This window comes from Sciurus vulgaris, assembly GCF_902686455.1.
Source record: "Sciurus vulgaris genome assembly, chromosome: 1".
NCBI classification, from domain to species: domain Eukaryota; kingdom Metazoa; phylum Chordata; class Mammalia; order Rodentia; family Sciuridae; genus Sciurus; species Sciurus vulgaris.
In genome coordinates this window covers 111,309,866-111,442,329 of record NC_136461.1, presented here as the reverse complement: position 1 = coordinate 111,442,329, position 132,464 = coordinate 111,309,866, and the positions used below count along the sequence as shown (strand labels likewise).

General features: G+C 40.1%; 5 protein-coding genes across 5 annotated transcripts; 4 read left to right on the top strand and 1 right to left on the bottom strand.

The window, feature by feature from the left end:
* The first annotated feature begins 28,055 nt into the window (after positions 1 to 28,055).
* On the top strand, positions 28,056 to 76,752 carry OTUD7B (OTU deubiquitinase 7B). The gene is made up of 12 exons (XM_079107257.1): positions 28,056 to 28,379; positions 57,773 to 57,923; positions 61,312 to 61,500; positions 64,205 to 64,432; positions 66,102 to 66,203; positions 67,091 to 67,218; positions 70,451 to 70,563; positions 71,386 to 71,513; positions 72,020 to 72,169; positions 72,767 to 72,881; positions 73,963 to 74,047; positions 75,129 to 76,752. The coding sequence occupies exons 2-12, from the start codon at positions 57,839 to 57,841 to the stop codon at positions 76,335 to 76,337; spliced, it is 2,532 nt and encodes an 843-aa protein (XP_078963383.1). The 5' UTR covers positions 28,056 to 28,379; positions 57,773 to 57,838; the 3' UTR covers positions 76,338 to 76,752.
* A 5,815-nt stretch (positions 76,753 to 82,567) lies between these two features.
* On the top strand, positions 82,568 to 90,266 carry MTMR11 (myotubularin related protein 11). Its single transcript, XM_079107285.1, is given in 18 exon segments — positions 82,568 to 82,649; positions 83,000 to 83,075; positions 83,429 to 83,550; positions 83,780 to 83,840; positions 83,991 to 84,133; positions 84,581 to 84,659; positions 84,792 to 84,927; positions 85,152 to 85,239; positions 85,394 to 85,482; positions 85,566 to 85,690; positions 86,550 to 86,616; positions 86,828 to 86,898; positions 87,431 to 87,597; positions 87,973 to 88,146; positions 88,405 to 88,587; positions 89,018 to 89,311; positions 89,614 to 89,748; positions 89,750 to 90,266. Coding segments are annotated over 18 exon segments (2,133 nt in total). The 5' UTR covers positions 82,568 to 82,583; the 3' UTR covers positions 89,807 to 90,266.
* A 776-nt stretch (positions 90,267 to 91,042) lies between these two features.
* Positions 91,043 to 95,411, top strand: SF3B4 (splicing factor 3b subunit 4). The gene is made up of 6 exons (XM_079107504.1): positions 91,043 to 91,194; positions 91,773 to 91,901; positions 92,163 to 92,705; positions 93,161 to 93,367; positions 94,715 to 94,888; positions 95,003 to 95,411. The coding sequence occupies exons 1-6, from the start codon at positions 91,161 to 91,163 to the stop codon at positions 95,188 to 95,190; spliced, it is 1,275 nt and encodes a 424-aa protein (XP_078963630.1). The 5' UTR covers positions 91,043 to 91,160; the 3' UTR covers positions 95,191 to 95,411.
* Positions 95,412 to 99,616: 4,205 nt separating this feature from the next.
* On the top strand, positions 99,617 to 114,193 carry SV2A (synaptic vesicle glycoprotein 2A). Its single transcript, XM_079107290.1, is given in 19 exon segments — positions 99,617 to 99,755; positions 103,372 to 103,777; positions 103,780 to 103,814; positions 103,816 to 103,881; positions 103,883 to 104,108; positions 104,111 to 104,148; positions 104,151 to 104,306; positions 104,308 to 104,347; positions 105,575 to 105,755; positions 106,517 to 106,668; positions 106,801 to 106,934; positions 107,573 to 107,662; positions 107,893 to 108,003; positions 108,176 to 108,264; positions 108,890 to 109,054; positions 109,256 to 109,389; positions 110,774 to 110,980; positions 111,561 to 111,720; positions 112,347 to 114,193. Coding segments are annotated over 18 exon segments (2,223 nt in total). The 5' UTR covers positions 99,617 to 99,755; positions 103,372 to 103,722; the 3' UTR covers positions 112,531 to 114,193.
* A 1,482-nt stretch (positions 114,194 to 115,675) lies between these two features.
* On the bottom strand, positions 115,676 to 116,828 carry BOLA1 (bolA family member 1). Its single transcript, XM_079107929.1, has 2 exons — positions 116,709 to 116,828; positions 115,676 to 116,329 (listed from the first exon to the last, which is right to left on the bottom strand). The coding sequence occupies exon 2, from the start codon at positions 116,324 to 116,326 to the stop codon at positions 115,913 to 115,915; it is 414 nt and encodes a 137-aa protein (XP_078964055.1). The 5' UTR covers positions 116,327 to 116,329; positions 116,709 to 116,828; the 3' UTR covers positions 115,676 to 115,912.
* Between the last annotated feature and the right edge of the window lie 15,636 nt (positions 116,829 to 132,464).

The following is a 132,464-nucleotide window of genomic DNA, read 5'->3' as shown; positions in this document are numbered from 1 at the left end:
TTGTAACTGACAAATAGATAAATCTTTGGCAGTTCTGATGCAAAGAGAAAGAAAGATGGAGAGAGATTAAAAATATAAAAAACATGAAAGGATAAAAAGGGGAAAATCCAAAATAGGGAAAATTTTAAAAGCATAAGAAAGTATTAGATATTATTTTAAAGCAATAAATTAAAAATCTAGGTGAAATAGAAATTTCTGGGACTACAGAAACCAAGTTGAGTCAAAAAGAGGTAGAGAACTAATCAACCAATAACTATAGAAATAATTTAAAAGGTAGTAAAAATTATTTAAAAGGCAAACAAGCACAACAATAGGAATATAATTAACATTACTGAACTATACACTTAAAAATCGTTAAGGGGATTGCATGCAGCTCAGCGGTAGAACACTTGAGGTCTTTGGTTCAATTCCCACCACCCAAAACAGGGAAAATTAAGATGTAAATTTTATATGTTTTACAACAATTTAAAAAATCACAACCTAAAATATTTTTAATTAAAAGAAAGAAAAGAAGAACTCCTGATTTTGGTGGTTTTATGGGTAAGCTATAGAAAACCTCTAAGAAAAAGAAATTTATCAGTCATTTATATATTCATATAGCACAGAAAATAATGGAACACTTGCAATATATTTATTTCTTTTTTTATTGGTACAAGGAATTGAACCAGTGTTTCCTTTAAAAAATTTTTAACTTGTAAATGGACAGTATGCCCTTTTTAATTTATTTTTTATGTAGTGCTAAGGATCAAGCTCGATGCCTCATACATGCTAGGCAAGTGCTCTGCCACTGACCTACAGTCCCAGCCCCAGTGGTTGTTTGTATTTATTTATTTGTTTGTTTATTTATTTATTTAATTTTGAGACAGGGTCTTGCTAAATTGCTGATGATGGCTTTGAACATGTGGTCCTCCTGCTTCAGCCTTTGGAGCTATTGGGATTATAGGGGTATACCAAGGTGCCCACCAATGTATTTCCTTAAGGTTAACCTAATCTTTAAAGGGAAGTCAAGTTTATCATAAAAACATAAACAAAGAAACATAACTTAATCAATCTCAGTTATGAATATAAATATAAAAATGCTAAGTCTAATATTAGCAATTTAAATTTGGCAATGAATTAAAAGAAATATAGACCATAAGTGTCTATAGAATATAAACTCCATGTGGGTGGAATCATTGCCAGTTCCCTAATACATGCCAACTGGCAAGAAAAGAACCTGTATATATTAGGTACATACATATTTATTGAATTGAATAAACCTAGTTAATCAAGATTAATCCCAATAATATAAGTGACAGTAGGAAATATGTTCACTCTACTGAAAGATAAAGATAATTGTTTAAAAAACTGAAAAAAAGTTTTGATAAAACTTAACTCCCACTCTTAATAAAAGCTATTAGAAGTAGACAAAGGAGATTTCCTTAATTTAATGAAGGCTAACTATTTAAAAACTCAATTAAACATCATACTTTATTATGAACTATTAGAACCCTTTTCATGAATAAGACAAGAATGCCTATTGTAACTGCTGCTATTCAACAGTGTTCCAGAGGTGTTAGCCAATGTAAAAGAAAATAAAGAAAGGCAGGTTAAAGGGCCAGGGATGTAGCTTAGTGGTAAAATGTTTGCCTAGCATGTATAAAGCCCTGGGTTTAATCCCCAGCACCTTGCCAAAAAAAAAAAAAAAAAAATGCAGATTGAACTTGAGTCATAGTAAGAGAAAAACGATGTTCAAAACTATATATTCTACATTATACTCAGTGTCTAATTTTAAAAATTAGCAAATATTTATGATTTTGTTTTTTCATGCCTTTTTAATTTAAAGAATTAAAATGTATGATAAGGAATCATCTGTATGATAAGGTTTCATCTGCTAAGTTAGATACTTACTATCCAACTTCAAAAATTTTGTTGTTGCTGTAGTATCTATTCTCCCATCCTCTTTGTTCTTGGAGATAAATTTCTTTATTACCAAAAGGTACTTTCACTAGCTCTTATTTCTCATATATGCTCATAATAGCCATAGGTAAAGAACATATCTTACTTATTAATAATTGTGTTTTTGTCTGTAAGATGAATATAAGCAAAGGAGCAGTTTATCATTATTTTTAAACTACTGGATAACAAAGTTATCCAGGGTGACAGAGTTTATGTTGCTTGCATATAAGTCTACCAGATGAATAATTCAATTCTAAACTGAACTAAAGACATGCATGACATCCAATTATTCAATTTTGTATGTGTTGTTGATGTTGATAAATTGGGACAAGTTATTTGTTTCATTAAGTAAGAGGAATCAATGATTTTAATCATTATGGAAATCACCTGAAAGCATTTCTTTTCTTTTCTTTTTTGTACTGAGGATTGAACCCAGTGCCACTTTACCACTGAGCAACATCCTTAGCCCTTTTTATTTTTCATTTTGATATACAGTCTCACTAAGTTGCTTAGGGACTCACTGAATTGCTGAAGTTGCCTTCAAACTTGAGATCCTCCTGCCTCAGCTGCCCGTCATGAGCCATTGAACCCAGTCTGAAAGTTTATCAGGATTTCATACTGGGATTTTTTTCTATATTCAATCCTTTATAGACCATTCTATTAAAAAAGTTTTTAAAATATTCACTACAGCAGGGCCCTGTGGTTCATGCCTGTAATCCCAGTAGCTTGGAGGTTGAGGTAGGAGGATTACCAATTCAAAACCAGCCTCAGCAATTTAGTGAGGTCCTATGCAACTCAGTGAGACTCTGTCTCTAAATAAAATATAGGAAAGGGCTGGGGATGTGGCTCAGTGGTTAAGTGCTCCTTGGTTCAATCCCCAGTACCTCCCCCCCAAAATTCATAGCTTTATTTATTATCATAAAAATATCAGGAATGAAATAATGATTGATTACATAATGATGACTTCACTTCTTGTGTCACCAGATAGGGGTTTGAGGAGGTTCTTCCAACAGGGTAGTGAGACCTCAACTCAGCCTGGTAGGGTTCTTGACTTATGCTGCTGAAAAGAATTTTATGATGCATTGAAAGCAAGGCACAAGCAAAAACTGATGAAAAGACAGCAAAGGTATACACACTCCAAAGGCAGGGTGCAGATACCCCTCACCTCTCAGAGAAGATGATTTTCCTGGGAAGAAATGTGCAAGTTCCCAGGCAAGCTTTTTTTGGAAAATCAAATCTCTTTTCAATTATTTGATATTTGGGTTCAGAATAGTTCTTGGTTAAGTGACCTAGCTATAAATCACTTGTGGGCAACTTGTGTAGGTCCTTGAATCTGGTAACATTTAAATTGATTATGTTTTTGTTCTAGTTGATCTTGTATGAGCATAGACTGGAGGTTTTGTTCATCTAATTAAAGACAAGCATGGTTGGTCACATTGTTAATTCTAGGTCTCCACTTAGTAAGGGTCTCTTTCTCTTCCTGAGAGCCCGCCTATCTCATTTGGAATATTGAACAATCACAAAATAAATGATGAAGACCATGTAGTAACATGGTAAAATTTCATAACAGAACAATATATGAGCAAATAGTAGACAAAAATATGTCATGAAGAAGTAGGATGATGTCATGAAAAGATTGACTTTGAACCTGAAGCAATCAGAATCCCAATCTCAGCTTTGTTCCCTCACCAGCTATGTGACATGACTCCCTGGGCCCCAATGTTCCCAACTGTCCAATGGAAGATATAATCAACTGTTTTGTAGGTTCACTGTGAAAATGAGAAATCCTTTCCTGGCACTCTTTGGCATACGGTAGTAACATTAATTGAGCACTTATTATTATTGCACCCATAAAAGAGATGTAAATTTATTTAGGTATGAGGGATTTAAACCAGAAGCACTTTATCACTGAGCCACATCCCTAGCCCTTTTTATTTACATTTTATTTTGAAACAGCGTGTCCCTAAGTTGCTTAGGGTCTCACTAAGTTGCTGAAGCTGCCCTTGAACTTGCGATCTTTCTGCCATGTCCTCCTCGGATTACAGGCATGCATCACCATGCTTTTCTAAGAGATGTACATTTAAAGGAGAGAGTAGAAACCTGACATTTGGTAACTCCCATAATCAGGATAGGGACTGGCATATTTTCTTTTTTCTAGAGACTGGAAAGTAGGAAGCTGACAGTTTTGTGTTAGAGGATATTAGATGTTTTAAATGTCACTATATTTTGTGAGGGTACACATACAACCCACATCTGCACTCTGTGTTCCCCCTCTGTCCCTTAGACACAGACCTTAGGTCTCACGCTGTCTTTCTCTGCTGCTGTTATACCCACTCAGTGCTTAGGCTCAATCTTTACCAAGCCTTGCCCTGAACTGAAATGTTGTGTCCCCAATTTATCACTCACTAGAAAAAAAATTTAAAAACAGAGAAACAGTCAAGTGTTGATCTTTATTAAGAAAACTTCTAAAATTAATTATGTAATGAAGCTTATAGTACTCTGAAGCATATGGACTTTTTTTAAGTAAACAGAAAATTAAAAACTGCAATGTCCAAAATATGCTATTTTGGACAAGCCAAAATCTGCACAGATATTCATATTTCCTGTTTAATCTAATGGCATAACATCCTCCCCCCACATAGTAAAAACTCAAGCACTTTTATTTGAGCAGTGGAAAACAATTTCTAGATTATTCTGACAGAATCCTATTTTGTTAAAAGCCAGAGGAATGAGCTGCTTCAAATGTGTTTGCAGAAATGATTTCTTTTTTTAAAAGTAGCTCTGTCAGCTGGGAGCAGAAACAGAAAAAGAACAAACTTGCTGAATGAGGATGGGGTGGAGTAGGCCAGAAATCCTGTCATAATTCTGTAATTGGCATTCCTGATGCAGTTAAAAAAGCCTGAGTGGAAAATCTATAGGGCTGTCCTCTATATCTAACGCAAAGTGCTTATGGGAGTAATTTTTATGTTCTAATTGTAAATATAGTACTGGTTATGACCTTAATGGAAAACAACAGACACTAGAGGTTTTGTATTTATTATGACTGTATACTGCAACAAATTTTGGCTTATTTACCTAATCTATAAATTGATTCTAATACCTCTCAATTACATCCTACAGACTTTCCATCAGGGCCAAACTATGTGTATGAGAGCCTTTTGAGGAAGTAAAAGTGCTAAATGAAAGAGGCTTATTAGTAATAATAATATGCTTAGAGCCATTTAGTATTGTGGTTTTGGAATTTAACTAGGCCGAGCTTGAATTCTGGCTTTGCTGTTTATTGTCATATACTTTTACACAAGCTTCTTTAACCTGTGTGATCCTCAGTTTTGTCTATTATAATACTTATAATACTGATCTAATGGGTTATTCTGAGGATTAATCAACATAGTAAAGTCAGCATAGATGAAGCTGCTGCTTTTATTAACAACTACAGTAGTAATTACACTAATGTTAATTTTATACCTTAATGATAGAGGTTACCAGAGACTAAAGATATCCCATATCTTACTCCTGTTATTTACCACTGGCAAGTTCTTTGAGGTATAGAGACACTTGAGTAATCTTGGATGTCATTTAAGGATATAGCTAAGATTCTTCTACTTAGTTGTCTGGGCAGCAGAGAAAAGAATGAATTTGGGAGGCTCAGGGTAGGAAAATATTTTGTCCTCAATAAGCCATATTTAAGCAATGTATATTATTATATTAATAGACATCTTCTTGTCAAAAGTTAAAAAATAGTTAACACCAGTATCAGTAAATGCTCGAGGCAATAGACTGGAGGAAATATAAAGCAATACAGTTTTTTTTAAATTTATTTTTATGTGGTGCTGAGGATTGAACCCAGTGTCTCCCACATGGTCAGTGAGCACTCTACCACTGAGTCACAACCTCAGCCCAGCAATACAGTTTTTTTTTAATAAGGCAATTAATATGTTTTAAAGATCTAGGCCCTAAACAACTTAGTGAGACCTGTCTCTAAATAAAAATATAAAAAAGGGCTAGATGTGGCTCAGTAGTTAAGTGCCCCTGGGTTCAATCCCCTGTACCATAAAGGAAAATAAAATAAAATAAAATAAAAAATATTCAAACTTTGACCTAGCATTTCTACTTTTAGGAAAGTTCTCTACAGAAAAGAGATGTAGAAAAGATACAAACATATACAATGGAATATTACTCAGCTATAAAGAATAATAAAATTATGGCATTTGCAGGCAAATGGATGAAATTGGAGAATATCATGCTAAGTGAGATAAGCCAATCTCAAAAATCCAAAAGGCGAATAATCTCACTGATAAGCGGATGATGACACATAATGGGGAGTGGGAGGGGAGCAAGAATGGAGGAAGGAGGGACTGTATAGAGGGAAAAGAGGGGTGGGAGGGGAGGGGGGGAAGGAAAAAATAACAGAATGAATCAAACATTATTACCCTATGTAAATGTATGATTATGCAAATGGTATGCTGTTACTCCATGTACAATCAGAAACAACATGTATCCCATTTGTTTACAATAAAAATAAATTAAAATTAAAAAAAAGAAAGAAAGAAAAGAAAAGATACAAACATATTTAAATGGATGTTCTGGGGCTGGGGAGATAGCTCAGGCGGTAGAGTGCTTGCCTTGTAAGCACAAGGCCCTGGGTTTGATCCCCAGCACCGCCCCCCCCCCCAAAAAAAATGGATGTTCTTCCCAGCATTATCTATAAAAAGTTAGACAAGTTAAATGTCTAACAGTAGAAATTGGTTAAGAACGGTCTAGTCATGGAATGAAATAATATACAACTATTAAAAGTCATGTTTGAGGGTTAAATACTTCAAATGCCTTGAGATTTATTTGCTGTTTGGACAATAGGAAGTGGTAAGAATTGTGAATTAGAGTTCATGCTCTACCTAAATGCATTAAAATTCAAATTATAAAACATGGTTCTTGTAAAGAAAAAGCAGTCTGAATTCTGTCTACAAACTTACTCTTTGAAACATCAACTATTGAAAAATATTAAAATGTGGGAAGATATTTATCTTGTAATTTTAAGGACAAAAGTAAATAAGACCCATGTACATATATGAATATACAATAGTGAATCTCACTATTGTGTACATCTATAAGACTGGGATCCTAATTAGAACAAAATATATTCCATGCTCATATAAATATATAAAAATAGATTCTACTGTCCTGTATAAATAAAAAGAACTAAAAAAAAAAAAAAGAAGGTAAGTAAAAAAAGTACTGATAGGGATTGGAGATTTAGTTCAGTAGTAGAACATTTGTACTGGTTTTGCTCCCCAGCACTGCAAAATAGAAAGAAAAAAGTTTAGGTAAAGAATGATTCCAATATTTTTTAGAAGTATGTGTGGTTATAGATAAATCCGTTTTCTGCCTTTTGGTTGATCTCTCTTACTTATCTGGAAAGATATTTGCCAAAATAATAATAGCAAACGCTTAACATATACCTAACAACCACAGATTGTTTAAAGCACATATGTTAACTAAATTTAATCTTCTTGGCAATCATAGATACTAACACTAACCGCTATTTTACAGATGATAAAGCTGAAACAGAGAGAGGTTAAATAACTTACCCAAGGTCAGACAGCTGAAAGGTGATAGAGGTAAGAATTCAAGTTTAGGCAATAGAGTCTGGGCTCTTAAGTGCTATGCTGTATTTAAACCAAAATGCTATGATTTATCTGAGATTTCTTTTTTGTTGTTTTCTTTGTAATTTTTGATGCTTAATTTTTTCCTGTAATAAACATATTTCATAATCAGAAAAAAAGTCAAATGTTTTATTAAAATGCATATTTATTGCCTAGGCCTGGGCTGCTTTTGGCTTCTCCAATTACTGTTTTCTATTAATGAAAATTAGTTTGTCTGATTTGCTGGCTGAAGCCTTAAGCCCTGAGGAAATAAAAAATAGGACAGGTAAATTTTATGGAGGTAGAAGGGAGAGGAACAGGCCTAACAGGCACTGTGGGACAGCTGAGAGCATTGAGCCAGAAACAGCAAGAGTAGGTTAATGAGGAACCCAATGAGGAGTACAACGCAGGTGGTTGTCACTGGAGAAAAGCTTTGTTTAGGCCTGGCCTCGTGCCTCATCCAAAATGTGGTGGCACAGTGCTCTTTCAACTTATTTAAATTAAATTTTCTTTAATTTATTTCACCACAAATATTCTTTTTTTATTTATTTTTTTATTTTTATTTTTTATCAGTGATTGAACCCAGGAGTGCTTAACCACTGGCCATATCCCTGGCCCCTTTTTATATTTTTTTTGAGACAGGTTCTTGCTGAATTGCTAAGTGCCTCGCTAAATTGCTGATGCTGGCTTGGAACTCTCGATAACTCCTACCTTAGCCTCCTGAGTCGCTGGGATTATAGGTGTGTGCTACCACAACCAACTTCACAAATATTCTTTACATTCCTCCTTGCTAGACACAGTTAAGTATACTGTGAAAAATCATATAAGAAGTTAATAGTAAGGGTAATAAGGACTTCTATAACATTTCCTATGATATAAAATAATATTTCTGCTGGGCACGGTGGATCATACTTGTAATCCCAGCAGCTCAGGAGGCTGAGGCAGGAGGATCTCCAGTTCAAAGCAGCCTCTGCAAAAATGAGGTGTTAAGCAACTCAGTGAGATCCTGTCTCTAAATAAAATACAAAATAGGACTGGGGATGTGACTCAGTGGTTGAGTGCCCTTTAGTTCAATTCCCAGTACCCCCCAAATAATAATAACATCCTTATAATATAATTCTTGATATTATAAGGAGTATTATAGAACATAATGACTACCAATAAAAAGATACTATGTGCCTTTTTATAAACAGGGAGAGCTCTATTTATCCATTATTTTTTGACCCCCTTCTAGCTGTTAGGCTCTGTTCTAGTTGCTGGGATATTAGCAGATGATGACACAAACACAGTTCCTGCCTTCAGGGATTTTACATTTCAACACTGGAGATAAATGAAATAATTATTACTTAAAGTGTAAAGACGCCGAAAAGAAAAGGGAACACTCCAGCTTAGTGTATACACTGACAAAGCCAGCCAGGATATCCAAACTGCACATATTAGCACCAGAAAAGAATATTATAGGCCATTCTTATTTATGAACACAAGTCCAATGTCTTAAATATTGGCATATAAAACCAGCAGTATATTAAAAGAAAAGCATCATGACAAGTAGGATTCATCCCAGGTTTATAGGAATGACTTAATATTAAATAATAAATAAAATTCACTGATACTTTAGAAGGGGAAAAGAAATATGATCATTTCAACAGATGTATAAAAAGGATTTGATAAAATTCAATATCCATTCCTGAGTAAATAATAAAAACTCAGCAGGGCTGAGGTTGTGACTTAGTGGTAGAGAGCTTGCCTAGCACGTGTGAGGCACTGGGTTCAATTCTCAGCAGCACATTAAAATAAATAAATAAATAAAGGCATTGTGTTCATCTACAACTAAAAAAAAAAAAAAGAATAAAAAAAGAAAGAAAGTTTACAAAAAAACCTCATAGCAGAAAAGGAATAGGGAGAAAAATTTTAAACTTGATAAAAGATTCTTAAATGTAACTGGGGGCAGTGGAACATGCTTGTAATACTAGCCACTTGGAAGGCTGAGCCAGGAGGATTGCAAGTTTAGCAAGGTCCTAAGCAACTTAGCAAGACCCTGTCTCAAAATAATAAATAAAAAGAGCTAGGAATGTATCAAAAAGAAAAAAAAAAGATACTTAATGTATAAGAAGACATTAAATATATATATATATGTGTGTGTGTATATATTTATAAACTTAAATATAATATAATAATTAAGTGTATGTATTATATATAGTTAATGGTGCAACTTTAGAAGAATTTCCAGACAAGGGAATTCATCACTACTATTCAACATTTACTGAAAGTCAAATCAATGTGATGATATAAGAACTATTGCATTGTATTGAGGTGTATATACTGGGAAAAAGCTGTCCTTATTTGAAGATGACATAATGATCCACATAGAAAAGAAAATAAATGAGCAAATTATTTGGGCCATTCAGAGCAGGCTAACATACAAAAATAATGTGTTTTTCTGAGTTTTTTTTTTTTCTTTTTTTTTTTTCGTGGTGCCAGGGGATTGAACCCACAGCCTTGTGCTTGTGAGGCAAGCACTCTACCAACTGAGCTATTTCCCCAGCCCTAATAACATGTTTTTCTATAGCAGGTTTATAGGAATGATTTAATTCCTATAACCACTTTGAAATAACCACTTTGAAAATGAAATAGAAAATATTTCTTTTCACATCAGAAATAGAAGTATAACATTATAACCAAATCTAACAATCTGCATCTTATAATTTAATAATGAAGAAAAATGTCCAATAACTGCCTACACAAAATTTTAAAACTGTGTTCAATGAAGAAAAAAGAATGCATACATCAATAATAGTAATCATTAAAGGAGTGACAATTACAGATGTTGCAGACATTTGCTAGAACAGTTTCAGTGAACTGGTGGAATTGGAAGTCCAATTCAAGTGTTTTGAAGAGCAAGTGGAATTTGAGGAAGTAGAAATGTAAGATTTGGCATAAACTTGTTTTTTGTTTTTGTTTTTTTTTTTTTCCTTTTCTTTTCAAGAGTAGGAAAAATTTCTTTTGAGCTCATGGCTTCAGAGGTTCAGTCCCTGGTTGGCCGACTCTATAGCTCTGGGCGATAGTTTAGGCAGAACATCATGGTGGAATGGTGTGATGGAGGAAAGTTGCTCAGTTAGTGAAGTTCTCTTTCAGGAAGCAGAACGAGAGATGAAGTCGGTTTTTGTTTTGTGTATTTTAAAATGAAGGTGAGATGGGTTTAAGGGAGAGAGTAATTGAAAATACAGGAGATAAATGGAACATTAATGGCAAAAGTTTCCTGAGGAAAAAGAATGGGATGGGACTTTGCCCAATATGCGGATAAGTAATCTTGAATCGAAGGGATAATTCTCCTAAGCTGGAAGGGAAGGATTTTATCTATTAAACTTGTGTAAGACTTGGATGGATTCAGCTGTATATGGGTTTATAAATGTAGGACCTAGAGGTTAAAGAAATACCTTCAAATATACATGAAGGGCTCAATGTCTGTGAAGTGGAAGGTGAAGTCATCTTTTGAGAAGGAGTAAAGTGATGGTTATAAAGAGAAGATGATGGTAAAAGTTAACAACAATGACTAAAGAATTTAGAGAGTGTTTTTTTAAGTATAATTTGATATTTAAAATGATCTATTGTTATCAGTCCACAGGCATAATTTTTTTCCAGCTGTGCTTAGAATGTAGTAGAAGAGGAACCAGCTTGACTGATCTAGGATTAGAAGTTTGTAAGGACAAGAGGGAGCCAATGCAACAATTTGACGATGGGACTCAGGTTTCCCTGGAAGAAAGTGTTGCTGGAAGACATCTGGAACTTGAGATGGCTTGGATACTAAAACAAGTGTGAAGAGTATAAGGAACATCTGGAGGGATAGGAGATTATTATGGGTTGTAGAATATGAACTTTTAGATTTCAAAGATGACAATATGGTGTAATAAAACAGGCTTTGAAGAATCCATTGCAACTACCCTGCTATATGATTTAGGGAGAGTTATATAAATCTCTGATCTTTGGTTTCTTCATATGAAAAATGAGAAGCCAGGAGAATGCTGCCACCAAATTGCTTGTCCTGGAGACTATGGAGATTGAAAGAATAAACAACCTCTACTGGAAGTGGTTGCAAATAAATGTGTTCTTAGAATTTGCATTGGGTTCAATTGCTGAAACTTCTCCTGGACCTTTTTTTTTTTTCCTTTTTTCTTTTTGGTACTGAGGATTGAACCCAGGGTGCTCTACCACTGGGCTACACTCTCAGACCTTTTTGTTTTTATTTTGAGACAGGGTCTCACTAAGTTGTCTCACTTGGTAAGTGGATGAGGCCGGCCTCAAACTTGCAATCCTCCTGCCTCAGCCTCCCTTGTCCCTGGGATTATAGGTGAGTGCCACTGTCTCCTGGACTCTTTAATAAATTTATTCCTGATCTATTGATAGTACAAATCTAAAACATCCTTAAACAATGGAGTCATAACTGCAGTTATTTACAATGGTTATTTGTTGAACATATCTTCTAAGTATTGGAAATGACCTCACTTCAAACACAATTTAAATATAGATAGAATTCTTCTGTTTTTGTTTTTTGGGGTTTTTTTTTTTTTTTTTTTTTTTTTTTGGTACTGGGGATTGAACCCAAGGATGCTTTACCACTGAGCAAAGACTGGGTTGATCACTGGCTAAAAGAAGAGCCATTGAGAATATTAAGTAAAAAAACCATCACTAATCCTTTAATTTTACATAGGTCTAACATACAGCATACTCTAAAATGGTAGCTGATATTATTTTTATATATTGAGGCATCCATTCTCAACTATCTCTATTTGTCTTTGTATCTTAGGGTAAACTCCTAAAAGATTAAGAATAATTTCTTTAGTTTTTGAGAAGAACACTAAAGGTAGTACACAGATTAGTATCTTTTACCCTCTTTTAGCTTTCTTCATCACGCCATCTGTTCCTAGGCTTTATCACCTTGTGCTTAAATCCCTTATCCTCTTTATTGTTCTCTTCCTATTTAAGATATTGTACCTCATAAGCCTGTGAGATCCTTTATTCTCCAGAGTACAGAGGCAATAATCAGGGACACACTCCTGCTGGAAAAACTGTTACCTTGGCATTTTTTGCCCTGGTCCCATTCTTACAAAAAAAAAAAAAAAAAAAAAAAAAAAAAAAGTAAATGTTTCTACTTGAATAGTCTAATAGTTTATAATCTAAAATAGATCATAATCCCTTAGAAAGTTAAGCAGGGACTAGATTTAACTTGTGAAATGAAATACTTATTCCATTGATTTATGAAGGTAAGTGCTTATAAAGTGTTTTCTGTTAATATGCCAAGAAGTGGTGTGCCACTAGAAATAATTGTCTTTTATGTTCCTGACCACTATCTGATATATCAAAGTGAGGAAGGAAATATGATTGCTCTTAGATAAAGTAGTTAAATTGTCATCACTCACTCATGTGTATAGGAGGAAGGAGGAAGTATTGATGTCACTGTGTCAGGTTACTATCTCACTAAATTTTTTAAAATTCACAAATAATTGTACGTATGGTTTTTGTGGTGAGAATGTTTAATATTTATACTTTTAGCAATTTTGAAATATGTACTGCATTATTATTAACTATGGTCACCATACTGTGCATGAGTTCTCTAAAATATATTCCTCTTGTCTAACTGAAACTTTGTACCCTTTGACCAATACCTCCTCTATTCTTTCTGTTTTTATGAATTTGACTTTTTTAGATTCTGCATATGAGTAAGATCATACAGTGTTTATTTTCCTGTGCCTGACTTATTTAACTTAGCATGATGTCCTCCAGGTTTATCGATGTTGTTACAAATGACAGAATTTCTTTGTTTAAAAGACCGTATAGGGCTAAGGGTGTAGATCAGTGTGAAGCAGTCACCTAACATGTGTGAGGCCCTCCACTCTAACCCAGCACTGGAAGAGAAAGAAAGGAAGGAAGGAAGGAAAGAAGTTCGTATAGAACACCATATTTTTAAAAAATCCACTCATTCACTAATGGACACTACATCCATATCTTGGCTATTATGAATAGTGCTAAAATAAACATGGGAGCTTAGATATCTCTTTGATATACTAATTTAATTTCTTTTGAATATATATTCAGTAGTGGGATTGCTGATTATATGATAATTCTACTTTTGGTTTTTTGAGAAACCTGCATATTATTTTTCAAAGTTGATTGTATTAATTTATATTCCCTATAGTAGACTAGGTTTACTTTTTCTCCACATCCTCACCAGTGTTTGGGATCGTTCATGTTTTTGATAACAGTGGTTTTGAGTGTTCTAGGGATTAAGATTCCACACTTTAACCTTAGTGCATTTGAGGTTAGTTCTTCCTGATTCTGCTTTCAAAACATATATACTAAGCAAGAGGAATTTCTTGTCTGAAAGTATCCAAATATCCACTTCCAGCTATTACTTAACTGTAATAATTTTTTTACTCAATGGTGGCAAATAATAATATCTTGTGGATGCTAATGTTGTTTTCTCCAGTTGCTGCTGCTGAATAAAGAGGCTTCCTGAGCTCTTCAGGATCACTTGAGTGCAGGACTTTGATGCCCTCCAAAACACAAAACAAACCCCTCAAGAAAAACAAAACATGCACAACCCTAGAAATGAAATGATGTACCCCATTTGTGTACAATGAATCAAAATGCAATCTGCAAAAATTAAAATAAAATAAAATAAAATAAAAAACAAACAAACAAAACCCCATAAAACCTCAGGGATTCCTTGGTAACAAGGCACTTTGAGATTTTTTTTTTTTTTTCCCTCTTAGATTCTTAAATATACATATCATTGACTGGGCTCAGTGGTGCACACCTGTAAACCCTGCAGCTTGGGAGGGTAAGGCAGGAAAGTCACGAGTTCAAAGCCAACCTCAGCAAATTAGTAAGGCCCTAAGCAATTTATTGAGATCCTGTCTCAAAATAAAATACTGAAAAAAGGACTGGGGATGTGGCTCAGTGGCTAAGCACCCCTGGGTTCAATCCCTGGTACCAAGCCCCCCTAAAATATATATAGCATTGTACATAAGATGCATTCGGTGGGATACTAAAGAATTGAATGACACTAAGGGTAAATGGAGAATGACTTCCAACCACTAGTTAGTGGTTTTAAGAAGACTGTTTTAGAGAAATGATGATAAGATGTTATTGTATAACTTGTGGTGTCTGTGCCCACAAGTCTATTGTCTGCATTTCCAGTGAGCTTCCAGGTGATGCACTGTGGCTGGGGCTGGGTGCCACAAACTGAAGCCTGTGAAGTATGTTGTGCCCTGCCCACGTGAGTACCTGTGCACATGGCTCTTTTCCATGTTTTCCCAGCCAGTTCAGCCTCCTCAACCCTCGAGGCAAATGTCACAGTATTTGTCACAGGTGAAGACTGCGGAACTAACCCTGACTCATTACTTCTATTATGAGTTCCAAACTCAGACTGAGAAGAACAATTAAGAGAGAGAGAGAGAGAGAGAGACTAGATTTTTATTTGTTTTAGAATAAGAAAAATGTTTGTTTCTAAATGACTGAATTAGATAATGTATTTGGCAGCAAGAAAAAGTCTAAAGCAACCACTGAGTCTGTAATTTTAGTGCATTTGAAATGTCCACAGCTTTTTCTTTCTTCTGCCTTTCTTTAGGAAAGCTGCTGAATTTTTTAACCACATGCATATTTCAATAAATCTTATATATTCTCCATAAAAATTGTTGACTCATGAAGAAATTGTTTTCATCATGTGAAGCATATTCATGGAGCACCAGAAGCTGATTCTACTGTGCTGGTGTTGCTGTGTCTTCTCTCACTAAATCTGACCCAGGTTTATTGGAGTTTGCTCATCCCATGATAGGAAGCATCAGGACTCCACTTACTTCACTCCTTAGCACTGGGCTCTCATCTCACCTGCTTTTACCATAGGACTTGAATTTATTGAGTTCCTGATCTCTGACTTCATATCCTATTTTTGGCTCTGAATTTGACCCTTAGACTTGATGAGATGACAAGATTTTGCTTCTCCAGATTAATGTTTAACCCATGCCACACCTCCCCAAATGTAGTTTTATACACACCCTCTGGCTTCATTCCCTCCATTACTGAAAGCTTGGTCCTTGTCCCCAGTGCTCATCCAATAGCAAGGACATGGTTTTGAGAAAAAGGAAACAGTTTTATTGCTTTGCTAGCAAAGGAGAAGCATAGGGGACTCCTGTCCCAGAGGCTGTGATTCCGTCCATCCTGGGGAACAGCAGGGGTTTAAAGAAGTGATTCCAAGGAACACTACATTCCAAGTTTTCTGTCCTCAGTTGTAATTCACTTGTTAATTTGGAGATAGTCATTTCTGAGATCTCCTGGAACCATCCCCAATGTCTGAATTACTTTGTTCTTGTGCTGGGTGTGTGCTCAAGGGCAGATACTCTGTTTAGGATGGGGAAGAAAGGTAATCCTGTTTCCCCTGAGATTATGAAGGGGGAGAGATTAGGGAGGAGCAGGGAGAGAAGAGAAAGAAACATGTCCCTTTAAAAAATAATTCCCAGTGGCAGAGCAGCAAGGACTACGTTAAAAGCATAAAGTAGATCACTGTTACAAGTCCCACCTGCTGTGGGAGGTATTGAATTCCATTTGTAGGTCACTGCCCACCTGGGCTTACCTTCCTCCTCACTCCCTCTAGGAAAAAAAACCAGACAGCAAAAGCCTTAACAATACACTATTTGCTATAGCAAAATGGAGTGTGTTTCCTTCTAAAATATGAGTCATTTTAAAAAATAGTCGTTAGCTGATTTTTGCCTGTTTTAGTTTTAAATAAAGGAATATAAATAAGCATCTCATTTGTTATTTTATTTTAGTTTTAAGTTTTGGCACCAGGGATTGAACCCAGGGGTGCCTTACTGCTGAGCTATATCCTTAGCCCTTTCAATTTTGAGTCAGGGTCTGGCTAAATTTCTTAGTGCCTCGATAAATTGCTGAGGCTGGCCTCAGAGTTGAGATCTTCCTGGCTCAGTCTCCAGTTACTGGGATTACAGGCATGCACCATGGCACCTGGCTCCATTTGCTATTTAAAAAAACAACAACAAAAATCACACAACCAAATAACAGAAAATCTTTTCATGTTGTAATGAAAATGGGGGACGGGAGACTGAGGCCAAACTGAGGAGAAGAGGTGAGAGGGGCTGCCCCAGTAGGGATCAGATTGGGGCCAGATAAAGCCCCCTAAGGATAAGGATCCACACCATTGTTTGGGTTGTGTTTACCTTTGAGAATCTGGGCGTAGGGAAGTGGCCTACACAGGCTCTGAAAGGGGCTCAGGCCATTTGAGCTGGAAACTCCAAATTCCTGGGCACCCATAGAGTGATCTTGGAAGGAATCTTGAACTCTAAAAGTTCATGTGTCCTGGTTCTATAGATTCATTATTCAATAGGGAGGGATGTGGCCTGAGGAAGAACAGAATGGAGCCTTTTCAAATTCAGGACTTAGGGCAGTGGTAAGGACCCAAGGACCCAAGGGTAGTGCTGATTTTTCACTGGGGAATCACCCTTTGTTATTCCTACTCTACTACTAATCCCCTCTCTGTCCTTGTTTTTTGCCTCTTGTCTACTATTTTTCCCTCAGGCCACAAGGAGAGTGCCTATTGTTCTCCTCAGATACTGGTTTTACTAAATAGGACAGCAGGATGGTGTCTTCCACTATTTCTCTCTTTGATTCCAATTCCCTCTACTAATTATCTGGGCCCTCTCCTATTAGCAAAGTTTACCCACAGGAGACCTTTCGGAGAAGAAACAGCAATAAGGGCGGCAATAAATCTGGGGAAGAGACAAATTTTCTTTTTTACTAAGAAAAAGGCCTTAGATACTGGGTTTACCCAGATTCCACGCCTTGGATAGAGAGGGGAGATGACTTCAAGGAGCAAACATTTATATTAAAAAGGAGCAAAACTGCTTGCTGACCACAGCTTGAGAGAGACGGAAACTCCACGATGGACCAGGCCTCTGAGTAGACTACTTCATATGAAAGGAAAATGGAAGAATGTCAACATCATCACTACCAAAGTCCTTATTTTCTACTCATATGGTGGGCAATGGGAGCCACACAGGGCCCCAGGGGTATTCCAGGGAAAGTGAGTGAAAGGGAAAATATTTAATCTCTTATGAAATTGTAACCCATTCCTGTGAAGGTACTCAGTGCTTTGAGATTGAAATGAATTTGCCTTAAACCCATTTCTCCCTTTCACTAGGATCCTCCTAATCTCTCCAGGGATTTTGGAGGGCCTGTCTTATGTTTTCTCTGACTGATTAGCTCAATGGATGAATCATTGCACTGTCACTGACGAGCTGTAGCTGTTTTGCACCACATAGCACTAAGATGTGAAACAATCGCTTCTTTTGCACCAAAAAAACCCCACCACTCACATAGAACATTTGTGTATATATGTTAGGCTCTGCTGAAGATTTGGGGGCAATGGCAAGGTCTTACATTGCCATATTGCTTGGCTCCTTCTCTTCTTTTAAGGACTCCTGATTTTTCCAGTATCCTTCCACAGGTCTCCCCTTTTAAACTTTCTGTTTTGTTTTGTTTTTTGTTATTTTTTTTTTCAGTGCTGGGGATTATGAACCCAGGGCCTTGTGTTTGGAAGGCAAACACTCTACCAACTAAGCTATATCCCCAGCCCACCAAGGACTCTTTAATATGTCTTGCTAGTTAAAGGAATATTCCTTCCAGTTCCCATCTGAGACTTAGAAGAATGAAGAGAGACTTGCAACAGCCACCATTCTGTTCTTCCAGTTCTGTTAGGGGAAGAAGTCAGTGTGAAGAATAATTTCTTTGCTAAATGGATTATGTCATCTCCCTCAAGGGTCAGTGGCAGCAGTTGGTTTTTATTTAATAATATTTTCTCAGTTATACAATGATTCCAAAACAACCTATGAGCTCTCTGAATTCTTTTTTTGAAAATATTTTTAGTTGTACATGCACATGATATCTTTATTTTTTTATGTGGTGTTGAGAATTGAACCCAGTGCCTCATACGTGCTAGGCAAGCACTCTACCACTGAGCCACGATCCCAGCCCTCTTTGAATTCTTATAGTCCCTCAGGGATGGGTAATACCAACAACAATAATAATAATAATATTATTTTTTTGTTAATGGCAGTAGATACATTCTTCTTTAAGGAAAATTGAAGACTTTTAAACAGGGGAATGATGTGACTAGATCTTAATTTTCCGCAAGACATCAAGAGTAGGTGGGAGGAGAGAGATGAGAGTCAACAGATCAATTATAGAGTAATTTTTACAATGGTTTAGGTCAGAGGTAATGAGCAAGGACTGCAGCAGTGAGACTTAAGAAAGGAATTGATGCGATTCAATGTAGAGGTATTGACAATGAATTCAGGACATTAAAACAAACAAATAAAACTAATTTAAAGTTTAAGTAGGAACACTATGTATAGTTTTTCCTCATTGTAGTTGTGTGTATGTCTAATATTGGGGCATCCCATAGGAATGGACCGGAGCAACATCAATTAACTCCCTTGGTTGTGCTTCACTTAAGAGTAACCACTATATTTTCTTGCTGAGTGATAGAAGCTGTTTGTGTCATAAAGGCCTGCAAATACTATTCATATAGAGAAAGAGGGAAGGAGGAAACTAAAGATGAAATGGAATGTCACAAAGAAAGCAGGAAATCAAAGATAATAATTCTATGGGCGGCAAGAGTAGTTGTCCTTTTAGTTTATTTCAAGAATAATACCTGTAATCTAAGGTCACATTGTCCCTGTATAATCTATACCACCTTCCATACCTTCTCCCTGACACCCCCCTGCCCCCACCCCCATAAGATGAAAGACATGTTAAGCTGAGAAGGAGTTGGACTTCCAACATTTTCTCATGCAAGTTACTGGCAATGATTGCATCTTCGTCTGTCTTTGTACATAGTGGGTGTAAGGAAAGAAGCTAGGGGAAGAAATAGAGGAGGCTTAACAGTAACACAGGTTTATTCAGGACAAACCTGCAAAGAGGGGCCCAGTGGAGACTGAGACCCATCTTCTGCTTACCATCTGGTAGGGGAAATGAGGGAGGGGAGAATTAGACTGTTGCTCCAGGGTTGTTAGGGAAGGGTCCTTATGGTGTCACCTTCACAAGGAACTAGGTGTTTTCAGGATTTCAGTCCTGATGACAATTTCCTTTTTTTTTTTTTTTTTTGGCGGTGCTGGGGATTGAACGCAGGGCCTTGTCCTTTCTTATGTTGGAGTGTTTGGGGTTTCTTTTCATGATGATGGAGTATTGTCTGAGGTTTAGCTCAGTCTGAGTTAGAGTGATCTTGAGGTGACTTTTGTTCTAAGAAGGAGGATATGTTTCAAAATGGCATCGCCTTTGTCAAGTTCTAATAGTGGTTACTTAAAAATATCAGCAGAATTCACATATTGTATCAATTCCCATTTTTGTTGAGCCCTTGGTGCTCATGTAGAGGGTCTACATAAGGAGGCAAGCAGTTTGGGGCTTGATTCAGCATCATTTGCTGGCAGGTAATAGTGGAGCTTCCACTTGCATGTGACCTGTGGTCCAGGGAAGAAGAGACAGGGCACTACTTGGGGGGCAGCGGACCCATTTAAGTGTTACACAGCCAGCACCTCCTGATTGGTACTTGGGGCCTCCTTCTTCTACCAATTCTCATTATTCAGATCCTCATTTTCCTTCCTTTCTCTTCCATGGTCAGTATTTTCTTTTAAAAATTCTCTTCTTACACTTTTCCCTGGGTACTCCTAGAGTACTTTACCTGTCCATGGATACTTCCTTAGTTCTTGACCTTCTTATTCCACTAATATTTTCTGACTTCAGGATTTTATCTCTTCTTAAATGAGGAAGGTTACTTAAAAATAGTGACACTTTTCAAGTCCAGGTATATTTTTCCAGTTGAAGACACTGACTTCCATTTGCTTCTCTATGAGCTGTAGCTGTGATCTGCAGGCTGGTCCACAGGCCACAAGCTACATGGAATAGCAATAATGTTTCAGGTCATTAATCTGGAAAGCAATAGTCAGGGAGTACATCACTGAGAGATTCTAGTAGATGCCACATAGATATAGTCACTCAACCTTTAAGCTCTCTCAAGCAGGAAAAGAAGCATATATTTATAATTTAGGAAAACATTCTTAGTGTGCAGATTCTATAGAAGTCAAGGTGGGCCATTAGTCATATATAAAGGGGGTGGGTGTAGTTAACAAGAAGGCTTTAGTAAATGCCCTGAAGCAATAATCAGATCTTGATGCAGTCTCACATCTTCTATCCCCTCCACCTCCCAATGCTCTGCAGTTTGTAGTAGCTTCAGTTTGGCTTGCCTCCCAATGCTGACCTAGTCAGGGGGCTGAAGGACTTAGTCATTTCATTCCTGGGCCTCTCCTCATTGCCGTAACCAATGTGTTGGCAGACTTAATTGTTTCCTCCAAGCTTGTGGGTGTGACACCTGGGAGGTGGAGATGAAGCTGACCCACCTGGCTGGCATTCCAATTAGGTAAAATAGTACTTGCTCCTCTCACAGCCTAAGGAACTGGCTTCTCTTCTTTACCTACCTGTTGACCTCTGATGACCTTAAAAGCCCATTCTGACATCCTCAGGAGATGTGACAGGACCAGAACAGGAACATACTCAATCTTGCTAAGAGACCTTTAGTTAATGTTCTAACATCTCTCCCAGGGACTGGCACTTGCAATCATTGGGAGCTGATAAGTCCTATTTATAATAAAGTACCTCCAGCAATCTTGAGGGCTCACATGCCCTACAGGCAGGGATTTTCTTCTTAGGAGTTCCCCTAATGCCTAATCCTAGGAAGCCTTTAGGAAGTACAGGAAGGTAATTGAGTGTCACTGAACTCTTCTCTTTTAGTACTTTTATTATTTCTCTTTTTTTAAATTAATTGATTAGTTGACTTATGAACAAATACCTGTGAAAATTAACAATTTAAGGCAATTGTCAAATTCCAGCTGATGGGTAAAGATATTTATAGTTTAAGAATTTATAGGAAATCTTTTAAAAAGAAGTGATATAGGTTGGGCCTTGAACTCTATCTAGGGAGAAAACTTGGAGATGGGGAGAAAGTTGGATAGTAACACAGGTGTGCTGAAATGAGCTCAAGTTGTATTTCACTGTATCTCCAATTCCTTTCAACAATTCAAAGCTCCTTCTTACCCCTACTGCAGAACTGGTTGTAAATAGTTACCAGCATACCACTTGTGGTAAAGGAAGAAGAAAACAAATGTAGATGGAAATTAATAAGTTATTATATTCTAGAGTCAGGATCAGCTTGAATCAGCAAGTATAGGATCTTACAAGCAGGCTAAGGAATTTTGACTTTTTCCTATAGTTACAGAAGATTATTGATGACATTTTATTAGTTGAGATGTTTTTTGGCTATAAGTAATAGAAAATTCATTCAAAATTACTTAAAAATGTATTATTGCTTGTGGTAAGAATTTCAAGTATGACCACTCCAAGGTTGGTTAATTCAACCATTCACCAAAGATCTAATTCTTTGAATCTTTTTGCTCTGCCATCCTGTGTATTAGCTAGTTTTATGACCAGTACAATAATTCCAAGTAAACATTCATTAGTGGAAGAGAAGAATATATTTTTCTGTCCCTTTGTAAGAATAAAGAAATCTTTCCCAGAAGCCTCCATCTGATCTCGAATCTCATACTGGTCAGAACGCTATCAACTGCCTAAACTGAGCACTGGCAAGGAGAATGGAACCTTGCCATACAACAGTGTTTCACCCATCTCTCTCTCATTCAGCCCTCCCTGCCCCAGACCAATCTTCCACCACTGGACCAATCTTCCCTGAAACTCAGCCTCACAGAGAATGGCTACTTGAACATAATCAAGGTTCTATAAATCAAAGAGGAAAAGGGGGGGATGGACTTTGGCCAAGTAACCAATATGTCTGTGAGAGCTTTGAAAAAGAGAGAAAAGATCAATGAAATATTTTAGGAAGCATGATCTAGCAATAATGAGCAGCAGAGGGCCTGGGAATAGAAAGGCCCAAATATACATATATATAGATTTTTAAAAAAAATTTATATATATTTTTAATATATATTTTTTATTTTGAGACAGACTTTCACGAAAATTGCTTAGGACCTCACTAAATTGCTGAGACTGGCTTTGAACTTGCCATCCTCCTGCCTTAGCCTCCCAAGCTGCTGAATTAAAAGGTGTGAGCCACCATGCCCAGCTCCAGTTATACTTTTGTAAGAATCTGGATGTGAGATAATAAGCTACCAATGCAATGGTTCTTAACTACCAACTAGCTATAAATTAATTAATCCATTCAATAGCTATTTAACAAATGACCACATAAGTCAAGATACCATGCTAGTTACTGTACATGAAATTGTGAACTTACCATTTGCAGCTTTGGAATCTAATGGGTTAAGCAAATAAGTGGATGATCCAAAAATTAATATAAACTTATAAGCTGGTTAAGGACTACTGAATCTTTTTTTTTCTATTTTTTGAATTGAGGTAAAATTTACATGCACCATTCTTTTTTTATTCTGTTTAGTTATGACAGTAGAATGTATTTTGGCAGATTATACATACATAGAGTTTAACTTATTCTATTTAGGATCCCACTCTTGTAGTTGCACATGGTGTGGAGTTGCTCTGATAGTGTATACAAATACAACAATATAAGAGAGTGCCTTTCTCCCCACATCCTTGCTAACATTTATTGTTACTTGTATTTTTTATAATTGCCATTCTGACTGGAGTGAGATGGAGGAATCTCAGTGTAATTTTAATTTGCATTTCCCTATCTGCGAGAAATGTTGAACAGTTTTTCATGTATTTTTTTTACCTTTTGTATTTCTTCTTCTGTGAAGTGTTTGTTCAGTTCCTTTGCCCATTATTGATCGGGTTATTTATTTTTTTCTGGTGGTAAGTATTTTGAGTTCTCTGTATATCCTGAAAATTAATGCCTTATTTGAGGTACTGGTGGTGAAAAATTTCCCCCAATTTTAGGCTCTCTGTACATGTTCTTGATTGTTTTCTTTGCTGAGAAGAAGCTTTTCAGTTCACAGCATCCCATTTATTACCCAGTTACCATCCCATTTATTGATTCTTGGTTTTACTTCCTGCACTTTAGGAGTCTTGTTGAGGAATTTGGCTCCTAAACGGACATGTTGGAGAGTTGGGTCTACTTTTCCTTCTAGTAAGTGCCGGTTCTCTGGTCTAATGCCTAGGTCCTTGATCCACTTAAAGTTGGTTTGACATATACCATTCTTTTTTTTTTTTTTTTTTTAATTTTGTTTTAGTTGTAGGTGGACCCAATACCTTTATTTTATTTTTATGTGGTGCTGAGGATTGAACCCAGGGCCTCACACATGCCAGGCAAGCACGCTACCACTGAGCCACAACCCCAGCCCAACATATACCATTCTTAAGTGTGTAATCTGACATACATGTTCAACAGCCGCCCTTAGCAAGATATATAGAACATTTCTACCAACCCAGAAAGTTCCCTCATATCCCTTTCTATTCAATCATTCAAACTTCACCCTCCCATGGGTAAAAATGGCTGCTTTCTATCATCAAAATTATTTTTGCCTGTTTTTGAATTTCATATGAGTTTTTTCCCCTCAGAACAAATGCTTTTTAAAATTTTTGTTAGTGCTGGGGTTAAACCTGGGCCTCATGCATGCTAGGCAAATGCTCTACAACTGAGCTATAACCCCAGCCCTCAACAAATGATTTCGAGATATATCCAAATTGTTGTGTTTAAAGATTGTTTATTTTTTAAAAATGTATTTCACAGTATGATCAATATAGGTTTCCATTCCTTTGAGATATTTCTAGTTTGGGACTATTACAAATGAAGAGGTAATGAATATTCATGTACAAATTTTCATGGATTTATATTTTCATTTCCAGTGAGTAAATACCTATGAGTAAAATTACTGGGTCAAAGGGCAGGAAGGCGTTTACCTTTAAAAAAGTCTTGGATTGAAAATATATATATATATATATATATATACACACACACACACACACACACACACACACACACACACTCATTGCATGATCTTCAATCCAAAGAATTCTGAGTTAGTCTGAGGTTTCTAGGTATGTATAGTACATAGTTTTAAAAACTCCTCAGAACCACTGGTCTAAATTATAGTGGTGGTGGTGGAAAGGAAGTTATTTTGGTTTGGGTTTTTTTTTTTCCCCCACCACAAAAGCATATAAATGCACATAATTTTTCTCTCTTTTTCTGCTCCCTGGACAGCAGCAACATAGCTTTCTCTGAACATTTCCCCCTACTCTATCCATTAGTCCCAGTATTAACATAATTCTCTTTTTAGTTCCTCTAGTGAAATGCAAGGCTGTGGTTTTCTGCTGTTGCTTAAAGTGAAGTAAAAGCTCAGGGAGCTTCTTGAAACAGCCCTTAGTAATCCCAGTGGCTCAGGAGGCTGAGGCAGGAGGATCATGAGTTCAAAGCCAGCCTTAGCAACAGCGAGGCACTAAGCAACTCAGTGAGACTCTGTCTCTAAAGGAAATACAAAACAGGACTGGGGATATGGCTCAGTGGCCTAGTACCCCTGAGTAGTTCAATCCCCAGTTACTGCCCCCTCCAAAAAAAAAAAAAAGAATTGCTAAGATGAGTAAACAAAGACAGGTCATTATGGTGAAAAGAACTCTGAACCTAATAACAGTTGAGAGTACACAATGTGTACACTGGTAGGATTTTCTCTGCTGCTTTTTTTTTTTTTTTTTCTATACTATTATACTTCCATCTGGCAGCAAAATAATCATCTGTGTTCGGGCTGCTGTGACATTTATATCAGACAGCTGCTTCTAAACATCTATACAGTGACAGCCTAAATGGCTGGACACCACTAGAGAAGAGGCTTCTAGTTTTTAGGGAGAGAAAGACACATAGGAATGGGAAGGGAGTCACTTAATGGATTAGGGGCTGGCTGAGCTGGGAACAGAACCCAGGTGGCCTGGCTCCCAGCCCAGCTGACCACACTGCTACCCACACAGCCTGGGCGGACCAAAGACAAGCAGCCCATTGACCAGTTGCACAAACAACAATGAGTGATGGATGGTCAGAGCAAGAAACAGGCACAAAGCAACTGCAACCCCATCACTTCCTGGTCCCTAAATTTCCAGGCAGGACTATAATGTGTGGTCACTTAAATGACTTTGACCAGCAACTTGGCCCAATTTTCGAATCTGGAAACTTTTCATAGTTGCTGCCAAAAGAAAAAGTCTGCTTATGCTGAGGGTAGAGAGTGCTTTTTGAACTCCATACCTGGTTTATTTGTTTATTTATTTTTGGTACCAGGGATTGAACCCAGGTGCTTTATCGCTGAGCTACATTCCCAGCCTTTATTATTGTTATTTTTTTAAATATATTTTTAGTTGTTGATGAACCTTTATTTAATTTATTTATTTATATGTGGTGCTGAGAATTGAACCAGTGTCTCATACATTCCAGGCAAGCACTCTACCACTGAGCCACAACCTCAGTCCTATTACCATTATTTTTTAAAATTTTGAGACAGGGACTTGTTAAGTGCATAGAGCCTTGCTAAGTTGCTGAGGCTGGCCTCAAATTTGCCATCCTCCTGCCTCAGTCTCCTGGGTTGGTGTGTGCCACTGTGCACAGCTAATATCTGGTCTCAATGAATCTGTGATAGTGGTGGTAAGCCTTGAGAAATGGCTTTCAGAATTTTGAGACTTCTCATCTGCCCTCCTACCTGAGATTAACTGATTAGGGGTGGCTACAATCAATGGAGTTCAGTTAGAATCAGCATTGGTGACTAAATCTTATCTTACTCTCCTCCTTATGTTTGCCATTGAACAGTGGCCAAAATTTGTGGTCCCTATTTGAATACTTAAAGCCCAGGTCCAATGTCTCTGTTTGTTACTCAGTACTGTAGGACCTGTACATGTGCCATGCCCAAGCCTTCTGACCTGTTTGACCTAGGTATGTATGCATGCCTCTAGGCCCATTCCTAAATCTTCAACCAATCCTCCCTCCCTCCCTCCCTCCCTCCCTTCCTTCCTTCCTTCCTTCTTTTCTTCCTTCCTTCTTTTCTTCCTTCCTTCTTCCTCCCTCCCTCCCTTCCTTCCTTCCTTCTTCCTTCCTTCCTCCCTCCCTTCCTTCCTTTCCAAGGGATTGAATCCAGGGACCCTTTACTACTGTCCTACAACCCCAGAACTTTTTTTACTTTTTATTTTGACACAGTCTCTTGCTAAATTGCTTAGGGCCTCATTAGTAGCAATTTAGATTGCTGAGGCTAGCCTTGAACTTTGGATCCTCCCACCTCAGACTCCTGAGCAGCTAGGATTATAGGTGTATGCCACCATGTCCAGCAATCTACACTCCAGGGTATCCTGAAGAGTCATAACTGTCTAGGAAGTTTCCTGTTTCAGATGTCAGAAACTGAACTGCAGGAAGTAGTGAGAGGAAGGAAAAGTTGACTATAATATTTGTTTTACCTAGAACTAATGAGCACAGTTTAGACGATAAACACTATCTTGAATACGCAGATCAGGTGCCATAATGGTAGGAATCTGAATTAAAATTTAGGATTTCTTTGGTTGTATTGTAACAGGGGCTGATCCTTTTTGTCAGAGATACTTATTAAATGGCTCTTATTTGAAACAGTCCACATTCTCCTATTTATTCATTCATTTAACAAATGTGGAAGTTCTACCATGTGGCATAGATGGCATAGATGTTCTCATATTCATAGCTCACTTTAACTCACATAGCACATACGTGAGTTCTGCCTTATGTAAAAGTTTTATGTGTTTACTAAATTGTAAGATCTTTGATGTCTGGAATTACGTTTTGATTTTGACATCTACAATATCACTGAGCACGTTGCATTGCACATAGTAGGAATTCAATAAATATTTGAGCTGTAATGTTGTAACAGCCATTACAAGCACAAGTGCTATATAACTTTATTGATTGTGCTAACAGTCTAAGGCAGATGTGTCAACAGGGTATCATTGTTATGCAAGTAAATATTAAGTGTTTATAGAGAAGGGTATGTTCACTTCAAGAGTACAGGAACAAGGGAAATGCATAGCTGGGTGGAGACTGTTTTGAAAGCGCTGTTAATTTTCCCTGTCAGTTCAGCATGATTGCTAGAGTAACTAAAATTTCATTTTTTTTTTTTTTTCTAAAGTATTTCCATCTCTCTCACCTTTCTAGAACTACCCCGCCCCTTTCGGTTCCTTTCCAAAGGGCTGGTGCCAGTTCATTCTACCCCAAATTCTCAAAAGTCTACCCTGTACCCCTCCAGCTCCTATTCAAGAACTCTTCAGTCCAGGGGCTTTAGGAACGCAGGATAGGAAAGCACAGGGTCACTCGCAGGGCAAACGCCAAACTAGCCGCAACCCAGGGAGCGGTGCTGAAGGCGGGGCTGCTACTGGGCGGGGCGGGGCGGGGCGGGAGGAGGCCCGGGGGCGGCTTGGGTGTCACCACCAACCCGCTCCGGCCGGAAACTGGCGCTTGTTTCCGGCCGGACGGCCGAAAGCCACCGATCCTGAACCAGCGGCCGGAGTCGGAGTGGCGGCCGGGTGTGGAGCAGGCAAAAAGCCCCTGGGAAAGGCCAGTCCCGATCAGTCCCGTCTGGCTTCGGCTCCAGATCCTGTGCGGAGCAACAGCCGCGGTCGCAGTGTCCGTCACCGCCTCCGCCTCCATCGTCGTCGGGGGAGGGGCCGGTCGGACCCCGGGGTCACTGCCGAGGAATGAGGAGAGGCGACCGGGCCCCGCGCTCCGCCCCGGCCTAGGGCCTTGCCCCGGGAGTCGCGAGGGTAACGGAGCCCCCAGCCTTGACACCCTCTCCCGTCTGCTCCCGCCCCTTTCGCCCCTTCAGTGTCCCAAACTCTGCCCTCTGATCTCCACTGTCCCGCTTCTCCTTTCTGATATTTCACCTGAAGCCATCTCCCCTCAGCACCCTCTCCTCGTCCTGACTGCCCCTCGCTTCGTCCCCACCTTTCCCCCTTTACACCTCTCTTTACCTGCGTCCCGCGCTCCTAGTCCCCCTCCCCCGTTCCTGGCCTCCCTTCCTAAGCTGTGCTGGGCAGTTTGGACGATCCCCTCTTGTCAATTAGACTTTCGGGGAGGGATGGTGGAGTTTTAGGGTGGTTAAAATGCAGACTACTACCCTCATAATAGGATAAAGTTCATTTTAAAACCTCCAGATAAAAGCAAAATGAAAACAAACTTGTTCTCTTTATCGATAGCCAAGCTGAGGTGCGACCAGTAATGGAGGAAGGGAGCGAAAAAAGATACGTGTGTGAGATTCTAGGGCAGGCTTATGAACTTTAGAAAAAAGAAAAGTTGCCATGAGCCGATGGAAACTTTAGAAGCTGATGATGAGTAAGCCGGGGGCTGCGTGATCTCACTCTTCTCATAATTACTAGGTTAACGGTGTGGCTCCGGTCGGGATGGAATGGGATTTGTTTACTGGGCCGGCGTATTTTTAGCCTGTCGGCTCACAAGAACCAGCTCTCAGAGTTTCTCCCACCTCGAGGCAGCGTGTCTGTCTAACCTAGGTGGCTTCTCTGGGCGAAATACGGACGTATTGAAAGTTCAAGAAGCTGACTGGTGAAATTTTAAGAAGTTCTTCCAAAACTTTGCTGGGAGTTTTCTTTTTATGAATGCAAAGCCAAGAATTAGCAGGACTTTGACTTATTTTTCCCATCTTTTTATAAGTACTATATCAGATGCTTTTTTTAGAAAATCAGAGGCTGATAATTTTTCAGTCTTTGGCTTCTACTGTATGTTTCAGATGTCTTCTAGGAGACTGGATCCCTTTTGTCCTTCTGAACCTATTTCAAAGGTGGGAAAGATTGGCGTAGAGAGAAGAGGTAGTGGTAAAACTAGTCCGAAAGAGTAGCTAATTCCGAAATATTCTGAAGACATTGTTATGGTATACAACTTTAAAAACATTTAGAAAAATTTCCTTCCTAATAAGTTAAGATTACATTCCTGATGCGGTGGAGAAGTTTGCAGGAAATTAGGCTGGGTGGCCAGAGAGAATCAGACAGACTTGTAGTTAAACATTTGCTGTGCATAATTTACAAATGAATACATTATAGGCAAACAGTGAAGAATTAATTATATTCTTTGTCCTTGTTTTTTAAGCAGGTTCTTTTAAAGTTTAGTAACCAACCTGCTGTGTTGGTCTATTGATATTTTGAAGACTGAACAGAAATGTAAAATAAATTAAATTGCTGTTACTCATGTACCCACTGAATAGCAGTCTGTTCTAATTTCCAGTAGCAAACTGGCATGCCTCTGAGCACCTCCTAGAATAAGTGGCCAGTTACTATGTACTTAGACATTGCAAGTGAATACAAATATTAGCTCATGCTAAGAATAATTGAGAAGTTAAATATGCTGAAAACATATATTTCAAAACCAAAGATTTAAAAATCTTTCCCCCCATTTTGAATTATCAGCACCTTTCTGCCAATAATTTCCATTAGCATGAATAATTTAAAATTGAACAGATATCTTTTTGGACATTTGCACATTCAAGCAAAAAGGAAAAACAAGTTTCCAAACTATTACTGATTTTTGTTGTTGCCAGATTTGACTTATCCTTTTCATTTAATACCAAAGCTTCCTCAATAAATAAATAAACTTTGCAAAGAAGGGGCGATACGATGACTTGTATAAGGCAGGATGACCAGTAAAGAGTGCTAATTATTAGAATTTGGTGTTTTGTCACCAACACCTTGAAATTTTTCTGAAACATTAATTGCTTAGTATCTACCCTTGTCACCTTGTCTGCTTAGTGAAAAAAAGATTTCATTTGGAGACTAAAATCTCATTTTTAAAAATCATTATACTCTCCCAGAGTCTTGCTTTATTCTCTGTTGAGTTGGTTGGTGCCAATAGTAGTTATAATATGTGTAGATTCTGTTGATATCTGTATCTGGCAACTTCCTTTAGTTGAACTGCATACATTTATTTCATGGGGTGGAGATTGAAGGGGTTGAATAAATTTAGGAATAAGTGTAGAGCAGTCCAGTGCTATTGCCAATTCTCTGAAGGCTTTGCTTGAAAATTTGAGATTCATTGTATGTCACCAAGTGTGTTATGATGGAATACTTCAGTATTAAAAATAAGTTTCCACATTATTATGGGGATACTATGTACCACTTGTTAAAATTTTGGAGCTCCTGAATATCTCAAGCATGCTAAGGAAGCTGGCAGAGGCCAATTACAGTGTATATGTACAGGGGAGTACCCTTCCCCTTACACACTTAACCCATTGAAGGGAAAGATCCTATAATAATGCTCAGAAATGTGACCTCAGTAGCATTCTTTTTATGGAACTTAGGAGCTGTGGAATATCACACTGAAATTTTCTCAGTAGCTCCTGATAAATTCAGATAATTAAAAATTTATATAATTGAGACCAGACACCTACCTGTAATCCCAGCAATATGGGAGACTGAGGCAGGAGGATTACAATTTCAAGGCCAGCCCCAGCAACTTAGTGAGACCCTGTCTTAAAATTAAAATAATACAAAGGACTGGGGATGTAGCTCAGTGGTAAAGCACTTCTGGGTTCCACACCCACATGCCCCCACCCCCCTGCCAAAAATTATATAATTGAAAGGAAGATGCAGGGCCCTTTAATCACAAATTCTTGAATTCTGTGGATTTTTTTTCTTTTAAATTAAGCTATTATAAGCTTTAACATTTAGGAAACAACATATCAACAAAACCAAGTTTAACATGCTACAAGTGGAGTATGTAAGGGCTGACAAAAATGAAGTAACAATTAAATAAACCAGGGAGATTACTGAATCAGTAAATTTTGAAATGGACTTGGGAGGCTATGGATTAGTCATGAAGAGGTAAGGACTATGGAATCAAATGAACCTTGGTTCAAATCTTGGTTCAATTTTTTACAATATGACCTTGGACATGTTACTGCTCTATCCATATCTGTAAAATAACTATGAACATTCAAGTAAATGAAACAGTTTTTGGGTGTTAGGAATAAAAGAAAGGATCTTCCAAACTGAAAGTATAGAATGTGCGGTGTGCAGTGATGGTATGAATGACTAAATTGTGTGTGGGGGGACATGAAAATGAGAATATGGGTTGGTCAAGTCATGGGTAGAATAGGCAAGAGGGTGGAAGGACTCAGAGGCCAGACTGTTGGATGCTGATAGTAGGGTCAATAGAGTCATTGTAGGTCCTTGAACAAAGGATGAATTTAATGAGAAGTATTGAGCCCATTGGTCCAGGAACTCGGGGACAAGGAGTCAGGCAGGCACAAGTACATCGTGACTCTTCTGCCTCTCTTCTGTACCATTCTGGCCTGAAGGGATGTAGCTTGGAGATATAAGATTCCTTGTAGAAATTTTTGTATTTACACAACTTACTCTGCTGAGTTCTGCTTGTGCCTATCTCACAGTGTACAGACTTGTGGGGAAATCTTAAAAGACTATGGCTAGGTTCTCAAGAGCTTAGGGTGAGGAAGACATTGTGTTTCAAAGTACATTAACTCTATTGCTAACAGAGGGAACACTAGTATAGGAATTCAGAACTTAATGAAGAAATTTCTTGCTTTTGAAAATGCATTTTATTTTAACCCAGATTTATTTTAGAATTTTAGGGCTCATAATGAAGTTGAAATGAGATTTACTTTTTCTAAAACAGTTTTACACTGATGGCAGAAGCGGCTAATCTTGAATTAAAGATTTGACCTTAGAAATCTACATGATGAATAATCAATTTGTGGATAATTAAGACTAGACTATTCAGAGTATGTTAGTGTAAACAATTTCTTTTCAAAATCTGAGTGGGTCCTGTGTGGCCTCTCAGGCTATCTGCATTATGCCTAAGAATGATTGGTCGATGATGTTCCAACCTGAATGAGCCTTCTCTCTCAGTATCTGGAGGAATCTCACTACATTATGCTGCATTGTTGAAGATTAAGATGGCTTTCTCAAAGATTTTGGGATCTGTAGAGGCTCTTCTAGATAGTAGCTTCACTGAAAATCTGTCAGATTTTTCCTTCTGAGAAAAACGTTTTTTGAAAATATGGCCAATTAAAAAAAAAAAAAGAACAGGAAGTATATACTTTTAAGAAGTAAAAAAAGAAAAAAAAAATCTGTTCTTTCAGTTGACTTGTTTTCCTTTATCCCTGCCACCCCACCTCCCTTGTAGTTCATTACAAAACTATGTGTTTGTGATGTCACAAGTACAGGTTAGTACCTCCTGAGTCAGGATATTATAGCAATTCTGAGTTGGAATAATACAGAAATGTTGTTTTGTATAGCTCGATTGGTATTATTTTTCACCTGCATATTTTAAAGATTATGTCTTATCCCTTTATTTCCTCTCAGAACTAATTTTGGGTGGGGGAATTACTAAATGATTATTTCTAGTGACCTACTATGAGTTCAGTTCTATACTAAGTATGTGGAGGATTAGAAAAAAATGACAACTTTGTACCCTTGAAGAGCTTTCAGTCTAGTTGGAAGTAAGGGGAATAGAAAGAAATGAATACTATTGATCTTTTATTAATATGCTTGACATCATTTTATTATATTTTGTTTTTAAAAAATACTTTTTAGTTTTAGGTGGACACGTATTTATTTTTATGTGGTGCTGAGGATCGAACCCAGTGCCTTGCATATGTGAGGCAAGCACTCTACCATTGAGCCCCAGCCCCTCGACATTTTAAATGTGAAAATATATTATCAATTGCATGGGGCAGACCTAGGTATTTTGGTAGAAGAGTGCTCAGGTAGTTATCAGTGATGTCACAGAGGAACTTATTTCAGATCTTAAAAAAAAAATCAAAGGGATGAAGAAAATAACAAAGATCATTTTGTTTTGAAGCTGAAAAGAACCAAGCAAAATTCTGGAAACAGGACCATATCTAAGATGTTGTTGGGGAAGTGATAAGACTGACTGACAGCAGTGAAATGAGTGGATTGGTTGGTTTGGAGCTATATTATGTGGGGTCTTAAAAATCAGGCTTTTAAGTTTATATTTTAAGTGATAGGAAATAAGGAATCTGAGAATTTTTTTATTAGGATAGCAACATGATGACAGTAAGACACTTTGGCTTAGAAGGAAGGGAGTGATACCAGGATGTGTGAAGTGCTAAGGCCTGAGTTAAGATCTGTGGAGGCTGGAATAAGAAGAGTGGAAAAAAGACTGAAAGAAAATTGAAATTAGTGAAGACTTGGATATTGAAGACATAAGAAAATGACAAGTCAGGTATGACTATGACAAAATAAGCTTGGGTGTCTGAGACATTGATAAAGAAGTTAGGAAGATTTCCTTAGTTTTTAGAGAATATGATTAGTTCAGTTTGGGACATACTGGATTTAAGGTGTCATGAAATGTCCAAGTGAAAGTTGTTTTGTTTGTGAGCCTACAGCTGGGATACTGGTGGGGTTAACAAATCTGGAAATGTAGTTTTGCAGTTCATCAGCATAGATGTGGTGGTAGTTGTAGCTGAGAGAATTATTAAGTTCTCTGAGAACTGGAGTTTAGGGAAAGAGAAAGGGCAAAGATAGTAGTACTGATAAACCTCAACACTAATATTCCCCACTCTCCAGGCTGTCAGAATTGGTTCTTCCTTTTCCTTTCCTTTTTCCTATTCCTCTACTCCATCCAATAGCTGCTGGATATCTCCTATCTTAAAATATTGTCCTAGACACTGAAGAGATGGAAATGGGTCAATGTCTCTACCTGCAAGGAATATGAAGGTCCAGTGGGATGAGATATGTAAATATATGGAGGGAATGAAGTGTGATAGATGTTGCTGTAGAAATATAAAGTGGTGGAATGTAGGACCCCAAAGGTCATTTCTGTCTTAGGCATGCAGAGATTGGAAATAGCCTCCTGGAGGAGATGACATTTGCAACTGAATGTGTGTCCATGTGTTGCTGGGGATTGAACTTGGGGCATTTTAGGCATGCCCAATACTTGATGAGCCATTTAAGAATTTTTTTATTTTTGAGTGACAAGTTTCATATCCAAGAAAGATTATTTATGTCACTGGTGTGTAGAGTGGAGTGGAGCAGGACAAAGTAGAAGACCTTTACATTTTGTTGAGGGTGATCATGTTTATAGAATCCTGGAATCAAAGACTGTAGGGACTATTAGGCTTTCTTAGTCTTCCACATTCATTTTGAAATGGAATACCTGAGGTTTACTCAGGATCATAGAATAGTTTAGTGATGGCTTGGTCTAGAATTCAGTCTTTAGTGACTGGTATGTGGAAGGTAATTAATAAATGTTCTCTTCCATTTCCCATTCCAGTGCTTGTTTCATTCTGCCACTTTCCATTGTGTTAGAAGACAGAGGGACTGTCCATTCTACTGCCCTTTTTTACTAGTCCAAAGTGAACCCTGGTCTCTTCCTGGGTTCTTGAATGAGGAAGACCTATCCTGAGAGTACCTCTGGGAAGACAGCCTTTGGCCTTTGGCAGTTGGTTCCTGGAGTGGGATGAACAGGGATTCTTCAGCTATAATAATTCAGATGTAGAAGAATGTCAGGGTATCTGTTTTGTGGAGTATCTAGTTCTCCTCTGAGTTCCCCCTTTCTAAGTTGTTTCCTTCCTTCCTTCCTTCCTTCCTTCCTTCCTTCCATCCTTCCTTCCTTCCTTCCTCCCTCCCTCCCTCCCTCCCCCACCCCCCACCTTTCTTTCTTTTGTACTGAGGATTCAACCCCAGGGGTGCTTCACCACTGAGTTACATCCCCAGCCCTTTTCATTTTATTTTGAAACAGGGTCTCTTCAAGTTGCCCAGGCTGGCCTCAAACTTGCGAGCGTACTGCCTCAGTTTCCCCATTAACTGGCATTATAAACCTGCACCACTGTGTCCAACTCAAGTTTTCTTTTAAACTTAGTTTTGAGTTGTGTCAATGGAACTTTTAAAAAAGATAAATAGGTAATGATAAATTAGATAATGATAGAGTACATTTTATCCCCCCAAACAAGATTTGTCATTACACTCAGATTCTTTCTTCTCTGCATTTTAAATTTTAATGGATTTTCATGGAGGGAAATTGGTTTTAAAGTGAAAACTTCGATTTGGGTTTTGGTCATTTTTGGGGGGAGAAGAACAGAATAGAGTATATTTTAGAATGTCTTAGATTCTCCCAGAGGAAATTGGGACTCAAGGGACGGATACCTTCCATTGATGGCCTTCCTCAAAATTTGACTGAGCTGTGCTTTCCTTATTCTTTTTTCTAAGTTTTGTCAACATCTTCCCTAGAGAAGGGCCTTGGTTTGGAAGCTGTCCACTTAGTAGAGCTGCCAATTCTTAATTCTTTCTCAAGTGGGCAAGGGTACATTTTGTTTTTGTTTGTGAGTGTTTGGGGCAAGGGAGGGGAGAGAGGAGGCACAGAAAAGCTCCTCACAGTAAGTTTTTGTCTGAATTCCTATGTAGCTGGAAGTTTCCTTGATTTTGTTTTGGGGGAGATGACTTGGTTACGCTGGCATTTAAGTTATGTGGAAGGTGGTTCTCACTCCCCTCAGCTATCTGATTTGGGAAGGCAATAAAAACTTCCTTCTTGTCCAATATCATCAGCATCCTCTCCACACTGTTTTAAGTGCCTTCCTCTTATGCACACTCTCTGAGGGATATGAGAGCTTCTCCAGACTAAAACTAAACTAGTCAAGTTTCCCTAAAGTTTAAAGAGAATATGTGCTCCTTACTTTTGTTTTTGTGTTAATGACTCCTTTGTTCTTCCAGTTATCTGATCCTTTCTTGATTTAAAAATTTTATATAATGTGATATTTCAGACATTTAGAAAATTTTAGGGAAAAAACCCACAGATAAATTTGAGCTTACATTCCAAATTGATGGGCATTAACATTTTATAATATTTGTTTTAGATCTATAAAATATAAAATGTTATAGATTAGCTAAAGTTCCACCCTACTTTCCCCTTTCTTAGCAAGTGATTACTGACCTGAATTTATGTGTATCATTTCATGTTTTATATATTTTTTCACATATATTCATAAACACCATGTAGTTTTGTTTTTAATCTTACATAAATAGAATACTATCCTTTTGTGACTTTTTCTCTAAACATTTTTTCTCAGATGTCTATACTGTAGATTTATTCACTTCATCTTTAAACCTCTATTGCCTTGTTAAAAAAAATTCCTACCTTCCTTATAGTCTCAGTGTAACTCTTTCTTCCATGAAAACTTTTCTGATTTGTTTTTTTTCTCTAACTGGATGTCATCTTTCCCACTGCTGAATCCTATCATTTTATTGGTACTTGTCATGTGGTATTTGTATATTCTTGTATTTTGGCTTGTTTGTGCTGTTGGCATGCCTCTTCTACCACTCTGTAATCTCCTTGAAAACAGATAAGTATACTTTTTTATCTTTGTATCCCTTGTAGGGCTTGCCACAGTAACTTACATATAAGTTAACTTAGTCATAGTGACTAAATGGGTAGATTAATGAATAAGAAATTAAAGACCATCCTTTGTGTTGGTGAATGGTTAATTTTTAATATTGGGGTGACCCTATGAAAAAGAAACTTGTAAAGAAACATTCAGCACTGAAAATTATATAAAAATGCACATAAAATGGGGAGAACAGTCAATACTAACTCCCTTGACTAGAAGGTGAGAGCAAACATTCCTTGGAAAATGAAATGGGAATTGATAGGTGATATCCCAATGGGGAAACTCCTGGGAATTGATCCTGGTGGTTTTTGAGGCAGTGTTCCTCTGGCCAGACTCATTTCACTAGCTATCAGATTCTGCTTTTGTCATCAAGGTCTTGACATCTTCACTGAAGATGGGCATTTAAAAAAAGCAGCCTATCTGTTTACTTACGAAACAGTGCTGAGGACCAGGAAGTCTTTGGCCTCTAAAGAAGAAAAGCCTGATACCCAACATTCATACCTATATATGTACATACACTTTTAACCACACTTTCCTTTTTTATTGATGAGGCTAAGTTGTTTCGAAAGGTTCAAATGCAGGTTTTAAAATTTTTAAAAAAATACTTCTAATTCTTCAGTGTTATAGTCCCAGTATAACATTATTTTGGCCTTATAGTAACTTTCTCCATCCTCATGTAGGAAATTCCATTTTGTAGGTAAAATCAGTGAAATATTGATAATTTTGTATGTTTAAAATGATATGTCATCTTCATTTCTTTTTTGGGGTTCTTGAAGGATGATGTTATGGATTTTTTTGAAGTAGATAATCCTAAACCCATTTATACTTCTAAAATACATTTCTGAATTTTGATTTGCAACTAGCTTTCTTTTGCAGTTAACCTTTAGCTTAAATTTTTGATAGAATGTTTTTATTTCTGAGTACACATTTGGTGTATTTGAGAAGGTTATGAGAATTGTAAGCCAGAGGAGGCTCTGAAAATAAGCCTGAGATGGAAACTTTTTTTTGTGAATACCTACATGTAATTAATTGAGTTGAGTTTAATAAGCTTACATTTCCTATAGGCCAATAACTTTTTCTCCTCCTTTCCTGCCATCCCCAGGTCTCCTTCTTAGCCTTCATAAGAAAGATCTGGTGACAGGGGAAATCATGGAAGATAAAATTGACTGTGCCCCTTTGTTTTCATTGAGGACCTAACAGGGAAGGCAGAAGTTAAGAGTCCTGCCAGACCATTATAATGTGTTTCCCAAAACTGTTCTTAGGGAGGGGAAGCAAGATGTTGAAGTCTGGGAAAAGAACAGAAACAGTAGATAGTAGGAATTAGTTGATATTATAGAATAGAATTGAGGAACAGGAGCAGATGAAAAGAGATCAGCATAAAACATTTAAAGAGGTTCTGTTTCTCCTCATCCTTCAAAACATGGCTTAGGATTCTTTATAAGCCTTATACCTTAACTATATCAAACTTATATCTAGACTACCTATTACAGACACTTATCTGGGAAATATATAGGCTATAGTTTTGGAAATACTGGTTTTGGATTCTAAAATAGTTATTTGAAAAGTCAGGGTTATTTAAACAATTTGGTTAACTAGTGCCATTTGCATCATTAATAGCTGTTGTCAAAGGAAAAGGAGATTTCTCTGAGGATTTAGGGTTAATACATCTGGAGGGCTGGGACTGTAGCTTGGTGGTAGAGCACTTGCCTAGCATGCATGAGGTCCTTGATTTGATCCCCAGCACCACAGGGGGAAAAGAAAAAGAATACCAACAAAAACCTGATATTTTACATGAAGATAGGCCACTGTGAGTACTTGAGACAAGATAATTGCAAAATAACATGCTGCTAACAAAAATATGTTTTAGATAGCAAGTTCTCATCTCTTTTTAAAACTTGCTTGCCCTTATGTGTTCCTTTGTGAGCATTTGCTTTTGTCTTTGAACTGAGGGCTCGCCTGTGTTAAAACATTCATTTCCTAAAAATTTTCACTACTCGTAAGGGACAAGATTATTTGACATGAGGAATACTTGATCTCTGTTACTGACCAGGGTTAGAGACTTCCTATACTTCTCAGAACTCTGAAAATAGAATTTGAGGGTGAGACTTAGAGTTGCTACATCCTAGCTTTTTTGGTTGCCTAAAATAAATTCCGGTTTTTTTGACACAAGGTAAACTGTCATTTTAACAACATTAAATTTGTTCTTTCTCACATCATCTTTGTATATTTTTTTGTAATATACTAGTTCATCATGAAAATTAAGGTTATACAAATGTCCCTTGATGTTTGCTGCCTGGTTGAGACTGTAAATTCCTTTCTACTGTACATCTGTTATGTACTAGAATCTGGGCAAGATGTACTAAGGAGGTGCCAAAGAGGTGTTAACCCAGTAAATAAATTAAACAAGTAGTAGGAGAATTGGTCCCTTGGGAATCAACATTCTGGGTTAAAATAGAGACATATACATAAATGCATATATAGAAAAAAAATAGAAACAAATACAGGTTATATAGTGTGGTGTGTGTGTGAGTGTGTGTGTGTGTGTGTGTGTACATGTGTATCATCATCATCATCATGTACCATTTTAGAACCAAAGGGTAATTTGCATATTGTCATCATTTTCTGGGTGAGGAAAATGAGGGCCAGAAAATTTAAATGACTTGTCCAAGATAATAGTTAACTATCAACAATAAACATTTTATGAGATATTTGCTCTCTAAAAAGTTAGGCCTCAGGTATAAAGTTAAAAGTCATCAAGAACTTAAGAATTAGTTATGAATACTGAATATTTGCATAGTAGGTAAATAATAATACAAAAAGTCATGGGTACTAAATACCAATACATTTATGTAGAATTATATACAAGTTTTAGAGAGTTTAGGTAAACATTTTCCCTAATTAAGATAGGGAGAGTGATTTGAAAAGAAATAGATTTTGATAATTGATTATTGTGGGAAAGGGATAGATAGGAACAATATGCATATTTTTAAATGAATTACAGCTGTAGGGGAATTGAGATTACTTGGTTTCTGATACATCTCTCTAAAGGGGTACTTTGGTGGGAATCTTTCTTTGTACAGCATGAAATCTAGTCCAGCTTTTTTAGTTAGTACTGAATGCAGAGAGTTTAAGTGACTAGTTTATGTTGGATGCTTAGTAAGTGGTAGAACTTAGTGTAGAACCCATTCTTTTTACTGTCATCCAGTGTTCTTTTTACTATTTCTTATTGCTTAAGAGGACATGGGTCAAGTGGTTCAAAACAGTGCAGGTGCCTGGGAAATGAAATGGGAAGTTGAAGACCACATTATGATGAGGTTTAACCACAAGCTGTTTCAGTTCTTTATAGGTTTTCCTCATATTTAGACTCTGAATGTGTATACTTATGTTTATAATGCTCTTGCCTGAGTTCCTTAGAGCTGTCTTCTGAGATTTAGTTCTTTGTATTCAAGGGAAAAGATTCCTTCCAGTTTTGGATTTCAATACATATTCTCTTTGACTCCCAATTTTGAAATAGTTTTCTCCCTTTCAAGTGAGTAAGACCATTGAGTTAACAATCTGTGGGTGAAGTCTTTTTGGATCATTAGCTTTTTTGGAGTAAAGGGAGGAAAGACAGTGTTGGACTCAGATCTTTCAGGCTTATTTATCTGTCAATAGTTAAGGGCAGTCTACTTAAAATAGATCTTATTACCTGAAAAGGAGAGTAAGTACTTTGAACCAATTGTGAACCTATTTTTGTTAATACAATATTTTTAGAAGGTTGGATACCCTTCTAAAAATCCTTTGTAACATGTAGTTAGTTTAAATATGTAGTTACTACTCCTTCTCATCCCTTTCTTTTTGGCCAGGCCTTTATGTGGTAACAGATACCTGAAGATTCAAAATAGCATTTTCTGAATCAACTAACATTCATTATGCTCCTAATCGAAGGTCCTGCCACTGTTTTAAATTTCATCTGCCAAGACTAAATATTGCTGGATTTTCATATTAGGTCCCTAGTAGTAAACATATTTTAATGCTTGGCTTCTATAACCCTTATCCCATCTTATTCTTTGCTGTGACTGTTTCTGTTACTTCTGACCTGGAGTAAAGGGAAGAAAACTTTACTATTTAATTGCAGGAGCCAACCTGAGTTATACTATGTGCTTTATGTAGAACCTCATTTAAATACTTATCACAATTCCATAAGATATTGTTGTACCCACTGCAGATCAGTTCATCTAAAATATTTATTTCTCTGGTTCACTACTATTTATTACTTATGTTTAAGGTGCCAAAGATATCATAGTAAATGTCAGATGAGGTTTCTGCCAAGGCATAGAGAAGTTAAGTAACAGCCAAGGTTACAAGCAAAAAAGTGATAGAGCTAGGATTTACATACAGCTCTGATGGATTCCAAAGGGAAGGTCTGCAACCATTGTTCCATTATGCTACCATTTATGTATATTGCATATTCTCTGTAAACATAAATAAGTCATAAAAATATGTGGAACACACAGTTAATTCTTAATTTAAAAAGTTCTTGATGAGAACTGGGGCTGTAGCTCAGTGGTAGAGTGCTTGCCTAGCATGTGTGAGGCACTGGGTTTGATCCTTAGCACCACATGAAATAAATAAATAAAATAAAGTTATTCTTCCCATCTACAACAACAACAACAAAAATAAAATTAAAAAAAAAGTTCTTGATGGAATGCAAGAAAACTGAATTTGGTATGGACAAGCATACCAATTACCCAGTTTGTTCTTTCTCACATCATCTTTTCCTCCCATTTCTTTTTCCCCATTCCCTCTACCCCTTCATACCTGGGTATAAACTGGGCAGTGTAACCTGCTTGGCATTTGGATGAGTTTGTGTATTGAGGACTGTTTGTTTCCTTGACTTCCTGTAAGTTCCTTGCCCACTCACAAGTTCTTTCTTGTAGCACAATGGTGAGTAACGTGTTGTTAACATTGTAATGTAGTTATGCTAGCTGGAATTTTTTTTTTTTTTCTTTTTCTTTTCCTAAGTTCTTTTTGTGAGTATATAAATGGGGACACTTGGGTAAAACTTGGTTTCTACAGTTCATTCAAACAGCAAAACTTTGTTTTCGGAATTCTAGAAAAGAAGGTTTTGTGAGTGTGTGTGTGTGTGTGTGTGTGTGTGTGTGTGTGTGTGTTTCTGGAGATTAAATCTAGAGTTCTCTACTACTGAGCTACATTTCTAGCCCTTTTTACGTTTTATTTTGAGATGGTGCCTTATTAAGTTGCTGAGTCTGGCCTTGAATTTGTGATCATCCTGCCTCAGCTTATCCAGTTGCTGGCATTCCAGGCATGTGCTACCACTCCTGGCTAGAAAAGAGCCCCCCACCCCCCCCTTTTTTTTTCCATGCTGGGGATTGAACTCAGGGGCATTGGCCACTGAACCAACGTCCCCAGCCCTGTTTTGTATTTTATTTAGAGACGGCCTGCTTTTGCTGAGGCTGACATTGAACTTGAGATCCTCCTCCTCAGCTCGTCCCCCACCACCAGCCATTGGGATTATAGGCATGCACCACTGCGCCTGGCTAGAAAAAGAGTTTTGAGGTTCGGAGGAATGTAAAAATTCAGTCTTCTGCTAGCTGAAACCAGTTTTGTTAGCATTCTAACTTTATTCTTTAGCTTGTGTTATCAAAGAGAATGCTCACTTACATTAGATTGTGATGATTACCACCATATGCCATACCTGGGATGGGTGGCATTTTATTCTGGAGTTAGTAGTTAAAAACAGGCGGAAGAATCCGGGCACAGTGGTGTACACCTATAATCCCAGCGACTTGGGAGGCTGAGGCAGGAGGATCATGGCTTCAAAGCCAGCCTCAGCAAAAGTGAGGCGCTAAGCAACTCAGTGAGACCCTGTTTCTAAATAAAATGCAAAATCTGGCTGGGGATGTGGCTCAGTAGGTCAAGAGCTCATGAGGTCATCCCCTGGTACAAAAAAAAAAAAAAAAAAAAAAAAAACAGAACCGGGCAGAAGGATTTCTTTTGAGCATTACCTGGAAGAAAGCCTTAACAAATACTTAAGGCAGTAAGAGGGAGGAGGTGAGTTCCATTAGGAATTGAATTCCAATTGAGTTCTGAAGATTAATTAGGTGGGATCAAAGTTGCAAGTATTAAAACTATTTGGTACTGGGAATCTAGGAATATCTGGGCATAGCTCATGAGATTAATGAGATAATTTATGTACATGTTTCTAACCTATAAGTAATTTGTGATACTTGATAGGTGCATAGTAAATGTTGGTTAAATCTTTAAAAGGTAACTGAGTGTTCAGTGTTGTCAGTTTGTCTTCCTAGGGTACGTTCCTCATAATTAAATCTTCCTTTTTTTTTTTTTTTTTTTTTTTTTTTGAGAAGGGGGTCTCACTATGATACCCATACTGGTGTGTCCAAGTCCTGGGCTAAAACTACCCTCCTTTCTCAGCCTCCCAAGTAGCTGGGACTGCAGGCATGGTCTACCCCACCCAGCTAAGTATTTCTTCTTTGGAAGGCCATTTATTAAGCATTTAACTGTGTCTGAAGCATTTGGTAAAGGGATTGGGTAACAAAGATTTTTAATATTAGATTCTTACAGAGATTATGATATTAATGTTTATGAATTGAATCAATTAGACCTATCATTTAAGTGTGATTTAAGGGGACATTTGTGGCTTTGATAGAGTCAGTCATATGATCTTTTGACAGAAGTAACTTCTTGACCCTTTGGTAGAATTGAAAAATCTTGCTTTTCAGTTCCAGTTAAGCTGGGTTTGATTTTTGATGTTTGAGATAGTTGCTTATGATATTTCCTTTTATCCCTTCTCCATTTTTTCAGTGAATAAGCTAATTTATTTGAAAGTTTTTTATGAATTGCAAAGCAAACAGTTGTTGCTGTCACTACTACCACCACTGAAAATAATATTGAGATACAAGTCATTCTTAGAAGGGTTGGTTTCTTGGATTAGTTTCAAGGAGAAAGACTTGGAGGGCAATGAAATATTTGCCAGATGACTAATGTACTAAATGATACTACTGTATTTTTTGTGGAAGGGAAAAGGAAAAGCAAAGACCTGTCATTCTAAAAACTTGTCCTGTCAAGTTTGCTATGTCATTGTGAAGGGTTACCTATCCTACTTTGACCTAGTCTGTGTGGTACGAAAAAGTTTCAACAGGATTTGTCATGTTTGACTTTTGAGGCTTATAGTACATTCTACTGGAAGCATCTGTCAACATAGGAAATAACTCCTCCCAATTTTGGGGTAAGATCAACCACATTCCAATAGGGATGTTTTATAATAGATAGTAAAAAATGTGTTAGTCCAAACCAGTGTCTGCATGGCCTCCCCTTTGGTAAGATTAAGGAAACAGTGCCTTTGACTAAAATATTGGCCTGGGTGTTGTCATCAGAAGATTTTTACAAGCTAGGTGTGGTGATGCTTGCCTGTAATCTCAGCAATATGGGAAGTTGAAGCAGGAGGATTACAAGTTCCAGGCCAGTCACAGCAATTTAGGGAAATCCTGTTTTAAAATAAAGAAGAAAAAAGTGGGGGGCAGAGACTGGAGTTGTGGCTCAGTGTTAGAGCCACAACCTGGTATGTATGAGGCCCTGGGTTTGATTCTCAGCACGGTATGTAAATAAATAAATAAATAAAAGATCCATGACAACTAAAATTATATATTTTTTTAATGGGGGCAGCTGGGGGTGTAGTTCAGTGGTAGAGCACCCTTGGTTTAAATCCCTTGTTCCAAAGGGTGGGGGGAGATTATAGTCAAGCTGGGTATGGTGGTACATGCCTAATATTCCTAGTTACTTGGGAGACGACTGTGTCCGGAGGATCACAAATTCAAAGCCAGCATGGGCAATTTAGCAAGATTCTGCCTCAAATTAAAACTAAAAAGGGCTGGGGGATATAGCTCAGTGGTACAGCATTCCTGGGTTCAATCCCTAGCATTGCCAAACAAACAAACAAAAATTTCATGGGCTGAGGTTGTGTCTCAGTGGTAGAGTGCTTGCTTGCCTTGCATGTGAGAGGCACTGGGTTCAAATCTCAGTACTGCATATACATAAATGAATAAAATAAAGGTTTTTCAACAGCTGAGATAAAAAAAAAAACCTTCACTTTTTTTTTTTTTTTTTTAAATATCAGAGGTGCCTAATCACTGAGCCACATCCACAGCCCATTTATTTAGAAACAGGGTCTCTAAGTTGCTTAGAACCTCACTAAGTGGCTAATGCTGATTTTCAACTCACCATCCTCCTGCCTCAGCCTCCCCAACTGCTGGGATTACAGGCATGCAGTACCGTGCCTGGCCTTACTGTCATCTTCTGATGATTGGCATTTTTGGTAAGGAATATGTGATTTTAATAATCAAAAAAGTAAAGATGTTAAATTTGGAAAGATTTCTTACCTTGTTCATTTTTTTCAGTCTCTGTTTCCTGGTACTCAGTATATCTTTGTTGAAGAAAGGAAGTTAGCTGATACCTATCTTGGAGTTTTCTCTGTAACCAGCCCACTAGATGAACTTATAGAAAGCAGGGATGATGACTTACTACTCCCTCTTACGGAGCAACCTGCCTCATATTAAGAGTGGGTCCTTAATAAGTGCTTATTGAACAATTATGTTAGGTGGCTAAGTTTTCACCTGGGATGGCAGTGACCTTGGTCCCACTATGCTAATGGTGGCCCTCCTGAAAGGAAGAGGAATGTTGCTTTTTCACAAATAAACTTGAATAAATGTGAACATAGGAAAAATTATTGTTTTTATACTTTTGGGTAAGAAGTTATATGTTAAAAAAAAAAGAAAAGTTATATATTAAAATTTGGTGCTTTATTTCTCTTGGTTTTATTTTATGTTTAAATTTTAGCTATAGCTATGATTTTTGAATAATGTATGAGAAGTATATTATATCTTTGCCACTATCAATACAAAAAAAAAGAAAAATTATCCATACGTGAGACATAATTGTCTTACCCCCTTGCTGTGAAACTTCAGACTTTAGGGATATAATGTTATAAAATGCTTCTAAATCCAGTTTATATCCATAGTGGTGATGAGCAAAAAAAAAAGATGATGATTTTATTTTGGCATCCCTTCATGATTTTCTTTATAGATGGTTTCTTTTCCTGAATATGTTTTGCTCAAATGATTAAATTTCCTAAGTACACATCATTTTCTTTGGTACATATTTGCAGAGGTAAGAGATAGAGCTGGGTGGCAGGGAGAAAGGCAGTTTTCATGGATAAATCTACAAAATGGATTATGTGTGGAAAATTGAGAGCTGGTAATAGAAGTGCAGTCAAATAAATGGAATAGGAGTCACCAACTTTATTTCCTATACCTAGTTTTACCCCTAGTTGGCTCTGTGACTTTGGACAACTTGGTGTCGCTTGCCTGACTGTAAGTTCTTGTCATCTAGAGTAACATGAGGGCATGAAATGAAATACTCTTTGATGTTCTAGTTCTGAAAATGTGATTCTAAAGTGCCACACAGGGAAAACAGACTGAGTTTCTATACATTCCCACCAAGTTTGTTCCACATAATTTTTGAATGTGAAATATTAATTATGTAAATCATAGAAGTGTATATTGTACATACCTGGGTAGATTGGAATTGTCAGATGGTATGAATGCTCATAACTAATTTTATTTGTAGAAATATAAGAGACTTGGTTGTTTCTGAAAGAAAAAAAATACTACTAGTGCTTTGGATACCCTGGGGTAGAGTTTGTTCTTTTGAATTCCAAGCTGAAAAAAATGTGTGAATCGTGTGGTTGGTGGGGATGGGTAGGGAGGATGGTAATGACTAGGGAACAGTGTGGATCAGCATGGATAGTGTTTTTAAAAGCAAAATAATGGAAAAAAGTTAAAAAAATAAAAAAAGCAAAATATTAGTTCTTTAGCCTGTAGACTTCTCATTTATACCAAATTTAGAACTGATAATGAACCCTATCAGAATACCTGGGTCCAACTTCCTTGCTCTCTGAGTATCTTTTAGGCTTTATGTATTCTTCTGTGTATATGTTTTCTATCAGAAAAGACAGGATTAAAGACCTCAAAGATAATTTAATTTTTAAAATTTTTTATGAGGCTATCGTCAGAGTATTTTAAAAACAAAAATAACAACAAAAGAGAAGGTAGTGATCAGACAACTGCAAATATTTTACATTTGTTCATATAGACCTTGATTATAGATGGGTGGGGCAGATCTGAAACCACTAAATATTTGAAGCAGGTAAATAATTCACAAGCCTGTTTTAGGTATAGATAGTTCTCAGTTATCCACACACATGGACTAGCATGAATAATTTAGGACCCTAAATATTTGTTCTGCTATGTACTAAGCAATGTGTTAGGCCCATTTACAATTTTTTTTAAGTATACAAGAAAGGAGCCAACATCAAGTAACTTAATTCTGTCTTGAGCTCCCACCCATCCTTAAATACATTTCTCCCACCAGACCAGATACAAGTAACTTAATTCTGTCTTGAGCTCCCACCCATCCTTAAATACATTTCTCCCACCAGACCAGATAACCTTAATGGTAAGAAGACTATGGCTTTTCTTTTTCATTTGCTTCCTCAGGCCCTAGGGCAGTGCCTGATAGATTGTAGACGTATTTGGCAAATTTTGATAGTTAAGTTTGAGAGTTAAAATATGAGAGTCCAAAAGGCCAATTAATTTATAAGGCAGCATATAACAGCAAGTACCAGGGGGATGTTTTACATATTGGATGTACAGAAGTTCAAATAAGGCTTAGGTAGGCCAGTAATGATGGAACTGTGGAACTAAAAGATGGGAAATTTTAATAATAAATAATGATAATAATAATAACATCTTTCTTTGAATTGAATCGTTCTATAAAAGGTAAATTTCTTTTTTCTAATTGAGGCTTTTAAAAAACTTGTCAGTAGTCATACGGTAAGGGAAATGAATTTTCCAAAAGAAATTTACAAAGTGAATTAATTTTCTATGGATAACTAAGAACAAATTGTATTAGTAATTTGAAGTTGTTTTTTTTTTTTTTTTCTTATTTCTCTCCTTGCATGGAAATTCTATAATTGACAGAGAAATAACCAATGGTTAGGAATCAAGCAAGGCAGAAAAGGTTGCCAGTTACTGAATCTTTGAGGATTAATTCCAGAGAAATATTGTGTTTTGCTCTTAGTCTGTCTAGTCTCTGTTGATTTGTAGTTTCAGTTTTTTCTTTGGGTGTCAAAAATTCAGTAATTAGAATCTTTAAGATCTCAAGTAGAACTTTTGTTTTTGCAGACTATTCTTTCAAAGGTTGAATTTATTGAGAACCCAGACATGGACTATAATTAGCCCAAACTGAAAGGAAAAAGAAGACATTCAGTGTTTGTGAAAAATAGTCAAGCTGGTCTGGATCTAGAAAAATAAACATTTACATGATTTCTGTTTCTTTTCAAGCTACTATTGTTCCAATATTATAACAAACTTTCTCTATAACTCTTTTTGCCCTCATTTTTCCAAAGGTCACTGCCATTGTAGTAACCCTTCCAAATTATTAAATTTCCCAAATAACTGTAATACAAGCAAGATTTTATTAGTATCACTGAATTGACAAATGCCAGTCGACAAGTACTCTGAACTATTCCAGGAGCCCCTTTAAGAAAGATGTTTTATGGAAGATTTGCATTGAAAGACATGAATGAGAATGCTAGATTGGGCATTATGTGTACGTTAAGACTACTATGAAAATTGTTGTAGACCAGGTGTGATGTCATATTCCTGTAATCCCAGAGACTTGGGAGGCTGAGGCAGGAGGATTTCAAGTTCAAGACCAGCCTCAGCAATTAAGTGAGACCCTGGGCAATTTAGTGAGACTCCGTCTCAAATAAAAAAAGGGAAGGAAAAAAAAAAAAAAAAAGGGCTGGGGATACGGCTCAGTGGTTAAACGCCCCTGGTTTCAATCCCTGGTACCGAAAAAAAAGACAGAAAGGAAGAAAGAAAGAAAGAAAGAAAGAAAGAAATGGCTTGGTAGAGAAACTTTGGGACCCTGAGTTTGATCCCCAGCACCACACACACACACAAAGAAGGATAGATATAGGAAGCTGTATTGGGCAAGATATAGGAAGCTGTATTGGGCACCAGTAGAATGAAGCAGAGTATGTCAGAGGGATAAGTTTAAAAAAAAAAAAAAAAAAAAAGCAGCTGACATATTTGAGGACTTATTATCCTCAAAGATTTTATATATTTTTAATTTTTATGTTTGTTAGTACATTCTAATTATAAATAATAGCAAGATTATGCCATGTTCATACATGCACAGGCTTTTTATATCTTACATTATATAATCCTAACGAGATCTGGTATTCAGATATTTCTCCCACTTTATAAATGAAAAGAACTGAGGCACAAAATGGTTATATTGACCTTTGTTATATAGTCCTTACGTAGGAGATCAGGGCTTTGCACATGCTAGGCAAGCACTCTACCACTTCGCCATATCCCCAACCCTAGGTCAGGGATTTGAAATGAGATTTGTCTAAATCCAGGGTCAATTCTCAAAACGGAGTTGAGAGAAATTGAAGAAGTGAGAATGGATTTGTGTGTGGATCAACTGCCCATGTTTTTTCAGTCCTTCTCCCCAGACTAAGTGTGGTATGGCCCCTGGAGTCAGGCTGGCTTGTAAATCTTGATTCTACAACATTTTATCTTGCGTAAATTCCCTAACCTTCTTGAGCTTTATTTGGCATTTTCATGTATGATGTGGGGATAATGATACAAATCTCTTAAGAGTTGTTTGGAAGTCTAAATGAAAAAAGTGTCTGAAACTTTAACATCTACTCTTTCCCTTCTTCCCTTACCTAGGACCATCTTATTACCTCTGGTTTGTAATATTTAGTGTTATCTAGGCCCTTTTAGAGGGAAATGGTCATATCTTCTTTCTAAGAAGATTATATTTTATTTTGTTGTAAATACCAATTTTAACCAAAAGCCAAGACAATCATTCATCCCTCCCTCCCACCTAATCAAGAATTGTGTGAAATTTCCAAGTGCCTCTGTCTCTCCTCTCTCCCTGCCTGGATTCCTTGGGGCTGACATCATATACATGGAGGAGTCTCTGACCTTTGAAAATTCTTGACATGAATGTTGTGGTTTTCCAGTGAGTTTTGAGTGGAGTTAGAGAGGACTCAGAACCAGCTCTGATGCATTTCTGGTGTGTATGCAGAAAGAATGTGAAAACTTTGGGGGATGTTGTAAATGAGAGAATGTAGGGTTAGTAGTTTCTCAGGCATCTTAATAGAGACTTATTATCTACCATCAGTATTTGATTTGGGGTCATATTTCTTTGGTACTAAGTAGTTGGGCACTCAATGCCTACAGACTGATTTTAATATCCGATTATTAGTTTGAGATAAATAATGTTGGGAAGAGAAAGCTGTTGCAAATCATAACAATATTAAGCATATGTCTTTGAGAAGAGCCACTGTCTTAGACTTGGCTGTGTGCAACACTGGTGTGTGTATGTGCAGTTGGGTATTGTACAAATACACTTGTTTCTGAATAAAAATCGAGTTCCTGCTAGGTGCTTGAATGCTAGGGATACAGGATGCACAAGACAAGATTTTTGCCCTCAAATTGTGGGCAAAAATTGTGGGTTTAGTGAGGAGACAAACATGTAAATAAATACAAGTGCCATGAGCTGTTATAAAATTTCAGAGGCAGGGTACAAGATGCAGTGGGGACACCAAGAATGAAGTGAGCAGTTTAACTTGGGAAGTCAGAGAAGGTTTTTCAAGTGATGTAGCACTCAAATTAATCTTAAGAAGAGGTTAAGAACTTGCCTACTACCAGGAGTCATCTCAGGCAGAGGAAACACAAAGGAACTGAAATTCGAAACAATATATGCAGAGTAAATAGTATACTTGGGGAACTGTCAATACATGGAGGCAAATAATGAGAGGAAAAACCAAGCGATGAAGGGCCTTGTTTGTGGTGTATAGAAATTTGGATGTCATTAAAGAGGCATTAAAGAATTTAGAGCAGTGTGATATGATGCTATCATATTTATGTTTTAAATTTTTCATGGTGGATACTTTTGGAAGACTGATCAATGTTTATAGAGAGAGCAAGAGGAAGAACCTAAGCCATTTTCTGGGTCCAGGTTATGAAAATCAAGATAGAATAAAAAAAGAGATAGAGCCTGTGAAAGGGCTTGGATGGATTTAAGAGACCTTTAAAGATAAAATTAGTAGAGTTTTGAAAAAGATTTGTGAACATAAGGCAAGAGAGAAAGTACAGTTTGGCTCCCAGGCTTGCGACTTGAGTGCTTGGGATGATGTGGTACGATTTACCAGAATAGGCAATCCTGGAAGAGGAATAGTTTGAAAGGGTGGTGACAGATGAGAAAATGAACTCATGTTTTTATGTGTTGAATTTGAAGTGCCTGTGGGCTTCCCAGGTGAGTTAGAAAGAATTTGAGGCTTTGGATACCTTTGGAATCATTGGATTTGGGTGCTCAGGGGCATGAATGAAGTTTCTTATGGGGATGACATAAAATGAGAAGACAGAAGACCTAAGACTAGAACTGTGATTGTGCCAAACTTCAGTGTAGGCACAGGAAGAGAAGTTCACGAAGGTGACCTGGGAGGCTACAAGGAGATCAACAATAAGGAGGATTACACGATCTTAACAGTAAGCCCGTGCTATTCTTTCTGTAGACGCCCATTTTAGTAGGTTGAGGACTGAACATGGATTGAGACAGTAGTGTGAATGAATGTAGTCTAAGGAGTTTTATAGGAAAGGGGAATGGTAAGTCACAAATAAGATAGGGGAGAAACCTGAAGGACCTCCTTTAGCTTTTTTTTTTTTTTTTTCCCTGTGAAGTGAAAGGCAAGGTCATTTGCCAGGAGTAAGCAAGGTGATATGAATTGACTGGGAGGCTCAAGGAAAATGATGAAAGAGTGTGATAGTAGCTGAGAAGACTGGTTGAGCTAACAAAGTTAAGGAAAAGACAGCAGTTTTTCAGTGAAAAGGTGACAATACCATATCTGTAGTGATACTGCTCTGCAAGATTATGTGATCTTGTTTGCTCAGTAGTTCCATTTAGTAGCAGAGAATTTGAATAGGGGATCTACCCAAGTTGGATAAGGAACTAGGTTTTTACAGAGAAATAAATGATCAATTACTGGTTTCTTAATCCATTTTTTAAAAATTTTTGTGGTGATGGTGATTGAACCCAGGGCCTCATACATGCTAGGCTCTACCACTGAGTTACACCCGCAGCCCTAAATCATTGGTTTCACTTTCAATTTAGACAAGAAGGGAATCTTCCACCTTTCTGTCTTTGCTATCATTCTAGTCTAGTGCATCTTAATACTTTTGCAATAATTTTCTAACCAGTTCTCCCTCAATCCACTGCACTCCCTCCAAACTATTCTCACTATAATCAGTATGATCTTTTTTTCATTTTCCACCATTCTCACCTCTGTGTTCCTTCCTGCTGAAGAATTTTGGTATATATTTAAACTGCTTGGAGCATTTTTCCTATCTCAGTTTGTCTGTTCATTGCTATTTATTCTTTTATTGTTACCAAGGATTGAACCCAGGGGTGCTTAGCCTCTGAGCCACATCCCCAGCCTTTTTTTATGTTTTATTTAGAGACAGGGTCTCGCTGAGTTGCTTGGGACTTCTCTGAGTTGCTGAGGCTGGCTTTGAACTTGGGATCCTCCTGCCTGAGCCTTCCGAGCTGCTGGGATTACAGGTGTCTGCCACCACACCTGGCCCATTGCTATTTATTCTTCATTTCTTAGATGAAACATCCCTTCTTGGGGAAACTTTTCTTGACTCCTTATAGGAGATAACATTCCTCTCCCCAACATTTCTTTATTATAATTGTTTGAAATTAAAAAATTACCCCCTTCCATACTGGAAGCTTTGTAAGGATGGGGATTGTGTTGATTAATCTTGAGCATGGTACCTCATATACGGTAGGCACCCCATGAATTTTTGTTGAATTAATAAGAATATGATGGTTAAGAGATTGAATGTCTTAGTGAGAAAGCAAGTTTAGAAGTAGTGAGGAAAAGCTGGATAGAGGTGAGGTTGTGGTAGAGTAAGATATTAGAGTTTAAGATTTAAAGGTGAAATGGTTTCAGGAAATATGTTTTTGCAGTGGAGATGGAGATTTTTGTAGAGGTTATGGATAGATTGTGTAGATGGATGTTGAAATTGCTAAGGAATATGATAGGTTTGAAGTGAGGAAAATACAAGGCAGGTGTTTAAGTCTTTAGTCAGTATGATGGGCATAGCTCTTTCCTGTAGTCAAAGAAAGAAATGGGTAAGAATCAGTGCAGTTCCTGGAGTCAATTCCCCAGTGCGTTCCCATAGAAATATTAGAGGTTCTTGGTCTCTGGGTTCAGACTTCGGGCCACCCACCTGATTTTTCAAGGCTTTTTTGTTTGTTTGTTTCCGTATTTGTAAATTGAAAATGAGACCAGTTGCATTTTTGTTGTTGAATTTTTTGAAAGTTTTTAACGAATATAACTTGTTAGTTTTTATTCTTGATTGCTTTCACTTCAAGAGGGCATGGAAGTGGAGGTAGGAGTGAGAAGCAAAGATGGCAACAGTGAATTTTGAACAATGTACTTCATTTATTCAGCATGTTGAGTTTGTACTATAGGGTCAGCACAAACATTTATGAATGAATACAGATACAAACAAGTACTGATATAAGAATTTTGTAAAATAAAGCCTGATTCATGATAACATTGCAGAGTTGATGTATAAGTGTTTATGTAAATGAATGCTTTATCTAATAATTTTCCATGGAAATTCCATGCATAGGGGTCAGTTTTTATTGTTACAGGGAATAAAATAAGGACCATTATATGTAAGTTACAGTGGGGAGAGTCTGGTGATTAGAAAAGGATTTTGTTTAGAAAAGGATTTTCTAACAATTGGAGTGGTCCAACAATAAAATGGATATAATGTCAGAACTTTTTTCAAGTGAAGACTAGATGTTTATCTATTAGAAATGTAATAAAAAAGATTGGATTAAATAATTGCTAAAGACCCTTGCCTTTGGGAGATTGATGGATTTTGTCTCCATTTGAGGTCTGCTTTTATACCAATCAACAAATATTTGAGTGCTTTCTCTGTTTTGTTTGAAAGGTTGAAAGTGTTTTATATTGTTGTTTAGGTTTTTTCCTTCTTGTGTGCTGAGATAGAGCCAAAAGCTGTGAGTGTTGTCATTGGCTTCAATATTCCCATTTAGAATTTGAGAAGCTTAAGCCAGGTGTTGGTGATGATGTAACAAAAGGTCCTCTCCTCACCTGTTGGGTGGGGTTAGGTGGAGCCCCTGTCATATACCTAGAGACATCCAATGTAAGGACATGTTGCCAAGAATTTTGCTTTGGTCTTCAATTTTTTGCTGAAGAACAAGTCTTTCTAGATAATGTCAGACTTCCAAGTTATTATTTTAAAAAAATGTTTTCTGGAAGAATGACCTACCTGTTGTGTTGACATGTGAGATCTACGATGCCAAAGCACTCACTAATGGTTTTCTTTTGATTCTCTCCAGCCTATGTCTGGCTGGGAAATTGTCTACATGCCTGTGGCTTAGTCAAGTCTTCTTTCTTTTCTCTTTCTCTCTTTTCTTTTCTTTCTTTCTTTCTTTTTTTTTTTTTTTTTTCTTTTCTTCTTTTTAACTGTGAATTGAGTCCTGGGGTGCTATACCACTGAGCTGCATCCCAACCTTTTTTCTATTTTATTTTGAGAGAGACTTTTTAAGTTACCCAGGTGGCCTTGAACTTGTGATCCTACTGTGTCAGCCTCCCAAGTAGCTGGGATTACAATTGTGTGCCACTGTGCCCAGCAAGTCTTCTCCTTTCTGCTGAGCACTTTTTTTGCTGATTGCTATTTGTGTGCTTATTATATATTTCCCACTTCTTTTCAGAAAGTTATTAAAGTGACTTTACTGTTAACTCTATTTTTTAAATTTCATTTTGTGGCTATGTTTTTCTTTTTGGAATATTCATGTGTTTAAGTTACTTGGTTTGCATTTCCTGTGAGCTTTGGAGAAGGAATTATTGACTATATTCTTGCCTGGAAGGGAAAGCCATTCATTCACCTATGAATTCTTTTTTTTGTACCAGGGATTGAACCAAGGGTGCTTAACCACTGAGCCACATCCCCAGCCCTTTTTTATAATTTCGAGACAGGGTGTTGCTGAGTTGCGTAGGTCCTCACTAAGTTGCTGAGGCTGGCTTTGAACTTGCGATCCTCCTGCCTCAGCCTCCCATGTGCCACCACATCTGGCTCACTGTGAATCCTGAAGGAATTTAATTCTTAAGTGTAGAATGTAAGGAACTGATTTACTTTATAACTTGACATTTTGAATTTGAAGCACCTTAAACCAACATATCATGTATTAACTAGCCCTTTCTGATAATTATGATATGAAACTGAAATAAATTAGACATTAACAATACCTAGATTGAAAGAGAATATAAAGAACATAGCTTATGTGGTTGTAATGAACTGAAGAAGTTCATCTTTTAAGCTTATAAAAAGGATCTTAGAATTCAGCTAATTCAAATCTGTGTTGTATAAGAGACAGTTGAAACCCTGTAGGTAATCTAACTAAAGTCATTCCAGTTAATATATATAGGTGTAGGTAAAAATAATATGAGGTGGTGGGAGTAGTAACAGTATGACTGATGTCTATAGAAAGGAGATCAGGACAGACCCTTAGTAATAGAGAGGTGATATTGAATAATCTAGAATTTCTGCTGTCTGCTAAGCCTCAGAGTGTTGCTTTGGTGGTTGATGATCGATAATGATTAATAAGTTCATTTAGTCATTTAATCATTTATGTATAAGACATTTGTGATTGCCTATTACATTGTAGATATAATACTAAATGTTGGTACAAATATGAATAACATCTCTGCACTTATGGATCTCTTAATACTACTAGAACAATACAATAAAGAATATTTTCTGTTTTGCCATTTCCCTCTTTCTCTCTCTCTCAAAAAAAAAATCCAGTGTTAGTCATGTTAGTGTCCTAGTGTTTTTTTTTTTTTTTTTTTTGTGGTGCCTGGGATTGAACCCAGACACACTTAACCGCTGAGCCACATCCCCAGCCCTTATTTCATATTTTATTTAGAGACAGGGTCTCATTGAGTTGCTTAGCACCTCGCTTTTGCTGGGCTGGCTTTGAACTTGTGATCTTCCTGTCTTAGCCTCCTGAGCCACTGGGATTACAGGGGTACGCCACCATGCCCAGTAACCTACTGTTTTTAAAATGCACAAATTTTTGCTGTTTATTTGCCTTAGTATTTCTAAGGAAAATAGAAAATCAGGATCTGATCACACCACTAAACAATCTGTGTTCTGGGATGGAGGGAGGCAATGAAGAAAAAGTACCTTGGAGTTATCCATAAATTTTAGACTTTTCTTTTTCTTTTTTTTTTTGTGGTACTGGGGATTGAACCCACGGCCTTGTGCTTGCAAGGCAAGCATTCTACCAACTGAGCTATCTCCCCAGCCCAATTTTAGACTTTTCAGAGGAAAAGTTTTTGAACAGTCATTTGAGACACCTTTTGCTTTCAAGATTCTGCTTTTGGCCTTCCCTCAAAGATGGGATTCGTGAATATAGTAGGGTGCTGTAATGTGGTACCTGGAGACTTTATGAATGAGTCCTCTTCTACAGAGCACCATAAACCTAGCAGAATTTGGTCAGAAATTGTTCTTTACTCTGTTACTGCTTTCTTAGTTGGGACTGATAAACTCAGAGAAACGTTGAATTGGCCTCTCAGGTCAGAGACAATTTCTGCTAAAGTCAAAACCGAAAGAAGAGATCTTTTTCAAGTGAACACACTTGACAGTCATTTGTCGTGGGTAGAGAAAGACATGTTTTCTGGATTCATGAAGTTAGTGGACAGAAATTTTACTTTTGTTATGGACTTTTGGCATCCCCACTTGGATTTTCAGAATATCTTATTTTTTTGGTAGTTTTAACAATCACTTCATTAAATAACTCTCATTTCTATCAGTATGTAGTCAACCTAAAATTATCCAGTGTATAGTATTCATTCATTCATTCATTCAGTAAATACTTACTGAGGGCCTGTGTGCCAAGCAGTATGCTAAGTACCAAGTGATAAGTGCTGTTCACAGTAGTGAAAAGATACTCAAATTCCCTGCTTTCAGGAAACTTCTATTAAAAGAGATGGTTAAACAGCAAATGATTAAAATAATTTCAAGGTATATCAAGTACCAGAAAGGAAATGAACAGGGTGCCCAGAGTGCCATGTAACAGACCATTGTAAGTAGAGAGTTCTTTTTTTTTTTTTTAACAATTTTTTTTAGTTGTAGATTGACACAGTACTTTTATTTATTTATTTTTATGTCATGCTGATTATCAAACCCAGTGCCTCACATGTACTAAGCCAAGTGCTTTACCACTGAGCTACAGCTGCAACCCCAAGTGGAGAGTTCTTGAGGTGGTAGTCTGCTGCTTCCTTCTTTAATTTGAATAAGCAGACTCATGGAAGAAATGTAGTACTCTAGAAAAGTAGAGGAAAATCACTGTTAAAAGTGGTTTGTGGTTAATGTAGGAGTTAAGACATTACTGTTAATGAAGAATTAGGAAATAAAATGTTATTCTTTAGAATAAATTTGAAATAGCTTTGTTTTAAAATTTAACTGAAATCTATGAGCTAAGATAGTTATTTTCTCCATTTGGTTAAGAAGCTGCCAACACTGGGCTGTGATCATCCTTTTCCAGTATAATTTGAGCCTTATTTATTTATTTCCATCTCAGGTGGAGGCCTGAAATTTGATCTATGCACTGCCCACATCCAGCTGCCTGAACGTACTTGATGATCACATGACCCTGGACATGGATGCTGTCCTGTCGGATTTTGTCCGTTCCACAGGAGCAGAGCCAGGGCTGGCCCGTGATCTCCTGGAAGGTAAGCAGTTAAGGGTGAGAAAGAAGAAAGTAAAATGTAATGCTTATTGTTAGGATGATTTGGAACATGTAAGGTGATCAGGAAGATACTTTGTGTATAGTTAGCGCTCCATTTAAATTATTACTTTGTATAATTTTTAAAATTCAAAATCCCATTTTTGCATTGGGGTAGCTTTCTCTACTTTCAGTTATTCAGGTAATACAAGTGAAAACCAAAGGCTGGGTTGCGGCTCAGTGGTTGAGTGCTTGCCTAGCATGTGTGAGGGACTGGGTTCAATTCTCCGTGAAGTTAAGTAGGATTTAAACCTAGACAATTTGGTTTCAGAGTGTGGCTCTTAACAATTATATAACAAATTATTGGTGGTGTATGCATGCATGTACACTCATGTAATGAAAGAAAACTTGAGGTTGCTATGAGAGTGAAGGGAGAAGTCTGATTTAGATCTACATCTAGAGTGCAGGAAGGCCTCTTCAAGGAGGAAGTGATATTTGTGTTGAACCTTGAAGTTTGAATAGTAATAGCAAGACAAAAAGATGCAGAAGAGATTATTTTTGCTAGAGAAATAGCTTACACAAGGGTCCTAAGGTGAGAGAGCATTTACCACATTAGAGTAGCTAATAGTGATCAAGATGGTAAAAGAGTAATGAGAAGCTGGGAAGCTAATTAGATGGAAAGGAAGTAGAATGTGGGGGATGGGGCAGGAGTGGTTGTTAGCCATGGTAAATCTAAATTATATTCTAAGTTCATTGGGAAGCTGGTGAAGGATTTTAATCAGGGAGTGACATAGTCAGATTTGAGTTTTTATAATAGTGTATTGGTTGTAGGTTATAGAATGGATTGGAAGATTGCCAGTGGTAAAATCAGTTAAGAATATTGCCATAGTTCAGGTGAGAGATGATGGTGATTTAGACTATAGTGGCAGCAGTAGAGATAAAAGTGAATAGATTTAAGATATAACTTAGAGGGTGAATCATAGGACCTTCTCTCTTTTTCATTTTGTCTCTTTCGGTCTTTTTATTTTTTCCTTTAAATGTTAACTCTGGTTATAGTGTAAAAAAAATTAGAGCTGGGTACTGTGGTGCACACCTATAATCCTAGTTACTTGGGAAGCTAAGGCAGGAGAGGCTGAAGTAGGAGATAGCCAGTTTGAGACCTGCCTGGGTAACTTACCAAGACTCTTGTCTCAAAATATAATAAAAAGGACTGGGGATATAGTTCAGTGGTAGAGCAGAGTTTACCTGGGTTCAACCCCCCCGTACCACAACAAAATAAAACAAAACAAAACACAAGAAACTAAATTAGGGAGGGGAGAGAGAAAAGAAGCAGAGAAACCAGTTAATTTACCTCCAAAAAAAAAAGACCATGGGCTGGGGTTGTGGCTCAGTGGTAGAGTGCTCAGCTGGCATATGTGAGGCACTGGGTTCAAACCTCAGCACCACATAACAATAAATAAATAAAATAAATATACTGTGTCCATCTACAGCCAAAAAAAGAGACCAAATTATGAGGAACTAAATTGCAGCAGTGGCAATAAAAAAGGTCAGGAAGGGATGAGTTTGGTAGATACAAATAACCCTGAGGATTAACTAAATGGTGAAAAAAGAGAAACTGTGATCTGAAGAATAGTAAGGAGGTAAAAATGACTGGACTTTCTGGACCTGGAAGGAAATCCATTACTGATTTAGGGAGCATAGGAGAAGAGGAAGCAAGTTTTGAGAGGAAGGATAATGAATGTTTAATGTAGGGGGAGGGTCTGATTTTAAGGAACTTTGTAGACAGTTGAAAATACAGATCCAGAGCTGGGGTTGTAGCTCTGGGTAGAGCACTTGCCTAGTGTATGTGAGGCACTGGGTTCGATTCTCAGCATCATATATAAATAAATAAAGGTCCATCAATAACTAAAAAAAAAAAAAAAAAAAAGATATGTCTCATTCATTAATTCAGGAAAAACTCTATTTATTCAACAAATATTTATTGAGTGCCTAAAGTATATTGTAAAGTCTTGAGTGCTACAGAAAACCATAAGGGTTTGATGTGGTGCACTGTGAATTTAATTGGGCAGTCAGGGAGATGTAATTAAGAACATGACATTTGAGCAAATACCTGAAGCTGATTAGGAGTTGTCTATGTAGATATACTGGGGGAAAGAGCTTTTGAGGCAGTGCAGATAGTCAGTGGAGAGACCCTAGGGTTGGAGCAGTCTTAGCCTGTTTTGGCAACAGCAAGGAGGTCACTGGTGACTGGAGCAGAGTGAATAGAAGGAGTTGAACATTGGTGAGTTCAATGGTTTAAAAGTAAAATCATCAAGCATGAATGATTAGTGTAGCTTAACCAGAGAATTATAATAACAGGAACAAGAGAAACAGTAGTAAATGCATATATCATGCTTTCTGCATACCAAGCACTGTTCTACATTCTTTTAACTTGTTTCATCTCTATAACAACCCTGAGGTAGATACTGTTATTATCATCTGCATTTTCATAGATAAAGAAATTGAAACTCAGAGAAAAGGGTGGAAAAGTAGGCTAGGTCATAGTAAGCCTCAAATATCATGCATGCAAAGAAGCCTTTAACTCTGTGGGTAGTGGTGAACCATTTCATAAAGATTTTGATCATGAAACTGAAATGACCAAGATGAATCTCCTAGGATTCTTTAGAGTGGATTGGAAGAGGGACATTAGGTGATAGGAATTGAATTAAGGTAATGGTAGATGAACTAACTCAAGTATAAATAATTATGCAATATATAATTACTAAATAATTTAATTGGAGAAAGCAACAGGAAAATCCATTAGAACAAATCCATCATTTAGGGTCATTTTTTTAGTAGATTAGTGATTCTTTTGTTTGGGGGTAGTATAGTTGTCTTTAATAAGCTGATGTCTGTCAATGCTTTCTCTAAAAAAATACACATACCCATAATTTTATAAACAATTTCAAGTGGCTTGGAATACCCTAGAGTTACACCTAGGCTAAGAATCTCTTGGATTGCAAAATTAGGAGACCTGGGCTTGAATCCTGCTGGCCCTGATGCAAACTACCTGTGACTTTAAACAAGTCACTTTACTTCTCTAAGAGTTTTTCCTTTATTTCTGAAAGAAGGTTTTTAGTTTTAGGTTACTAGATCTCTATGGTCCCTTTGAGTTTAGAGAGACAAAGTTTCTATCCTCATGCAGCTTTCTAAGTAAATAGACAATAAATATAAAGAAAATTGACATTTTAGATAAAAATATTTTGAAGGAAATTAAAGCAGGATGAAGAATGAATGATTGAAATGTGCATTCATATATTTTTACTAATTTTTATATGGTGGTGAGAGTGGTCTTTCTGTGCCTTTCTCCAATTTCTCTTTACTGTGAGTACATAATTTGCTTTGTTTACTGACAGGAAAGAATTGGGATGTGAGTGCTGCCCTCAGTGATTTTGAACAGCTCCGTCAAGTTCATGCTGGGAACCTGTCCCCACCCTTCAGTGAAGGGAATAGTGGTTCCAAGACTCCTGAAAAAGGGTGTTCTGATAGAGAGTCTACTCGCCCTCTGCGACCTGTCCTACAGCGGCAGGATGACATCATTCAAGGTACTGGGCTAACTGAGGGATGTTTCTGTATAGGGAATAGGAAGGGTGGGGACTGCTAAATAGATTCAGAAAGTTTAGTGATCCTTTGGAGATTTTTCATTCCTTCCTCTTATCCTCAGCCAAACCCAGATTGAGATGGCATCAATCTGTCCAGGGACCGGAGCCCCTCCTGTCTCTCTGCATCTTGAGGTGTTATTGTGAATCAAGGTCTTCTTCAGATACTGTAAAAGAAATAGAGGAAGGAGGATAAATAATCAAATTATTGAGATAAAGCATATATAAAGGTAGAATTAATAATCAGTCACTACCATGTGCCTCTTTGGAGAATAATTTGTTAATATTTGCTAGTATCTATCAAAATTTGAAAAAGAATGTGTGATCTTTGGTTCAACAATTTCATTTCTAGAAATTCATCACATATATGTGTATTTGTATGTATTTTACTTATTTTTTTCTTTCTTTTTGTGTCAGGGATTGAACCCAGGGGCTCTTACCCACTGAGCCACATCCCCAGCTCTTTTTTATTTTTCATTTTAAGATAGGATCTTACTCAGTTGCTCAGGGCCTCTCTAGTTGCTAAGCCTGGCTTTGAACTTGTGATCCTCCTGCCTTAGACTCCTAAGATGCTAGGATTACAGGCATATGTCTTCTTTAAATCAATAAATACATAAATACATATACATATGAGATGTGACCATTTCATAATAATTAAAACTTGATAACAATTTTCAGTGCCCATTAATAAAAGAGTAGTTAAATAAATTATAATCATCCATAGTGTGGAATACTCTCAGTCATTAGAAAGAATTAGGTAGAACTGATGTGATATTTTGGGAAAAAAACTCTAAAATATATTCTGAAAGGTAAGATCATATAATGTATGTAGCATGCTCCTTGTACTTCAAAAATATGATTTAAAAAAGCTATATATACCTCTGTGTACATAAAAATTTCCAGAAGAATATAAAAGTTTGTCTCTGGGGAAGGGATCAGGAATTTTGATTGAAAGGGAAATGTCTTTGTAAAATCATTTTATCCTTTTTGATACTATTTTGATTTTTAAATTTTTAAAATTTTTTATCATGGATAGGTATGTGGTACTATTTTTTATTTATTTATTTATTTATTTATTTATTTATTTATTTATTTATTTATTTATTTATTTATTTATTTATGGTACTGAGGATTGACCCCAGAGATACTTAACCACTCACTGAGTTACATCCCCAGTCCTTTTTTAAATTTTGAGACCTGGTCTTGCCAAGTTGCTTAGGGCCTTGCTAAGTTGCTGAGGCTGATCTTGAACTAGCATTTCTCCTGCCTCAGCCTTTCAAGTTGCTGGGATTACAGGTGTATACATCACCACTTTAAAAAGTGCACATGCTACTTTTTAAGTTCCTTAAAAGTATTTTAAAATAATATCACTATTACTTCATTGGTGAGGTGGCACATGCCTGTAATCCGAGCAACTTGGGAGGCTGAGGCATGAGGCTTTCAAGTTTGAAGCCAGCCTAGGCAGCTTAGTGAGAACCTGTCTCAAAAAATAAAAAGGGGCTGAGGATATAACTCAGTGGTAAAGTGCCCCTGGGTTCAGTCCCTGGTAAATGGGGAGGGGGACGACTTCAGACAACTCTTGATTTCTCTTGTGCATCTTATCTCTGGGAAATACTGAATTGAAAATGGCTACCCTACACTTGAACTCTTATCCCCCTGTGATAATTATAACTCAAGCTATGCAAATGAATTATAACACTACACTAAGCGGATTATATTCACATTGAAATACTGACTGGGGAATTACAAGTACTATGTATTTAAAACAGATTAAATGATTTGGGGCACTATCTATATTACTGTTTTCCTCTGTAGCATGTTAAGAATTACTGTCTCTTCTCGCTGATAAGCGGATGATGACACATAATGGGAGGTGGGAGGGGAGCAAGAATGGAGGAAGGAGGGACTGTATAGAGGGATAAGAGGAGTGGGAGGGGTGGGGGGAAGAAAAAAATAACAGAAGGAATCAAAAACTATTACTCTAGGTAAATGTATGATTACAAAAACGGTATGCCTCTACTTCATGTACAAACAGAGAAACAAGATGTATCCCATTTGTTTATGATAAAATGAATTAAAAAAAGAATTACTGTCTCTAAATTTCTGATAAATGAGCATATCAAGAAAAGATATAGTAAATAGTATAAATAGATGTTATTGATGGCAAGAAGTAAGTTCTTGTGTGAATAAGATTTGCTGTTAATTTTCTTTTCTATAATGGAAATTCTTTCCACATTCTTTAAGACCCTGAGAAGTATCAGAGAGACCATTGAACTAAATCTAGCCTAATGAAACCCCATTTCCCTCCTGTTCCTACCAAACCATGGTCAAGTTACTAAAGGAATGGGTTCCTCTCATATTGGAAAATGGAAGTGGAAGAATACATAGGAAGAGGAAGGTGAGGCAAATTTCAAACAAGGGTAGAAAGAGGAATATATATTTTGTGCTCATTTAAGTGCCTGCAAAAATGTTGCTTTCTGTATTTCTTCAGTTTTACTTGGCTTGAGAAAAAGGGCCATGAAGTTTAGAAGCTGGTTAGACTCAGTTTTTTCCTGATTGGAAACCCTGTCAAGAGGTAACCCATCACATCAGTGGAAAGTTCTCTGAGTGGGTTGTTTATGTTCTAAGGTGATTCCATTTCTCATTGCAGAAAAACGCCTGTCTAGGGGCATCTCCCACGCCAGCTCCAGCATTGTTTCCCTGGCCCGATCCCATGTCTCCTCCAATGGTGGGGGTGGGGGGAGCAGTGAGCACCCCCTGGAAATGCCCATCTGTGCCTTCCAGCTTCCAGATCTCACTGTGTACAATGAAGACTTCCGCAGCTTCATAGAGAGAGACCTCATTGAGCAGTCCATGCTGGTTGCCTTGGAACAGGCAGGTCAGTGAGTATTTCATCTCCAGTGCTCTTCCCTCTATTCTGCACCTATAGGTAACCACCTGGAAGGGCTGGCCTTGATCAGTAGCTTCCAGTCTAAGTGTGTGACTGATCGCAGTCAAAGACAGGGGTCAGGTGCCCACTTCCATACCACATATACTAAAATTGGAACAATAAAGAGATGAGCACAGTCCTTGCACAAGGGTGACACACAAATTTGTGAAATGTTCCATAGAAAGGCAGGAGTCAGATAAACATGTACTGAGTTAGTTTTCTGAAGTTATAGAAAGGATACAGATTAGACATTTTATTTTGGAAATTTCCTATTTGATAAAAAGGAAACCAGTATACATGGAAAGGGCCTAGCAATCAGTGCCTAAAAATTCAATGTATGAAATAGCACAACTAATTATAATTGGCTCTGGAGCACCCTCGTAAACAGAGAGTACCAATGCTGTAGATGATGCAGTAAAAGTCATATTTATGCATATGAACCTTTCTTCTCAAATTTATTTATTTCACAATTGTGTTTGTCTTAAATTATCAAAATTAGTTAATAGAGAGCAAGGCAGCTGGGAATTCTGGAAAAAGTTCAGGTGTTAAAAAACTTCCATGGGAACTGGGCGTGGTGGTGAACGCCAGTAAACCCAGCAGTTTGCAGGGCTGAGGTGAGTTCAAAGCCAGCCTCAGCAAAAGTGAGGCACTAAGCAACTCAATGAGACCCTGTATCTAAATAAAATACAAAATAGGGCTGGTTTGTGGCTCAGTGGTTGAGTGTCCCTGAGTTCAATCCCCCGTACCTCCCATAACCCCCCAAACCCCCACCCAAAAAAAAAACAAAACAAAACCCAAAAACTCCCATAGGAGAAAGACTGGAGGGGAGGTGGGGCATACAAAGGAAGTGTTTATTTTTCATTTTGTACCCATCTATATTAATCATATGCATTTATAACTTTCTAAAAAGCAAATTTTATGGGCTAGTGAAATTAAGGCTAGTTTTTCTTTCTGTAGTTCAAGAAAACTTTTTAAATAAAAATTTTAAACAAAGTATTTTCCTCCTGTAAATAATGGGAAAGTAATTGTTAGATGACTATACAGAATCGAGGCTCATTTTCTTGGGTATTTTATGTACTCTGTTTTATTGCTTATGTCTTTAAAGTCATACCACATACTTGCTGATATGCTGATTGTCATATATGCAGATAATACAAGATACATGCCTTGAGTTGTGTTTGTTATATTGATAATGGATTTATACTGAGCTTTGTTGCTACAGTATTTACAGATCTTCTGACCAGAGTGAAGAAATCAGGGCCAGTCCAAGTAGCCAAAGTTTCAATCTTAGCACTATTGACGTTTTAGGCCTGATAATTCGTTGTTGTGCAAGCTGTCTTGTGCGTTATATTTAGAAGCATCCCTTGTCTCTTCCTCACTAGATGCTAGTAGCAAATCCCCTACTAGTTTTGGTAAGCAAACATATCTCCAGACATTAAAGTTTCCTTGGGAAAAAATTGTCCTTACTTAAGACCCATTGATCTAACCAGTTATATTCACCAGATGCTGACTAATTAAATATGACTGAAGAAGATTTAGAGTAATGGTTTTATTCTGGATAGTAGCCCTAGAGGAGGCTAATCTGCTCTTCTTTTCTTCCATTGTCATGTTTCTGCAGGGCGTTTGAATTGGTGGGTTAGCGTGGACCCCACCTGTCAGAGGCTGCTTCCTTTGGCAACTACTGGAGATGGGAACTGCCTCTTGCATGCAGCCTCTCTTGGTGAGTCTTGGAAACAGCTTTCCAATCCCCTGAAGAAAGGAGGAAAATGAATCAAATCTTCTGTGTAGGACTTGATACAACTAACTTGATCCTTGGCAGAAGTTCACAGCAGTTTTTTTTTTGTGTGTGTGTGTGTACGGGAGATGGGAGAGAGCCCTGTCTTGGTTTTTCAATCTTGTTCAGGGATAATTAGGTGAGCACAGGGTTTAGCTGAGGCCCCAGTCTGCGAGCTGACTTCTAGGTGTAATGAGAAGCATTAAACAAACAGAGTATGTGTGTGTAAAATTCTACTTGATAGTTATTCCTTTGGTATATTAAAAAGACGTTTTCATTAGTCCTTTTTGACACTTACTTTATCTTACTAAGCTTGTTTATAACTCAATTCATTATTTGCCCTTAGCTTTAAAAAAGTTCTCCATTTTCTAGCCATTCCTCAAGATTTGATGCTAATTGTGGTGCACCAGACCAGTCTTATCTGTTACTACTATGTATTTAAGTTTGTTAGACTTGCCTCAGGAATAAGGCTTCCTATTAAGAGTTAGTGGGATGTGCTGTATGCCTCACTTTCAGGTTCTCAAAGTTTCTAACCCTCCAGAGTGGGAGCATTCTTTCTTGATTAGTACTTCTTCCCTGAATTATATCTAGAGTTTCTCTGAACCTGGGCTTTAGCCTGATTTTCTTCATGCCAGGGTATGTGTATCATAATTAATAATTTTGTGTACAAGGAGTTCAGGGTGTAGCTCAGTGGTAGAGCACTTGCCTAGCTTGTGCAAGACCCTGTGTTTAATTCCTAGAGCTGTAAAAAACAAAACCAAAACCACAAACCACAATTAGTAAGTAGAGTTGAGTCAAGGTAAGTTTTCTTATGTCATGCTTTCTTGCCATAGGGATGTGGGGTTTCCATGATCGGGACTTGATGCTGAGAAAAGCTTTGTATGCACTGATGGAGAAGGGAGTCGAGAAGGAAGCATTGAAAAGGCGCTGGAGGTGGCAGCAAACGCAGCAGAATAAAGAGGTGGGAGAGCTTGGGTAGGAGCACCTTGTTTCCCCAACGTAGCAAAGTTACCCAGTGCTGATAAAAATCAATAAGATCAGTATTATTTCCCTTGTAATCCTGAAAATTGTAGCAAATGCAGGTAACCTATCCCTAGAGTAAATGCTTTCTGATACAGTCATAAAAACTGGTGTAGGGAAGCTGAGACCTAAAAAGAGGTATGTAACATTGTGCGTTTCATCTGAGAGAGAATACCTTCAGTGGCAGTGTTTTGCAAAATGAGATATGAAAATTCTATAGGATTTTTGTATTTTGGTTTTTGGCTTATAAGAAGGCTAGATTAATTTTTAGGGACTTGTGTTCTCAATTCTTATAGAAATGTAAGTGCTTAAGTTTTGGGATGTATATAACATTTGTTTTTCATACACTCAGTTTTGGATGGATTAAAAATTGAAAAAAAAGTAGCAGTAGATTATCTGCACCTTCCATCCTCATAATAGAGGTTGGGCAAACTAAAACAGCCCTATCTATTACATGTATGTTTACTAAGGTAATTGCTTTCCTTGCCAGTCTCAGCAATTTATAGAGGCCTTGCCTCTAAATAAAATATAAAAAATGAGCCGGGATGTGGCTCAGTGGTTAAGCACCCCTGGGTTCAATCCCTGTACAAAGAAAAAGAAAGAATTTTATGTCCTAAAGAGTTAAAATATGTAAAAATGTACTTTTTTTTTTTCCTCTCATAAACTATATCCAGAGAGCTAGGGATATAACTCAGTTTGAGGAGTGCTTGTCTAGCATGCACAAGGCCCTATAATCCCTAGCACCACCAAAAAACAAAACCAAACCCCAAAAACAAACAAAAAACTAAGAATCCAGTTGTTAACATTAGGATGATATTAAGATTAGAATCTCTGTCTTTAATCAGCCAGTAAATATCAGAAATAAATCCACAGGGACAAGCCAATGTAGGTGACATTCGTTATTACCACAAAACTTGGGCTTGGCCCTTGGTCTGAGCTAGAGTCAGCCTAGTAAATTTGTAGTTGGCTTTGCTTCAACATTGCATTTATATAATACCTGAACCTTAGATTTGACTGCTCTAGGGACAAGAAGAGGACAAACAAGAGCATATCAATTATGAAGAGGAAATGATGGAAACAGTCAAAATAGGTGTGCCCAATTCCAACTATTAAATCTCTTATGGTTATTATTTTTAAGATAGCATTAGATTACACTGGTATTTAGACAGGAGACCCAGAAGTACCTGAGTTCTATCCTAAGTTAACCTCCTTTCCCTCCAGCAGAAAAACATGCATAGTAGCTAATGAGGGAGCAATCATTTTACTTCTTTTGCTGAGCACAATGCAAGTTCCATACTAGAAATGTGGCCTATATAATTATCTTAGCTTAGAATTGTGTGGCATTGTATCCCACTGTGGCCATGGCCATGGGAATGGGAAGAGGATGGTGAGGGATTAAGAAAATTCTTTTAGCTTACTAGTACCAAACACAAAACTTAGTTTTGATTTTTCAGATCTCCTTGTTTTTTGTTGAAATTGATGGTAAAGCCTAATATTTTCTTAAATGATAAGGTTAGAAGTGTATGCCACCTAGTGGTTACGTGTATTAAAAATAAGAATCAGAAATAGGTAAGAGGGAATCAGATCCTGCTGGACATATGTACATCAGAGTGACTAGAATCCTCCACATATAATTTGTGCATTGTTCTTTTTGTCTTTAATTGGAATGAAGTTTGTGATAGTATTTTACAAATTGAACATAGCTTTGTCTTTTTTATTATTAAAGTAAGACATGCTAACAATAGCTTTTTAATTCTTCATGTTTCTAGTGTGACCCTTCTATTGTTGGTGTTTGATTAAGGAGTGTAAATTCATTTTAATACGGATGTAAGCCAAATAAAATTTAAAAAGTAAATTTGTTTCTCAAATCATATACATGCTAAAGCCAATATGCTATTTTTAAATTATACCACGACACACTCTCCTTTAATAAAAATTATAATTTTACTTAAGCATGTATTTACTAATTACTGATCACAGCTAGGCACTGGACACATTGCATAAAACATGATCCTGACTTTTAAAAGCAGTAGTAGGAAATGGGACTTTCAAATACATAATTACAACAAAATGAAACAGTATGACTTCTATAATAGAAGTCTGTATAGTCCTGGGGAGGAAAGGCACAAAAAAAGAGTGTTTAATCTACTAGGGAGATTTAGGAAGGACTTTACAGAGGAGAGGTACTTGAGTTTTGTCCTGAAATTTGAGAAATTACCAGATAGAAGAGCGAGCTACTCTAGGCAGAAGGAACAACTATAAGAGGTATAAAACAACATGGTGTACTTCAGGTACTACTATTAATTCAGGGAGATATTAAACTAGATAAGTGGGTAGGGGTTGGAAGGTGGGTGTTGTGTGCAGTGGGAAGGAGTTTGAACTATGTCTATCAGGCAATGATGATTACTAAAAAAATTCTCATCGGGACACAACGTCATCAGATTTTAACTTTTGAAAAAGTTTTCCAGTAGCATTGTAGAAAGTTGATCAGAAGACGACATGACTGGAGGTAACAGACCAGTTAGGGGTGCTCAGTAATTGTTGACTGAAGGGATCCAGATATGAGGTTGCTAAAGTAAGAAGAGGAATCTTAGATAATTCTGTGGTTTCTAGTTTGGGTATTGGGATGATAATTGATACTGTTCACTAAGTAAGAATACAGAAAGAAGAATAAGTGTGGGCAGAGACAGGAGTTGTTATAGAATTTGAGGTAGCCCTGGGCAGGTAGAAGTATTCAATTGGTAGCTGGATATGTGGACAACAGAAATTAAGAAGAAGTCTGGGCTTAGAAATAGGGATTTGAGAGTCATGATGGGATTTTAAGAGTCCACTGAATTTGACAATTTGAAGAACTTATCCTCTACTGGTATGTGGGTATGTTAGGTAAAGTGGTATGTGGGGGATTAGGAGAGTAGGACAAAGAACAGAAACAGAAACCAGATTGCAATGGGTCAGAAAAAAATAGAAGATTTTTAAGATATGAGAAAGATAATAGATAAAAGATAATCTTTTATGGATTTTGACTTTGAAAGGGAAGAAATTTGATTTTGTAGTACAACTGTAAATCAAGTACTAAGAGAATAGAGTAAGGTAACAGTGAATTAGTTGAAATGGGTACTGCCTCTTAGAATTTTGCTTCTAATTTCTTGGCCTCCCCTGCTTATCTTTCATAGTCAGGGCTGGTATATACAGAGGATGAATGGCAGAAGGAATGGAATGAACTGATCAAACTTGCCTCAAGTGAACCCCGAATGCATCTAGGTACCAATGGAGCCAATGGTGGTGGGTAAGTGTGGCTAAGTAGGGAGGAGGAAATAATCTTTATGGCATTCCTATTGTCTAGAGAGCACTGTGCTAAGAGGTTGATAGCAGGAAAGAAAGGAACCATAGCAAGGGCACATTTGTAACAGCATGTATGTTCTCTGTATTTGAACACACTGATACCCAAGTAGACGATGAGGTGGAAGGAGAGTGAGACTAAAGGTAGTTGTAGTAATAATCCAGGCAAGAGGACTACGGGTATGTGGGTGATAGATTAAAGGTAGGTCAGAGGAGGCAGGTACAAGAGACACATAGGAGATGAACTTGATCAAACTAGGTGATTAATTGAAGCTGAGATAAAAAATGGTAAATATTTCACATATTTCTGATTAAGCTCCTGAGTAGATGGTGAGGCTGTTCTTTAAGGGAACATGAAAAGAGGAATTTTAGAGTTTTCTTTTGTAAGACATGATTAGCACAATGTATGGATGGTTGTGATGGGCAAGGTAAGCAGGATGAGGCTGTGTTGTTGTGTACTGTGCTACTGGATAAGAGAAATGAGGGAGCTTGTTGAGCAAGATGAATATTAAGAGATAGGGATTACCTCTAGCTTCCAGATGCCACTTTAAGCACAGAACCTTCAAATCTTCTTAGATTTCCCTATTTGTGAATGGAAGTAGAAACAGCTAATATAATAATCAGCTATATCAGTGGTAGCCTTAAGATTGGAAAACTAGAAAAGGATATTCTTTTCCTTCTCTTCAGAATTGGTGGTCTTCAGGGCTCCTCTCATTTTTTTTTTCCTCCCTTTCACTGTGTCCTTTCCACCTATTCTCTTCTCCAATAGGGTGGAAAGTTCAGAGGAGCCTGTATATGAGAGCTTAGAAGAGTTCCATGTCTTTGTCCTTGCTCATGTGCTTAGGAGGCCCATAGTTGTCGTGGCAGACACCATGCTGAGGGACTCTGGAGGAGAAGGTGAGTTCAGTCAGTTCTCACTCCATCCTGAGGATCCCCACTGGGAAGAGGACAGAAAAGTGGATATATAAGCCAGGTGGTGGTACACACCTATAATCCCAGTGGCTTGGGAGGTTGAGGAAGGAGGATCACAACAAGTTCAAAGCCAGCCTCAGCAACTTAGCAAGACTCTGACTCAAATAAAAAAATAAGAGGGCTGGGGATGTGACTCAGTGGTTAAGCACCCGTGTGTTCAATCTCTGGTTCTAAAAAAAAAAAAAAAAAGAGAAGGAGAAGGAGGGTGAGGATGAGGAGGAGGAAGAAGAGGGAGAAAAGGTATATATTAGAAAAATACAAAATTTTGAAGAGATTCAGAGTAAACTTGGGGTTAATTGACACGACTTCTTTGGAAAGAATTATTAAACAAGTTGGAATGAAAGTGGGGACTCAGCTGGCAGAGTGGGGTGAAGGGATTTTCCGCTACGCAAGAACATAGCCTTAGTAATAATCTTCATGGTTTCCTGCAGCATTTGCCCCTATTCCCTTTGGGGGAATCTATCTGCCCTTGGAGGTCCCAGCCAGCCAGTGTCACCGATCCCCTCTGGTGCTTGCCTATGATCAGGCCCACTTTTCTGCACTTGTGTCCATGGAACAGAAGGAGAATGCCAAGGAACAAGGTGCTAAATGCATGTCTATGTCTCTAGTGTCCTTTGGTCTGCATTATTTTCACTTGGAAAAGTGGAAAATAAATAATTTTTTAAAAAGTGGAAATGAGAGCTAATGTAGGAGAAAAGAATTAAGGGATATGCAAGCCTACACAATGCATGTCAATACTCTTTTCCTAAGTTACACAGACACCAGAATATTCAAATTAAAATTACAAAAGATTTGGGGGGGAAAACAGCCTGTATTCCCTGTTCTGGAGTAAAGGGCTTATGTATTAACATCATAGAACCTTCTAAGTGATGTTTTGCTGCATTTGTCTTTATCTTAATGACTTTGAATTCTCTGAATACACAAAACTTGCAAGAATATCATAAGAGTTAGTTGACTGATTGGTGGGGAGTCATGGAGATTAGTGATCTTAATCGAATGTTGGGTGGTAGAGGAAAACTAGCCTATTTATTTTAAATGTCTGGGGTCATTCACATGTAAGAATTGAGAAGTGACTATAACTAGAGACTTGTGTATGATTTTAGTGAAGTCAGTTTGTGTTCATTTGCCTTCCTCTCTCCTCAAGGAGACTCTTTGACAGCATCTTTTTTTCTTCCCAGCTGTGATCCCACTTACAGATTCAGAGCATAAGCTGCTGCCCTTGCACTTTGCTGTGGACCCAGGAAAGGGCTGGGAGTGGGGCAAAGATGACAATGACAATGTCCGATTGGCGAGGTGAGGCAGGCCTAGCCTTTCCATCCTATTTTGTAGCTGGTCTCTCTTCCACATGCAGGGGCCATGTCCTGGGGACTTTTTCTTAACTTAGAAGTGAAACAGTCACATCTCTATGCCAGTTTCTTTGGGAAGATGGAGAGAGGGAAGATGGGTTAGGCACCAGAACTTCTGCATCTTGCAGGTGCTCTGTCTTCCTGTGAAAGATGGGAATCCTGGGGTCTCTGCCATTATTTTCTTAATAGCAGGGAGAGTATTCTCACACACATACATCCCAGAATCCCCAAACAGTGGTCAGAAAATCAAATCACACTTTATCTTAGCTCAAGTGAGAAGAATTTCAAATAACTGACCAAAATAGTTTGCTCTGGGTTTTTGTCTTTCTGCAGTTTAGACAGCAAGAAAAATATATTCCCTCTCACCCTCTGTAGCCTGTTTAACTTCCTTCTGCCTCCCAAAGCATATAAATGTAAAAGTTCTTCCCTTATCTTTTACCTGGTGCTTCCTACTTTGGGCCTCTGAAACTTTGGGAACTGGCTAAAGGAGTTTGATTTTAAAGTCCAGCATTTATGACTTTTTAAAAATAAGTCCTAACCTAATTATCAAAATCTCCTAAGTAGTATTTACAACACTAATAATAATAGCTACTGTTTAGTATTTCCTATTTTCCAGATATGGCTGTGCCCTTTCTAAACATTATTTTAACCTTCACAATGCCACAGGATAGGGCTGGGGATATAGCTCAGTTGGTAGAGTGTTTGCCTTGCAAGCACAAGGCCCTGGGTTCAATCCCCAATACCGCAAAAAAAAAAAAAAAAAAAAAAAAAAAAAAAGATGGTGAACAATGTCACAGGATAGATATTATTATTGATACCCATTAACTCAAGCTGAGTGTCAGGAAGGTTGAAGTGACTTGTTCAAGGTCAAAAACTTAGTAATTGGTGGAGCTTTAATTCAAACCCAACTCTTAAGTCCTAAGCCATGTGTAGTCCCCCTTCCATCCACCTTTTTTCCAACTATATCATACCCCTTTACTTTACTAGATCACATTAAGTTTTTAATTCTTTTTTTCTCCTTTTCACAGTGTAATTCTGTCCCTAGAGGTTAAACTGCATCTGCTGCATAGCTACATGAATGTGAAGTGGATCCCACTGTCCTCTGATACACAGGTGAAAGCTTCTGCCACCCCTACCCTCATTTGCCCTCATTTTCAGTGACAGGCAGAAAAAGGAGATCTGGTAGTGCTTACCTTCTGAATCTGTTCTGAGTGGTAGCTTATGCATCAAGGTTAGGAGTAACTGGAAGAGATGTCAGATAATTTCCCAACAATACTTTTCCTGCCTTGCTACCTGTTAGTTTCCTCTGTGGACCATATTTCTCCAATCAGGCTCTGCTTTTGTATATTAAAATGCAATCTTTAAGAAACAGTTTCTAGGGACTGGAGGTGTAGCTCAGTTGTAGAGCCACTTGCCTAGCATGTTCAAGGCCCTGGGTTCAATCTTTAGTATATCAAAACAAAAACATTTTCTGGACTTCTTGGTGAACTTGAGGTTGTCATTACTTTGTCCTGATCATTAGGTAGATAGAACCTGTTTTAGGCACCAGGAAAAGACAGAATTTCTTAAAGAGTTCTTGGTTCCATGGGTTCTAAGCTAGAACAGCAGGAGCAAGGGCAAATTGATGAACTCGAGAGTGCTAAAGTTTAAAAGGTGGGGGATGCAAGATTGTTGGACTTTGTTGGTTGTGATTAACCAAGAATTTCTTGAGATAAATTTTGAACAGAACTTGATGTAGAGATGTTTATAATAAAAGACATCCTGTATCTGAAATATTCTCCCTCCATACCCAGAAGCTGAGTATTGTGTGGTTGCATGTTTGCTTACCATACAATACATGGTGAGCAGTAAGGCTTCGTTTTGGTATCTAGTATAAAGGAGTCAGATGGCAGTGGGTGAGATAAAAATTGGATATTACATACATCTTTCCTTAGCCCATGAGAGAGCTGACTGGAACGAGAGAAGGACAGTTTCTGAATCTGGGTGACCCTTTCTTCATCATAACAACAACTGTCATCCTCTGGAGCTAGGCAATCTAAGGATGGAGTTCACAGGACATTTACCACCCTTTCCCATGTGGCTAATGCCTGTAACAGGGATCCCTGAGAGCTGATGGGTAGGCCCAAGGTCCCTGGGTGCTTCCCCCAGCCCACACCAATGGGATAATCATCAACGCTGTTTTTGTCTCTTCTAGGCTCCTCTGGCCCAACCTGAGTCCCCCACAGCCTCAGCTGGAGATGAGGCCCGATCCACTCCTGAATCTGGGGAATCAGACAAGGAATCAGTTGGCAGTAGTTCTACCAGCAATGAAGGCAGCCGGTGGAAGGAGAAGTCCAAGCGAGATCGGGAGAAGGACAAGAAAAGAGCAGATTCTGTGGCTAACAAACTGGGCAGCTTTGGCAAAACCTTGGGCAGCAAGCTCAAGAAGAACATGGGAGGCCTGATGCACAGCAAGGGCTCTAAGCCTGGAGGGGTGGGAACAGGGTCAGGGGTAAGCAGTGGCACTGAGACACTGGAGAAGAAGAAGAAAAACTCATTGAAGAGCTGGAAGGGTGTCAAAGAGGAGGTAGTGGGGGATGGGCCTATATCTGAGAAGCCCACATCTGAGTCTGTTGGTAATGGAGGGAGCAAGTATAGCCAGGAGGTGATGCAAAGCCTGAGCATTATGAGGATTGCCATGCAAGGGGAGGGGAAATTTATTTTTGTTGGAACCCTGAAGATGGGTCACCGTCACCAATATCAGGAGGAGATGATCCAGCGCTACCTTTCTGATGCTGAGGAGAGATTCCTGGCAGAGCAGAAGCAGAAGGAGGCAGAAAGGAAGATCATGAATGGAGGGGTAGGGAGTGGGCCTCCTCCAGCCAAAAAGCCAGAGCCAGATGGCGGGGAGGAACAGCTGACTGTTCCCCGAGCAGAGTCCAAGGCAATGGCATACTCTACTGGCTATCCTGGGGGCTTTACTATCCCTCGACCTTCTGGGGGTGGAGTTCACTGCCAGGAACCCCGAAGACAGTTGGCAGGGGGTCCTTGTGGGGGGAGCCTGCCACCATATGCGACTTTCCCCAGACAGTGCCCTTCTGGGCGACCCTACCCCCACCAGGACAGCATCCCTTCTCTGGAGTCAGGCAGTCACTCCAAGGATGGAGTTCACAGGGGTGCATTGTTACCACCCCACTTTCGCGTGGCTGATTCCTATAGCAATGGCTACAGAGAACCCCCCGAGCCAGATGGATGGGCTGGAGGTCCCCGGGGGCTTCCCCCAACGCAGACCAAATGCAAACAACCGAACTGCAGCTTTTATGGACACCCTGAGACAAACAACTTCTGCTCTTGCTGTTATAGGGAAGAACTGAGGAGGCGGGAACGTGAGCCAGGTGGGGAGCTGCTGGTGCACAGGTTCTGAATAGAGGGAACCTATGAAGGCAAGGGGGCTGAACGAAGAAAGTTAAGCGCAACACACTGGCTCATCAAGACCCAGCCCCCAGGTTGATGGGGCAAATGCAGAAATGTTTATGGGCACCTGGCTGGAAACTTTTAAGTGTGTGCGCTTGACTGCTGCCAGACTGGCAAGATCAGGTCAGGGCTGGACGGTGCCTCAAAGGCTGTACTATTCCTTTGTAGAGCTTGACATGATGGGACTGAGGAGGTACAAAGGGGTGGGAATTATAATTCTGTCTCAAAACCCTTTGAGTCCCATCCCAGGATCTAATGGAAAGTAGTAGGGGAGGGTTTGGTGTGTGTGGGTGGGAGGTGGACAGATGTCTGGGGGAGGAACAGGTAAAGGAGGTTCTCAATTAAAAAAAAAAAAACAGACCAAAGTTCTTTTAGGTTGGAATAAAGCACATGGTGGTAGAGTTGGGAGTGTGGAGGAAAACAGATATCGGACAAAATTTACTATGGATTTGAATAAGGTAGTAATTAGAGTTGGATAAATTCTTCCTCCTGAAGGATCTGGAAAGACAAGACAGTAATGTGGGCTCTTGAATGCTTGTTGGGGAGGGTAGTTTAAGTTCCAGTTTATGGAGATGGGGAAGGGGAGGAATTTAAAAGGGGATTCTTTTTCCTCTTAAGTTTTATTTCCTTCTAAATAGTCATCTGTCATCTGTTCTAGTTTGAAAGGAAATTGCCGATTGCCTCCTATCTTTTCCTCATCCTTTTTGCGGCTGAGCTCAGCTAAGTTAAGTTGGTTGTGATTTTTTTTAAATACTTTTATTTTTTAAAAAAATTCCTCTGGAAAAGAAAGTGGTGAGAAGAGCAGCTATGTGTGTTGAATTTTCTCCAGGTGAATGGGTGCAGAGTGATTTAACTACTTAGCAATAACCATATACAAGGTTTGAGCTCATCTTGGGAGGGGTAGGGTAAGGACAGACATTTGACCAGACTGTTTCAAACAAAACCAAAAACCTACATAGAGCACTAACATCTTCTGCTGCTGTTTTTCTGTAGAAAGCAACTTATTTTATTGACTAATTTTTTTTAAAAGAAGAGAAACAAAGACCCCAACAAACAAAACACTTTAAAAATTATTATTTTTTTCCTATTTAAGTGATTCTTTCTCCTTCCTCTCTACTTTTGGAGAATGAACTTAACATCCCGGCTTCTTTTGTTAAGCCATAGCTGACCTTAATCTGTGGTTAGTTTATTAAAATAATTTTAAAAAAAATTTGTAAGAAGAGATATTTTTGATATTAGGACTGAAGTTGAAACATGGGGCGGGGATTAGGGCAATTTATAAAAAGGTAGTTAGAGAAATATATTTTAGTGAACTATAACCACAGATCACAGATAACTCCCAATGAGCTGATCTGTCTTTGGATATCCCCCTTTCTCTGACCCAACCCTATTATCCAGGGGGTGGGAGTCAGGATGCAGACACACTTGGGGGAGTTCCTTTGCATTTTGCACAAAGCACAAGTCTGGGCAGCTTATGATCTGGCCAGAACCATTTCTAAGAGCTTTAAGCCAGAAGACCTATCCTGGGCCAGTTTTCCAGGTTCTTTATATTTTTTTCTGGGGGAAAAAAATCAACTATGCAATTGTATACACTCCTTGGTGTATATGGAGAAGGGGAATAAGTGTACTTAAGTGTCCAGAGTTTTAATTGGGGCTATTTTTCTGTGCTTGGATTTCTTTGTTGAGGTGTGTATTCATCAGTATCTAGTGGAATGTAATCCTCACATTTGATCCAAGGCACACAAGCTAGGAGTGTGTGTGTTGAGGGGTCTCTGATGTGCAAATGTTCCTTCTACCCAGTCAGGAAAGTTTTCATGCCATCCCCCCCCCCCCCCCCCCCAGTAGCAAAGCCAGCCAAGACTCGCTCATTAGAACTGCCCAGTTTAGAAAGGTTCCTTTCTCCTCAACAAATGTGAAAGTTGCTTATTTTCCAAATTGACTAGTCTGTTGATTTAATCATTAATTGTGGCTATTTATTTAACAGTAGATTGGTTTTAAGGAAGCAATCAGATTCCAAAGAAGGGATATGTTTTTTTCTGGGCATGGCTAGAACTTAGCCATGTGCACTCCCCTCAGGTACACAATTTAAAGGAGTTCTCGGTAATCAAATAATTTAAAAGCTCAGTATTTTTTTAAAAAATGAATGCCAAAAATCCATGTTGAACAAAAATCAAAATCCTGAAGACAGGATTTGACCAAGGACCATTGGTGGGTGAGGGAAGTGAGGTTGGATTAATCAAGTATAAGGATGGATCGTGTCTTTAGTTAAATGTTTGATATGTTGTTCATCATGAGTTTTTTTTAAACAGTTTTGATTTTTAAAAATTACATCAAAATAGTATTTATCTGGGTTTTTAATCACCCTTTCCTTTTTGTGCCCAGAGCGAGTGCCTTGTTCACCTCATCCTAGTCTGGTCCATTTCTGGGGTTGAACAACACGGGTGAAACCTCCACCGTGTGAGCCTCCATCCCTACTTCCTATGTACAAGACACTTAGTGGCTTAAACTCATACCCTTAATTTACTGGGCTTCCCTTGCACTCCCTTAGGCCTCCATATCATAGGATGTTGGCCTGGACCAATAGAAGTCAGGGTTTTCCCAGAGAATAAAACCAGGGAAGTTGATCCTGCACTGGACTGCTGTGTTTGGATTTGATCTGTTATTAGATTTTAGTTAATACTTTTGTTTTTAAAAACTGAGGACAGATGAACAAAATCAGAAACTTTGTATCATGTTTGTTTTTATTTATAAATAAGTCAACCTCAGTTCTTTTTGCCATCTTTTCAAATGGAAAAAAGATGGAAATCTGGGGGGAAGGGGAAGGAAGTAATTATGATAAAATAAGGCTTTAGGCCTTATATAAGACTTTTATTAATTTTTTTTTTTTTAGATTGCGAAGGTACTATTTATTAAAGACATTGAAAACCCTCTTCATTCTAAGGATTAGGGATGCTAAGACATTGGATATTTTTTATGGGGGATAGTGAAGTTTGTTTTGCTTTATTTTGGGGGAGAGGGGTTGGGTGGGTTGGGAGTTAGGAATAATGCATGGGAAATGAAGACTGACACGTATTGGTTTGTTGTAGGAAAGAGGAAGGACTGGGATAGGCAAGCCCATGCAATCTCTCTTGAGGAGAAGGGAGGGAGGAGTTACATGGGGTACACTCAAAATGAGCAAAAGTTCCTTGTATGTGAGGGGAAGGTAGACCTTGTCCCTAGATGAAGTATCAGGCTTAAATTTAAGTGTACTTAGTTCCTTTAATCCAGGGCACCTGGGGTACCTACTGAATTTTTTAATGGAGAGGGGAGATTTTTAGGTTTCTTATTTTTCTCTTTTTGAGTTAAGGCAGTGCTGTCCCCTCTACCCTACATTTTCTATCCTGTACACAGTGGAACAGATATGCTACAGGGTAGACCTCCAGATCCCTCCCTTAATTTATACTGGTTTTATTGAGAGTTACAAGTTTTCCTGATACTGGTTTTTATCAACAAAATAAATAGACAATTATTATTTTAAGATTCAGTTTCTTCAAGGAGTAGGGGATGGTGTTAAACTCAGCACTGTGCAGGGACTTGGAAGTTTTCTTCCTTCCTATAGGCTCTCATCTTCTCAAAGCAAAACTGAAGTCCACAGACCAACGCACAAAAATAAGCAGTGGCTGCATATTGTATATTTTGGAGCCGGAAGAAATTGGAGCTGACTTCTCAGAACCTAGCTTTTGCCATTATGATTCCTTTTAGCCACATGTCCAAAGTTCCAGTCACTTTTTTTTTCCCCTCAATAAAGGAGCATTTCAGAGATGATTATCCCTGAGTTATTCAGACCCCTCTGGATTCTTGTGCCCCTCACAACCACTGGTGAGAAGCCAGAATTAAAAGCCCCTTCCCTGCCTGTGACCACCTGCACCCCAGATTTTTCTAATTTCCTTCTTTCCCCTCAGGCCCTTCAATTGCAGATTCAGTGAGTCATACAGGCACTTTGTCTCTTTGCAGATACTGTCTGCAAATCAGTGTGTTTTGCCCCCTATACTTAAGTTGATTAACAAAATATTTATTATGATGTCCCCATGTAGACGTTCTCTGTGCCACCTCCCTTTTTTGGCTACATGGGTAAGGGACAGTAGGAAAATGCAATGGAAACCGGCAAAGAGGAGTAGAGGTGGGAAGGACCTTGGCCTCTTTCTGTGCTTATAACTGGATCTGTGACTCATCTTATGAGTCACTCAGCTCCACCTCCCTCCTCCAGCTGCCCCTCCCAAGCAGCCTTCACTCCTGGCACAAACCTGCAACCAGAGCAGGATTCTGAAAATGGAAAAATATGATACAGACCCTTGCCTCTCCACCCTTTTCATCCAGTAAACTTCTACCAGGTTTGTGTTGGGGGTAGTGAACAGTAGTCTTCCTGTTAATAATCAGCTGCTGCCCCCTTTGCATTCCTGGTCAGGTGCTGATCCAAATCATCCAATTTATTTCTCTCTTCAATCCCCCCACCCATTTCCCTGATGTTTTTATTTATTTTTTTTCCTCTGTATTCCTCTGCTGCTCCCATACCTCAAAGTATTAACAGAATGTTGCTCTTGAATGAAGAGAGTGGTGAGGAGAAGTAGATAACAGAATTTTAAAATTGTGCTACACAGCACTTCCTATACTTTGTTTTCTTATTTACAACAGAGTTTAGGAAATATTTTCTTTCCCCAAGAGGTTGAGGTCCATGAATTGGATGCAGAGGTGCGAGTGGGGTGGTGGTGCTCAGTAGCTTTTAGGAATTCTAGAATTAGGCTTTTGGGCCCCCTTCCTAGCAGGTGTATACCTTTTTGTTCCAGACTGACTCCCTGTCTCAATATCTTCACTGTTTCCATAGTTGCAGCCAAGACAGGGAACTTTTATTAAAGCAGAGGCCGGAAGGGTGTGTGTGCTGCGGGGAGGGGAAAGTTGAATTTGGAAAACTGGAGCCCCCACCTAAGGATTGCTGCCTCTGTACAGAGTCAAAGACAATAAAACAGCAGCTCATTAAACTGTTATGTGTATTTTATTTCCTGTCTTTTTCATGTCTAAATAGTTTTGCATTGCTATCCCCAAGTCACTCTCAGCTGCATCTCCTCTACTTGTTTCCTAGACCTCCCCCTCCATCTTGGCTTCTTGGGTTGCATCAGGGAAGGAGCAGGGCTGTGATCTTGTAGTTGAAAAGAAGTTTCCAGTCCTCAGCTTTGAAAGCCCTTTAACATGAATCATTCATTTGGAGATCTGGTGTCTGGGTTGAAGGGGTGGAGTCACATACCTGGGTGGGGGATTTACTGCCATTTAGTTGGAGCATGAAGAGGGAGGTACACTTAGCTGCTTTAATGGTCAAGGTTTAAGTGGTAAAGTCTTTGCCCTCCCAGCCCCACCTGCAAGACATGCACACAAACATACCTGTTATATGTCTGCATCCTGGACACATCTCCACTTACTTCCTACCTCTCCACTGAACCTCTCCTCAGGTACTCTGGAGGATAAACAAAAACTTTGACCAGCCCTCTCCAATTCTTGAGTCTTTCCTGACAAGATCTGAGATCCAGTTTTCCATTTACTTCTCCTTCTCAACCATTTTGTGTTAGATTTGTCAGAGAAGGCACTAGGCAGACCAGAACTACTTTGCATCTCTATCCCCTTTTTAGAAAACAAAAACCAAAAAACAAAACTCTGCTTCCCAGAAAAACCTTCCCTGAAAGAGTCCAAAGAGGTAGCTCAAAGTATTCCAGTTTAGTAATCAGTATTCCAGCCTCCCCTCCCCCAAACGTCTCTAATACTCATGAACAGGAAGAGCCTAGGATGTGGGATTGGGGGAAAGAAGTGGGTCTGTGTATTTTTCTCTGAGTTTCCTATTTCCTCCCATCTTTCTCAGGTTCCTCCATTTCCTCTCTACTGCGTTTCCAAAATTGTGTGTATTCTCCTTTAAGGGGCTGGGCATGTCTCCCGCCCTCTCCAGAATCGACTGAAGTTTCCGAGGAGCCTAATCTTGCTGGGCTGGATGTACCTTTCCAAAGACCCCCAAACTCCGTGCACCTCAAATGTCCCTTTCCTTCCTGTCTTCCCCACTGCTTCTCTTCCTAATCTCCCTACTTTCAACTATAAGATTCAGCTTCTTCCCAGAGGGGCTGAGCATCCTTAAGGTTTCCCACCCTTAACTGCTCCGTCCCCGGATGGAGCCAGAGAAATGTGGTGGGGGGGTCGGGGCCAGAGTTTCAACATTGCCCCCCAGAAGGAGGAGCCAGAGATGGGGGTAAGGAGAATTTGGGGGGCTGGCAAAAGGGTTTCAATGGGGATGCGGTAGAGATACAGAGGGGGAAGAAAAGGATCTGGAGGAGGGAAGGGTATGTCTGTCATGTCAACTTTGGTTAGTGGAGCTTGGTCTGTCTGCCTTTTACAGTCTCAAGTTCGTGGTCTCATTATCCATTAACCAGCCACTCCCTTTACTGTCTGCCAACCCCAGTCCTGAGCCCCAAGCAGAGCTCAGTTTCCCCCGGAGTCTGGGTGTAGACCTCCAAAGGCAGCTGCTGAGATAATCCCAGATCCCAGGGTTGGGGAGGCCCAGCATTAACCCTATAACTTTCTCAACTCTTGGGACCAAAGTCTGTCCAGGGAAGTAGGATGCCTGAGCCCAGGAGTCATCAGCTTGGCAGTTGCCTGACCTCTGGATGCCTCCCAGGTAATAATCTGATCTCCTAAGACACCTCCAAATTTCATCCTACCCAACTTTGTTTTATACCCTCACCAAAGATACCTCTGTATTCCTTTCCTGACTCACAGTGCTTCTATCTCAGGCTTCCTTTTTTCCTCTATCTCGATCTGATTGAGAGCTTGGACCTTGATATTCCCTGTTTTCTTTGTCTATCTTTCAGTTACGGGCACTCTACCACTTGGCTATATCCCCAGTCCCACCCTGTTTTCTTAACCCTGTTCCTCCTTTTCTCATTTACTATTTAATAACTATATGAGTGTCTAATATGTGCCAGGTAACATTAAGATAGTCATAACCAGGCTTCCCTTCTTCCCTTTTAGGGGAACAAATCCTAGCATGGGCCCCAGGACTGAGGAAAGGGCTAGAACCTGAATTGTCTGGGACCCTGATCTGTACCAACTTTAGGGTCACCTTCCAGCCCTGTGGATGGCAGCGGAGTCAGGTGAGATAACCAAGGCAACAGAAAAGACAGTGAGAGCTAAATGGGTAGGGGAATCTAGAAGGATTTAGACAAAAACTATGGGTTAAGGGGTATCTTTTGAATGTATAAGTGATAGCCAATAGGAATTATTTCTAGGGGAGTTCCCTCCTAGAGGGGATAGGGGCCACCAAATTAGGAAAAATGAGGGTTTTTACAGATGTCTGTTGCATCAGTTATGTGCTTCCTCCAGGATACTCCTCTGAGCAGTGAATATGATTTTGCCCTGATCAACATTGGGCGATTAGAGGCTGGTAAGTCTGTGGGTTTGGTGAAAGGGGTGTTGGAACCCCTCCTCATCCTCCTTCTATTTCCAAAAAGACAGCCAGGAATGGGGTGGGATGGGCTGTTAAGAGTTCCTCCCAGAGGGACCCCATGGTTACAATGCTAACTCTTGACTTCAGTGAGTGGCTTGTCCCGAGTTCAGCTCCTCCGTCCAGGGTCCCAGCTTAAATTTATCCCAGAGGAGATTCTGATTCATGGCCAAGACTTCCGGCTGCTCAGAGTTGGTTTTGAGGCTGGAGGACTAGAGCCTCAAGCCTTTCAGGTAAGAAGCCCCTAACTAAAGATCCCTCTTCTTAGAACATGGAGGTCCTCTCCCTGGCAATTTCCAATTCTTCCCCATCCTCCAGGGTCCCTTCTCATCATTCCTTTTGCTCCTCTGCTCCAGGAGAGGCTAAAAAGCTGGGTTAAATGATAGTGTCATGAGAATAAGGTGCAATTACCAGTGGTATGACTGTGAGCGAGTTTTCTTCTCTGAAAAATGGGAGGGTAGGATGATATTGTTCCTAAACGTCTTTCCAGAATTGATATTCTGATTCTGTGGTTCTAGATATGTTCTCCTGATCCCAGTTCCCATAACCCATGGAAGCCCTCTTCTCTAGGGACTGTCTTTGCTGTTCACTATTGGTAAAGATAGTGGAGTACATGGGCTCCATTTCCTTCTTTTCACTTCTTCAGTCTAAGACAAAAGGATGGGATTTTTCCTCCACAGGTGACCATGGCCATTGTTCAAGCCAGAGCTCAGAGCAATCAAACCCAGCAGTATGCAGGAATAACCCTGAGCAAGGCTGGTGAGTGAGGTGCTGTAGGGTAAGGAAAGGGTATGGAGACTGAAAAAGCAGAGGCCAGTTGAAACAAAAAAAGAGCTGAGAAGCTATGTCTGGTTCCTCTTCTTTCTCCTCTGTGCCTTATTCCTGCCCTAGGTCAGGGTTCTAGCTCCAGAAAACCACCTATTCCTCTCTTGGAGACATTTGAAGACTGGGAGATTGAGCGCAAGAAGCAGGGGGCAAAAGGCTGGAGGGTCAGCACTGTCAATGAGAGGTTCGACGTAGCTACCAGGTGATCTTCTGGTCCACTCCAACCCCTTCTGCCCTTTCAATTTTCTTGCAGTTCCCAGATCCTCTAAAGCTAGAAATTCTAGCAAACTCATTTCCTAGGCTATCTACAAAGTTATCTTTCTTATGTCCTTGTTCTTAAAACCTAAGATCCCTTGGAATGGTCTCTCCAAACAGCTTCCTTGTAGTATCAGCTTTACAGCTGTGACATCACTTTCAATTTCACAGTCTCCCCCGTTACTTCTGGGTCCCTAACCGAATTCTGGACAGTGAAGTCAGGAGAGCATTTGGACACTTCCATCAGGGCCGTGGACCGGTCAGTTTGAGGGTTAGGGCAATGGTTGGGATTAGAGGGTCATGGGAGGTCAGGGGACAATGTGGAGGGAGGGATTCTTGTGAGGTCATTGTGGGGGCAAGGGTAGCTTGGGATTAGTTTCTCCCTCAGTGACCTCTTTCTTATCCATCTAAAGCGCCTCTCCTGGCATCACCCTGGGGGTAGTGATCTTCTCCGCTGTGGAGGATTCTATACAGCCAGTGACCCTAACAAGGAGGATATCAGGTAAGGGGGGCCTGAAGAGAAGATTCATGGATTAGGTGTTCAGAGAAGACTCCTTCACTTAATTTCTGCCTTTTCCCCTCCAGAGCAATGGAGTCCATGCTCCAGGCTGGGCATTCTGATGTTGTCCTGGTAGACACTATGGATGAGCTGCCTAGTCTTGCAGATATCCAACTTGCCCACATGAAGCTAAGGGCCCTCTGCCTGCCTGGTGAGAATAACTTTTTACCTTTTACTCCTAGGTCTGCTGACCCTTACCTGGTTTACCCTTTTGTCGGCTATAGATGTGTAACCCTTTATTCCAGTGAGCATTTTAGTTTTCTATCCAATTCCCATCTCCTACACACTTACTGAATGCTTGCCTTCTTGGCCCCAACTCCCCCCCCCCCCCCAGCCCCCCAGTTCTGGGGATTGAACCCAGGGACAATCTACCACTAAGCTACATTCCCAGACCTTTTTATTTTTTAGTTTGAGACAAGGTCTTACTAAATTGCCTCAAATTTATGATCCTCCTGCCTCAGCCTTCTGAGTTACTGGAATGACAGGCATGTGCCTGACCCCAACCTAATTCTTTAAAAAATAATTATAAAATTCAAACTTCACCCATCCTAAGTGTACAGTCAATGAATTTTCTTATAGTTGTAATACTGTATAGCCAATAACAGTTGTTTTGTCCCCCCAGTGCTGGGAACTAAACCCTGGTGCATGTTAGGCAAGCACTCTACCACTGAGCTACATCCTCAACCTCACTGACTCAATTTAATTTTAGAAGTCTCATGGCCAGGCTGGGATTGTAGCGCAGTGGTAGAGCATTTGCCTACCACATGTGAGGCACTGCATTCAATCCTCAGCACCACATAAAAATAAGTAAAATAAAGGTATTTTGTCTATCTACAACTAAAAAAGAAAAAAAAAGAAAGAATCCTCATGGCCATTTACAGTTACTTTTCATTCCTACCCTCAGGTTTAGGAGGCCACTAACTGACTTATTATTAACTCATCAGGCTATAGAACTGAATCCTGAGTTCTTTTGACCTCTTTGCCTTTCTGATCGCTCTACTCCCTGATAGACTCATCTGTAGCTGAGGACAAATGGCTCTCAGCCTTGGAAGGAACTCGATGGTTGGACTATGTCAGGTACTCACCTCCTTCTTCTAGTCATGATTTATAATTCTAACTTCCCCAACCTTCTGTTAATTTGGACTCTTAAAATGGCTTTCCATCATTCTTCTTGGTCTCCCAGGACTGTTATTGCTACTTCTTGGAAGAAGGGGCAGGATTTTGGAATCCCTATTCCATTCCATGACCCATTACTCCCTTCCCCATTTTCCTCACCTGCCCCTTTCAGGTCTTGCCTTCGAAAGGCCAGTGACGTCTCAGTTTTAGTGACATCCAGGGTTCGTTCTGTAGTACTTCAAGGTGAGTGCCTTGAGTCAGCTTGCTCTGTTCCTTGCCTTTTTCCTTTACCCACCTGGATAGGTTCTGTGAAGAGAGATCCATAGGCTTGTCCATTTCTAGTGCTAGCACCCTTTTCTTCTATTACTAGCAACTACCCATGAGTTGTAGGCCTCATTCTTCAGAGTTATCTCTACATTCCCCATTAAAGCTTGTCCCTAACGTGAAAGTATCCTTAGCCTCTCTCTCCCTTTCTTTCTATCAGTGTAGGGTGTCTGGGGTTGGGGTGGTAAGGACACTGTGGAAGCTGGTTTGATTATTGTGATTCTGCCTCCTACAGGTGAAACTGTGTATTTCTATCCAGGTGGAATCTAAGAAGTGAATCATTCAAACTCTTTGTTTTCTCTTCACTTTTGTGTGCTGTCTCAATCCTGCCTACCCCAAACTCTCCCCCTCTGTGCCCCTCAATGCTCCTTGCCATGTTTCCTCTTCTTGTTCTCTCCTGCCCCAGTTTGGACCCCCCTTTCTTTGTCCCTTCTTCCTCTTTATCACCCAGAGCGCAGTGATCGTGACCTCAATGGCCTCCTCTCTTCACTCGTCCAGCTGCTTTCATCCCCTGAAGCCCGAACACTGTTTGGCTTCCAATCACTAGTGCAGCGAGAGTGGGTGGCAGCAGGACACCCCTTCCTGACCAGGCTTGGGGGAACTGGGGCTACTGAAGAGGTGAGAACAATTTGGGAGGGTTTGGGGGTATTACTAAAGAAGTAAGGGGATGAGAAAATTACATTGTATAAATTAATTGGAGGGGAATCAGGTCAGATGGGTCCTGAGATTAGACTAATCTTGAAAACCCACAAGTGAGAACCCCCCATTAAAGTGACATTTAGTCTTGATGTATTTTATGAAAAGTGTCTGAGGGTGTAGAAGGGAAGTTGATGCTCACTCTCAAGACCCTTGATTCAGGTTTTCATTCTCTGATCCCCCCCCCCCCCTTCCCCCCGGCATTCTGTTGCCTGTGTCCCCCATCCCTTGTCATTTTGTCATCTCCCTCTTTAGGTCCACAGAATCGTACCAACCTCTTAATTTCTCTCTTCTCAGGCCCCAGTATTTCTCCTCTTCCTTGATTGTGTCTGGCAGCTCCTCCAGCAGTTTTCAGCTGAGTTTGAGTTTTCTGAGTTTTTCCTTCTTGCTCTTCATGACAGTGTCAGAACTCCTGACACTCTTACATTCCTGAGAAATACCCCATGGGAGCGTGGAAAGCAGAGTGGACAGGTCAGTGATACCTTTTTATTTTTTTTTAACTTTTTCCTTTTCCATTGGGAAGTATACTCTAAAGTTTAGTTTTGATTTATTTTATGAGAAGTGAAGTCTGTGGGTTCAGAGGGGAAAGCTGTTACTCAGTCACAGGGCTAGACTTGGTTTACATTTGATGCCTAAAATAGAAGTTTCATGATTTGTCTGTAGATTTGGGATACACACACATACATACAAACATTAACCACCATTTTTCTTGTTTTTTTTTTTGTCCAGTTTAATTCCTATACACAAGTTTATACTCCAGGATACTCCCAGCCCCAATTTGGGAACTCTGTTCACCTGCAGCTGTCTGTCTGGGACTGGGATTTACGCTACAGCAATGAACAAATATTACAGTTTCATAATCCTGGCTATGACCTTGAGCACTGCCCAGATTCCTGGTTCCCTAGACAGCAGGTAAGTTGCCTAAATTTCCCGAGATCCCTTGACTTTCCCACAGGTTCATGCTACTAGATAAGAAGTAGAAAGACGCAATGGCTGAGTTCCTCAGGGGAAGCTAACCCACTCTTCTGCAACTGTCACAGTTCCTGTCTCTAGGAAGACAATAGTCTTAGAATAGCAGAGGTCATCTTTTGTCTTTATTTCCACATATTAGTCTTCTTGTTTCATGCCCATATTTTATAAGGGTCTCTAAAATCAACTTTAATCAGCCCTGAAGTCTATTTGAAGCCTAAGAAGAGAAGAGATGAATTCTGAAGAGAAAGCTTAAGTTTTAGTTACTAGTGCAATGAATGGGCAGCAACTGGATATCCCTTCCTGATCTAGTCTGAGGAAATTGGGGTTATCTCGCATCTCAGTTGCCAGTTGGTCTCCCTTTCCTTTTTAGTCGAACTTCATGGTTGCTGGACCCCCAAGTTCCGTATGGCTCTTCTCTAGAGGGGCTCTGACCCCCTTGAATCAGCTCTGTCCTTGGCGAGACAGTCCCTCCCTACTGGCAGTCTCTTCTCGTTGGCTCCCTCGACCTGCTATCTCCTCTGAAAGCCTGGCTGACCAGGAGTGGGGGCTCCCCTCACATTGGGGAGCTTGCCCTTTACCTCCAGGGTTACTGCTGCCTGGCTATCTGGGACCCCAGATCAGGCTCTGGAGACGCTGCTACCTGAGGGGAAGGCCTGAGGTCCAGGTGAGAAGGGAAGATGGATTGGGAGTGGGAGAAGGGGCTTCACTGTTGAACCAGATGAACAGAGCTGAAAAGGCAAGGGGCTGGGATTGGGAATTAAAGTACCATCCCTTTTGGTAACACATTGGATAGGTTTGGAAGTGTAAGGGGTCAGGGAAACTGCTTGTGGCTTAGATTAAGAAGAATTTAGGGCATGGGGAGAAGGGAAGGGCATTAAAGATACCAGAAGTAGTGGACAGATTTTAGAAGCAGAAAGCTAAAGCTGCGATAATATTCCTTTCTGCCCTTTTTTGCCACTCCTCCAGCTGGGCCTGTTAGCTCCCACAATCTCTGGCCTCCAGAGTGAGCTATCCCATCTTCAGGAGCTATTAAGAAAATGGACACCAAGACTATCTCCTGAGGATCACTCCAAGAAAAGAGATCCAAATACCATTCTTTCCCAATCCTGCTGAAATTGCTGGCATTCTCAAAGGCAGGGCAGAGGGGGATCTGCGATAAAGGAGGGCTCTAATCCTTCAATTTTCCACAATTGGCCTCACTGCCTTAATCTTCACATTCCAGCCCTTAAACAAGCTCACTTAATAGAGTTTTTATAGCAGATGGCAGTGCTAATCTTCAGCTCTTTCTCCTATTGTTTGTTCCTGAAGGTATTTTTGTTTCTTGGGACTTGAAGAATTAAGAAACAAAACAATCCTAAATGTGATTGTCTCTTTTTTGGAGGGCAATTCCTTCCCTTTTTGGATAACCAGCTGTTAAATCTTAAGGTCGGAGATGCTGTTCATCAGTCCCAATAAGATAGCCAAGAGACCTCATTCTCATCCCCTTGCTCCTGCTTTAATTCTAATTTCTATAGAATTTCTAAGAAATTTCTATTTCTTTATAATTTTTTTTGAGAATGTATATTTTTGTAGTGGCATTTCTATTTAAGGAGTTCATTAAAGCACAGTATTGCTACAGATTACTGGCACTGTGTCTTGTGTTTGGATAAAAGAGCCTAGGTAGCAGTGGTGGGTGGAAAGGGGAGTGACCCAAAAGAGGAAAGCACCCACCATGTTATTTCCAAAGAAATAGGGATTTGGGTCAGGTGAGGCTCTACAGAATTCACATACAACATGGGAAAATGGTTCTTTTCTGTGTCTCTCATTTTGAGATAGCGTGACAAGAGCACAGTAAAAAAGTTGTTGCTGGGGTGGGAGTGTGCCCTGGAGGTTGAGGCCTCTTCAATCCCAGTCACCCCTCAACTTTCGATACACCCCCACCTTGAAGCCTGATTCCTTCGCCTCCCCTATGCAATAACGATTAGGTGAGCTCAGACTTCGCTCCAGCGAAGACATTCCTCAATTTCCTCCCCCCGAGGGAAAACGAATTACTTCGAGCCCAGGTCAGGGCTTTGAGACCAAATCTGCACCAAGCTTGAGGTCACGATTGAACGCTGACTCTGCGTCCGTACACAGCCGAGTCCTTAGGTTGGGGGTTTTCGCAGCACACTCTTATCTGGGTGGGAAAAGAAGGATCACGACTACAAAATGGATGAAAAATAAAAGTTCTGTTATCTTAGCTTTTGATTTTGGGGAGCAGCATAATTCTTTGACGTCCTAGCACTGCCTTAAGAGGGTCTGAGAGTCTCTATTCGGCTTCCAGCGCTGTGCCTTGTCGTTGGGGCACTTTGCCTCACTACACCCCAGAACCTCCAAGCCGCTACGTTTTAGCGACTCCTAAGATGGCCGCGGCCGCTTCCGACTCCGCCCCCGCCACAGTCCCACCCAACGTTCGTCTTCGCTCCGGAAGTGGAAATAATAACTAAGGTCAGAGGGCGGAGCTAGTGCTTAGAGACGGCGGGAGCGCTTTCGCCATGGCTGCCGGGCCGATATCCGAACGGAACCAGGGTAACTGGAAGGGACGAACCTGGGCTAGAGCCCCGAGAGCTAAGAGACCCCAGATTAGGAACAGTAGCATTACTGCCAGTCCGGGAGACTAGACTTTCCCCGGAGTCTGCGAGACCAGCCTCCCTGGTTGTTGGGGGCGGGGTGGCGAAATTCAGGCTGAGGCCTGTTAGGCGAGAGTGGTACAGTTCCCCTCTTGGTCCAATTCCCTCTCCCTTCCCACTCAGAAATAAAATAGCAGGGTTCGGTGACAAATGCCTGTAATCCCAGTGACTCGGGAGGCTGAGGCAAGAGTATCTCAAGTTCGAGACCAGTTACACCAACTTAGACCCTGTGTCCGAAAACATAAAATCTATCAAGAAAGACAAAATCTGAAGCAGAACACTGAGTTAAACTTTAAAAAAATTCTCTAGGTTCTAGGAAGAGAGAGACTTATTAGGGCGTAATCTAACTTTCTGTTTTCTTTTTTTTGCACCCCCATCCCACTCCCAATTCGACCTGGATTACATCTTCATATCCTGTTCGCTTCCTTCCCTGTCATACTCACACCTCTTCCCTAACCTCTTGCTCCCTCCCTCTAGATGCCACTGTGTACGTGGGGGGCCTAGATGAGAAGGTTAGTGAGCCACTGCTGTGGGAACTGTTTCTCCAGGCAGGGCCTGTGGTCAACACCCACATGCCAAAGGATAGAGTCACTGGCCAGCACCAAGGTAAGTACGTGGCAAGAAGTGAATATATGTATTGAGGGAACAAATGCAAGGATTGAATTTATGTACTTGTGGAATGAATGCTCTTGAAGGGTCCTACCTATTCTTTGGAATGAGCATTCTATTCTAAAAAGAATTCTTTCCCTTAAGCTTCAGTTTACAGATCCTGGAACCATTATCAGTTAAAATGAGGATATTATGAGTTATACTCCTTTTTGACTCTCTTCACTTGAGTTGTTAACCTTCCCTTCTTCACTTACCCAGGTTATGGCTTTGTCGAATTCTTGAGTGAGGAAGATGCTGACTATGCCATTAAGATCATGAACATGATCAAACTCTATGGAAAACCAATACGTGTAAATAAGGCATCTGCTCACAACAAAAACCTGGATGTAGGGGCCAACATTTTCATTGGAAACCTGGACCCAGAGATTGATGAGAAGCTGCTTTATGATACTTTCAGCGCCTTTGGGGTCATCTTACAAACACCCAAAATTATGCGGGACCCTGATACAGGCAACTCCAAAGGTTATGCCTTTATTAATTTTGCTTCGTTTGATGCTTCGGATGCAGCAATTGAGGCTATGAATGGGCAGTACCTCTGTAACCGCCCTATCACTGTATCTTATGCGTTCAAGAAGGACTCTAAGGGTGAGCGCCATGGCTCAGCAGCTGAACGACTTCTAGCAGCCCAGAACCCACTCTCCCAGGCTGACCGTCCTCATCAGCTGTTTGCAGATGCACCCCCTCCACCTTCTGCCCCCAATCCTGTGGTGTCATCATTGGGATCCGGGCTTCCTCCACCAGGTAAGGGTTTTGGTTCAAAATGTGTTGTCTTAAGGCTAGTGGGGGGAGGGACAGGAAAAAGAAAAAACCCAGAGGGAGTTGGATGTAGAGTTGGTAGGTGATGAGAAGGGAATGGGGAGTGAACATAGTGGGTTTCTTCAGCAGGTTGAAGTTGGTTTTAATTTTTTTTTAATTAAAAAATTTTTTTAGTTGTAGATGGACACAATACCTTTATCTTATTTATTTTTATATGGTTCTGAGGATCGAACTCAGTTCCTCACACATGAGAGGCAAGAACTCTACCACTGAGCCAGAACCCCAGCCCCAGCTTTGAGATTTTTAACATTGCTTTTGACTTTGAAGCACTGGCAGGAGAGTAAAGAGCTCACCCTGCCTGAAGAGACTAGATTGGGACAGGCTCTTTAAAGACATTCTCTTCTCACCACCATTAACTTGTTCTTTCATTTCCTGTGTAGGCATGCCTCCTCCTGGCTCCTTCCCACCTCCAGTGCCACCTCCTGGTGCCCTCCCACCTGGGATACCACCAGCCATGCCCCCACCACCTATGCCTCCTGGGGCTGGAGGACATGGCCCTCCATCAGCAGGAACCCCAGGGGCTGGACATCCTGGCCATGGACATTCACATCCTCACCCGTTCCCACCAGGTGGAATGCCCCATCCAGGTAGGTGTTCTTTGATGGGAAAGGGAGTGATGAGTTTGATAGAGGGGCTTTAAGTTTTTCTGAAGAATAGTTTGTAGGTGGTGTTTTTGTTTCCTTATTTTTTGCTTTCATTCTCTGAAAGCACTCCAGAGTAGAGATCCAGTTGCCAACTCTAGGAGACATTTCTGTTTCTTAACCTGATTTAATCTCTTCTGTGCTTGAAACTAGCGATGTCTTCTAGTTTAGAACTCTTGTCTCTTTTTGCTTCTCTTTTTTCTGAATTTTTCCACCTTTTTCTCTAACTTGTCAGTCTAAATCACCTTTGTTTTATAAGCTCCTTTTTCTTTGCTTATCACTAGATTTCTATGCTTGGTCCTCTTTTCTACATTTGTCCATTGTTTTAATTAAGTAAATACTGATGTTTCTTGGGTCTCTGTCTCTAGTCCATGATTAGTAACAAGCCAGACCCATGATCCTGCTCAGCAGGCAGCTGCACTTTTCTATCATGCCCCTTCAAACCTTTCCTTCCTCTGTCTTTGTTTTCAGGTGCTTATTCATAAATGGGGGAGTTTGACTATTCCCTGTTACTTCACTCTTCCTACTAAATCTTACTCATTACCTCTGGCATCTGCCCCACTGCCAGTGCCAGTTCAGGCTCTCTCTCTCTTTTTTTTTTTTAATAATTTAAATTTTATTCTTTCTTTCTTTGTTTTTTATGTAGTGCATGCTAGGCAAGCACTCTACCACTGAGCTGTGACCCCAGTCTGGGTTCAGGCTCTTATTTTCTATCTTTGATCAACATTCACAAACTAACTTTTGTAAAACAGAGGTTTATACACACTTGCTTAGAATTCTCTTGCTCCTTTCTACCTACAGAGTAAATGCCAAACTCATTACCATAGCATTCAGGGCTTTTCATGGTCTGGTCTTGAATCATCACTCCTGTAACTGCATGTTGCTCCTGATTACTGAGCTATTGGTATTTTCTTGAACATACTATGCTGTTTGACATGTGATTTGCACATACTGATTTTTCTGCTTGGGATGGTCTATTTCTATTCTCTTGTCCTCTTGAATTTCTATTTATCCTTTAGAATTAGATCTTTGCAGAGGTGGTATGTCTGCTACCTTCCCAAATCCTATCAAGGGAGTAATAACTCTACTTGTAAACTTTTGCTTCATTGATATAATGCCTGAATCATAGAATTAGCAAGTGAAGTAGGTAAGGAGTTAATTAAGTAGTTGGTTTGTACTGTTAGAATGGAATCAAGGCTAAAGGGGCATTTTTGCTCTTCATTTCTTCATCTTCTTTGTATTCCTTGTCTTCCTATTGTTTCCTTTTTCCTTGTGTCTGTTTTATTTTCATAGGAATGTCTCAGATGCAGTTGGCCCACCATGGCCCTCATGGCTTAGGACATCCACATGCTGGGCCTCCAGGCTCTGGGGGGCAACCACCACCACGACCACCACCTGGAATGCCTCATCCTGGACCTCCTCCAATGGGCATGCCCCCTCGAGGACCTCCATTTGGATCTCCCATGGGTGAGTGGGCTTTATACACCTCTTTCATCCTCACATATGTTATAGCCTTTATCACACCACTTGTCCCATGCCTTTTCTTTTACTTTTTATATTTAACTAACTTTGTTCTTGCAGGTCACCCAGGTCCTATGCCTCCACATGGTATGCGTGGGCCTCCTCCACTGATGCCACCTCATGGATACACTGGTCCTCCACGACCCCCACCCTATGGCTACCAACGGGGACCCCTCCCCCCACCCAGACCCACACCCCGACCTCCAGTTCCCCCTCGTGGCCCACTTCGGGGCCCTCTCCCTCAGTAAATTCTCATTCTCCTACCTCCTGTTTTATCCTTCCAATATCTTTTCGATCCCTTGGACCAATCAAAGTTGCTATAGCTCCCTGGGGCTAGGGCACAAATCCCTCTCAGTCCCCCCACCTCCAATATAATTTTTTGCACAGGAGGTTTTTTGTTTTTGTTTTTTACTTGGGTCCTAAGTGTTTTGCAGATGCTCAGAGAAAATAAAACTATATTCCTTGTTTATGTTTTGTGGGTTTTCCTTGGTGAAGTAACTTTTCTCTTAAGAGATAGCGCATTGTGAGGAATGGTAAGGTAAAAATGAGGGTATTTACATTTTAACGGCTTATTTTGTAACGTACTGTTTTAATAGCTGGACTCTGCTGTGCACTCTAGCAGTTGTCTCCTTACATAGAGCTTATCCTTTGGTTTATAACATGGGACATTAAAATGGGAAGCGAAGTAAAGAGCCTGGAGACTGCTGGCAAAATAGAAAGTAACATGCACAAAGGTATTCATTGTAGCTAATAACTTGCATGTCCATTAGGAAGGGACTCGTTGCATAAACTGGTAAATGGATAAACTGTGCAGCTATGAAAAGAAATGAGGAAGGGGTTGGGGGTATAACTGATAAGTGTGTAGCAAGCATGAGGTCTTGGGTTCAATCCCTGGCACAAAAAAAAAGGGGGGGAAATTACGTAGATATCTCTAGGAGAGATTTTGGTTAAATGAAGAATGAATACATATATATATGTATGTATATGTATGTATTCATATATATGTATATGTATGTATATGTATGTGTGTATATATATATATGTATATACATATATGGTGAGCTACCTTACCTAAGGGGCAGTACATATATGTATTTGCTTATATTTTTTAAAAAGGGAAAACGGACATTGATATCACTGGGGGGAGGGAGGATATGGAGGGAAACTTGGTTTCTCTGAATATACTGTTAATATGGCTTTCATTTGGAGCCATATAAACGTCTTACATAATTGTAAACATTAAAATAAGCAGTTTGGGTCAAAATAAGTGTTCGTTTTTCCTGTTCTTTACCCCCAGACATCTTGTATCTTATTTGTAATTTTTTTCTTTTTTGGTGGGGGGGGGTGTTAAACAATAGCAATTTATTTCTCCTCTTATTCCTATTTTTCTTTTTAGTCCTTCCAAACCTGATTTCCGTCAAATTTAAATCTGTGCTCACAGACCCACAGACCTCAGCAATGAGATCAAACCCAAAGGCCATTTATTACCCTGTTCTTTGCCACATTCAATCCTGTGATAACACCTTCTTGATGCTCCTTCTGGTTTATATAACTATGAACTTACTTAAACTCTAGGAGAGAAAAGGTGAGCCTGACTCCTTTCTGCATAATTCTTATTCATTCAACATTCTTATGGTACCTACAAATGCTCTGCTGATGGCAGCTGAAGATAGGATAAGCAAGACAGTTCTTGCTGTCAAAACTTGATACATATAACATTGTTATTGAAACAAATATTTTGAGAGCATAAGGAAAGGCATCTAACAGCATGAAGGTCCAAGAAAAATTCCTGGTGGAAAAAAAAGTCTCAATTTAATCTTAAAGAAGTTTTCCAGGCAAAAATGAAGAAACTTGTTCCAGTGGATGGGATGTTTGCAAGTAAAAACTGATAGATAACAGTGTATAATGCACTAAAACTGGTGGGTGTTAAAGGTAGGCTTAGGTTAGAGCCAGTTGAGGAGCTCCCATCAGTAAGTGCTACTAAGCCCTGTTTTACATCATGGTATGGAATAACTGGAAACAACATTGAGGTAAAGGGGAGGAGGCTGTTTAGCTGGTAGCTACTACACTGACATTTATTTTTCCTACTGGGCCCTCTACCACTGAGCTACATCCCCAACCTTTTTAAACTTCGAATTTTGAGACAGGGTCTCATTAAATGGCTGAAGCTGATCTGGAATTTGTGATCTTCCTGGAGTCCTTGGGATTACAGGTGTGTGCCATGCCTTGCTAGGTTGGGACTTCTAGCTGCACCAGTTTGATGTGCTTATTAGATACCCATGTGGTGATATTGAACAGGCAGAGATACTGGGTTTGGGCTTGATGGAGAAGTCTGGACTGGAGATACAGATGTGGGAATCATCAGCATAGAGACAGTATTAAAGTTATGAGACTGCCTGGGGCGAGAGGAGGTGAATAAGTAGACTGAGCGCCTAGGAACTATAAGGTTACTGAACCAACCCAGCAAAGGAGACTGTGGAGTGGCTGGTGAGGTCATGAGACTGTGGTACCTGGGGAATATGATTTGTCTTCTCTTAGACCTTAAGAAAAAAATATGTTTATCTTTGAAGTGTACAATATTTCTATTTTAGCAAGTAATGTATCAGTGTAGAGTATGCAAAGCCTCCTTAAAGGGAAGAAAAGCCTTCCTGCCAGCAGGATTTAGCTATAACCTAATTGGAAAATTAACATATTTAAAATAAAGAATATCTACCTGAAGAAGGATTAACAATGAAGGCTTAGTAAAAGGAGAGTCCCTGAAGCCCACATGGGCAGAGCTGTTCCAAGTTCTATCCTCGAAAAAGTGCTTCAGCCATCAGATTTCCAGTCATCTAGGAAGTCTGCCTGTAGTATAGAGGTGAGGATACTCTTGCCAAGAAGAGTTTTCTGGACCCATTGGCATAATTCCTTACTGGGCATGGCCAGATGCCATTAAAGATACAAGTCCTCCAGTTATTGTGCATTTATCTATATATCAACATTATGATTCTAATTTCGTTTCAGTAAGAGAACATGACATCAGTCTGAGTGACAGTTACATTTCAGTTATATTTTTATGGAAAGTTAATGTGTATTAAATGGCTTTGTATTTCAGCAAATTGTAAACTTTGTTGTCATAAACAAATGTTTGCAAAATCCAGCTTTGGAGCCTACAAAGCTCAGGCCCACATCCCTATCAGTGGTAAATTCAACACGTCAGATGTCACCTGTGAGATTTCTCAGTCATTGGCTGCCAACTTTCTCATGTAATATATCCCAGCATTCTGAAACTGCCACATTTATTTATTTGGGTACCTGGGATTGAACTCAGAGGCACTCAACCACTGAGCCACTCAACCACTGAGCCACTTGCCCAGCCCAATTTGGTATTTTATTTAAAGACTGGGTCTCACTGAGTTGCTTAGTGCATCGCTTTTGCTAAGGCTGGCTTTGAATGGCAATCCTCCTGCCTCAGCCTCCCAAGCCACTGGGATTAGGCAGGCAGGGTAGCTGCCACATTTAATAAAGGAGAATCATACTTTGTTAAATCTGAAAAGAACCTGATGCAACATCTAGTCCAAGACATCCCATTTTCCAGACAAGTAACTTTGAAATTCACTGAGGCATGGAACTTGGCCAAGAGCCAATGAACAGCATGTTAGAAGTGAGAACCCAGGTCAGAGCCCTTGGTCAGTGCTCTGTATAGGATATTGTAAGGCCTTACCTGGAATAGACACATAAAGGGTGCACATTTTTAAACCACCAGATGCCCTGTTGCCCCTGGAGTAGGAATGGTCATCAGGGATGGACATACCATGTTACCACGTGGTATGTCTTGAATCTCTGAGTCCAGGTTATTCATTCAGAGGCAAAGGAAAGATGAAAGAACTGAAACCAGTTTAGTCCTTCCTGCTCTGGAAGCAGAGTGTAAAAGTGTGTGTGTGTACATGCATGTAGGTATAGGGGTGAGTTGAGTAAAATAGAGCAGAGAAGGGAATTGAGAGGATCCATTGTTGAGTTATTGGAGCATAAGAATGGAAGAGGAAATGTCCAGTTGGTCAGCCCTGTCAAAAACCCTCACCTTTTCCAGTGCTCACCTCAGTTTCTCCAGTGTTCATCTCTGCTACCACTAACTGAATGAAGGAGGATGATACGATGAGGAGTCTGCATTGTAGATAAATAGTCTGGACTGTTTCAGGAGGAAAGAGATACCAGGATCCCAGGAGTCTGTCTGGCAGTTTAGGATAGAAACCACACCTTGTTAACTCTACTTTCACTAAAATAGCCAGGTAGAAGTGAAGACCGAACACTCTGGATTTGGGAGAGGGTTGCAGAGAAGGAGTTTGCCTGACAGCAGTGGAGAAGAGGGAGGTATTTTGAAGGCAGAATGAACCCTTGGGACTCCTGGATTTGCCATCCTGGGACTGGGGTGCTAAGGAAGGGGCTGCCTCGATCGCCACCTCTCTTTCCCACTTCCCACTTGTCTTCCTAATATCGCTATTTCTGTCTTTCCTTAGTTTCACCTTTTACTATAAAAGGGACTAGGAAGGGTTGTGTGTCATTTCCAGCTGTCCCTGTGACAACCCCCTCCATCATTTTCCGCGTTCTGAGTCCCCTCCCCATTCTCTCCCCCCCCCCATAATGGTCTCTCCCGATGCTCAGTGGCGGGGGGCGGGGCGGAGGCGGGGCCGGAGCGTGGTAGCGGGTGGGGGGGTTTGCTGAGGTCTGCAGTGCCGCTTCCCGGGTACCAAGATCAGACGCCGCTGCCACCTCAGCCCGGCTGCTGGACCCCCGCCCTCATCCCGGACTCTCTTACCCGGGGAACCCAGGTCAGGTGAGACCTTTCCCTCCATCTCTCACTTCCATTCCGCCCCTGGCAGAAACATCCTTGTCTTGCAGCCATTTTATCCTCCGATGCTTTGCTTCTGTGGAGGGTGACCGACCCCCGCTTTAGGAGTGAGGGGTGTCGGTGATGGTTTGGGGAATGGACAGTTTCAGTTGTTTTGCTATTCAGGGGAGATATATATATATATCTCCCCTGAATAAATATATATATATATATATATATATATATATATATATATATATATATATATATATATATATATATATATGGTTTTTCCTCTACCTTGACCAATTCCCCACTACCGTCTCTTCGGAGATTAACCTAGTCGGGGATTGTTAGGTAGGATGGGGTTCCCTTAAACTCCAATCCACTCCTTACTTTGTGTCCCCCCCTCGGCCCCACAGGATGAATGATAAATGACCTTGGCTGGGGCCAGAGAATGGATGCTGCCTCAGTCTGCTAGCCTGGACTTGGGTGGGTGGGGGCAGTGGAGGAAGGGCAGGTGAAGGAGGGAGGGAAGAGGAATGAAGAATGGAAACACTGGGGAGACAGAAATGGTAGAGGACCAGGTGTTGTGGGCCTCTGGTGAGGGGGCTCCAAGGAATTACTTCTGGGTGGATGGGGGAGGGGTACTGAGTGATGGTGGGCACTTGTCTAGCAGTAGAACCAAGGGTGGGGAGGCACTGGGAAGAGCCATTTAGTAAATTCTAGGGACTCATCCCTTAGAGCTGGGACTGTGGAGGAGGTGGTCAAAAGGAGGTGGTAGGGTCATTCTCTAAGCCTGTGTATATGGAGATGTCTCCCTGTGTCCCTGCCTGTGTGCCTCTCTGTGTGCATTCCTCCGTGTTCATTCTCAGCTGACACCTTCATTCCTGCCCCCCCCCCCCCCCCCCCCCAAGAACTGTGGATGCTCCCATCTTCCAAACCCAGGGGTAGGATGTGGGGAGGGAGGCATAGCCTTGTTGGTACTGGGGTGGGAGCTGAGATACAATCACTTAGCTATAATAGGGAGGGATGTTCTGGTATCTGTCACATCCTACCCCTACACCCACCCCCAGATGTTTTGATAAGTGGCTGCTTCTTAATGACCTTGTCACTTGAACTAGGGTGGGCTGGAGATCTGGGTGACCCCCAAAGTCAGGGGAATTGATGAAGGGTGAGTGTTGTCCTGAGAAGAATTTGCTCAGGAGATCACCCATCTGCCCTTTGTACCCACTGCAGAAAATCTGGGCACATTTTTCTGGTCAGGTGAAGCCAGCCAGTCTTAAAGGGACCCATAAACATGAATCTTGTCTTCTTTAACCTCCAACCTCTCCAAGTGTTGTCTCTCTTCTACAGGCTTAGCCACTCTGTGCTGCTTTTGGGGCTAAAAATAGCATCACTTCCTCACCAGCTCAAAGAATTTGTCTTCTTTCTCTTCCTCCTGGGTTTGTTGGCCTTAGGGGAGCTGGCTGTTGAACCATCACATCCTGCTGTGGCTGTGGGAGCCTTCTCTGTCCCACACATACCTCTCAGGGGTAAACAGTGTCAACAAACATAGAGTATGGCTCCTGGTGGATCCATCTACTTCCTTCAGGGTTTGGGGGTAGATCCTGGTTGGGAAAGAAAGGAAAGAGATGCAAATTGCAGTGCAGTGAGGGGATTCCACTGTTCCCTTTCTTTCATGGAGGGTGGTTGGGCCCTGAACCACCAAGAAAAGAAGGTGACATAGGGGTCACTGCTTCTGGTCACTGTGGTCCACTGCTTACATCTGTCCTGAGGGGGTAAGGCTATGATTGCCAGTGCTTCTTTCTGAGTCACATAGCATTACTTACTCTCTTGTAATGGGATTAGATTGTGAATGTGTGTGTGTGTGTGTGTGTGTGTGTGTGTGTGTGTGTGTCACATTTAAAGAAGGCCCTGGATAGGTGGGAGCAGAAGAAGGAGCAGGATATTTTAAAGAGAACAATCTCTGATCTGAATCTAGGCCTGCATCCTCTGTTTCTGTGACAGAAGGGGGTTATCTTCCCTTTGGAAGATGTCTTTTTTTTGGGGGGGGGAAGCCCAAGGCCCCCTTCAATCTCCACCAGCCGCCTACGCAATGCGGTATTTATGGAGTTTTTTTTTTTTTTTCCTTGACTTCTAGTGGAGAAGCAGAAAGGATTAGGGGGATTAGGAAGGGAGGCCCTGGAAGAATGAGGTACAACTATAGGCCTTAGACCTTAATGTTAGAAATATATGAGTTTGATAAGTCATTTCCATTCCCATCTCCACCAATTAAAGGGGTCCCATGTATGACATTCTGAAGGAAAGTGGCAGAAGCCAGTCATCACGTCCTTCTTAGCTTTTGATCTCTTGTCCATTCTACTCAGGTTCCAAGTCTCCCATATTTGGATCTTCCCATGTTTGTCTGATGGGAGATAATCTAGCCTGATGTTGGAGTTAAACCAAGTCAAAGGGTTCTTGGGAGGATACTGGGCAACAGTATCTAAGTGTGACCCCTGCTTGTCCCTTGCTGTCTCCTTCTTCTTTGACACTTATCAATATAATAAGGAGGAAGAAGACTAATATTATTACCTACTATGAGATTAAATTCTTATACTGTCTCTCAGAAATACAGATTCTCTCAATTTCATTATCCTCAATTTAAATATAAGGACACTGAGGCTTAGAGAGGTTAAGTAACCTGCTTAAGAGCAGTTACTAAGTGGCAGTGTTTGGGATTTCAGCTTCGGTGATCTAACCGTCATGTACTTTGTGCTGAATTAGCATTCTCCTTGATAGTGTCCCTTTTCTGCTGCTCACCCTAAAGAGCATCCAGACATGGTTTTTGTGTTGAATCTTGTAAGGGAGTATAGGGCATCACACTGTATTACTATCACCACACTAGTACAAGCTAGTATTTATTCATTACTTTTTATGTGCAAGGTAACATGGTAAGGAGCTTATATGCATTATGTCATTTAATCCTTACTTTCCCATTTTTAGATAAGAGGAAACTGAGGCTTAGGTATTCACAAACATGCCTGAACTCACTTAGTTTGTAAACACTGAAGCAAAAAGTTAAACCCATGTTCATCTGACCCTGGGAACTAAGCTTTTACCCACTTGCAATGTTGGGAGAAAATTCTCCTCAGGAGGCCTATAAACATAGAACCTGAGGAAAGAACTGTGGAAGCCCCATCTTCAGAAGCCAACAGTGGACAGAAGGCAACAAATGGGAGGGTTTGTCTCCCTACTATACATCTTCCTCAAGCTCTGCCCTCAACAAGAACCCCAGACCAGACTAGAGAAGGGAATTCTGATTTCTTCTATTTCCTGTTTTTTCTTTGCAGATTGGGGACAAAGCAAAGGGTCTGAACTTGATGTGAGGCAGGGGTGTAGAAGGACTCAGGATAGGTGACTATGATTGGAGCAAATCCTATGGGCCTGACTTCCAAGGGCAAAGTACAGGCATTTATATTTGAGTGACCTCATCCCTCTTTATTGAGTGGTGGCTTGAAGAAAGGGGAATATCTCTGCACCACATGGTCCAGGTGGGGTTCTGGGTTGAGAGGGGCTCCATATTGACCTTCTGCACCATCCTAGGACTCACAACTTCCTTTTTATCTCTTACTTTTTCTAGGTCTCCAGAGGTTCCTGGAAGAGAAGTAGGCGGTCCTTCCTCCGTTATTCTGGCTCTCCAGCTTAGCCCCACCAAGCTGGCTCCCCTTTCCCCTCCCAGTCCCCTACTCCCCCTCTCCCTTCCCCACTCATCCTACTGAACTGAGTGTAGATCAGAGCTCTTCCTTTTCCCTCCTAGACACTCACTGGACAGGTCCTATTTTCTTTTATTTTGAGCCCAAAGGTACTGGAAATACATCATCTAAGTAACTGCAGTGGAGGGGGTCTTCTTGACTCCATAAATCCTTGAGCTAAATTCTCAAAAAGAAGCAGAGAGTGAGGGCAAGATCCATTGAGTGCCCTAAGCCCCATCATGGAAGAAGGCTTCCGGGATCGGGCAGCTTTCATCCGTGGGGCCAAAGACATTGCTAGGAAGTCAAGAAACATGCGACCAAAAGGTTGGCGAAAGGGCCTGGACCGCGTTCAGGATGAATATTCCCGAAGATCCTATTCCCGCTTTGAGGAAGAGGAAAGATGATGATGACTATCCTGCTCCTGCCGATGGCTATTACCGTGGAGAAGGGGCCCAGGATGAGGAGGAAGGTGGTGCATCTAGTGATGCCACTGAGGCCATGATGAGGGATGATGAGATCTACGAGGGGGAATATCAGGGTATCCCCCGGGAAGAGTCTGGGGGCAAAGGCGAGAGGATGGCAGATGGGGCACCCCTGGCTGGAGTGAGAGGGGGCTTGAGTGATGGGAGGGCCCTCCTGGGGGCCGGGGGGAGGCGCAGCGGCGGAGAAAGAACGAGAAGAACTGGCCCAGCAATATGAAACCATCCTACGGGAGTGTGGCCATGGCCGCTTCCAGTGGACACTCTATTTTGTGCTTGGTCTGGCGCTGATGGCTGATGGTGTCGAGGTCTTTGTGGTGGGCTTTGTGCTGCCCAGTGCTGAAGAAAGACATGTGCCTGTCTGACTCCAACAAGGGAATGCTGGGTAAGACATTCAGGACACTACAACCCATCCTGCCCCAATCTCTGGAGACACTCTTGCTCCTAGGAACTGCTCCCATCTTTCCCACTAGGTTCCCTAGGAGTAATCAGTACTTCCAAGGAGTAATCAGAGGGCCCAAGTTACCTCCATACACTGTCCCCTTACACACACCTCTTCTTGGGTTGGGACAGTAAAGTTGTATGTGAAAGGAGGGGTTTTGGGGAGGCAGCCAGATGAAGGACTTGGGGCCAGTATGTAGTGGTCGTCTTAATTAATTCTGTCAGTGGTGGCTATGGTGGGGATGGATAATTGTTCATCTTTTCTTCATATCCTTTCCTCTTGTTATCCTGTCTCATTCCCTGATTGGGGAATAAGAAGTCAATATTCAAACTCTCTGGTGTAAGTTGAGGGGGGAGTTTGGGGTGCTTGGGGTAGGGTCTCCCACATCTCTCACTCAGACTTGGGAGTGTCCAGGGGCCAGCGAGTAGTCTCTGATGGCCTTTCCTGATAGGGACCTCGAAGAGGGAAACCTCCTAGATTGATTAAGAAAGGATCTAGGTCTTCCTCTGCCTTGGATGGGTCTCTTCTCCCTGGGGTTTGGTTTGGGTATGGTTAAAGTGCAAAGTTTGGAATAGATGATTTTTAAGTTCAACAACAACTCTGATTTTATGAAGGGAGCAATAATCTGGGGAGTTTTAGGACCAGAAGTATTAAAACTAGAAGGAATAAAGATTGGGTTTTGTGTGTGTGATTTCCTGGGAAGATTAAAGGAATCAGAGCCCCATTCCCAAGAAACAAGAAAGAGACCTCCTGATGTTTTAAGAGCATCAAAGCAAGAAAGAACCCCCCTTCCTACCTAGAGGATCTGGGGATATAGGCAGATTCGTTCTTTCATCTAGATGAGCCAGGGATATGTGTGTGTATGTGTGAGAGAGGTAGGTGGGGGCGGGAGACAGAGACAGACAGACAGAAATGAGAGAGAATAAAGTTCTGGGGTGTTCACATGATTGCATTCCAGCCTTTGAACCACTGATCTGCAGAGATGGCCTTCCATCTTTGCTTATATAGTTTATCTTTCTCACATGCTCTTGTCTCTGGGTAGACTTAGCTTCTAGAAGTTCTTCAGACCCTTGATCTGTCCTGCTGCATTTTTAGGTCCTGTAATGCTCAGCTAATGGTGGAATTGAGGTGTGTCTGCTCATACTCCTTCTGTTTTCCTCCCCCTTCCAGGCCTCATTGTCTACTTGGGCATGATGGTGGGAGCCTTCTTCTGGGGAGGTCTGGCTGATCGACTGGGTCGAAGACAGTGTCTGCTCATCTCACTCTCAGTCAACAGCGTCTTCGCCTTCTTCTCATCTTTTGTCCAGGGTTATGGCACTTTCCTATTTTGCCGCCTTCTCTCTGGGGTTGGGTGAGTGTCCACATCCTGATGACAGGATTGCATTTTGGTCACTGTTATATCTTTAGGGCCTGATACAGTGCTAGGCACATCAGATACATCTTAAATATGTGTGAATGAATGAATTCTTTCTCCCTGATTATCTTCAGGCTGGCTTCCCCTGTCTGCTGCTATCCAACATGCCATCTCATGTCTGGTCTACTCCTGAGTCCTCCACCCCACTTCTAGTTCCATTTCTGGGCCTCAGTCTCAATCCTGGGATCCTGTGAACCCCAGAGTTATCCCCTCCCAGAGTCTACATATTTCCTGCATTTGACAACAAACCTTGCTGTCACACACATTTGTTAGAGTCTGAAGCCTTGTCCTACCTATATCTACACTTCTCCGAGCACCAGTTGACCCTTACCTCCCTTGTTTCCAGGTCCTTTTCTGGCTTGCTACCATAACACCTGCCCCCAGACTCCTCATGGTCCATTTTTTGCCTCTGGAGATTTCCCCTTTTCTGCAGTTATCTTCCCTCCCTACCAACTCTGTAGTCACCATCAAGATATAATGTTTGTTCCTTCCCTTATTCTGAGACCCACTTACCTGTTTCCCACTGTCCCAACATGTGTGCTCGATGGCTGGTGGTGAAAGGATCTTGTGGGGCATTATGTGTGAGATGGAATCTCTTCAAAATGTTGAGTGAAAGGAGCTTGGGGATCTGTAGCATCAGGGCAGGGAATGTGGAATATGGCCATTTTCTAATGCTAAATTCTCAAAATGCTCTCCAGGATTGGAGGGTCCATCCCCATTGTCTTCTCCTATTTTTCGGAGTTTCTGGCCCAGGAGAAACGTGGGGAGCATTTGAGCTGGCTCTGCATGTTTTGGATGATTGGTGGAGTGTACGCGGCTGCTATGGCATGGGCCATCATTCCCCACTACGGTGAGCAGCCCCCAGGAGTTGACCCCAGACTCTCCCTCGCCCCTTCTCTACTGTGCCTCCTGTGGTGGGAACCCCCCACCCCACCCCCAGCCTTTGACCTCTCTGCTGATGCCACGACTCTGTCTCTGCCAGGCTGGAGTTTTCAGATGGGTTCTGCTTACCAGTTTCATAGCTGGAGGGTCTTTGTCCTTGTCTGCGCCTTTCCTTCTGTGTTTGCCATTGGGGCTCTGACCACGCAGCCTGAGAGCCCCCGCTTCTTCCTGGAGGTGAATGGGACTGTGCTGGGTGGGGGAATAGGGTAGCGAGGGCAACAGGGGCCCCCATGTTTAAATAGTCTTTGTGGGATTGGTGTGTTCCTGTGTGACTTTTTTCCTTCCTCAAGGATCCATACTCTGGGGGATTTTTTCTTGCTTCCTTTGCCTTGGAATGTATCGCTAGAGGGAGGGATTCTGTTTCAACCATGTGTGGCTTAAGATTTTGCAGGCAGAGGCACAGGCCCTGGCCCTGGCTTTATAGCTCAAGTTCCTACCCTTTACTTCTTCCCCCTCCAACTATATCTGGGTCCAACAGGGTTAGGATGCTGCCCCTTTTCTAACTACATACTTGCCCATTATTTCCCTTGTCTTCAGTTTTCCTTTTCCATTATATCAGGGAATCCCTAGGATCTGTGCTTGCATTTGTCCCCTGGATATCCCACCCCCACACTCTTGCCCAAGGCTGATTGTGTCTTGCTATACTCCAGCTTGGGATGATGCATGCCCATGGGTCAGAATTTAAGTATTGATTTGGGAGCAGTAGTCCCTTTGTGTCCTGGGACTCCAGAAGCTAGATTGGAGGGAGGGGTTGTGTAACCCTGGGTCAGTGAGGGCTGACCTGGATGTTGGGATTATGTTTGCGGCTCTAGAATGGGAAGCATGATGAAGCCTGGATGGTGCTGAAGCAGGTTCATGATACCAACATGCGGGCCAAGGGGCATCCTGAGCGAGTATTCTCAGTAAGCCACCACCCTCCCCACTCATGCCTCCAAGCCCTTGCAACCTTATCTCCCACTTTGCCCCTTTCTGTTCACTTGCCTAGACATCTCCAATCACATTCTACCTTGGTGACATTCTCAGGATGCCACAGCCACTCTGTCTTCCATTTTGCTACTGCAGGGAGATTGAGGCACTTGGAGGGGGTTGGGAAATAGAGTATTTGACTGTTCGTTCCTTCTCTTGACTCCAGGTAACCCACATTAAGACAATTCATCAGGAGGATGAGTTGATTGAGATTCAGTCGGACACAGGGACCTGGTACCAGCGCTGGGGGGTCCGAGCCTTGAGCCTGGGAGGGCAGGTAATGGAGGATGGGATGGTGGAGAGAAGGGAGTGAGGGAGGTGGAGAAGAAGTCCAAGCTTAAGCCTGTGTGATAGGGTGAGCATGAACTGAAGCAAAGTGTTAGGGTGAAAAATGAGTGTTTGCTAGAAGTTAGTACAATCACCTTCTGCTTTTACTCTGTTGCTTGTAGGTTTGGGGGAATTTTCTCTCCTGTTTTGGTCCAGAATATCGGCGTATCACTCTGATGATGATGGGTGTATGGTTCACCATGTCATTCAGGTAAGGGGTGGGTGGGGTGTGTGGTATGTGGTGGTCGTAGTGGTGTATGGACTGGGAGAGAGGTGGGAGAAATGGAAATGAAGGGACGGATAATGAGGGAAGGTATTGTTCAGATCCCTCCTGATACTCCATTCAATTTCTCTACTTCATTCATTCATTCAACAAACATTATAGGCTGACTGGTTTTAAGTTTCTGTTTTGTGCAGGTACTGTGCTAGACTGAAGTAGATGTGCCCCAGTCCTCATGGAGTTTTACATTTTGGTCAGAGCTAGATAAAGCAGTGTGACAGGAAGGGCAAAGTGCTATGGGAACATTTGGGACTTGGTGGGTAGGGATCTAAATCCTAAAGAATGAATGGGAGTTAGGTTGAGGGGTGGGGGTTAGGGAAAGTGTTTTAGGCAGAGGGAAGAGCAAATGCCTGGGAGGTAGATAAGAAAGCATGGTGAGTTGCATTGAGATCATAGGGTCCCTGGAACCATACTAATTGCGAAGGGAGGAGTGTGAGACAAGGCTGGAGGAGAACAAGGTCCTGATAAAGGCCAACTCTGACTCTGTTTCTCCCTCAACTCTGGACTGCCTGTTCTAATGTCTAAAATGTCTCGGTTCCTATCCTTGACTCTTCAGCTACTATGGTTTGACTGTCTGGTTTCCTGACATGATCCGCCATCTTCAGGCTGTGGACTACGCAGCCCGCACCAAAGTGTTCCCTGGGGAGCGTGTAGAACATGTGACTTTTAACTTCACTCTGGAGAATCAGATCCACCGAGGGGGGCAGTACTTCAATGACAAGTATGTGGGGACCTTAAACTTCACTCCTCCCCTGTCCCTTCCACCCCTTGTCTCTGATGAATCTGGGAGTTCAAGACAAGGTGGTTTGGGGCAAATACGTGTGGTTTTTCTTTAGTGTGAGCTTCCCATTACTTCACTAAGGGAGTCTTGGAGGAAGGGCTAAGGATGGGGGGAAGGTGTCTCACCATCCTGGTCTTACAGGTTCATTGGGTTGCGTCTGAAGTCAGTGTCCTTTGAGGATTCACTGTTTGAAGAGTGTTATTTTGAGGATGTCACATCCAGCAACACGTTCTTCCGTAACTGCACATTCATCAGCACCGTGTTCTATAACACTGGTAAGGTGGGGTAGCTGATGGGTGTCAGACCTTGATGAGTGAGGAAGGAACCTTCCTTATTTACTAGTCTTCAACTGGACAGCCCTCAGGAGCCCTGGGGGATGGTGGCATGAGAGCTTCATGGCTACTACAGTAATTTGGAAAATCCAATGGATGTTGGACATTTTTCTGTCATAGAATATCTGACAAAAATATCAAGTTCCTTTGCCTTTGGCTGGAATTATAATAATTCAGTGTAGTGATATGTATTTTTTTTTAGTACTGGGAATTGAACCCAGGGGTGCTTTACCACTGAGCCACATCCCCAGTCCTTTTATTTTATTATCTTTTTTTATTTTGAGACAGACTCTTGCTAAGTTGCTGAGGGTCTTGCTAAGTTGCTGAGGCTGGCCTTAAACTTTCAATCCTCCTACCTCAGCCTCCTGAGTTGCTGAGATTATAGGCATGTGCCACCATGCCCTACCAGTGTAGTAATAGTAAAATAATTTTTTTTTTTTTTTTGTACCAGGGATTTGACCTAGGGACATTTAACCACTGAGCCACATATCCAGCCCTTTTAAATATTTTATTTAGCGATAGGATCTGGCTAAGTTGCTTAGGGCCTTTCTAAATTGCTGAGGCTGACTTTAAATTGGTGATCTTCCTGCCTCAGCTTCTTGAGCCCCTAGGAATACAGATGTGCGCCACCATACCTGGCTACTTTTGAAGAGGGCAAAAATATTTCAAAACAGGATCCTTGGGAAAAAGAAAAATAATAAAAAGGATATTCGATGGGGAAAATGCTGGGAATCTTTATATTCATTTACTTCTTTTTTCAAAAATATTTTTGTAGTTGTCAATGGACCTTTATTTTATTTATTTATATATGGTGCTGAGAATCGAACCCAGTGCTTCACACATGCTAGGCAAGCACTCTACCACTAAACCACAGCCCCAGCCCCTCATTTACTTCTTTAACAGTGATGAAATGCTGTCTTTGTGTGCTAGACTGGTTTCATAGTTCTACATGGAGTATTGGGTGAACTTTTCCCACTTTGCAGAAAGAAAATCATAGATAGTGTTTATTACTTTCATTACTTTTCTCAGAAAAAAATTTCTAGACCCAGGGTATTGTTACTGCTTATAGTCAGCTCAGGTGAACAAAAAGAATAAATAAGAAGCAGAGTATAAATAGGGAAACTTGGAAACAGTCACTGTTTGATATGGTCATTATCTTCTATAATGATTCCTAGTTCCTATTTAATGTTTTCCAATGAGTGCTTGGAAAAATTTTGATAGCCCCCTACTGCTAAACCCCACAAAAACAGCCCTGTGCCAGGAGCAGTAGCAGCTTCTCTCTCACATTTGCTATGACTGCCTGAATTGTCTTGGCCTTCATCTCCAGACCTGTTTGAGTACAAGTTTGTGAATAGCCGTCTGGTAAACAGCACATTCCTGCACAACAAGGAAGGCTGCCCACTAGACGTGACAGGGACGGGCGAAGGTGCCTACATGGTGTACTTTGTCAGCTTCCTTGGGACACTGGCTGTGCTTCCTGGAAATATCGTGTCTGCCCTGCTCATGGACAAGATTGGCAGACTCAGAATGCTCGGTAAGGGAGAGGCTGGGTGGTGGTATATCAGAACTTACTGGGGAGTTATGTGTGGGGGGGAAGTGTCATTAAGCTTCTCACTTTGCTTTCTGAAGAGACTGGCCAGAGAACTTCTCTCTCTCATGTTTGCTCTTTCTGGGTTGCTGTAGGAATGGGATGGGCCTGACATAGAATCTTCTCTAAGGGATAAAGGAAGTAGGTAGAGTAGCAAGAGGGTAGGGCACAGGCTTTGAGGTTATGGGTTTGAATATCAGCGGCACCAACCACCTAGGCAAGTTACCTCTATGAACCTGGTTGTCATCCTCAACATGGGAGCAATAATTGTACCTGCCTCATAGTGTTGACATATTAGGTTGATACATGTAAAAAAGCATCAGGTTGCTTGGCCCATAGGTGGCACTGAATCAGTGATACTATTAATAATAAACAGATAATTACAAAGGAAGTTGAGGACAAGTGAAAAGTCTTCCTTTTGGCTACCTTGGGAAAAGTCTCATTCTGAGCTGTCTCAAAGCTAGTTGATGGCACCAGCTGAGTCTCATTGCAGCCAGGCTCATTCTGCTTTCTCTTCTGGCTCCAGCTGGCTCCAGTGTGATGTCTTGTGTCTCCTGCTTCTTCCTGTCTTTTGGGAACAGCGAGTCAGCCATGATTGCTCTGCTCTGCCTTTTTGGGGGGGTCAGCATTGCATCTTGGAGCGCGCTGGACGTGTTGACTGTTGAACTCTACCCTTCGGACAAGAGGTAGTTCGAGTGTGTGGGGGCAGGGTGGTAGGTTTAGGGTCTAGAGGGCAGGTGAGGAGTGGTGTGAGGAAAGGGGGCTGAGTGGAAAGAACATCTTTAGGGGTGGGAGGATATATGTTCCCATTGATTTTCTCTTCTAAGAGCTGGTAGCTTTTGGCTGGGCATGGTGGTGCATGCTTGTAATCCCAGTAACTGGGGAGGCTGAGGCAGGAGGATCACAAGTTCGAGGCCAGCCTCAGCAACTAAACGAGGCCCTAAGCAATTTAGTGAGACTCTGCCTCAAAATAAAAAATAAAAAAGAACTGAGAATGTGGCTCAGTGATAAAGTGCTTCTGGGTTCATCCTCCAGTACCCACCCTCCTCTCCCCAAAAAAGCTGGTAACTTTTGTATCTACTCCTGGTAGTCTTAACTATTAACCTCATATTTTGGTCTCTTTTCTTCCTTGTCTCCCAATTTATCTACATTCTCTATGTCCATCCCTCCCCTCTCTGATCTCACCATCCTTCCCTCTCCCTCTTGCACATTGCCTGCCATATTCCTCCACTTCATTTCTCTGCCCACCCATTCTTCCTTTGCCTCACTCCTGGGCCCTGCCCTCAATGCGGCACTGGGGGCTCCTGAGCAGGACCACCGCCTTTGGCTTCTTGAATGCCCTGTGTAAGCTGGCAGCTGTGCTGGGAATCAGCATCTTCACATCCTTTGTGGGAATCACCAAGGCTGCCCCCATCCTCTTTGCCTCAGCTGCCCTTGCCCTCGGCAGCTCTCTGGCCCTGAAGTTGCCCGAGACCCGGGGGCAGGTACTGCAGTGAGAGGGTCTTTGGGGATGGCAGGCACACTGTGAGACCAACAACTCCTTCTTTCCCTCCCTGCCCTGCCATCCTGGACCCCAGAATCCCTCACTTCCCAGTTCCCTGTTTTGTGTCTTAGCCGTGTGTGTGTGTGTGTGCATGTGTGTGATCCCCGTGGGCAGGGACTACAGGGAAGGCTCCTTCACCCCAGTTTTGGGATGAAGCACTACTCCTCACCTACCACCCTTGACTTTGCACAAGAGAAGGCACAACCCACCCTTCTCTCTCCTAGTGTTAGTGAGGGGCCCTTGCTTCCCTGCTCCAGAGGTTCCAGAACAGGCTTCCTATCTTCCCCCTCATCCCCTCAGCCTAGGTCCTTGTGAAACCATGGGTATGCAGTTATATTGAAGGTTGAGGCTTGGGTGTAAATCATGGACCAAAAGAACTTCTTAAAATCAGAAGGGCCTTGGATGCCCTCTCACACCTCCTGATGGATGCTGGGGGAAAGCAATAAACCTCAGCCCTCTGGCCTCCACTTTTCCTTTAATTTGGGCTACAAATATGAAGCCTGAATTTTATAAAATTAACTTTCTGATTCTTATTTATTTATATATTAAGTTCTGAGGCAGCTTAGTAGGACTTTGTGTGTGAATATGTGTGTACACTTATGTGTGTATGTGCCATGGGGTGGGGTGTCACTATACTGTCCTAAAATATAAGCCAAGGGTAATTTCAACGGACACACACACACAACCCTGCCTCCCATAGTACTTCCCCTAATCTTGTATCTGTGTTAGGCCTGGAAGGGAGGAAGCCTGGGCCAGGTGGGGTGAGTTTTGCATTCTAGGGAGACCTGAGGGCACCTGATGAGGCCCATCTCTTCCCTTCCTCTCAAGCCTGGGCCTCTTTTAGAGTAAGAGGCTCCACCCCTATAGCACAGGGAGGAAGAACAAAGCTCTCTCCCACTTCCATACCCAGTGTGTTCCCTCACTGGCAGGGGAGCACGGGAGGAAAGGAAACCAGGCATATGGTCAAACCAGCAGATCAAAAAGCACAAGGAGCTGGGGCAGGGGCAGGAAGCAGGGGCCCTCCTGGCATCTTCTCTAAAAGTGGGGAGAGGTTCAGCAGCAAGTGAGGGACCCCTAATGCAGGGACCAGAAGCCTCAGTTTCCCCATCTCACCTTTCCACACAATAGCCTCTGTAGGTTAAGCTGCCCCGTCCTACCCTATTCTGTGTGGCTGCTTTTTTTGGTGCCCTCTTCCCACCCCTACTGTAGCTGTGATGTGTTGTAGTTTTTAGCTGTTTGTAAAATGTTTAAAAAAAAGTTAAAAGGAAAAAAGTTAAAATAACAACAAAAAAGAAAATCCAAATTCACCCTCCTCATGCTGCGTCTGGTGCCCTCACCCTATGGTCACTCTTCCATTTTGTAACACCGAACTAGGTGGTGACTAACTCTTTGGTGTCTGTGCTCAAAGGATTGCCTTCTCCTCCAGTGCCCAGAGTACGAGTGTGTGCCCCCTTCCCTCACCCTTCACTTGCTGGACGTAGCCCCCTTTCCTGTACCCTCCAGGAGACCCATCCATCTTCCTCACTCTCCTGGGGAACCCTAAACCCATCTCTGTTGATGTGAAAAATGAACAATACTGGTGAAAAATAAAAGGAAATAAATCCTCAAAACCCAAAATGTCTGTGTCTACTTCTTTGCCTCTCCACCTACATCTAAGTCCATTCTGATAGTCCTGGAAGGGTAAAATGGTAGTGGAAGAACAAGTCCCCCTTCATTCTGGAGGCCAGAATAACATGATGTATCACATTTACTTCCTAAATTGATCTTTCTACCCTGAACTTTCCCCTTTAGAGAGCCCTCTAAGTCTCCTAGATTTGAAAACATGGAATGTTTCTTTAGAACCATCTTTCCTCCAAATCTGATGTACCTTTAAAAATACAGATTCCAGACTCTATTCTTGACTTGTGGGATCAACCCCTCCCGCCATTTTTTTTTTTTGGTGATGGTGAGAGAGGCCTCAAATTTACATTTTGAACAAGATCCATTAGGAATTCTTCTCTATGAAGAAATCTAAAAAGCACTACTTGCAGCTGACCTTCGAATCCCATCACTCTAGTCCTTTGCTGTTCTAATCAAACCATTTTCTGATTTTTTTATAGTACCTCTCAGATCAACTACTTTCCTTTTCATTCCACAGATGACCTCCAAGTCAGAGTTCTACCTTCACTCCCGATTGGTCTCTGTGCCTCCAATTTCCCAAGCTAACCCACATATATATTAATTCCAAAATGCTCTTTGGCATGTCCATACTCAAAATTCTTCAATGACTTCCTACTGCCCAACCAGATGCAGTCTAAAAATTCTTTAGCCAGAAAAGATCAACATACATGTGAACTCAACTTTTTCTCTAATAATTTACACATTGAGATTATCAGAAAGTTGCTTATGTAGATATTACTTGAGTTCCCCTCAGAAATATGATGCAATATTTTTAGGCTCATAAACAAAAGGGCTATATAAAGATTTCTCTGTTTTCTATAATTATTCTCTAAGTCCCCCCCTCCACTGCTTAAGAGGTTTTTTTTAAAGTTTTTTTTTTTTCCCCTTATAAACAAACACTTTGGAAAATGACAGGCTGTCAAAAAGCCAAACATCACCCCAATACGAAATTCAAAACCGTGTTCCTGCCCATAACCCCTGCCTTGACTAGTATCTGCTCAGTTGAATCTCTATTCCTTCGCTGAGGTTCTTTCCCCTGCTTAAAACATCTTTCCTCCCTTTTCTGATTTAATTCTGACTTTTTTTTGAGAGATACAATTAGTTCACTTTCCCAGTGAATCCCTTTCTGACTACCTTAGTCTACAAGTATTTTTCTTATCTCAAGAACAACTGTAGCAGCAAGGTGCAGTGGTCCACACCTGTAAACCCAGTAATCTCAGTGACTGGCTGGGGAGGCTGAGGCTGAGGATCACAAGTTCAAAGCCAGGCTCAGCAACTTAGTAAGATCCTGTCTCAAAATTTAAATAAAGGACTGGGGATATGGCTCAGTGGTTAAGTGTTCTTGGCTTCAATCGCCAGGACCAAACAAAAGAAAACACCCAACTGTGGCACCAATTCAATTCTTAATGGCTACCTTAAGAACACAGCAATGCTCTTCATATGGTGATTTCTCTTTTAATGTACAGGACTGTTTCCAACTCACCAGGACTGATGTAATTCCTTAGTAACAATTCAACTCTGATATGCAATGAGTTGCTATCTTTGGGAAATATGTATGTGCCAACAGAATGGGACGCATGTGTCTTCACCCTTAAAAGTCACAGTACCGAGGTAGTAGTTTACTGGTTTACTCTCATCCATCCTATTCGGTTCCTTGTCCTCTCCCTTCGTTGGTGTCAGGGAGTTCCTCGAGTTTTCTTGCTTCCACCCAGGCAGGGGGGGCTTGTGTCCAACTGAGGGTTCTCCCTCCATTGGGCCGGTGTCCGAGCCTGGATGGCTAGAGCATGGATCGGCCCAGCCAACTCCTCCGACAGTGCCGCGTGGACCAGCCGGTGTCGTTGCAGGGGGCTCAGTCCCTCGAAACGAGAGCTCACTACTGCCACGCGGAAGTGTGTCTCGCTGCCTGGTGGGACAGCGTGGCCGCCGCTCTCGTTGCGTAGCTCGAGCACCTCGGGGTTCAGGGCCTGCTCCAACTTCGCGCGAACGGCTGCCTCCACCGGACCGACGGTCCTGGATCCCGCGCTACCGCGGGACAAACAAACGCGGGTGGCCATGGAGACCAGGCGCCGGAACCGATGACCACTCAGCATCCGCTAAGACAGAAAGGCAGACGTGAGAAGTGAGGGGCAGGGCCTCGCATTTGGAGAAAGTTTCCTACCAGCTGCCTGTCCCCACGGCCCACATCCCTCCCTACGACATCTACACCTGGCTTTGGCAGAGGGCCCGGCTGGACACTGGACAGGATGACCCAACATACTGCCTCTTAGCTCTGTGTGACGTGTTAATCTGGCTTCTAGGTACAGGTAGTGGGGGAACAAGGGCGAGTAAAGAGGCCGGCGCTCGAGGCGCCTTCATTATTTAAGGGGATTTGGAAGGATTGTCTAGCGGCTGCAAAAACATGTTCAATTCCGTGCTTCTGGTTGAGCTGGTGGTCCCGTGTCCCCATTAAGCCCCAAGATGGGCCCTATCTACCTGCAGCCAAGACTCCGCTATCGCAGTTCCAGGTGAGAACTTGCACTCCGCAAGTTCTGCGGCGACGTAGTCAGGGTTTCCTGAGGTACGATGGGAAATGGGTTCTCTCTACACACTAATGGACCAGGCAGGCACCACGTGGTGCCCCGAGGGTTAGTGGGAACTGTAGTTTCTATTTCTCCCAACTCGTCAGTTCATCAGAGCTTCCGAACCCGAGCAATTCAAAGAAAAAAGGATTTCCTGCGCATTTTGGGCTGGGCTTATTCGATCTATTTTATCGCCAATAGACCTTGCAGTTCATCTAGTCGCTTTTATTTTACATACAGGAAGGCGATAGGGACTGATGATATAGCACAGTGGTAGAGCATTTGCCTAGCATATCCACGGCGGTGGGTTTAATCCCCAGCAACGCAAATCAAAAATATCAAAGAAAACGAAAGTTCTTTTTTTTTTTTTATGTTGAATACATAAAAATACTTTGGTCCAGACCAATACCGAAGATGGGGAATAAAGACAGGCTCCGCTCCCGAATTACAGAACAGTGAAGACAAGCGAGGAGGCAATTGCGATATCGTGTGCTAAATGCGATCATGAGACTAAGCGCAGTCTAAAGAGGCTTGTCACCGAGACTTGGGAGAGCCCATGAAAATTTTCAAGAGGAAATTTAGTCCGGAAGAGACAGCATGAAAACTCGTTTCTTAGTCCCTTTAGTGAGGCTGTGGTAGCCTCAAGCGCAAAGGCCAGGAAAGAACTTTGGGAGTGATTCCTTATAGAATAGTTAGGATGTAGTTAGTTAAGTAGAGTTAAAGACAAGGGACAGAGATGCCAGGGAGTCAGTGGGAGCCCTGGGGAGAAGTAGAAGTCAAATCAAATTAGGCTAGGGCTTTGTTAGGTAATTTTTTTTTTTTTTCTTTATCCTAGGAGGGAGCAGTGGGAAGCTAATGAAAGTTTTAAGTAGATAAGAAGATGAGCGTTTTCCAAGGTGATAAACTTAAATTTTATTTAGTATCCTTAATATTTTATATATTTATATACCTGCTAAATATTTTCCCATCTTCTCATTTTGAAACATTTCAGACCCACAAAAAAGTTGAATAGTACAAAGCAATACTTCTTTCACTAGACTCATGATTTATATATATATTTACATATTTAAGTACTTGATATATACTTTTAAAATATATTTACATACTTTAAAAATTTTTTTGGTTGTCAATGAATCTTTTGTTCAATTTTATTTATTTATGTGTGGCGCTGAGTATCGAACCCAAGGCCTCACACATGCCAGGCAAACGATCTATCGCTGAGCCACAACCTCAGACCCCTATGTACTTTTTTGACTGAATCATTTGAAAATAAGTTGCATATAGCATATTTCAACCCTAAATACTCCCAATTTGTATCTCCTGAGAACAACAATATTCTCTACATAACCTTACTGTCCTATTGCATTCGAGGAATTTAGATTATACAGTACCATATATTTTCCCTAGCCTTTTAAAAAATTTAAAAATTTTCAAGAAAAATTTCTTGTAAAATAGCAGCCCATGTACCTACCCTTTTCCTAGAGGAACTGATAACATTTTACTAGAGTTGCTTTGTGTCTCTTTGAATATGTGTGTATTATAACATTAATAAAATAATAATTATTATTTTGCTGAGTCACTTGTTTGATTAAAAAATTTTTTACTGCTATGTACATTGACCCTCACTCCTTATTTCCTAAGAGCAAGGGCATTTTCCCACAGAACCACAGTCCCATGATCACATATTCATACAAAGCTATTATTATTATTATTATTTTTCCTTCCCCCCCACCCCTCCCACCTCTCTTTTCCCTCTATACAGTCCCTCCTTCCTCCATTCTTGTCCCACTCCCACACCCCATTAAGTGTCATCATCCGCTTATCAGTGAGATCATTCCTCTTTTGGATTTTTGAGATTGGCTTATCTCACTTAACATGACATTCTCCAATTTCATCCATTTGCCTGCAAATGCCATAATTTTATTATTCTTTATAGCTGAGTAATATTCCATTGTACATATATACCACAGTTTCTTTATCCATTCATCAATTGAAGGGCATCTAGGTTGGTTCCATAGTCTGGCTATTGTGAATTGAACAGCTATGAACATTGATGTGGCTGCATCTCTGTAGTGTGCTGATCTTAAGTCCTTTGGGTGTAGGCCAAGGAGTGGGATAGCTGGGTCAAATGGTAGGTCCATTCCAAGTTTTCTAAGGAATCTCCACACTGCTTTCCAGAGTGGCTGCACTAATTTGCAGCCCCACCAGCAATGTATGAGTGTACCTTTTTCCCCACATCCTCTCCAACACCTATTGTTGCTTGTATTCTTGATAATCGCCATTCTAATTGGAGTGAGATGGAATCTTAGTGTAGTTTTGATTTGCATTTCTCTTATTACTAAAGATGTTGAACATTTTTTCATATATCTGTTGATTGCTTGTACATCTTCTTCTGTGAAGTGTCTGTTCATTTCCTTAGCCCATTTGTTGATTGGGTTATTTGTATTCTTGGTGTAGAGTTTTTTGAGTTCTTTATATAATCTGGAAATTAGTGCTCTATCTCAAGTATGAGAGACAAAGATATTCTCCCACTCTGTAGGCTCTCTCTTCACATTGCTGATAGTTTCCTTTGCTGAGAGAAAGCTATTTAGTTTGAATCTATCCCAGTTATTGATTCTTGCTTTTATTTCTTGTGCTATGGGAGTCCTGTTAAGGAAGTCTGATCCTAAGCCAACGAGGTGAAGATTTGGACCTACTTTTTCTTCTATAAGATGCAGGGTCTCTGGTCTGATTTCAAGGTCCTTGATCCATTGTGAGTTGACTTTTGTGCAGGGTGAGAGATAGGGGTTTAGTTTCCTTCTGTTGCATATGGATTTCCAGTTTTCCCAGCACCATTTGTTGAAGGGGCTATCTTTTCTCCATTGCATATTTTTGGCACCTTTGTCTAGTAAGAGAAAATTGCATTTATTTGGGTTTGTGTCCGTGTCCTCTATTCTGTACCACTGATCTACCTGTCTATTTTGATGCCAATACCATGCTGTTTTTGTTACTACTGCTTTGTAGTATAGTTGAAGTTCTGGTATTGTGGTACCCCCTGTTTCATTCTTCCTGCTAAGGATTGCTTTAGCTATTCTGGGTTTCTTATTCTTCCAGATGAATTTCATGATTGCTTGCTCTATTTCTGTGAGGTACGTCATTGGGATTTTAATTGGAATTGCATTGAATCTGTGTAGCACTTTTGGTAGTATGGCCATTTTGACAATATTAATTCTGCCTATACAAGAACATGGGAGATCTTTCCATCTTCTAAGTTCTTCCTTAATTTCTTTTTTCAGTGTTTTGTAGTGTTCATTGTAGAGATCTTTTACCTCTTTGGTTAGATTGATACCCAAGTATTTTTTTTTTTTTTTTGAGGCTATTGCAAATGGAGTTGTTTTCCTCATTTCCCTTTCAGCTGTTTCATCGCTTGCACATAAAAATGCTGTAGATTTATGCGTGTTGATAGCCTGCTATTTTGCTGAATTCATTGATGAGGTCTAGAAGTTTTCTGGAGGAGGTTTTTGGATCCTCCAAATATAGAATCATGTCATCCGCAAATAGTGATAGCTTAAGTTCCTCTTTGCCTATTCGTATCCCTTTAATTTCTTTAGTCTGCCTAATTGCTCTGGCTAGAGTTTCGAGGACAATGTTGAATAGAAGTGGTGAAAGAGGACATCCCTGTCTTGTTCCCATTTTTAAAGGGAATGTTTTCAGTTTTTCTCCATTAAGAATGATGTTGGCCATGGGCTTAGCATAAATAGCGTTTACAATGTTCAGGTATGTTCCTACTATCCCTATTTTTTCTAGTGTTTTGAGCATGAAGAGGTGCTGTATTTTGTCAAACGCTTTTTCTGCATCAATTGAAATAACCATATGATTCTTATCCTTAAGTCTATTGACATGATGGATTACGTTTATTGTACGGATGTTAAACCATCCTTGCATTCCAGGAATGAACCCCACTTGATCGTGGTGCACGATTTTCTTAATATGTTTTTGGATACGGTTTGCCAATATTTTGTTAAGGATCTTTGCATCTATATTCATCAAGGATATTGGTCTAAAATTTTCTTTCCTTGATGTGTCTTTTCCTGGTTTGGGTATGAGGGTGATATTAGCTTCATAGATTGAGTTCGGTAGGGTACCCTCCTTTTCTATTTCCTGGAATACTTTGAGAAGTATTGGAATGAGTTCTTCTTTGAAGGTCTTGTAGAACTCGAATCCGTCTGGTCCTGGGCTTTTCTTGGATGGTAGATTTTTAATGGCTTCTTCTATTTCATTGCTTGATATTGATCTGTTTAAATCGTGTATGTCCTCCGGAGCATATGTCTCTAGAAATTTGTCAATGTCTTCGGTAGTTTCTATTTTGTTGGAATACAGATTTTCAAAGTAGCTTCTCATTATGTTCTGTATCTCGGTGGTGTCTGTCGTGGTATTTCCTTTTGCATCATGTATTTTAGTATTTGAGTCTTCTCTCTCCTTCTCTTTGTTAGTGTGGCTAAGGGTTTATCTATTTTGTTTACTTTCTCAAAGAACCAACTTTTTGTTATGTCAATTTTTTGAATAGTTTCTTTTGTTTCAATTTCATTGATTTCAGCTCTGATTTTAATTATTTCCTGTCTTCTACTACTTTTGCTGTTAGTCTGTTCTTCTTTTTCTAGGGCTTTGAGCTGTAATGTTAGGTCATTTAATTGTTGACCTTTCATTCTTTTCTGGAATGCGCTCCATGCAATGAATTTTCCTCTTAGTACCGCTTTCATAGTGTCCCAGAGATTTTGATATGTTGTATCATCATTCTCATTGACCTCTAAGAATTTTTTAATCTCCTCCCTGATGTTTTTTGTTATCCATGTTTCATTCAATAGCATATTATTTAGTCTCCAAGTGTTGGAGTAATTTCCTTTTTTTACTTTGTCATTGATTTCTACTCTCAGTCCATTATGATCTGATAGAACACAATGCAGTATCTCTATTTTTTTGCATTTCCTAAGGGCTGCTTTGTGGCATAACATATGGTCTATTTTCGAGAAGGTTCCATGTGCTGCTGAGAAGAAAGTGTATCTGCTCATTGATGGATGGAATATTCTATATATGTCTATTAAGTCTAGGTTATTGATTGTGTTATTGAGTTCTATGGTTTCTTTGGTTGAATTTTGTTGGAAGATCTATCTAGTGGTGACAACGGTGCGTTAAAGTCACCCAGAATTATTGTGTTGTGGTCTATGTGATTCTTGAAATTGAGAAGGATTTGTTTGATGTACAGGGATGCACCATTGCTTGGGGCATAAATATTTACTATTGTTATGTCTTCCTGATTTATGGTTCCCTTAAGCAGTATGAAATGTCCTTCCATATCCCTTCTGACTAACTTTGGCTTGAGGTCCACTTTATCTGATATAAGGATGGAAACACCCGCTTTTTTACTGGGTCCATGTGCGTGGTAGGTTTTTTCCCATCCTTTCACCTTTAGTCTGTGGATGTCTTTTTCTATGAGATGAGTCTCTTGCAGGCAGCATATTGTTGGGTCTTTCTTTTTAATCCATTCTGCCAGTCTATGTCTTTTGATTGAGGAGTTTAGGCCATTAACATTCAGGGTTATTATTGAGAAATGATTTGTATTCCCAGTCATTTGGCTTATTTTTGGTTTTTAAGTTGGCTTGGTTTCTCCTTTGAGTGGTTTTTCTCTAAGGTAGTTCCTCCCTTTGCTGACCTACATTGTTGTTTTTCATTTCCTCCTCAGGAATATTTTGTTGAGAACATTCTGTAGTGCAGGCTTTCTATTTGTAAATTCTTATAACTATTGTTTATCAGGGAAGGATTTTATTTCATCTTCAAATCTGAAGGTTAGTTTTGCTGGGTATAGGATTCTTGGTTGGCAACCATATTCTTTCAGAGCTTGAAATATGTTGGTCCAGGCCCTTCTAGCTTTTAGAGTCTGGGTTGAGAAGTCTGCTGCTAGTCGTATTGGTCTCCCCCTATATGTAACCTGATGCTTTTCTCTCGCGGCCTTCAAAATCCTATCTTTATTTTGAATGTTAGGCATTTTCATTATAATGTGCCTTGGTGTGGATCTGTTGTGATTCTGTGCATTTGGTGTTCTGTAAGCCTCTTGTATTTGATTTTCCATTTCATTCTTCAGGCTTGAGACATTTTCTGATATTATTTCATTGAACAGGTTGTTCATTCCTTTGGTTTGTATCTCTGTGCCTTCCTCAATCCCAATAATTCTTAAATTTGGTCTTTTCATGATGTCCCATAGTTCTTGGAGATTCTGTTCATGATTTCTTACCATCTTCTCTGTTTGGGTGACTTTATTTTCAAGATTAAATATTTTGTCTTCATTGTCTGAGGTTCTGTCTTCCAAGTGGTCTAGTCTGTTGGTGATGCTTTCCATTGAGTTTTTTATTTGGTTTAGTGTCTCCTTCATTTCAAGGATTTCCGTTTGGTTTTTTTTTGAGAATCTCTATCTCTTATTATTATTATTATCATTTAAAAAATTTTAGTTGTGGATGGGCACAACACATTAATTAATTAATTAATTAATTAATTTTTATGTGGTGCTGAAGAGTGAACCCAGTGCCTCACAGATGCTAGGCAAGTGCTCTACTACTGAGCTACAACTGCAGTCCCACCATTATTTAATATAAGTTGATAGTCAAATTTCCTCAATTGTGTTATTAGTGTCTGCTGTGGTTTCAATGTGATCCTTCAAAAATATGCATAGAAACTTAATCTCACTTGTGGTGGTATTAATAAGTGGGGTCTTTTAAGAGGCTGTTAGGCCTTGAGGGCTATCATAATAGATTAATGCCTTACAATTGATCTTGAGGGGGCAAGTTCACCCCTTCTTTCCCTTTTGCCAAGTAAAGACACAAGATAATACCATCTATGAAGAACTGGCCTTACCAGATGGTGAACCAGATAGCACCTTAGTCTTCAACTTCCCTGCCTCTAGAACTGTGAGAAAATAAAATTATGTTTATAAATTACCCAATCCGGTGGTATTTTGTCATAGCAATACAAGTAGACTAAGATGGTGTCCTTTATAATGTTGAAGTTTTAGAAAGGCAATCAAGAATCATATATTATATTTAATTGACTTTAAATTATATTTTGCAAAGATCACTGGCTGCTGGTTGGACAATGGATTGTAAAGGAGGTAAAGGAAGAAGCCCATAGATCACTTGGAAGGTCTTGCAGCAGCCTACATGAGAGATGATGATGAATTGAACCAAGGCAGTGGTAATGCTGGTACTGGTGGAAAGGGAGAGAAATTGTGACCACATACATCTATTAGGGGAGTAATATATGTATAATATAATTTCTCACAGGTTATGGTAATGGATTGGTTATGAGAAGGGAAGTGTCCAGGATGATTAGCAGGTTCATGCATTTGAAGTTATAAAAATAGTACAAATAATTCCTATATATCCTTTGCCCTGATACCAAGGTTACCCATTTTACCATGTGTGTTTCAGTTCTATGCATTTACCTATACATATGTAATTTTTTTTTTTCCATTTGAGAGTAAGTTTTAGAAATAAAGCACATTTACCTTTTAACTCCCTGTGATGGTAAATTTTGTGTCAGCTTGACTTGATCATTGGCACCCAAATATTTGGTCAAATATTGTTCCGTGTGTTACTGTAAGGGTGTTTTGAATAAGATTAATGTTTAAATTGGTATAGAGTAGAGCAAATTGCCCTCTCTAATGTGTGTGGGCCTTATCTAACCAGTTGAAAGACTGAATAGGACAAAAGGTGATTTTTCTGGGAACTGGAGGAGGGGAGGTAGCAGGGAAGTGCTGGGGAGCGATATTGGCCAAATTATATTGTTGTATTATGTGCATGTATGAATATGTAACAATAAATCACATCATTATGTACAACTATAATGCACCAGTAAAAAATGGTGGAAAGAAATTTTAAAAAGTGTTTTTCTTCCAAGTACAAGAGACATCCTCCTGACTGGCTACATTGGTACTGGAACATTAGCTTTTTCCTGCTTTGGAGCTCAGAGTGAAACATTTGCTCCTCCTGGGTCTTGAGCTCAGTCTTTAGACTGGAAATACACCACTGCTTCTCAGGACTTTTAGACTAAAACTATAACATACATTTTTTTGGGTCTCCACTTTGCCAACTCACCAAAGATCTTGGGGATCTTTCAATTTGTTATCCTTCATAATCAAAGAACCAATTCACTATAATAAAATCTATTTATCTGTAGTGGTTCTATTTCTGTGGAGAATCATGACTAACATATTTTATGAATGTGTATTTTCTAAAAAGAGAGAGAACAAATGACATTTTCTTACATAGCCAGAATATAATTGTCAAACTCTGTAAATTAACATAGATTCAGTACTACCATCTAATCTATAGACCTTCTATAAAGTTTGCCAATTGTTCCACTAATATTCTATATTTAAATTAAAGAAGTTTTTTTCTGGTCTAGGAGCCAGTCTAGGATAAGATGATGCATTTACTTGGTAGGTCTCTATTGTTTCCATTAACCTGGACTAGTTCCTTAGTCTTTCTTTGTCTTTTGGGATATTTACTTATTTAGAGATGGTGTCTTGGCATGTTGTCCAAGTTGGTCTCAAACTCCTAGGCTCAAGCAATCCTTATGTTTCAGCCTCCCAAGTGGCTGGAACTCTAGGTGTATGACACTGCACCTGGCTGACTTTGACATTTTTGAAGAGTATAGGCCATTTATTTCATTGAATGTATCACAATTCAGATTTGTCTACTGTTTACCATAATTAAGACTTAGGGTATGCATTTTTGGCAGGAATATTGCATAAGTGATATGTTAGTCAGTTTTCCATTACTGTAACAAACACCTGAGACTAGTTGACTAACAAAAAGATTTATTTTGGCTCATGGTTTTGGAGGTTTCAGTCTATGGTCAGTTTGCCCCATTGTTTTGGGCTTGTGGCAAGGAAGCATATCATGGCAGGGAGTAGTTGGCAGAGCAAAGTCACCTCATGGCCAGGAAGCAAAAGAAAAAGAAGAGGAAGGGGATGGAGTCCTGATATCCTCTTCAAGAGCACACCCCCTAAGCCCCACCTCTAAGTTTCCACCACCTCCTGATAGCACCAAACTGGGGACCAGCCTCTAACAATGGACTTTAGAGGAACATTCTAGATTCAAACTATAGTAAGTGATGTTGAGTCCTTCTTTGGGCACCTTATTAGGGAACACATGATCTTGAACTTACCTATTACTGATTATAATTTTGATCATGTAATTAAGGTGATATCTGTCAGACTTTTTCCAGTCTGTAATTGTAGACGATACAGTAGTTCCCCCTTATTCATGATTTCAGTTACCTGAAGTCAGCTGAGGTCTAAAAATATTAAATGAAAAATTCCAGAAATAAACATAAAATTTTCAAATGACTTCTATTACACTATATTGTTATAATTATTGTATTTTATTATTAGTTACTATTGTTAATCTCTTACTGAGCTCAGTTTACAAGTTAAACTCTATGACAATTATGAAAAACATAATAGGAAAGAAATATAATCAGTTTCCATATCCATGGATTCCATCAACATGTGATGGGCATCTATGGATTCCACCAACTGTTGATTGAAAGTATTTTTTACAACTTGCATCTTTTTTTTAAAATTTATTTTTATTGTAAACAAATGGGGTACATGTTGTTTCTGTTTGTACATGGAGTAACAGCATACCATTTGCATATTCATACATTTGCATAGAGTAATGATGTTTGATTCATTCTGTTATTTTTTTCCTTCCTCCCCACCCCTCCCACCTCTCTTTTCCCAGTCCCTCCTTCCTCCATTCTTGCCCCCCTCCCACCCCCCATTACGTGTCATCATCCACTTATCAGTGAGATCATTTGTCTTTTGGATTTTTGAGATTGGCTTATCTCACTTAACATGATATTCTCCAATTTCATCCATTTGCCTGCAAATGCTATAATTTTATTATTCTTTATAGCTGAGTAATATTCCATTGTATATATATACCACAGTTTCTTTATCCATTCATCAATTGAAGGACATCTAGGTTGGTTCCATAGTCTGGCTATTGTGAATTGAGCAGCTATGAACATTGATGTGGCTGTATCTCTGTAGTGTGCTGATCTTAAGTCCTTTGGGTGTAGGCCAAGGAGTGGGATAGCTGGGTCAAATGGTAGGTCCATTCCAAGTTTTCTAAGGAATCTCCACACTGCTTTCCAGAGTGGCTGCACTAATTTGCAGCCCCACCAGCAATGTATGAGTGTACCTTTTTCCCCACATCCTCTCCAACACCTATTGTTGCTTGTATTCTTGATAATCGCCATTCTAATTGGAGTGAGATGGAATCTTAGTGTAGTTTTGATTTGCATTTCTCTTATTATTAAAGATGGTGAACATTTTTTCATATGTTTATTGATTGCTTATAGATCTTCTTCTGTGAAGTGTCTGTTCATATTCTGAGCCCATTTATTGATTGGGTTATTTGTATTCTTGGTGTAGAGTTTTTTGAGTTCTTTATATAATCTGGAAATTAGTGCTCTATCTGAAGTATGAGTGGCAAAGATATTCTCCCACTCTGTAGGCTCTCTCTTCACATTGCTGATAGTTTCCTTTGCTGAGAGAAAGCTATTTAGTTTGACTCTATCCCAGTTATTGATTCTTGTTTTTATTTCTTGTGCTATGGGAGTCCTGTTAAGGAAGTCTGCTCCTAATCCAACAAGGTGAAGATTTGGACCTACTTTTTCTTCTATAAGATGCAGGGTCTCTGGTCTGATTTCAAGGTCCTTGATCCATTGTGAGTTGATTTTTGTGCAGGGTGAGAGATAGGGGTTTAGTTTCATTCTGTACAACTTGCATCTTTACTAAACATTTATAGACTTTTTTCTTGTTATTGTTCTTAAACAATGTAGTATAAAAGTATTTACATAGCACTTACATCGTCATAGCTACATTAAGTAACCTGGAAATGATTTACAGTATATAAGAGGATGTGGGTAGGTATAGCCAAATGTTATACCATTTTACACAAGGGACTTGAGCATCTGCAGTCTTGATATCTGTGGGGGTTGCAGGAACCAATCTCCCATGGATACTGAGGGATGACAGTATATATGAGGTTTGGTAATATCGCACATTTCAAGTATCCACTAGTCATCTTGGAACATATCCCCCTGGGGATAAGAGGGGACTACTGTACTTTGAATCTATGTATTTCCTGTTTCTCATCAAACTTTTGTCCACTAATTTTATCACTTGAAAGTATATTAGAGGCATCTCTCTATCAGGGATTATCAAAATGAGATCACTGGGGTGGGTGGTGGATGAGTGGTAGGGTGGTGGTGAAATCACCTGAAGAGAAAGCCTATGGTGAAAAAAGAATTAGAATGCTTATTGGAAAGACCACTCTGGCTAGTGTGTGAAGAATGTTTTTGAGGAGTGGGAAGAGTAGACAAGCAGGAGAGGAAGAGAAAAGCCTTTGTTAGAATTGTGGGTGAAAGATAACATGAAGGAAGGCAGGATGTGATCTAGGGATAAGTAAATTGATTAGAAAGCTGTTAAACAGATTATATTATAGAATTGGTTTTTGGCTAGGGCCTTGCAACTTGCTCATCAGTGGAAGTGTTGGGGAGCTATGGTCAGGAAAACCTTGCTATGGAGCTGACATTTAAACAAAGATTTCAATTAGTAGAGGGGACTAACCATGTGGAAAGAGAGATCCAAACATAAGGAATGGTATTTAATATATTCTAGAGGTGTGATGTTGAGCTTAGTGTTGGCAAACTTAGATGATCAATAAACTAGATTGGACATAATATGCCAGGTGCAGAGGCACATGCAGTTATTTGAGAGGTTGAGGCAGGAGGATTGCAAATTGGAGGCCAACCTGGGCAATTTAGTGAAACCCTATCTCAACAAACAAAAATACCAAATTGGATGGATAAATGAATTAATGTATGAATGGAAAGGGCCAACATCATTATTCCCTTTGAAAAAAATTAATGAAAATTTTGTAAATGTAAGCTCCATAGGGCAAACTTATGGTCAGTGTTTCATAATAATATCTACTATTTAGTGAAAGTCTGTCTTGTCCAGATTAAGATTTGTAAAGGCTATAAGTACTCAGAGTTATGGTGGCCATTTTATGTGTAACTAAACAAAACAAAGCAGATAATAAACACTAAGCTGTAACATGAGGATGGGGATGCCCAACAAAGTATTCACTGGATTTCCCTGAGGTGATTACTTTAGTACTTGCTCATTAAAAAAAAAAAAAAAAACTTTATGCTTATTGGGTTTGATTTAAATATAAGAAATTTAAAAATCTTAAATGTACAGCTTAATTTTACATCTGATGCACACATATCAAGATATAGAAAATTCTAGTACCCCAGAAGGCTCCCAGGGAAGTCCATACTATACTGCCACAGTTAACTCTTAATTCTAATCTTCATCACCATAGGTTTGTTTTACTCTGTTGTGAACTTCATATAAATATGAATTCTTTTGTGTTTATTTTCTTCTGTTCAACATTATGTTTGTGAGATTCATCCATGTATGGGGCAGTAATTTGTTCATTTTCATTTTTGTACAGTATTGAAGTATATGAACAAACTACATTCTTGTACATGCTTTTTGTTGGACATACACATTCATTTCTGTTTGTTATATATTCAGGAGTGGAATTGCTGAGTCATAGGATAAACCAATGTTTATTTATTTATTTCTTATGGTGTTGGAAATTGAACTCAAAGCCTCAGGAATGCTAGGTACACATGTTATAACACTGAGATATGCCCCCAGCTCCCCACCATATTTATTTCTAAAACGATAAACTCACTCAAAGAGTTTTGGGATACTCCTGCTTTTTTGGTACAGATGCTGTTCTAAATGTCTTATATTTATGAGCTCTTTTAATTCTTACAACAGTCCCACAAAGTAAAAAGCAGTGAGGAAGCAGAGCAGCTTAGTGGATAGGTATCTTGCCCAGTCACAGATCTGGTAAATGAACCCAGGGAGTCAAGCTATTTGGGCTCTTCTTCCTGTGACATATAGTAAAAGAGATTTATTATAAGAGATTGGCTCACATGATTATGGAGCTGAGAAATCTCCCATATGCTATCTGCAAGCTAGAGAATCAGGAAAGACAAGGGTGGAGTTCTAGACCAAACCTGAAGGCCTGAGAACCAGGGGAGCCAATGGGTTAAATCCCAGTTTAAGTCCAAAGGCCTAAGAACCCAGGACTGATGTTGAGAATACCAGTCTAACTCTGAAGACCAGAGAATGAGGAGCACTGATGTCCAAGGACAGGAGCAAATGGATGTTCTCCCTGAGGCAAGGAGCAAATTTGTCCTTCCTTTGTTCTTTGTTTGAGGCCCTTACTGAAGTGGATGATGCCCACCTGAATTGGTGAGGGAGATCCTCTTCATTCATCTACCAATTCAAATGCTAACCTCTTTCAGAAACACCCTCACAGACATATCTAGAAATAATGTTACACTAGTTACCTGGGCATCTCTTAGGCAGTCAAGTTAACCATCACAATCATCACAGCCTCCTCATCCAGCTTTGGGGCCTCTGGGGTTCCCGACTGTGTACTGAATTCGTTACATTTAGTCTCATTTGTGTGCGTGTGCTTTTTCTTTCTTCCTTTTTTTTTTGTGGATGAACTCCTACTATATTTTTTATCATTTTGTCTACCACAGTCCACTGTTTATGGTTAGCACTTGGAAACTGGTTGTTGACTAGTAGCTACAGAAAGGAGGTGAGACCAACATGAAAATACAGTATAGAGTGACAAGTGCCATCATCAGGATGTGAATAAAGCAATGTAGGCACACAAAGGCTGTTTATATGGGAGTAGGGAAGCCCTCATGATGGAAGTGGTATCTGGACTGAAAGTAAAAGGTTGAGGAATTTTGCTATTTCAAGAGAAATGAAGCCCGTCATGATGGCACAGCAACCCAGGAGGGTGAGGCAGGAGGATCGCAAGTTAGAGGCCAGCCTCAGCATCTTAGCGACACCCTGTCTCAAAATAAAAAAAATAAAAAGGGCTGGGATGGGGGTGGAGTTCAGTGGTAAAGCACTCCAGGTTTCAATCCCCAGTACCACAGAAACGGGGGTGGGGGTGGGGGAAAGCATATCTGCCAGGGGCAACTGTATGTGCAACCTCAGGGAGTTGCAAAGACACCATGCTCATCTAATGAATGGTGTGCAGTGCAATATAGGTGGGGTGGTGGTGGGAGAGATGGAGTGAAAGGGGGAGGGAGAGGGGCCTATGGTTGGAATGGTGGAATGGATCTAGTATACAAAATAAATGCTTGCTTAATTAAATTATGCAAAAGATCTCAGCTGCCTTTGGTGAACAATCCCAGAGGTGTTAAAGGAAATAAGATCCAGTCTGTTTGTAATGGTGTATACTTTTACAAATTGCCTGCTCTATTTTCTTCTATAATAGCTCTGGTAAGAAGACTGGGAAGGGAGCTCTGGGGAGCAATAGAGAGTAATTGAGTCTGGCATAATTTGTAGGATATTGGCCTATCTGAAAAGGTTTTTGTATGGAATCTCAAGTATTAAGTATATGAAAGCAAGGCTGGATAAGTTACTTCATTAAATCTAACAGCTAGTTAGGTTAAAATTAACTTTGGTTACATTCCACTATTAAGGAAACAACTCCCATCACTTTTGATTGGATTTGCAGGTTCCACAAATCTCTACCAGCATTCTTGCCAGGAGTAATCGCTATAGATTGCTGATATTAACTAATTTAACTCTCAGAGTTCACCAGCCTGCCTCCATTTTTCTAGAGGCATTCCATCACAGACTTACTAGTCTCAGTTATCTACATACCCACAGTCCAATAACACACCCAATAAGTACTGATTGAATAAGGAAGTGGATAAAAGAGAGCAAGAGCTCAAAGAATTGAATTTAAATGGATTCTTTTCTCTCGTGGGCACTAAGGAGAGTGAAAATGGTGTGAGGGAAGTAGCACATCCTTGGGAAAGAAACAAAAACTTTCTGGAAAGATTTCTAAGGAATTTGGGTGGAGAATCACGCCAAGTCATTAGAACGTGCAGGTAAAATTACTCTTCAGGAGCTGTCTCTAAAGTCTAAGGGTGTGAGCGTAAGCGGAGATAGACAAGGAGATCAGGGAGAAAAAGACTGAAGAGATAAGGAAGTAACTGACTGGATATGCTGTTGAGACAAAAGGGGGAGAGAGTACAACAAATTCTGGCTTAGGTACTGTAACACGGAACATGATGTCATCTCTGACAAGGACAAGCTGAGAGTGAACTAGCAAAGCTTATTTAAAGCAGAAAATGCTCCCGCCACATGGGAAGGGTCCTAAGACAAGAGTACCACAGTCTTCTGTTTAGCGGTTTTTATGGGCTTGATCTGTCCCTATAGGTGATTGCTGGGATAACATGTAAAGTACAGGATTCAGAAAGGGACCAATCAACTCTATTTTGTCCTCTTCAGCAAATCAGGAAAGAGAAGTTTCTAAGCCTTCATTAGCATAAGGGAGGGAGTCAGGGTTTGTTGGCGCGAGCGCAAGTGCTTTAGACATTTTGTGGTTGGTCTTTGCGAGGGGTTACTTAAGCAACTGTTCTTGTGGTAGTAGTAGCTGGGGTCGGAAGCTTGATTTCCCAATCCTTTCTTCCTCCTTTTCTTCTCCGAGACCCTCTCCTATTGTCTGTG

What these genes read in the sequence shown, in the direction of transcription:
- OTUD7B (XM_079107257.1), top strand. Translation starts at nt 57,839, where the DNA reads ATGACCCTGGACATGGATGCTGTCCTGTCGGATTTTGTCCGTTCCACA. An exon ending in GAGGGACTCTGGAGGAGAAG is followed by an intron (nt 71,514 to 72,019) that starts GTGAGTTCAGTC and finishes GGTTTCCTGCAG; the next exon opens with CATTTGCCCCTATTCCCTTT. An exon ending in CACTGTCCTCTGATACACAG is followed by an intron (nt 74,048 to 75,128) that starts GTGAAAGCTTCT and finishes TGTCTCTTCTAG; the next exon opens with GCTCCTCTGGCCCAACCTGA.
- SF3B4 (XM_079107504.1), top strand. Translation starts at nt 91,161, where the DNA reads ATGGCTGCCGGGCCGATATCCGAACGGAACCAGG. An exon ending in ATCCGGGCTTCCTCCACCAG is followed by an intron (nt 92,706 to 93,160) that starts GTAAGGGTTTTG and finishes TTTCCTGTGTAG; the next exon opens with GCATGCCTCCTCCTGGCTCC. An exon ending in TCCATTTGGATCTCCCATGG is followed by an intron (nt 94,889 to 95,002) that starts GTGAGTGGGCTT and finishes TTGTTCTTGCAG; the next exon opens with GTCACCCAGGTCCTATGCCT.
- BOLA1 (XM_079107929.1), bottom strand. Translation starts at nt 116,326, where the DNA reads ATGCTGAGTGGTCATCGGTTCCGGCGCCTGGTCTCCATGGCCACCCGC.